Genomic DNA, 135,341 nt, shown 5'->3' on the forward strand with positions numbered 1-135,341 from the left:
CAGAAATTTAGCTCATTATTCTTGCTGAAAAAATATTCATCATTAAGCAAGGAAAAATTTCTTAGTCAAGATGTGTGGATGCCACTTAGACCTTTCAGCATTGGATGATCCAACCAGATTTTATTTTGCTTTTAGGAGTATCAGTCATGCTCGTGCATGGAGAATTCTATGATTTATTTTACATGGTAATGCCAATCACTTGTAATCATATTCCATGAACTCCATTTACAATGTTTAATGGTTAAGAACAAAATAATAAAAGATAGCCTCCAAAAACAAATAAATATAGCATTAATAACTATAAATTTTCAATAATGACTATAATTTTAAATAAATCTTGTAATCATATTCAATGAACTCTATTTACAATGTTTAATGGTTAAGAACAAAATAATAAAAGACAGCGTCCAAAAGCAAATAAATACAGCATTAATGACTATAAATTTTCAATAATGATTATAATTTTAAATAAATCTCGGGAATTGACGATCCATAATCATTTTATGGAAAAGATGATACACTTTACATAAAATAAAACGAGAGTCTCCAAAATAAAATAAAAGAATATTTAAAATTGTTATGAAACAAAAAAATATTGGATGGTAATTAAAAAGATATATATTGGATGGTAATGACTTGTTTGACACTAATCTTTCCTTCAGTGGATCCTCTTGATCGGACGGTACGGTCGAGATCTGATTGCAGAATGACCGTTGATGTGGTGGGACCCTTGCCCGCCAAGCTGACCGCACCGTGCTCTCCAGTTGTGACTTACATGCGGGCGGCGCATCCGCCGTCCCCTTTATCCGCTCGGGCAAATCCTATCCGCCCAAAATCTATTGTCCGTTCCCGCATAGAATTCTATGAGCAGGTTTTTTAGAATAGCGTTGCTCCCTGCTCCTACCGATTCGTTTCCGTACTCCGCCAGAACAGACTACCCTACGGTGGCCATAGCCCAGCGAATACCTTAAAATGCTAAGGGTTGGAAAAGTAAGATATTTAAAGATAGTCCGCGGGAGCAGGAGACAATGACGGTTTCCCTGTCGCAGTGTCACGTCCCTTCCTCTTCGCCTCTGTGCGTGCATTCCTCGCCGGGAAACTTTTAGAGAGTGAGAGTGAGAGAGAGAGAGAGGGGGGAAGGGAGAAATGGAGGGATAAAGATTGCTCCTTCTTTTCCTCGCTCTCCAAAACGCTAATCCCTGGGTTACGAGCGAAATAGATCCCTGAGGTAGGGGAAGCGACGGCGAGCATTTCCTAGGGTTTTTGGAGAGAGATCTTTCATGTTATCGGCGTCTTTCTTCTGGTTCGTGTTGTCGCTGCTGAGTGGTCGAGAACAGCTGCGGAAACTAGGGTTTTGATGCTTGTCTAAGACGCGGTTTCTAAAGGTATGCTTTCTACCTCTCTAGGGCTTTATTCTTTTCCTTTTTTGGATCTTTTCTTGGTTCATTTTAGCGCTTGTTTATTTGTTTCGATCAAAGGTCTTTGGTTTAGATGATAGTCTTGCCACTTTTGGCTTTCTTGTATCTCATCTGGCTCCGGTTCTCGTACGATTAGAGCTTAACGGCCTCTTTTTTTCCAAAAAAAGAATCTATAGAGTTTCTTGAAAAAATAATCTTGAGGAACTTTCTCCTGTGTAATTCGCTCTGATGCTGGATGATGTTTCAGGTAAAGATCTCTCTCTCTCTCTCTCTCTCTCTCTCTATCTATCTAAGAAATGTATGTAGTTGAATGTTTAGTGTTAACTATTTTGGTTTTGTCTTAACTATTATGGTGCTCGTCTGACACTTGGAGGGTTTTTTTTTTTCCATGTGCTGATGCAAGTAGACATGAGGATTGATCATGTATGTGTTGAAGGTTTTAGTTTTCCCTGGAGCGCATGCAGTTGATTGTTTTTTTTTTCTCTAACATGGTTTCTATCTCAACTTGAATCAGGAGCAGTATAGAATTTCCTTCTCCTAGCACACTTTAATGTTCAAAAAAGAATTCACGGGTTTTTTGTGGTGGTAGGATTTATATATAGAATATGATTGAATTGCCTAATAGTAATAGGAGTAATATTTATTAAATATGTGCCAATGTACCTATCCACATATCACATCTTTTCTATCATAATTTTACTTGTGGCAACAGAAGTCAGGTCGCACTATATCATAATTTCTATATTCTATCCAAAATATTCAATGAAAAAATTAAGCATGATAATCCTCTATAGGGATATGTACATAAGAGAAAAAACAGTTCGGTATCTATGTAACACTTTCTATTCTAGGGTTTACATGTACAAATATATTTTGTTATAATTAAATTGAAAAGGATTTATTATTGAAAATAATTGATATTGATCAGTCGTAAATCAATTTAATTTTGTTATACCATTAAGGAAACACAATTTGAGGTACAGATTTAAGAACCATTCACTAATAGTAAAGTAAAAATAGTTAATGATTCCAATTTGCCCTGAATTTGTTGGTCTATGACTGGAAATGTGTCTTTTGAGATACAATCAATCAAGAAAATAAATAAACTGGATCCAATAAAAAATAGGGATTAATTTTTGAAAAGGGATAAGTACAATGGGATTCAAGATAAAAAATTCAATAGTAGATGGATAATAAATATTATCCATTTTGGATCAGATTTGGTGGCATGGCCAAGTGGTAAGGTGGGGGACTGCAAATCTTTTATCCCCAGTTCAAATCTGGGTCTCGCTTGATCAACAAAAGACTTGAAATATCTAATTCTGCCGATCTAACTCGACAAATTCTTGCTCCTCAAGAAGTAGAGGCAAATGACTAGGCCTGCCGGTACTTGAGTTTTAGAACCCATAATTCTATAAAGAACTGTAATTTTTTTTCCTTAAAATCTAGGTTCTGTTTACCGGTCCAACCTAGTACCAATAGGGATGAAGTAATCCTTACTTATTAATGATTGATCGGACATTTATTTGATTTATGATATCAATTGAATCAAATAAATAGCGAGAGTTAATTCTAGGATTCGGAACTAAGTAAGATGTCGGAACTCTTAGTATCGTAAGCTTGCTAAAGGACACTCTTTTTTTTTTGCTCCTAGGTTTGAAGAAGAGATTATAGGAAAGTCTATCAAGACTTTCAATTATCTTACACTACCTATCCTAAATACTAAAATAGTGTCTACTGATTCTATCTAGAATTAGATTAAATAGAATAGGCTGATAGAAAATCAATTTAAAGTTGTGGAAAGGTCTGAAGATACTTTGTATCCACACTTACGAGAGGCTTTGAGTACTTAAACATTCAATCAATATGGTTGGGTGGTTCTTTATAGAGTAAAAGAAAAGTTGAAAAAAAAAATCTTTGCCCATGTAGGGGATTACAAAAGAAAGAATGTATGTAATAATGGTGGTGGTATCTTACCATTCCATTCTTTCACAGAAAGAAAGACGCAAGCCTTAGATCAAATAAAGTAGAGGTGCTGAGATGATTCTCTCTCTTGATGATAGAGTACTATTCTGCATTCTTTAGTTGAAATTTTGGATTTTTTGTGTATTTTGATGCAACTAGGTGTGCCGGCTTGGTGTGCTTAGACAGCTTTGGGCAGTACCAAGCTCGGAATGGCACTGAAACCACAAATAGCTAAAGCTCTGAATGCGATGAAGGACATTGGCATTCCTGTGCATACAACGAAACCAGTCTTGAAGAAGCTTTTGCAAGTGTATGAGAACAACTGGGAGTATATCGAAGCTGAGAACTACAGGGTTCTTGCAGATGCTATTCTTGACCTGCAGGAGTCCAAGGTACAGCCTTACCTGGGGTTGGCCGTTATTAAGTGGGTTTTTGTCTTTTCTTTTTCAAATTAACATTTTGATTTGGCTTGTCGAATTATTTTCAGGATAAGAAAAGTGATCCAGCGGAGAAGCAAAATGATATTGTATGGAAACCCATTTATTCTTCCCAATTTGACTATTTAGTTCCCATGTCTTTTTAATTTTATGCTAATTTGTGTGAAACCATTTGCCAAATTGGTCAGGATGTTGGTGGTAGGAGAAAAGTAGCTACTTCAAGTGATGAGACTGAGAATTATAGGAAGAAGCTTAGAACGAGGCAGGAGGAACAAGGCCCTTCAACTTTAATGCAAAATTCTGAAATACATGCTTATGAGAGGCCAAAAAAAGAAGATATTTCACCTGAGTCACATACTGTTCAGCAACAGGTGGAGCCAGCTTCACATCGAACAAAGCATAGAGGTAAATGGACTGAGCTCCCATCATCTGAGCCTTCTTCTGCAGAAAGGAGTGAGGTTGTGCCACCTCCGCATTCTATGAGATCTGAAAGGCCTGGACAAGCGTCATCTCAGAAAATGTCCAGAGTGTCAAGGGCTTTGATGCTTGCACATAACAGTCCTGGTTCTGCAGAAAGGACTGAGGTTGTGCCACCTCCACATTCTATGAGATCTGAAAGGCCTGGGCAAGCATCATCTCCGAAAATGTCCAGAGTGTCAAGGGATTTGATGCTTGCACATAACAGTCGTGGTCAGGGAAATGCAAAGTCAAGTTCACATTTGACCTATCGGAGAGATAAGCACCCAGTGAATAAGAGAATGGAAGACTTGATGTGTTGTAAAGAACCTAAGGTCAAATCTGGCACGGTGATCTTGCCAGCACATGGAACTGGTAACTGTCATGCTGCTGCAGCTAGACAGATGGACGGGCCAACTGGTGGTCAGTCTCTGGCATCTGAGGTTCCTCTTGCAATGATATGCCCTCCTGTCTCATTTCCTGCTATAGATAAAGGTGAATTTATCTATCTAGGCATTTCATGTTCTTTTGCTTTCTGTTGAAATATAAATTTTGGATGATGCTATACAATATATATTAAGTCTCGACTCTGGTACTATCCCTCTGTATTTGCATATGCAAATCTTGGAGAATACTGCTAGGCAGCCCAAGGCAGTTCCCAACCAAGCCCCTACCTGACATTCATGAGGATATTGTGTTATTCAAGGCAGTTATGGGCTTTTCCTGGGGACTTCCTATTTCATGCTGCCACGTCAGATGGGATATTGTGTGCGGATCTTCAGGCCATGTAGGATGAAGTTCAGCTTGGAGGTCCTTGTAAACTGCCACACAATGCACAACCCCATCATCATGTGGTGGATTAGATCCAGTTTCCCCCATGCGAATCACATCCATGCCTTGCGATTCCCATCGGCATACGAGTTGATGCGGGCATGGTTCGTGGGGCCCATTCAACGCTCATTGTGTATTTTTTTGATATGCAGCAGTTTGTTAAATCCTGCGAGCTAAACCATTTTCCTTTTTGAACCTTGAGATGCGCTGCTTCCCACCCAAGGCTTTTTTGGAAACAAGAATGCACATTACCTTTCATGTCAAACAACTACATACCACGACTTTTGTCGGGGTGGTACCTAATGACAGATTGATAGCTATTTGATTTGGACAACATTAGTTGACAGCATCCTGACATTTAATCCTTGTGATCTTATATTACCTTTTTTATTTGGTTTTAATTGAAAGAGATAAACAAATTTTAATGGAACCCTCCACCTGTGATTCTGGAGGGTTCACTAGTATAGATTCTAAATCTTTTGCTGCTTGGTCGAGCTTTGTAGCATCACCGAGAAGTGCATTTTCAGAGTAATTTAGCTTCAATTGTCAGTGTGTTCCCCAATAGGTCAGCCTGGTTTGGTTGTTTATTGTTTATAAGTTTTTACCTTATAGATTAGAAATGGTAAGGCTTTACAAGCACTTCTGTTTGCCATATTGATTGAGCTTTTATGGTGCCGGCATTTTTAATTGGATTAACCTAGTTTTCTTCAGATCATCGAGGGCATCGGGGCTTGGATGGTTCTTCAAAGCAAAATGGCTGTGCTTCACAAAAAAAGGCATCTGAGACACTCGCAACACAACATGCAGATAGGAGGGGAAAGAGAATTGTCACAGATGCTGCAGACAAGAACATAAGCCCCTCCGACCTTCTAAGTGTTCAGGAAAAATCTTCCACCAATGTTGAGATAGCTTCCTCAGCTATGGGTGAAGTCAAGCTTTCATTTACATGTGACACTGGTGCACTTGACCGCCCAGATTTCCATATGCCAAGCATGGAGGCTGTATGCAAGATGGTAGAGGATAAATGTTTAAGATCCTACAAGATTTTCGATCGTAATTTCTCTCTTATGAATATCATGAAAGAAATGTGCCGGTGTTTTCTGGAGTTGGGTTCTGAATCCTCAGAAGATAGAGAGGAAAATATCATACACGTAGTTCCTACTCTTGAGTCACTAAAAAGATCTGGTATCCAACATATGTTGGGGAACATGCCTGCATGTCCTTCAAAGGGCCCAAATGGTCACTGCCTGAATGTGAAAATTCATGAAAATAATGTAAATGCAAGGGCAAAGAAGCAAATTGGAGAGTGCTCAAATATCAGTTCACGAAGTTTGGTTGTGGTTCCACAGCCAGAGATTGCACTTGGTGATTTAAGACCAGCCCATGATGTAAATGATGTAACTAAAGGTGAAGAAAGAGTTAGAATCTCCATAGTGAATGAAGTCAACAGCGAGCAATATCCGCCATCTTTTTTCTATATACCACATAATATTGTTTACCAAAATGCATATATAAATCTTTCACTTGCTCGAATTGGGGATGAAAGTTGTTGTTCGGATTGTTTTGGTGATTGTTTGGCAGCAAGAATCCCTTGTGCATGTGCAGGAGAAACTGGAGGCGAGTTTGCCTACACAAGGGATGGCCTACTGAGAAAGGATTTTCTGGATGCCTGTATCTCAATGCATTGTGCTCCACAGAAACACCATTACTTTTACTGTAAAGATTGCCCCCTAGAAAGGTCCAAGAATGAGGTCGGTCCTGATCCATGTAAGGGACATTTACTTAGAAAGTTTATTAAGGAATGCTGGAGTAAGTGCGGATGCAAGAAAGAATGTGGAAATCGAGTAGTTCAGCGAGGCATAACATGCAATCTTCAGGTTAGTCTTCACCCTCAGTTGAAGTTTCATACTGCTGATTTTTGTCAATTTTCAGAGATGCCACTGTAAAAGTGTCATCAACCTCAGGTTTGAATCTGTTTTCATTAAATCATCCACAAATATTGTCCCACTTTGACAATATACTTTTTGATTAACAACATAAGTTTCCCATAAAATGTACCTTACAGGTCATTGTTACTTATAGTCTAACACATTTCCCCTACTTCAGGTGTTTTTTACTGGTCAAAGGAAGGGGTGGGGACTCCGTACGCTTGATGAACTGCCTAGAGGCACGTTTGTATGTGAATATGTTGGGGAAATATTGACAAACATGGAGCTGTATGATCGAACCATTCAGACCACTGGTAATGCAAAACATACATATCCAGTGCTGATGGATGCAGATTGGGGCACTGAAGGAGTTCTAAAAGATGAAGAAGCCCTTTGTTTGGATGCCACATTTTATGGAAACGTGGCAAGATTTATTAATCACAGGTAACTCATGTCAAAGATCTAATTCTTTTAATACCCCGTGCTGCTATTTGCAAGCATATTGTGTGCAAGTTTTCTGTTGAATCTTAGAGTACAATAAGTTCCTTCATTTGCTTCTATATGGATCAGCATGTCACCTTCGTAATTTTAATTGCATAATACCTTTTCAGAAGTGCATGTGATCTTAATGTTTTGCGCTTTTAAGGTTTTGGACACCTGCAGATTCTCAGTGATTTGAAATGACTGCCTTTGAGGTCAGCCACCTATCTGTTTTCCTTTATCACAGCATAAATGCTTGTGCTGATGGAAATTCATGCAGGATGACCCAAGTTAATGACTAAACTTGATGTACTGATTGCACATTAACTTCATGATTCGAGATATAGGAATTATTGGCTGGAGGTGCATTTTGGGTAGTTCATGAGAAAATAATTTGGATAGCGCTGTTTGCTAGTAAACTGACTATGCCATAATATAGGGTGTGGTAGGAGATGATGATTTTGATTGAGTATGTCAAGCATCTTTATCTGGCTCTTTGTTTTCATCCTTATTTTTGGCCCATCTAAAGCCTGCCTGTTACTAGCTGAACAAGAATGTGCCTTTATATGCTTGGTCTTCAAGGTTTTAGGGTTGTTTCTATCATAATTTGGGTTTCATATATGGAAAATCTTTTTTTCTTAAATTCTTGGAGTTGAATGTAAATCAAGTACTAGATAAGATATTAAAGATTTGAAAATTTGTAGGCTGAGGATGGCACTCATTTAGCCAAAGTTTGATAGTTTAGGCGCAAGGCTTTGGCAGGTCTAATTGTTTGCCAATTATGTTTTCATTATTTTGAAGAGCATTTTTCATTCTACTGTTCTGTCTTTTCAAGTTGGGATTATATCTGGTGTTTAATGCCTCGTATATGATCTTGTCAGTGTACATTGCTATCTAGCTCTTATTTCATAAGGCAAAGGGATCCAAGTTAGTTTTTCGTTTGTTCAAGTTTTATTTCATGGGCTGAGTTTGAAATTTTTTGGATGTTGAGAGGTCTTTTCATGTCATGGTCGTTTACTTTACCTGTTGCTTTTTACACTTTTGTCGTGCAACTAGAGTGTATTTTCTTCCTCTACTTCTTCTTATCAGTGACCAACCAGAGCATTTTACTATTGTCTTCAACTTTCAGTCATGCTTGGTCCATGCTTAGTGTTCATCTGTTTGTTCTTGTTGTGATGCTTTTAGCTTGTTTTTGTTGTAGATGTTTTGATGCAAACCTGATTGGAATACCAGTTGAAGTGGAGATTCCTGACCACCATTATTACCATGTATGCATAGCGAAATACTTTTGCCACAATAAGATCCTTATGGATTCAGCAATATCACCTGATTTTGCGCTTGTTGGACTTATTTTCATCTGTCCATTTTATTTTGCAGCTAGCTTTTTTCACAACCAGGAAAATAGAAGTTCTTGAGGAATTAAATTGGGTAAGTAGCATTACATATTTGTAACATATTATGCTTTTGAGTACTGAAATGTCATAATCCCATGCAACTGGTTCATTTGATTTGGGATGAATCAGCTATCTAGGAAAGATTATATTAGGTTTAGTTATGCTCACATATCATATTGGTCAAAACTCAAAACAAACCGATATATCCTAATATATCAACCTATATTTTATCAAAATATCTGCTGTGATTTTCTAATATGCTTTTTACAATCTTAAACCCATGTTATTATTATTAAATATTCAAATCATTCTTTTAAAATGGAAGTGGATCGAGCTTTACTATATAAATCAAGATCTCCAAAATCTCGGTTCTTATAATATTGGTTGAGTATTTGAGATCTCGGAAATCTTGGCTCTTATCTTTTTTTTTCTCGACTTCCTATCTCGGACAGGATAAAATGATATCTGGGTTTATCCTGGTATTGGGCACCTTTTGAGATGATTTCAATCTTGATAACTGAAAAAAGCCCTTGTTATTTATTAGAGAGGGAGGGGATGCTTGGATTGTTCTAGCTACACATTCATTCCTCATCTTTCTTCTTTTTCAACTTGATTTCCCCAATCCAGTTGTTTCCGCCCTTTTCAATTAGTTTTTAATGCTTCTATTTTCTGTTCTACTATTGCTTGATCCCTTGACAGCAATTTCTGAGTGCATGCAATTTTACGTGGCCTCTAGCTGTAACATGGTATTATTAGAGCTCATGCAAACCTGGAATGTGTTTAAAATATCAATTTTTTTTTTTTTTTGAGCTGCACAATGACCCTGCTCTAGTCATTCTTTTTTACATCCTTTCTTCTGTTTGCCAGTTGCCTGTTCCAAGTATTTTCAAGATCTTTAAAAGGTAAGAGGGGGCTTGTTCTGGTGTTCAATTCTTTTGTATGCATGCACCTATGATCCCTTCTCGTTCCTAATCATGTGTTCATTAAATTGAAAGAACATTGCAGCATATGAGTAACACATATGTTACATGATCTTTTAATCTAGGGCTGAAATCGGATCGGATATCAGTATATCCATATCTATATTTGCTTTATTTAATGAATATAGATACAAATATGGATATTAGTCGGATGCAAAAATTCATATCCATATTTGATTTAAATGGATACGATATAAATTGGATACTGAAAGTATGAATATAAAAATGGATATAAGTTGGATAATTAAACTTTATGATCACAAAATCAAATATATTACTTAAGTGTATTGTAAAGCAAGTTAATAGCATGTTAATGTGAATATATATTTCTATGAAAAGTTAGTGATATATAAAATTAAATAGGATTATGACTAGAATCAGATATTTAGATACGGATCGGATAGTTGTCTATCCATATCCATTTTTGTTTTGACGAATACGGATACGGATATTAGTCAGATGCTCAAATTTTCATTTATATCTAGATAGATTCGAATACGAAACGGATCCGGACGAATATTATTGTGTCTACTTTCACCCCTTTTTTAACCTCAAGGAAGAGCTCTAGATGAAGAGAGGGAATTGCTTTCTTTCTTGTTTGCGCAATGTTCATGCTCATTGGGGCAAATTGTCATTATTCCATTGAGGAAGCTAATCATGGACAACAACCTTACACTTTGAATATAATGGAAAATGTAAATGAAAGAAAAATTTCTATGGTTAAATATGTGGTTGAAAGCAAGGTGTGTATAGATATGGTTGAAAGCAAGGAATGCGGAACCGAGGGCTCGGTCCCACCATGGTCCGCCGAACCGGTGGTCATGGTCTGCCGAATCGGTACCAGTAGGCGTATTGGTGGCCTACCGAACCGGTTCGTACTGGTGCGGTTCCCCGCGCGCGGGCATGCGTATTGGTGCAAGCTGATTCGATTTTCACCGGTACAATGTGGTACGGGACTTGTACAGGTGCGAATTGGTTTGGTTCGCACTGATATGCCTGTACCGCTCGATTCCAGCCCTAAAAGGGCCGGAACTATTTTCCACCGCCGTACCGGACTGGTCCGGTACAGGCCGGTTTAGCATACCATGCCGGTGGCTCACCGGCATGGTTCCGCCATTGAAAACGACTTGCTGCCAGAGTCGGAGAAGAAAAAGAGAGAGCGGGGGAGGGAGGGAGAACGAGCGCCGGCGGGTGCCGGCGGAGGGGGGCGTGGCTAAAAAATTTGGAATTTTTTAAATGAAGTCGGCAAATCGTTTGCCGACTTCACTTAAAAATTTTCAAATTAAAAATTTTTAGGATTTTTAAGTGAAGCCGGCAAATCACTTGCCGATTTCAGTTAAAAAATTTCAAATTTTGTAGCCACGACAGCGTCCGCGGCCTACCCCCATCCTTTGCCGGCCTCCTGTGGCCCTCCGCCAGCGTTTGCCGCCGCTCGTTCTCTCTCCCTCCCTCTGCTCTCTTTCTCTTCTCCTTCGCTAGCTCCGGCGTTTTTCTCTCTCGGTATGGGTCCGGCACGGCCCGTACCGACTTATTCTGCTGGAGAGCCGATACGGTGCTCGGTATCAGTTCTTCCGACCTTGGTTGAAAGAGTTGAGATATTCAATGAAGGATCCTTCACATCTTCTCAAATTAAATGCTGTAGTTTAGGCTTAGGTAATTGATTTGTTTTTAATCATTTTGTTTTAAGTATTAACAAAAGTTGGTTTGGTATTTTCTAATTTCTTGCATTTTTTTATTCTTAATTTTGGGCTTTTTTGGTGGATTTTGAATTCTTATTTTAGAAAAGATAGATGTCTGATCCTACTTCAAGTTTAGGTTGCATTAGGGAAGTTTTAAACTTTTATTAGGATTGTGATTTCAGAAAGAATCTATGGCCATCTATGGCTGTTGCAACTCAAATTGCACTGCACGTCAGGTTCCTTGTGGCTTGAGGTGAATGCAATTGAGTTACAGGGGGTTAAATCTTTGTTGTTTGGAGGATGGGTAGGGGAAGAAGAGGGAAGAGCGGTGAAGAGGTGAGGGAGTGATGCAATGGGAAAGGAAGAAGGGGTGATTTGATCAACGAGGTTACACTTCAAAAATCAACATCCAAATAAAAGTAAACAGGATTGAAAAACCCTTTGCTGCATGGTTATAAAAATATTGAACATGTTTCCGTCCTTCCTTGTGACTCCTAGGTCACAATGAAACAACCTTCCTGTTGCAGCAAGGCTCACCCTCCAAAATTTAGCTATTGATCTTATTGTATATATAAGTTCCAGCTTCTGTATTACATATTCTTGTTAAATTTTCAACCTGTAAAATTTAAACATTTCATGGAAGATTGTGCAGTCTTCTCTCATTTTTTTTGAGTTTATAGTAAGTTTGGTTGAATCTATTTTCCTTGTTTTCTTATTTTCCACAAACTACCCCGAAACCAAACATACCCTTAATATAAATTTCCCACTCTTAATATCAATATCCTTTTACACCTGACATGCATCCAAATGAGTTTTTTTTCGATTTTGGATCAGCTTTCTTGTTTTTCATTCATGTGACTTTTTTATTATTTCTTTTTACTTAGATGTGAGAAGGGATACCAATTATAAAGCTATTTTTTAAAAGGAAGTTTATCAAATTTGAGATGACATAGGGAATTATCCGAGGGGGTGGGGGATTTGGACCACGGTTAGTTTTAATATATATTTAAATCGGGATAGAAACATGGCAAGATTGGGGATTGGTTCTTTTAACTTGTGGAGTCAATGGTACTACCAAAACCAAAAAATTCAGAGGGCATTTTCAGCAGAAAAGCCGTCAACCAGGATCAAGAGGCAATATTTTTTGGGTTTCAAAATTGTTCTTTCATAATGTACTATAGATATTTTAGTATTCAATACAAATTGTCTAATTTTTAAGACAATATATATTCTGTCTATTTATTTACTATAATTCCAGCTTAATTAAGCCAAACACAAGCAAGTTGAGCAACTCTGAAGCTCAGCTCGTCTAAAAAGTCAGGCCCATTCCCAGCTAAATATAGGCTGCTTATGAATGTCTGCTGGTCTGTCAGCCTAATTGAGGTTTGATGTCAGGCTGACCATTGACAACCATTGGAAAAATGATCTTATACGTTGATGGATCGTGCCTTAGTTCATAAAGATGAACCTATATAGGTTGGAGAAAGCTTCTCCATTGGCTGGTTTGTTGGATGGACGGTTAGGTATTGTAGTATCTTATTCATGGAGGCTTATGTTACTTGCATGGGCATTTTGCTGAGGAACTACTTGGGAACCAATATGCAATAAGGAGACTCCTCTGGTCTCAAGAGATTCTCCTCACCAAGGTCCTTTTGATTATGATAACATATTGCATTCCTGGACCCTGGTGGTCGATAAGGTCTTGGTGGTATTAGATGGTGAAATTGAATTTTAGATGTGTGCCAGACTTTATGCATTGGCTGATTTGGACCTATTATGATAAACTATAGCAGAATTTTTTGGGTCTTTCATGAGGAAAATGGCCCATGAGGTTGGACATCTGAATGCCGTTGCCTTTCACTTGAAGGATATTCCTTTAGGAAGCAACTTCCTGATTTATTGTGGCAGTAGTATCATTTATATTAGACTGTGCTGTATCACTGCCAGTGTTCATGCTGGCCACTCGGACACCTGGGACAACATTGCTGTGGATTTTGCTTGTCAGCCGGGTCCCTCGAGCCAGCCATGCGCAAGATTAACTTTTTCTGGCAGATTTCTTTGTGCTTGATTATGTTTGGCTTTTCCATGTGATTTCATCTTCATTTACTCTCACTACAATGCTCCCTCCATTGCTGCTTTACCTTGTTTCTTTCCATTGTATCTTTGAAGATAAAGCAGCTCCTTTTTTTTTCGAGCAAAATGCAACTGTATATCCAACACATTCATTCTTCTAAGATCATGGCTCCTCCTGAAATGCCTTGCCTATTACTTGCATGTAAAATATTTCTTGCTTGGCACTAGTACTGAAACTCGAGAAGCAAGGTTTGGAACTTACGAAATTTTAGCATGCAAGGAGCGATATACTTTGTCAAGTTGGCTGCACCTCTCACATACTGTTGTCACAAATTTTTGTTTGTGAATAAAATGTTTGCTGCACTATCCAGCAGTTCAGAAAGAAGCACTCATTTTACTTGTTATACCACCATATTCTGAAAATCTTCGAAGCTTTAATATTTTCAGGGTTGAGTGTTGATTTTAAATTTTAATTGAGATTAACCTTGAATCATTCTATCTTTTTTAAACTACTTCGATGAGCAAGCCCAACCTTTGAATCTCGGGCAGAGGCTACAATTTGAGCTGATAATTTACTACTCTTGCTTTTTGGGTATATTAGTAAATGCTTCGAGTGGGTGATTTCTATCAAAAGACATACATATTCTGGCCAGTCTCGTAATTTGTTTTTGCCCAGTTGTCTTCTTTCTATTCAAAGTAATATGTACAATCACTAGCATTATGAGGTTTTTCTCTTACACAGTATATTGATTGCAGGACTATGGAATTGATTTTGATGATCACACTCACCCAATCAAGGCATTTAAATGTCGCTGTGGAAGCAAATTTTGCCGAGACATGAGAAATGTTTCGAGTAAGTACACCACTTATTTTAAAATATGAAAGCAAAATGTTTTAAATATCAGTTAAATATTGCTACCAGAATATGTGAAAGTGTTCCTAGAAGATACTTCATGTTATTTTTGCTACTTAAGAATGTGGGAGCATGTTTGAGTGCAATTCTGGTCTGTAATGATGGTGCTCTCTGGAGCATGTGAGTTGTGCTGTAGAAGTGAGACTATTAACTACTTTGTGGCAGCTATATTTTCTTTTTCTTAATTCAGATACAGGGGTTGTGCTCGCCCTGATATTTGCTTCAAACTCCACTTCTAAGAACATGATTCATCTTTCCATATCAAGCTCTTTAAGCCTGAAACCCATTTTTTCAACAATACAAATCCCCCTTGAGCTCTCTTCCCGTTTAGGTTGAATCATTCAAATGCTCATTTGACTGTGTTTTAAAACATAGATCAAAATTCCTTCAACTAGACGTTTTTTCAGTTATTTATAACTTTAATGGTTGATTGAAGATTGTATCAATTAATCCACTAACTTGTTTTTCAGTTTCCCTTTTCTTCTTGTCTCTGATTTTCTAATTACAGGTCGAAATGTAGTGTCATCTAAGTTTTTATCTGATCTTTGAAATTTGAAAATTCCCTCAAATTTTCTTACTAGTTGATCAATAGGATACACCATACCTTGCTTGATGGTATGGACATGTACACTAAAAATTTTAGGAGCCTCTGTTAGGGAGAGGTACTCTTAACCTTTGTTGAAGGATTAGGAAAAGGGGAAGAAAATCTAAGCTGAAGTCGGGAGAATAGTCAGAGAAAAGCTGGCAGTAAGTTTAGAGTTAGCCTGATTTAGGAACAATGGGGGAACCAGGATTCATAAAGTTGAACTTGAATATGTGGAGGAGGCTCGATAGGTGTGATCATGATTATGCATGGAAACTCTAGAAGTTAATGACGTGTGTTTTCTCTCATTTGAAATTTATTGGATTTCCTCCCTTAAAAAAAAAGAATTTGTCGGAGTTCCTTTCAAAGTCCATGCTAAGCTATTCTTTTTCTGTTTCAGGAACCACATCAAGTGCGTTAGTTTTGCGGTGAACCAATGGAGATCTATCAAAGCATCCTACAAGGTAGAGATTGCCGACTCGAGGTTTTATAGTCAAAAGGGAACAGGTAAAGTGGAGCAAACAAGCTGGTTTTTTTTTGGGTGGTTGGTATACCTTTCAGGATTTAACAGTCAATTCTGCTTTCTCGGATTGCGTGAAATGTTTAATTTTTGTCGATGCTTTAATGAATTGTTGAGCAGCAGCTTCGATTTTATGATTGCGAACGTACATCCCCTTCATATGCAGAATTGGCAGATAGAAACTGTGGATAATTGTGATGGCTGATGGTGTTGGATTGGCCTCAAGACAGGTGTGGTTGGAAATCTGAAAGCCTCGAGTTACATTTGGAAGCATAACCTGCTCTCAACTCCTTCAGAGCATCTTAAGATTGCCGGACAGGAAGATGCAGGGTTTCTCAGCTATCAGAGCTTGACGCAAAAGCTCAATTTGGTCCATAAAAAAAGAAAAAAAACCAATCAAACGGCATACAAACACACAAACAAACAAGAAGCAAAAATTTTAAGGCTCCCGGTAAATATTAATATTTAAGTTTTAATTTTCTCGCAGATGCTTAAAAAATTCTAGCAGTGCAAAATATGACTTCTGCCGGAGGCAGGGGCGGCTCAATACATTCTGGGGCCTAAGGTGAATCCAATGAACGAGGCCTCTTTTTTAATAATAATTTTTTTAATAAATATAAAATACTTAAAAATATATATAAAAATAGATAGCTATCAAGTACATTATTTACAAGAAGTCTTTTTAATTTAATATAATTCTTGAATGGAAGCATATAAAAGTAATTACTCTAAATGAAGGGCCATGAAATTGATTAAATAACTGAGATAATGCTTGGCAATATTGTTTATCATGAAAAGGTCATCCCATGGTATTTCATGGTCAAGGTAAAGAAAAGAATTTGTTCATAAAGGAATCTCTCTATAAGAGAAAGTAGGGTCATTATGAGAAATTTACCCCATTCCACCATCTCCCCTTCAAGTGAGTACCCAAGCGGCAACTGTAACATCACAGCACAGCAGCCATTCAACCCCCTCCCTCCTTTTCTCTCTCTACCACCCAAGAGGGGAGAAGAAACCGAGAGGAGAAAACTAAAAGAATCTCTCCCCTCCAAGAAGTCCATCTCCAATCCTCCTATCTTTCTTGCGGATGGCCCAGCTGGATCAGGAGTAATGTGAGGGAAGGAAAACCAAGACCAAAACCAAAAAAGAGAAGGGATGAAAGATAAGAGTGGCTTCAGGCGTCTATCAAGCCAACCAAATCCCTCCTCTCTCTCTCTCTCTCTCTCTCTCTCTCTCTCTCTCCCCACCCAAAACAAAACTACTGCCCCCAACTTCCCAAATTGCTCCTCTGCAGGCCAGGAAACTCTCCACCTCCCTTCCATCAAGGGGGAAGACTCGTAGCCAGCTTCAGATCCCGTTTTATATGGGGCTTTTGCTTCCTTTTGGTCAGCCTCCCGGAGGCCTTCCATTGGCTCGGGGCCTTAGACGACCGCCTCGGTCGCCTAGGACTCGGGCCGGCCCTGGCCGGAGGCATGGGAGGAAATCAGGAAGCTCTAATAAAACCGCCTGTTCCGATCAAATCTCATTTAAAACTAGCATAAGAATAAGCATATCCAGAAGAGATCTAAAATGATTAAGAAAATCTAGGAGATAACGAAGAGAATATAGCTCCTGGAATGTCGGGATTGTATATAATCACAGCATAATATAAAATGGCATACTGACGGTTACTGGAGTAGCCACAAAAAATGTAAATTCTAGATTTTGCGAGCACCAGAGTTCCAAGCAAAGGAATCACGGAGTTGCATCGGCCGCACTGGCAATTCTTGGCCACAGGTCAGCACTTTACTTTCTTATGGGTCCGGTGATCGCAGGCAATCCATAGCTCGGATTCTCAGTTATCTCGCATGCGAGATCCTAGACCTTTAAACCTCGACTCTTTCGAGGTTTGGGCATGTGGAATTCCCTTTTCTCGGATTGGGTTCCGAGTCCCAGAATCGATCCGGCCGCATCCAACCCAAAATTTTCATTATGCATTGGCTGACTCGGATTACGTCCAGCATTTTATGCTTTTTGAGCTTTATGTTTTTGAGTTATACATGTATCCATACATATATACATAAATATTATATATATATATATATATATATATATATATATATATATATATATATATTCAGAATTCTACTTAAATAAAAGTTCTATAAGATTTACCTTATTTAACTAGAAATTTCACTTATTCAAAACTCTTATTTTATTAGCACTAAACTTAAAATATAATATTTTATTCTTAAAAAAGATTACGATAAGGTCAGAAGTATATAAAAGATAAGAAGCTAATAGATTGCGACTCGGCCACGTACGCTCTCCTTGCCATGCAAGGCAAAAAAAGCTAAACGGTGTCCTTCTTCGAGTCAAACTAAGATGGTACTGAATAATTTACCGAGCCCCCAGTTCTTCTCCTCGCTCTATATATATCAATCAAAAGCTCTCCAAGAAAGGCTAGCAAAGAGCTTCGGATATACTCTCTCTCTCTCTCTCTCTCTCTCTCTCATGCGTCTTCTTCAATCTCGGTTTGGTGATCTCAGGAAGAAGAAGAAGGAGGAGGAGGACGAGGAGGGTCCTTCTCCCTCTAGCCCGGCTGCCACGCCTCCGGTCGAAGACGAGCTCGAGCGGGTCTTTCGCTTGTACGACACGAACGGGGACGGGAAGATATCGGCGGCGGAGCTGCGGGACATGATGGCAAAACTCGGGCGTCCCCCGGCGGACGATCATGAACTGGAGATGATGATGAAGGAAGCTGATGCAGACGGGGATGGCTTCATCAACCTTGCGGAGTTCAAGGATATTAATCGAGCTGGGGAGGGAGTTCAGGAGGCAGATCTAAGGGAGGCCTTTGCGGTGTTCGACGAGGACCATGATGGAAAGATCTCGGCGAGTGAGTTGCGGGGCGTGTTGAAGGGGCTGGGAGAGGAGGTGACAACCGCGCAATGTCGGAAGATGATAAGAGGAGTGGATCGGGATGGGGACGGGATGGTGAGCTTTCAAGAATTCAAGGTTATGATGACAGGTGGTGGTCGTCCTCTCAACATATAGAGCTTTTCTCTTATTCTTCTTTTCTCTCTCTCCTTCAGCCAAAGTTATTCGAGTTGAAGAAGAGCGAGTGAACTGGAACTCTGTGATTGGATTATAGTTGTTAGTTATTTTTTTGACTGTGATTGAAAGAATAATTTATCTAGTCATTTTTTAAGTTGCTGCTTTCACCAAGCAATCTTATATGTCTCTTCAATTCTTTCTCTCTATGGTGTGAGTTATGCAAGTGTTGATGACTGCATGACCGACAAACTATAGAAAAAATTTTGAATGATTCTTTCTTTATTTTTCTTTTTTATCTTTCGATATCATTTGTTCCATAACTTGAATTTTATTTATTGATTTTTAAATTTTATATAATTTAGTTAAGAAGAAATGCTCATGGATTGTAGATTCACATTGCTATCTAATGTCATTTTCGACATTATATTGTTCATGATTTGCTACCTCAATAAATTATAAACTTTGGATGGTTTTAACCCAAGCCAAATTATACTCTGAAGACCAGGCTTACATAGTTCTCAACCATGGGATTATGCCCATAAGATATCCATGTGGAAAATTTTAATTTTCAACTAATATATCACATACGGACCGTGACAACTGACCACTTTAATATACATTTTTTTTAAAATAATATGGCCAACAGATCACAAGTGAAAAAATATGTGGTTCAAATGGTAAGTGCCGCAATATTTCCAGAAATTTGAAGCCAGGCAATTCTTATATCTGTAATTTTTATAGAGATAGAATTTTTCTTCGAATCTTAGATCAGTACAGGTATTTCTTTTCAGCACTTCTAATATAGTATATAAAACTGCTGTTATAGGCCGCTTTTGTTTACAGAAACAGTTTGTTATTATAAAACAAACAATGAGCTGATTTGGAGATTTGTCTCTCGAACTCAATGCTCTCCCGAAGTCCATCTCCTTCTCAACCTCTACCTCGGACTCAGGAGTAGGTAAGAAATCTAAACCCTGCCCAATGCACAGCCGAAGTGAAACTAAACATATGCATGCATAACTTCTCACATACTCCACGTCACTAGAATAAGGATCCAAACTCATTCAAATCTAATCATATGTACTATAAATCCAATTACAAACACCATGTCAGCCCATAATCAAATTCAAATAGATTTGTGCTATGGTGTCCCTTAGTCCATATATCTCATAGGCAGAATCTACTTTGATACTATTTGAAACAACCCAGGACTTTACTTGAAAAGGCTAGCTAGAAATATTATTTCGATTCTTTGGCCTTGTATAGCTATCCAAGATCGATGCTAGAGCCAAAATTGGAGGAATATGTGAGGAACCATATGGGCATAAGTTTAGTTTCATGTTGACTATTTACCATGTAGGTTTTGGATACTTATACAATGTCAAAAAACCTAAATAATACCTCCTAGCTAGTTTTTTTTGGGTGAGGTCCAGGAGTTCTTACATGACCAATAGAAAACAAATAAAAGAGTTCTTTCAATAAAATAAGATAAGCAAAGTAAGTTAGCCTAGACCTAGAGAGAATATATCTTACATCAAATCTTATTTAACAAATATTAAAATTCTTTTTTTGACCAATTTATTCTATTTATGTTTCCTTTCTATTGGAATTGTGCATTATTTATTGATCATAGAGCTTATCCATTCAATTCATGAGTCAATAGGTAGAGAATCTTGGTTGAAAATGTGAGCAAACTTTTGATAGTTTTATTGGGAATAAAGATAGAGTTGACCTTCCGTGAGCTTTAATTCATCGTATATTACTATTTTGCTTGACCTTTCTAGGTTTTAGATGTCATAACCTACATTTATAACAGACGCCATCTTTTTGCTATGATGCACAGGAACTAAGGATGCAAGGAGATCACAGTTTCTGACACAACTTAGGGGTAAACACATAGTTGTAAACTCACGATCATGGAATGCCCACTACAAAAGAGATTCCTATGCTCTGCGTCTCGCAGTGTTTTGAGAAAAAGTGTAACATAAACATTTGCTTATAGGTGCTTTTCACCATCAGTATTTCATATATCATGCAATATTCAGCTCTGAAATGTGGCCAGATGTCCAACCATTGCATCCAACTAGCATCATATTACTCATATCCTCTCTCACTCATGCTCTACCAGGCTTGGGTCGGGATACAACATGGCTATCTGCACTCTTGTGCAATACACAGAGTGGGATTTGAACTTGGCATTCACTAATTCTTACAATCACTATTTGGGTCATTTAGTGCATTGTATGACTATTTGGTTGGAGGTTGGACGTGTGTTTAGTCCCACATCGGTTATTCACTGGGTAGATCTTGGGTACTTATACAGGATCAAGGAGCCCAAATAATACCTTCTGGCTAGCCATTTTGGGTGAGGTCCTGGGTTGTGACAGAGGTATCTCTTGTCCACTCAATGGTGATGTTATTTACACATACCAACTCCGTGCATCATGCTCAATGGCATGCATCACCCAACTAGTTGTTTGTGATTTCGGATCATGAGCAACGTGATCCATAGGAAATTTCTGCCAATCTGTGACCACATAACATCGAACGATGACTCAAAATGATAACCCTTAATCATTCAGGAAAGGTCATTAAACATCTTATATTCCAATTATAATTAGTGTTTTGCTTGTTTGCTTCATTTTGATAATCCAAACATGCTAGAAGTGGAATCTGTTCAGAATTTTGTTCAGTTATAGATGCCATTTTTAATAAAAATATATAAATTTATGTATTAGTTATTAATGTTCATGATTATTGTTATTATTTCTAGCAAAAGGTGTGAAATGACTTATTGACTCACATGATACTGGAACACCTATGGATGAATATGGGCCACAAGATGAGGTGAGGCCTAAACAGATGCATGAAGAAGCTGTTCCATATGAAGTTTGTGGTAGTGGCATTGATGGATACTATGTCTCTTATAGTCATGTTGATAGCAGCATTCTAAAATTGCTAGGTGTAACAAAGGGTTTCGACATGCAGCGTCTCGGCACTGGACATGGCCTACCATGCTGTAAATTGTGTGATTATATGCTTATCAGTTCAGTTCAGTTATGGTACATGGGAAATTTTTGTACCATCAAACTACTGACATATGCATGATGATGTGATCCGACATGGGTGATGATTTTGCACATCATCCAACAATTTGCTCGCAGAACTCAATTTATTTACCAGCACTTTTATTTTTCTTAAATAATTGGAAAAAAAATTATCTGTTGTGCTTCATGCCTTATTTTTTCTGTTTTGCTTAACCTGTCCATGGAAATTCAAACCCTCCAAGTGTTACTAAACTTTGAATCCTATATGGTTGCACCATGTCTTCTTTTCTCTACTTGCTCATCTGATTAGTTAGTCATATTTATAAATTTCTGTTATGTAATAAAAGTTGAATTTGATCACTGATGTTAGTTCTTCTTTATGAAACCCATGTTCAAATGATTGTTTTAGGCTTTTAGCTATATCTGTGATTCGCCAATAAGGGTGCAAGTGCTTACATATAAACCACATAAACAGCATGATTTGAGATCTAAACGATTTGAATGTTGAATGGGATGATACTAACCATCTAAATAGTATTATCCTTTCATGAACTATCACATCAAGAGCAGGGGAGCATTTGTTTTCCTGCAAACCTAGCAGGTCCCCAAATCACTTGTATTATTTCACCTTTTAAATGCATCCTCTAGGTTTTCCAGCTGCCATATTATGTATCAAATAGAAATAAATATATATAGTTTGGCAGACTCTGAGTCTAGGAAATTTCCAACTGTTTCAGACCAACCTTTCAGGGGGCTGGTAACCTGAAGTCCTGTTCAGAGATTTTGTCCCATGACACAATAACAACTTAATTTCTCAATCATTGGACTATGTCTAACTGAATGCATCTATGTATTACTTTCAGAAGGTTAAAGATGTAAAATTAATGGTGGTTGGAGAGGCTTCAATAATTTAATGGTCCCAAGGAGGTGATTCAGCCATTTCAGAATCCTAGTGGCAGTAACATGTTCAAACTACAGGGTTCTGTTGCTCTTGCCAACCTTAAATCTGATCCTCCATTCTGGGAGGTCGGTATAAGAGCTTTTATCTTGCCTTTGCTGAAAGTTGCATAATTTGGACATTTAAAATTTATAAGAGCTTTTATAAATTCTTGCTCTGCTCAGGTATGTTAGGTAGCATACTAGTATTTCTGAAGTGAAAATAGCTGCAAGAAATTGATAAGATATATATATATATATATATATATATATATATATATATATATATATTATTGTCGATCGTGGACATTTAAATTGCATTTTTTTATTTTTTTAATGCTGTTGTCAGGCTCATAAGTTGCATATTGATTGGATTCAAATAGGCGCTAAGTTTTAATCTATAATGTAGAATGGTGCTATGATGCCACTGTGTGATTCCAAATTCTATTAGGATGAGTTTTTTTTTTTTGATATATTAAATGGTTATATGCTGCCATCCTGTTTCTGCTTGCTCCTGATTTGTAATCTATCATGCGGTAAAGCTTTCACCTAAATCCTCATGCAGGTGTTTGGCTATGAGCCTATGATCTGCAGCCTCAATCTATTAGGTTGAGTGTGACTGCTATATATTCAATTTACCGATAGATGAATTCTTGAAAGGATTTGCTATGTCAATGTGTTGAGAATTTTGTCGATGAAATGAAATAATTTTATATCATATCAAATTGATTGGATTATATTTAGATTGGATTTGGGTATAGAGAATGAAGGATCTGGTGATCTGTAAGTTTGTAGAATGAATTAGGATGGTGATATGTTGAAAAGAATGGAACATCTACAAAAAAAAAAAGGAACGAAAATACTGGACGGTGGAAAAATGGTCCCCTTTTGTCTACCATTTGTAATTATTTAAACAACTAAATTAATGTTTTAATCAGAAATTAATCTTTTAATCAGTCTTCACCAAGTGCTGCATTTAACTATCTTTACCAGCTTTATATCTAATAAATACCCTATGATTGCCTTTTGATTTAACTATTTAAAGACAGCGTGATTCTATTCTTTGTTCATGTTGTTGCCTCACCAGTCATTACTAAAAGCCAAAGGATGAATTACAAAAGCAATTTATTCTGGCCTCTACCACTGATACCCAACACTCTTCCAAGATAATATATTGGCAACTGCTGAAACTGCCATCAGAGGAAATCATAGACCTAACAACCTTTTTGTCAGGCCTATGTTCTTCATGACTCCTTGCCCACATAAAAGTGGATTCCAATCTATCCCCTTTGCTTTCCTAAATCAAAATGACACAGATCTATGAAGTGAAAAGTTATGCTCCAAACTATGGAGCATATTGGTGTCAAGAGCATCCCCTCATAAGCCATTAAAGGGGCATCTGGAAAGGTGATGTCAAAAGAGTCAGGCCTCATCAATCTAAATTGGCCTATTTAGATGCTCTCAGCAAGGTGTCATCACAACTTGGTTAGGGGTTTGGCAACCTGAATTCAAATGGTTTCCAGCCTCCAAGTTGGACCTTCGTTCGCTCGAGCACCTTCAGATCAGAAATCTGAATGGTGTGAGCTAGATCCAAGCTTCTGAACTAATTTAGATAGGATGCAGTGGCAGCTAGTCTTTCAACTCAAAATCCAACAAGAGGACTGAATTGTTTTGGACTCGAGCCATATCTGGGATACTCGAGCCACTTGCAAGATTGTTTTGCTCGGACAAAGGTGATTATCTTTTTTAATTCAAAGATGCGTCTCCCCATCACTGACGCAACTGCATTAGAGTAGTAAATCCTCTCCTATGCTCCCACCAACTTGCATGATGTTGAGTGGAGGCAAGAGGGGCCGGCCACCTGTGGTCCATGGACAGTGGCCTTCTCCTCTGTGCTAAAAAATATTGACTTGAAGCACATTATTTATGATGTGGTGGGACATATGATGATGATGCCTTCTGAGACATTTTTAATGGTCTTCATCACATTGGAGCTCCCTATAATTAAACAAACATCTAGGCATGGGTATTTGATCAAGGTTGAGGCAAGGAGAGCCTAAAGATGATCCTCCCAAGCCTCGGGTGCAAGACGAGAATCCATGCGATGAACTGGACGAAGAGAGTTGCCAAAGAAGAGAGTGGAGTTGCTCCGGGGAAGGCGCGGCGGTCTATGCCCGTGAGACAAATGTTGTGGAAGGTGAAGTTGCGGTGGAGGCTGGCGTTGAAGTCGAGGAGTTCGGTGAGGTTTGGATATGACCCCGAGAGCTACTCTCAGAACTTTGATGATAGCTTGCTTCCTCAGTGATCAATCTTGTTGCATGTCCAGCTTAGTTCCTGCCAACCAGTCTTTTTGCAGCTAAGTGTTGGCCAATTCGTTCACGATTTGGTGGCAAAGACTACTTTATGCTATTAGCTATCGTGTATAAGCTCATATTCTGGTATTCTTCCATCTTCCATTTGTTTTCTTTTTATATTCTGAAAAGTAGTGGACAATTAGATTCCTGAAACAAATGGCATCTACTTATTCAGCTGTTTGCACCACCAAATTTTAAGTAGCCTGTGAGTTTCTCTAGGATTGTCTGAATTATCAAAGTGGCCATTTTTTGGCCATTAGTGTTCTTAATAAAAGTATAAAATAATATGTAGATTAATCCGAATTTTTCCAACTGTCTCTGCATCCTACCTATGATTTGCTGCCCCTAGAAGGGCAGAATATGTTGCTGCCTAGTGGCTATAACTGGGAAATATCTGAAGGAAACATTCTGTTATTTACTTCAATGGATTTGCAGGGGTGGTATTTTTGAGAATGAGAAGGCCAGTTATGTTTTCCTTCTTTTCACCAAGATTTCCTTCTTACTTTTTGAAATATTAAGAATAAAAAGTAGTCGATTCGATTTTGGGTTTGAGAAACACATACCTGTATAGAGGTTTCTGATTTCAAAATTATAGTTTTATGCATTAGTAATTTAAAGTTTTTGAATTTTCAAAGCCTTTTGACTGAAGCTAATGCAAGAGAAGAGAAATGGTTAAGAAAAGAGTAAAATGGTAAGAGACACAAACATGGACTTCAAAAATATTCCACTTAAAGCTTAAAAAAAGTTAAATCTCCACCTGTCCAAGTAATTGGATGCGAGAAGTGGTAAAAGATTCGCACATCATGATGTCGCATAAATATTTACGTAGTTTCATAATCTTTTAATGCAGCAACCGTTTCCATCATTTCCTACCTAAAAATTTCCATGGATCTTTCACACCTTTTCCAGGGATTTCCTCGAGGAAACGTAACAGCCCGTCACTACCCTTCTTTGTCCTACTTTCTTTTCTCAAAAGTTCTCTTTTTTGACCCTTCGCCATTCAAATCCCAGATGATAATCTTAATTACCATAGAGTAAGATGGGTCTCCTGCACCACAGAGAAGTCCACGAAGAGAACAGAACTACAGTCTTCAATGAAATGGGATTCACAATGAGTACAGAGATGGTTGGTCTCCAGCAAAACACACACACACACACACACACACACACACACACAGAGAGAGAGAGAGAGAGAACAGAAGAAAAACTCCACAATATCTGGCCTCCGTTGCAGCCAAAGAAAACCAACCATTGTTCCACTGCCAAGACCACACCAGAGACGGCAGACTTTATAGCACGAGAACTGACAAGTCTGACTATCTAAATGCAACAAAACACATAGCCAAGGATTCCAGCAGTCAAAAGTTTAGGATCTCTTATCATTCGATTCCCGCTGCTTGGCGCAATACTCGAACAAGCTCCCATCAAAGCAACGCCTGATAGCCTCCTTGGACAGGAAACCATCCTCGTCTCTGGCAAGTATGTACAGGATTATCCACTCCAGTTTCGCTGCAGCCCTGCAAACCATTTCAGAGAAAACTTAAGACCCCTTTGTTGAAACATTCATCATCTTAATCATGGAATTGACTGATAGATTACTTTCACTTGGATATCTAATGGTTGAACCACAAACGGTCGTAAAGGCATAAACTGTAAAGAGAGCACACACACAAAAGCTCACCATCCGAAGAAGTCAAAAGCCACTCGGTTGCCTTCCGTCATCTTCCACATTTCTGCGAAGGTGAGCTTCTCAGGGACCGTGCACGCGTATTTGCTGAAGACGTTCTCGAAATTAGCTGGAAGGAACCTGAATTCAAGATCAAACGTACATGAGCAACAGAAGAATCAGAACAATCCGAAACTCGCAAGAGATTGGCAATTGGATTCGGATGGAATTTTTGCTACGAGAGCAAGAGGCCGATCCTAGCTCAATACCTGCCCTCAGGGTCATAAGTCCCAGTGTCGCTGCCGTGCTTGGCCTTGTGGATGTTATGAACGTAAATGGGAAAAAAGGGAGAAGGTATCCATCCCTGTGGTTGCAAGTAACCAAACAAAGAAGAGAAAACACGAAATCAAAGAATATTAATTTAACATCAAACTAATAGTTGGATTATAGGATTATAGATTAAACTTACTGGGAGAGTTGGATAACTCATAGCTCCATTTATAACAATGGCCATGAGTAAAGATATTATCACATTGAACCCAATCGCTCTTGATGCTGATATACCATGTCAGTCATTAAAAAGCAGATTATGAATTTTGAAAAGTTAATGAAAAATCAATTTCAGCAATATATTCTAGCAGAAATTAATTCTCCACCCTCCTAATAACTCTGGTACAACAGAGAGTCCCTGTTGACTGAAACTGACATTTCCAATTCAAAAACTTTGCTAACCTTAATTTTCGGTCGGGTCAACAGGAGTGTTTTTTTTTTTTTTTTTTTTTTTTCAGGCTATACTAACTATTGAGAGAGAGTTTAACACAAACTTGGAATTTAAGCTGTAGTACATCAACGTTACCTGAGTAAGTTTCCCAAGGGTACACAATGCCATTATCATCGAGATCAAAGAAGGCAACATGTTGCTGAAGTACACTCATATTGTGATGCATATGATCCTTGGTGCCTTCAGGATGATTCGCATCGGGTGCTGCTAGTGCTCTAGCCATGTCTGTAGATTGCAATCGTAACAGGAAAAGATAGCTAATATTTTGCTTATATTAATAAGTTGGTAACAAAAAGATGAATTTTCCACCATTTCTTGGTATATTGGCCACAATAACCTTTTGAGTAATCTCTCTAAAAATTAAAGAGAATAATTATCAGCATAACTCCTTCATGTTGTTACTTGGTGCTTCACTGCTTCTAAGGCTGCAAATGGGCTGGGTTGACCCGTGACCGAACCCGACCTGATCCGCTTAGACCCAACCCATTTTGGAGGACCTGTGGGATTGGGTTCGGGTCCTAAAATTGGATCCGTTCTATTTTTCGAATCGGGTCTAGGATTACTGAATTCAGACTCAATCCGATCCATTTAAAATTTCGATAATTTTGGGTTTTCAATCCTACAACCCGACCCGACCCGAATCTATAAAATTATTTGGGGTCGTAAGCTGCAGCCTGCGAGGGTGCAAACACAAGTTCTGAAGCCGTGGATGGGTTCATCCAAACCGGACTTGATTAGGATAACCGGATCCGATTAGGACCCGAACCGGATCTGAATTTTTTGAGTTGGGTCTAGGTTATACATGGATCCGACCCAACCTGAATGATCTATTGGGTCAAAAATTGTAGCGGTGAACTCGACCCGATCTTTTATCGGGTCCGACCTGAGTCCAAAATTAGAATCCGAACAAGAAATCAGATAGGATCGGGGTCACTCATGATCCAACTTGACCCAACCCATTTGCACCCCTAGGTGCTTCTGCCTATATGGTGGATTGAGATGCACAATTACCAATTTACTCAACTTATGCCGATGAATTTTTTTTCATATATCAACTAGAATGTATATCAGAGGGGCTAATTTTTCAGAATTACCTATTTACTATCACTTTTGAATATAAAATAGCAAATGAGACTAAAATGGTGGACTTTACTTATACAAATCTATCTTTGTTGGATCCGTTCGGATGATTAGACTGGAAATTCTATTAGATTTGTGCCTTGGATCAGCGCATCCAGCCCAAATCTTATAGATAAATAAAAAAAAATTATGGGACTCGTACCAGCCACTCCAAAATTATTTCAATTCATAATTTTATGATTTTGCTGGTTGCACCACCCTAATCCACAAATCCAATAGAATTTTTCTACGGATATCGCCCCTTTCAGCTCAGCGAAAAAAGAAAAAAGAAAACAAAAAAAAACAAGAGAGAACAAATAATAAAATAAAGGCAGAGACAACCATGAGGCACTCACAGGGCTTAGGGAGGGACTCCTCCAGGTCTTCCCTGACCCTCCTCTCCGCCGTCACCGGCGCCTGCGCCGCCGCTATCTGCATAGCATCCTTGCCGTCCGTCATCTCTCTCTATATCTCTTTTACTCTCTCCGGGTCTCTGGTCTCTCTCCACTATGAGGAAACCAAGGCCTGCAGAGGGACACTATTTCTACAGAGCCAGAGGAAGGCAGAGAGAACCGTTCAAGAAAGAGGAAACGCGTAGCGGAACACGAGGGGGACGTGGGGGCATGCGGTATCAACGGCTGTCACGCTCCCAGAGAGACGCCACCCTGTGCGGACACCTGGTGTTCGGATTGTCACCAAAACGGCTATGGGTGGGTTTTTCATAGGATAGATCTCGTACATAGATCTCTCTCTTTTTTCTTCTCAAAAAGTATTATACAAATATAATCAAAAAAGTCAAAAAAAAATAAAATATTTTGGAGAGCACCAGGTGACTCTGCCTCTTCCATCCAGAAGTGATCTCCAGAGTGGTTGGCAATAAAAAAAACCACATAATCCGTGGCTCCATTAACCTTTTTAAATACATGCTTTGCCTTAAGCACCATCCCACCATAAATCATGGCCTCTCTAATTGAGCGTGTTTTTTTTTTATGAGTATGAAATTGATTGGATTAATGCAAATAAGCACATGCATATTTCTTAATAACATTCGAATGATGTTGTAGTGATAGAAAAGTGGAGATAGCAATTATGATTTACATGGCATTTACTTGTTCCCAAAAATTATTTAAGAAATTATAGTCAAACAAAACTTAGACTAACTAGTGGTATAAGTATTCCTATAGGCTTAAGATTTATTATTCTCATTTTCAGATTATTCGTAGGGATGCAAATGGATCGGGTCAGATCCTAATTTTGGACCCGGATACAACCTAATAAAAATTGGGTTGGATCTGGTCTACCGCTATAATTTTTGATCCAACGGGTCATTCGGGTTGAATTGGATCCATGTATAATCCGAACCAAGCCAAAAAATTTGGGTCCGGTTCGAATCAACCCATCCATAGCTTCAGAAGTTGTTTGTACCCAAATTTTATAAATTCGGATAAGATTGGATCGTAGGATTGAAAATCCAAAATTATCTAAATTTTTATTGAGTCGAATCGAGTCTGAATTCGATAAACTCGGCTCCACGGGTCCTCCAAAACAAGTCGGGTCAGGTCTAAGTGGGTCGAGTTTGTTTGGGTCATGGGTCAACCCAATCCATTTGCTGCCTTAGTTATTCCTGAATCAACTGCAGCTTACATTAAAAAAAAAAAATAGACACAGCTTACATTTTATAAAAGATAGAAACAAAATGATATAAACTAAATAAAATAAGATGGGAAGCACAATTAAAAATACAGAATCAGATGCTTAATAAACATAAACTTTAGGGGGGAAAAAAGAAAGAAAATATCAGATGAAAGTAAGAAATATATATGCTCAGTAAAAATGCAAACTTTTCTTCATCAACTTTTGTTTCTTCTTAAATCAATTTTTGAAAAGAGATTCTATATGGATGAGAAAGTTTGTTTCATGTATTCGATTGCTTTTCTAGCTGGATAATGCAATCATCCCCATCTTGCTTAGATTCTCATGTTCAAACCCTTGCGTAAGATCGAGGGGGAGCCTTCTCCCATGAAGTTTGTTATCAATCCAATAAGCAGTGGAACCATGGACCGAGAAACCAGGGGAGCAAAGGGGCAAAAAAACTGGAGCCATGTAATATAATCATTCTTTGAAGAGATAGCTTGTGGAGGCATGAAGCCAAATACTTTTAGCTGTCTGTTAATGCACATAATAAAAATTTATTAACTTTAAATCCCCATAGTACATGTTCAGCAACTAAGCATTCAGATATTTCTTGAAAATTCAATTTTTGCGAGTTGCACTAATTTCCTTGTTTCCATGGCGTAGAGATTTTTGTGTATATAAATAGATATTTTATACTATGCATGGTATGCCATACCAGTCCGAACCGGATGATATGGGATATATCATACCGTATCCGATATGATACGGTATTAGTATCCGATATGGATGACCTTCAGTATGCCAAAAAATTTACGCATTGTACCGTATCGATACTGTGCTAGTAACGAGACGGTGAATTTTGATATCAAGACTCTGAAAAAAAAAACTTGCTTTTACTTTTCTTGGTGAGATAAAACAAACTTATCCTCTAAGGATCAGGAAAAATAAAAAATATCTAGTAGGATTTTCGTCCACAATAAGTTGGCTGCTTAGGAATATATGACAACTGGGTCGTTGACCTTGGTGTAAACTTAGTTTGTGGGTTGGATTTGCTCCTTGAATCAAGGTTTTTTATTTAAACAAATGGATGTGATCCAAAGAAGAGCTTATCGACATTTAAAATTACTATTTTATGCATGATATAATCTGTTAACTTATCTATCTATTTTACTTTATAACTAATCTATTTATCTATCTTTTCTCCTATGTACCACAGTCATGGTGCTCATGTTGCGAGTTTCCAGAAGACTGATTTCTAAGAGCTTGTATCCCAAGCGGGGCATTGGGTTTCTCCGACGCTGGGTCATGCCTTTGGGCCGGGCCCGCCCGGCCCAAGTCGGGCAGAAAGACAATGATTTGTCGCTTGTCTTCCGTATTACCTTCATGGAAAATCTTTTTCAATCAATTATATTTTCTCGATATCTTGAAATCACTTCTAGTCATTCTTAACGTAAATATAAAATTATCTAGAAAATGGTGCTCAAACTTCTCTCAAAACTATGTACATGCACTTCTAGCTAAGCAATGGCGGCAATTTATGAGCCGATCCGTCAGCCTGGCCTGCATATCATTTAAGTTTAAATTTTTGATCCGTTTAACCCGATTGTCATATTTAATAAGTGGGTCGGGTCATGATCCATTGAATATATTTAAGATCCATTTAATTGTTTAAAATCTACTTAACCCGTCTATGTCCTATTTAACCTAGTCTGTTTAGCTTATTTGAAAAGTTTAATTCATTAAAAACCCACTTAATACAATTAACCCATTTAACTTAATTTGACCTGTTTATTAAACAAGTTATATGGGGTAGGTTGGATTTAACTGTTTAATAAATAGTTTGGATTCATGTTGATAAATTTTTGATCCGACCAAACGGGTTACCACCCTGATCGCTAAGTTTAGATTCGGAGTGAGAGCAGTATGACCCAATCCAACCTAACCCATTCCAAGCTATATTCTTTAAAGAGGCTCCAACTTGACCATATGCAAACTTTATCAATACGTTTTTTTTTTCACAATGTAGTTCCAAAACAAACCAGGTTAAACCTTGCTTTGAAGTGGTTGGATCTGATTTGACCCAGCCCGCTTCAACCCCAATTACTTTTGGGTCAAACGTTTTCTGGGCCAAACTTGACATGGGAAGCTCTCAAACCCGAGCCAATCCATTGAGGCTACACTTATACTGGTAGTGGCATATGACTCATGTTCTATTCCATATGGTGGAGCAAGTCGGAATGAGCACGGGTGGTGGCCACTCAATTTTGAGTATCCACTAGAATTGCCGCTGGCGATACTTGCAACGCCTGGAAGTCAATTCCGAAGCTTTTTTTTTTTATTTTTTTGGTTAAAATATTTTTTTATTATTTTTTTTTTTATTTTTTGGGTGAGTCGATTCCCAAGCATTTGACTGGAAACAAGGATACCACAAAAGAAATTAAAGTATAAAAAAAAAAAATAAAGCAATGAATCAAAGTATAAAGTGGGTTTCCAGGTCTTTTTATTTCCCTCCCCTTGTTATATTCACCTGCTCAACGAGTCTCTATTTTCCCGGAGAAGAAACAAGGAGATATACAAACGAGTGCGACTGATAGAAAGCCGGCGTGCCGTCATCAAAAAAATAAAAAATAAAAAAAAACCCAAGGATATAACCCTACGGCGGGCTCTTTCGGGGTGCCAAGGGGCAGATGGGCGGTGGCAGGAGTAAAAGAGGCAGGTTCTTTTTTTCTTTTTTTTTTGTTTTGTCTTAGTACATATACGAGAGCAGACAATAAAATCAAAAAAAAAAAATGGCAAAAAAAATAAGAAACATCTACTTGATTCATCCAGAGAAATCTGTCCGAGTGATGCGCAAAGCGTTAGTTTCATCGTTCATTAGGATTCTCATGTCATATTTATGTTTTTAAGATGTTTTTTTTTTTTTGCTTCATCTTTCTACTTTATATTGCTATCCCTGCAGCTGCATGCAGATGCTTCTATTCAGAAAATCTATTATAGATATTTCAATTGCTCAAATTCTGGAATTTCATAGCTACATACTCACTGGTCAGTCTCCTGGTTTCTTCTACTTTATGCTTGGTTCCAATGGTCTTTTAAGGTGTTGTGGCTGCAATTCTCGACCACCTTTTGGCCTAATACCTTCCTGATCCATCTGCAGCTAATATATATAGCTTTCTTCTCTTGTTTTGATGTACAATTGCTTAGCCTCTTAGATTTCATTAAATCTTTTATGTACTGGTGATACCTTGTAATAGTCAGTCTATGGTAAGGCAATAGCATAGTTGTTTTATCAAAAAAAAAAAAAAAAAAAACTTAGCCGAGCCGAGCCTGATACGCTCTCTTCATGGCTCAGTGACACTTAATTTTAATCGATATTTTAGATCCCATGCATCAGGACCGTCCTAGTTTATCTATAGAATGGGATCTACCCCTATTCCATCACTTAGGATGGAAAGTGCTTGTTGCGGGGACGGCATTCTGCCGGAGCCTCACACAACAGCCTAGCCCACATTAAGCTAGCAGAGAAAGGGGACTGCGTTTCTCCCGAGGTATTGTCCGCTTTGGGCGCTCCGGCCCGCGCGTCCAGCGCAGACGGGGGGAGACCACTGCCCTCACGGTTTTGCCCTTCAAAAGGCGCCTCGAGAGGAAAGATTTTCCAACCCCCATTTAAGGCACAGAACCTTCCCACTACTAGCCGATGTGGGACTAAATTCAAGGCCCCTCCCCCTCCCGCAACATAGCCCCCCCAGCGGGAAGGTTATTGAGCCTCCACAGTCCTGAGGGGTAGTCAACGGTCGGAGGAGGCGCCCCTTCCTGGCGCGCCATCTGTTGCGGGGACGGCATTCTGCCGGAGCCTCACACAACAGCCTAGCCCACATTAAGCTAGCAGAGAAAGAGGACTGCGTTCCTCCCGAGGTATTGTCCGCTTTGGGCGCTCCGGCCCGCGCGTCCAGCGCAGACGGGGGGAGACTACTGTCCTCACGGTTTTGCCCTTCAAAAGGCGCCTCGGGAGGAAAGGTTTTCCAACCCCCATTTAAGGCACAGAACCTTCCCGCTACTAGCCGATGTGGGACTAAATTCAAGGCCCCTCCCCCTCCCGCAACAGTGCTAATCGGAGTATTGAAACAATGATGGGATAATCTTATGCACTTCACTGCTATTTTTTCTGCCAGTGTCTTGGTAGGTGATTTCGGGCTTCATAGAGGCACTGTACCTCTAAACAGATTATTTCTCATATTAATAATTTATTTGATTTAGTTTAACTTTATATGTTAAATCATGATTTGAGTTTGGATTGGATTCTATTGCAGTTGGAGTCCAAAGGAATGAATCTTTGATTTTAGGAGGACGAGCAGCTTGCATCTAATTAGCCGGACCTGGGGTCAAAATCATATACAACATGATCACATATGAATTGGTTAAGGATTTTCAACATATATGAGAATTGATCAAAGATTATTAATCATGATTTTATTTTTATTTTTTATTTTTGAAAAGATATAAGATTAGCATGTACATGTGCCAGTGGGATACATAATGAAAGGTAACTTGTCCCCTACTAATTTATCTCCTGTATATGGATCATAGTAACACTCAATCATGCCAAGATATTGTAGAATAAAAAAAATTACACCTAGACATGCTTGGCTACCCTGAGATATGTTAAATGCCTGCAGATATGAGCAGGTGCGCCGCCCACAAAATATTTGAATGATCGGGTAAAAAGCGAGCTTCTTATATGGGATCCGACGTATCCAGCAGAGCGAGGCAGCCTTTCATTCTTTTCGGCGGCATCCTTCCGCATTGGCGGTGCGTGGAGTGCCACAATTCCATTCATTATTTTTGATCCACATAAGTCAAAGCCCATAGCACTGGCGGCGTCTCCGGCTAAATACGAGGAGGATGTATAGTTGATAGAGGATCTTGTGGAACAGGATTTGATTCTGCGAGCGGTTCGTCCACACATCAGGTATAATACATCTCAAACTAATGACCTTTTAAAAAGAGGAGCAAGGTGTTATTCTTCGAGCCAACAGTAATTCTTATGTAGTAGAACTAATAACCCAAGGAAGCTAGCAACAATTTTTTTTTTCTAGAAAAGTAAAAGGAATAATGGGCAAGTGTTTCTCTGAGAAGACTTGAGGGATTATTATTATTTAGCTATGCTTTCTTATAATACAATTATAAGAAACTAAGAAACACTTGCCCAGCACCAACAAATTATAATACAATGCTATGCTTTCTTTATGATTGGATTTCTAGCAAATCCCCATGAAATTATGTTGGTGCCGGTGAAAAAAAAACAACTACATTTTGGATGAACAAATATTGGATGAACAAATAACAATGATATCAGTAGAATAACTTATTGCTTTATTTCGGATGCATATCATTAAGACTATGTGTGATAGAAATTTTTAGAAGCTATATACAACAAAAACAAGATTTACTCATACTCGGGGAGATGAACTCGGAAGGCGAACATGGCTGCGGACTGGGTCACCTTTTTTGCTGCTCAATACTCGAGAAAGATCCTAGGAACATGTTATATTGCTCCCCCTCTATTTTGCGCAATATCCTCTCTCTAAACTCTTCTGGCTTTGCTCACACTAGAGTTGTGTGGGTAGCTGTTATACCAAAAAAAAAAAAAAAAAAAAAGAGTTTCAGGTTCATGTTTTACGTGCAGCGCTAGTATAATTTTTCATTGTTGTGTCTGAAAGTGATTATACTCTAAATGTAAATCATAATAATCATGTCATATACTGTACCTAGATGCATGGAAAAGAAATAGTGACAATCATGGAGGTCCTTCATTGACTTCTCCCCTGTTTACATGAAAAAATAATATTACCCTGGGCAACTTTGAGGGAGGCATCGTGACTCACGTATTAAATAAAGAAAATGACCTAAGCAAGGCAAGATCTCTCTAATGTTTAGATTCTTAGGCCCTCTCGTAAAACGGCTGTCATCAAGCTTCCTAAGATGGCTACCACATTTGTTGCGACTGAGCCAATGGCTTGTGTTTCTGGATTCCATTCAGTTGTGTAATACTTTTTGAGGCTTTTGTCATCAGAGATCATATGGAAGATACCATATGAAAATATATTTAGTTCTATATTGTCTATGTATTAAATAGATTTTAATTATTTATATAGAGATAAAAAATTTAAATAATATCTTTTGGATGGTTTGGGTGGGGTTTTGGATTATTGTATTAGAGCGCCTAAAGCCAATAATTTGGATCAGAATATAAATAGGAGAGCCTGGGTCCGTATCTAATGAGGAGTTCGTAAATTTAACCAAAGTTTTCCCCGCATCGGGCGGCTGCGGCCTACTCACCTACGCGGTGGCCCACCAAAAGCCGCCTCTACTGATCTTCCCCTGCTCTTTTTTCGCCTTCGCCTCCGGCCTCTGCCGATTAGAATCGCTTCCGTCTTCCCCTCGCGAGGTAAGAATTCCGAAATCCCTCCCCGATTTGTGCTCTCGATTCGCCTTTTCGACTATTCTTTCTTCCCCTTTGGATGGATTTGATCGTGGTCGGAGCGGCCTTTTGGAGCTATTAGCTTTTTGGATAAGAATCCGCGTAAAACCTAGCTCAATTCTGGCTCTGGCTCTCTCTCTCTCTTCTTTTTTTTTCGCTTGAATTCGGTAGTAGTCGAAGAAACCTCTAGTTTTTACTTCTGGCAAGAATGTAAAAAATCGCATTTTGATCTCGTTCTTTCCCTTGGTCTCTGATAGTTGGAATCGGTTGATTGATTTGGAGATCTATTTTGTGCATGATAGCTTTTCTGTGGATTAGTGGTACTTGATACGGTTTGGAGTGTAACCTTCTTCATGTTTTTTGGGTTATATGTACCGTTTTTTTTTTGTTTTTTGGGTGGGGGGTATTAGTTGCAGAATCTCCGTTTCAGTTGCTTCTTAATGTCTGTTTGTAAGCAGAAGTAAGGAATTATTCTTGGAATCTTTTGGTTCGTTTGTGTTGAAATTTAGGAGTACAGTGCCGTACACTGTTGGTTTCGTGATCTTCCTCTTTATTTTGTTGTATTTTATGTTATTTTTAATTGATGTTCTCTGGTTGAATAAGCTTAAACTGCAGAACCAATAGTGAATCTTTCTAGGTTTCATGACAGGCAAGTTGCTTTCCTGCCCCAAGTTGCTTCTGGACAGGCATCAGACATCAATTTAGTGGGTCCATGTCAGGTCAATGGCCTGTCATATTACATTCTCATACTTCAGTGGATCATGCCTTGATACATGAAGCAAACTCCATGGAGTTAACTATGGCAGATTGATCATGTTAATTTATCATGGTCTGTAAAGTGCCATGTTTTGAATGGGGCAAATTGTTTAGTTTGCTAGTAGTCAGACTGCTTTGTCAGTCCAACTTGTCAAGTTATGCAACTAGGAACACCGTTTGGTACATCCTTAACCTTTCTTTTTGGTGGAATACCATTATATTCAGTCCTTGTGTAAATTGACAAAGTGTTTTGAACGAGGACCCTGTAGTGATACCATGCTGATACATTATCAGTAACATCCGGTATGGGGTTTCAGCTTGGCATACCTAAACTCCATAGGCCACCTATACCGAGTATCGGTATGGTATAGTACTCCCGGTACAGGATGGTATGCACTGATGTGGTGAATATTGATTTTGAAAGTATTGGTCATGTTTGTGTGGAACTTTGGATCTTTATCTGCTTGTTATGCATTTTATCTATATGCTTACTTTCTTATTCTTGTAATATTGGTGCCAATCAAACACAATCATTTTATCTATATCGCCACTATCATTTTTTTATGAACTTCATCTTTTCAGTGGAGACCTAATTTGTCTTAATTTCTTTTTTCTCGGCGTCGGTTTCAAGGATCAAAAGCTGCTCAGTTACAATAAAAATATAAAGGGAAAGTGGGTATATTCTCTTAAGAGAGGAAAGATCAGCAGATAATCTACATATGGAAAGGAATGGAAACACAGCGAGTGAAGAATTTTAATGTGAAACATTTTCGTAGTACTGGAAATTCTGAAGTTATGTCATCATCTCTACCTGTGCTACCTGCTCCCTTCGAAAAGAAGTTTCCGAAACTGCCAGATTCCCAACAGCTTTCAGTGGAGAGGGAGCTAAGAAGCAGTCCAATTATCCCCCATCATACTCCCTTCGTCTCCAACAGTGGGGTTGTTGGACCTTTATATTCATCAGCTTCAGGGTTCTCTTCAGATCTTCATTTCTCTTCTGTTTCACCTAATGTGAGGCATCCTAATGGTTCTTCCTTTGTTTCCCGGTCATCGAATGTTGGAATATCCTTTCCTTCAACTCCTTCACATTCAGGGGCATTCCAATCTTCAACAGTTAATCACCCCAGAGAATCCACTAAAGTCACCTGGTGTCCAGAACCAATTCAGAGCATGATTGATTATTCAGATAATATCACTGATGGCAACAATGAGATCCAGAACAGTTGTGATGTGGTCTCTGATGACTTTGCTAAGCAAAATGAGTGGTGGACAGATTTAATGAATGAAGATTGGAAGGATATTCTCAATGAAACAAGTGCCACTGTGTCTCAGCCAAAGGTATGTGGATTATGTTCAATAAGGTGGAAGTTTTAAGCAACTAATTTCCATATATTGACCAAGAGTTATATTAATAACCTATTTTCATCCTCATGTTTTTGTTCTGCTACAAGCTGGTTATCACTTTGTTGCTTATTATTTGTTAGAAGTCTCACAGAGTGCGGACTTTGTTAATTGACTATCGACTAGCTATTAGTTGACTATTGATACTCATGTGACTCCTTGCTTGCTTTGATATGAATGCTTAAATGAAAATGATAATTTGTTGTTTTCTGATGATTAAGGATAATTAATTTCTGTAATTCTCAAAGCTGTTAAACGTCCATAAGGTGCTCCAATATCTTCTGATTAAATAAATTAAGTTGTTACTCAAATGGCATTTTTGGTGGCAGTCAAATGAAGAGATTGTTAGACGTTCTTTTAGATAATATACATCCTTAAATTCTGTAGCAATTCAGTTGTTTTGTCATGTGCTTTGCCTATCATCTTTGTGTTCCTTTGTTCTCATATAGGCTATGCAATCAGCAGCCCAAGCATCTCCAAGTATATCAGCTCACCAGCCGCAAATCCATCAAGTTGTTCCATCTCAGTCTGGAGAGATTTGCACAGTCTCTAATTCCTCCTCTGCTGCTAATGCTACCACAACCAAGCCGCGCATGCGTTGGACTCCAGAGCTGCATGAATGTTTTGTAGATGCTGTGAACCAGCTTGGCGGCAGTGAAAGTAGGTTAGCTCTATTTTTAGATTCCTTTTTTGCTTGACATATCTCTTGACTTGAAACTGTTTTTATGCCTTCAGAGGCTACCCCTAAAGGTGTTTTGAAACTCATGAAAGTGGAAGGTTTGACTATATACCATGTGAAAAGCCATCTGCAGGTCTCTACTTTCATTTCCTTCTTATATGTAACACTAGCATGCCATTTCTTTTGTATTTTTCTTAATAAGATTTTTTTTTTTATTTACAGAAATACAGGACAGCTCGTTACAGGCCAGACTCATCAGAAGGTCAGTCAGGCATTTACTTGACCTTCAATTTATTTTGTGGATTTGTATTGCTGCTACTCCTCCATGCCTTCCTTTTCAAACCATTTCTTCCATTTTTGGGAAATACAACTACATTTTTTGCAGAGACCCCGCATTGTCCCCTCTGTCTCTCTATGTATGCGGTTTGGAATTTTCACATCTTTCTTTATCTTATAGAATTCATGCCCTACTAAAATGCATCAACTTTATCTGTATGCTAAGGTAACACCATGTGGAATGACGGTAGTGTGACTTTTTCTGAGACTGTTGGTTACTTTGATGAATGCAGGGGCATCAGAGAAAATGGTCACTCCACAGCAGGAAGTGTCATCTCTTGACCTGAAGACGTGAGTGAGCCATTATTAAGAGTACATGTAACTATATATTGCTTATAGGAATTAATAGATAATGTACACTGCCTTATTGGAAAGAAAAGGAATCAAACTGCAACAGCACAACTCTTTTAAGAACAATAGATGATATAGGGTTTGATACATCTAATACATATGAAAACATTTATATGCTTTTGTTCTTACGATCGTAGCGATAGAGATTCTTCTTTCTGAACCTTTTGGCCTTCAAGAACCAGAAGGATTATTTGTTTAGTCGTTTGTAATGATGCAAAAATCAGTATATTAAAACACTTCCATCCAGAGTCACAAAGTTAATGAGTTGAGAGCAGTCTCATGATGTGCAGAAATGGCTTAACTTTGTTAGAATGCTGGATTATGAAAAGAAGTAAAATTTATTAGTTTATTCTTTATTGTCAAGAAGGAGCCATTTCTATCGAGGGTCTGGTGCTGGTTAGATTTTGTTTGATTTACTCAAATAATCCTATTTTTTTTGGTTATTTACTCCAGTACCTGGATGCGCACATAAACTTGCAAATATGTGTCTTGATGTATGCATGCCTCCATGCATGCATGCTTGCATTTGTGTTTTTCGTGAGTATGCGAGCATGTGTCTGTGTATTTTGAGATGCAGTATATGTATATATTTTGTTTGTTACTCTATAGTTCTATGCTTCTTTTACTGGCTCTATGTATTTTGTCCTATGCAGTGTTCTGGAAGATTTTGCACTGCTGTATTCTAGTATTTATCAAACTTGGGCTGGACACTGACCCATAATGGTGTGCCAGGTTAAGGGGTTTGTGGTTTGACTGTGGGTGAACTGCTGTTTGTAAATATCTTTTTTGATTAATGAATTATAGATGGACCACCGTGTTCGGTTAATTCTTTCTTTCATTTATTCTCTTTAAAATTAATATCTAGCTAAGACGTCATTTAGGAAAAGGGAATTAAGAGGTGTGCATATATTGAAATTGAGTGTATTAATAGAACGGAGCCTTATGGCCTTCTGGGTTTTGAAAACTATGGATGACAACACTAAAAAGTTAGAGAGAACCAGTTTCTTATGCCAAGAAGTTGGAGAGTTTGTGACCGGATGCTTAAATTGTATCAGCGGCAAACCTGAAAAAGTTGAATACAGCTTGGGTTGTTCTGTTGGGATAGTGCAGAATATCTTTTATGAAGCAATAAGCAAACTATTTTTTAATGGATATACTTTTATGACTGGTTTCCTGAGAATATTGAAAAGTATCAGTGACACCCACCATTCAGCTTGAATCCTCCTTTGGTTTCTCTTATGAATATCTAGAGATCTAACTGCCTCACACCAACATGCACTCAAGAATATTTTAATTAAATAATCAGCTCAAATGCTTTTGCTCTTGTTTGTTGGTCATGGAGTTTAGGTCACTTTGAATCATAAACCTCCTACCACTGTGTGAAGCCCAATGAGGTGGGTGCTCTTCCCTTTTCAGATTTGTTATTTGACCGTCTGGCCCTTTTTTTCTTTCTTTTTTTTTTTACTCTGTTTTGGTCCTGTTATATTTCTGTAACAGCTAATATCTGTTGTTAGCGGCAACAAAAGTTTAGCACCCCATATTTCATTCCAGGCAATCGTATAAGGTCCTTAAAAGTTTTATTTACTCTTCTCTAAGTTAGTGATCTTACTTTTCATTTCAACGACAGGAGTTTCAATCTCACCGAAGCATTGCAGCTCCAGATGGAGGTCCAGAAACAGCTTCATGAACAACTTGAGGTATACTTTCTGCTTGCATTTTGACATTAAATTATTTCTCTTTTTGATGCATATAAGAAATTAATTTTTGAATGTCAGACTCCAAAAGCTAATATTCATTGAAATGAAGAAAACATTTCAAAACTAAAGGTCTATTATTAGCTTGACCTATCCAATCCTAGTGCCGAGCACTTGTGATGCACGTGTTGGATGATTGTGGTTGCATGAGAGAAAGCATAGTTGGTTGCAATCTCCCTTAAGTAAGAGATTAAATGATTGGAGTGCACTTTTATTAAATGATGGAGTAATATAGAAGCCTAGATGAACATCTTACATTGCTTGTGCACGAATAGAGGTTAATAGCTATAGGTGAAGGCTCAACTAATTTGTGTTATACTAGTATTGTATTTTTTTTCACATATTATCTTTTCGCTGAAGCATTGAAATGTGTTGGCATTTTCAGATTCTTTTACATATTAGCATGTCCATAAAGTTTGTGTGTCTTTCCCCAAATATAACCTCATTTTGATTATATCAGATATGTGCTTGGAGTACTGGAGTATTTTTACGTAGAACTTATGTATACGAATTGTAGGAAGACTTGGTTAAGACAGAGCAATAAAATTTCCATATTCTGCATGTTTCAATTTACAAGTTTCAACCCTTTCTTTTTTACTAAGACCATAGTTTATTATTTGTTCTTGGTATTTGGCAATATTTTCTTAAGATCTGTTCTTTTTTTTTTTTTTTTTTTTTTCTAATGAAAAGGGGTAGGGGGGAGGAAGGGACAAGCCCACCCCCGCGTAGCAGCCCCCAGCTGGGCCCCCGCCCCGCCAGGAGAATGTTCGATGCGGGCAGAAATGGCCGTGTGTTGGGCACCCCGACCGGTTTTACTCATACCCTCCCCACCCGTGGGCCCGGCTCAGCTACTCCTCTGAGCTCTGGCTCGAGTCCCACGTGTGAGTACGTCACACCCGGCACCACCCCGGCTACTAGCGGTTCAAGAGCGGTCCTACACCACAAGTCCAAGCAGTGGCCAAAGTAGTAAGCTCCGGTCCACAATTTAATCGTCGCCGCAGCGATTCGAACTTGGGACCTTGTGGTTAGAATTGCTGCCCAGTACCACTAGGCTACCACCTTGGTGGCTTAAGATCTGTTCTTGGTGTTTGGCATTTTTTCATTAAGATCTGTCTATATATCTGCACTGAATAGGCATATATGCTTTTTTTTTCTTTTAGCTCGACCTACTGATGCAGTTTTCGGTGGGCCTAGGAAGTTAATTTGGGTCCAGTGGGTGAGCCCAGGTCCACTTTTATAAGCCTGATCAGAAATTGGGCTGGGCCTGAGTTTAGTCAAATTTGGTAGGACTGTCCTAAGTCGGGCCATATGTATTTAAAACATTAATATGCAGGTATTAAAGTTTTGATCAATCCCAATACCAAGCCCTAACTTGGTTGGCCTTCCCCTAGTACAGCGGAACCCCCTTTCCTACTAACCCCCTCTCGGCATCTAACTGGACTCAAGTATGCTATTCCCATCTGTCCTCTTTTTCTCTCTTAAAATGCTGCCACTATATGCTGGACCAAAACCATCCCTGAGAAGCATGCCTGCCTCCTCCCATCTCCCGTACTTTCTCGTACATGTCTCTGTTGCTAGACCAGTGCTGTCCCTGTGCCCGCCACCTCCTTGTCATTCTTCATCATCACCTCATTCACCACATGTTCTCCAGCATTGCCGCACCCCACACTCCCAAGACCCCCCCCTATCCCTTTCAAAATATGTCTAGTCAGGGATTGTTAAATGATCTTAGGCCATGGATGATGAGCGATCAGGTCATGTGGGGCTAGTCAGGGGTTTCCAGTATTTTGATTAATTTAGTCTTGGGTTGTAATGGTTAGTCCTGATAGCCGGTGCCCAGGTCTAGCATTGAATTATCTAAGAAATTACTCATCTGAATGCTGGACATGTTGTTGGTTGTCATCTCCTTCATGTTGGCAATACTTTAACTATAAAGAATAAGTTGTCAATTGAATTTTACTGAAACATCTTTGAATAATTTTCAATTTGTTGGTGCATGGTTTCTCAAGAGCTTTGACTTTCTCAAACTGTAGCATCCTCAGGCAAGTTTTTAGATTATGTATGACCAAATTTTGCAGTATCACATGCATTGTTTGTGCTGTTTAACTAAGATGTATTATTTTTTCCGTATAGTTGCACAGGTTACTGGTGTGTCATGGGTGGATCAGCATGAACTTGAGATATAAGTCGATTATATATTTAGTGTGTTCTTAGGTTGTTTTTAGCAATGCAACTTATTTGCTTTTTTTTTAAGCAACTTCTTAATTTCATCTACCTTTTACTTGAATTGTCATCCCTTGGATGTTACATCTGCATGGTTGACTTAAATTAAACCAAGCATCTCTGATCATTGCTATCTTCATGTTGGTTCTGAAACAAATGATTGAAACATAGGCTCAGGCATACTTTTTTCATTTCTTTTCTTTTTTCTTCGAGCAATATGGTGGTAAGGTGCCACCACCAAGGTTTGAAGAAGACCTCGACATTTTTAGCAGTAGCATCAGGCGTACTATTATTAGTAATGTTAAGCTTGAAGAGCCCCCACATCTGCATGCAAGTATTTTAGAGAACCCTCAGAGTGGAACCCTCCTTTTCTAGTAAACCAGATCTTTGTGTCATATGGTTGTATAAGCAACCTATCAAGTTTTGAAAAGGCCAAAACATGGGATTGGTGAATGTGGGTCAATGTATCGTGTGTGTGTGTGTGTGTGTGTGTGTGTGTGTGTGTGTCATGCTGGCTTGGCATGGCACACTGAGTGACACATTGGCATGCTGCATGGAAACCACTGGCATGTAGCCAATGTCATGCCTGTGTCATGGTTGTAGGGGACTCCCGCTGTACATGTATAGTATGTGGATCATCGCTTTGAAGAATGCCAGGAAAGTCTTCCGTCCAAAGCCGCTTCTCGATGTGGTTTGCCCTGTTGTTTGCCAACCAGTCGATAAGCTGGTTGATTTTGCTGAACACTTGGTTCATCCTGAAACTATGCAGGCAGTGATAGATCTGGATGGAGAGCCACACTCAGATGCATAAGTTAAAAAGTGTCAACATCCATTCTAGCTCATATGTTGGAGTTGGGGCGTCATCACCTGTAAACATGGTTATTTTTATGAATAGTAAGGTATTATAAATACCAAAACGGACTATGGAGTTTACCAAACCCTTTTTGATATGCAGCAATATATCATTCTCATTCACTCGCTTTTGATCACCTTGGACTGACATGTCTAAAAATTTGTTTCTGCCGGCAGTTTGTATCAAGAGCACCTGTTTAAACCAACTGCAGATAATTGTTTTTGACTCCATGTCCTCTCTTCTTTCGTCAGGTACAGAGAAATCTGCAGTTGCGAATTGAAGAACAGGGGAGGTACCTTCAGATGATGTTTGAGAAGCAATGCAAGTCGGGCATCGACAAGCTTCAGGCTCCTTCCACCAAGGAAGAGCCATCGACTGTATCTTCTGACCAAACATATTCTGCTGACAAAGAACTTTCAGGGAAGGTTCGAGGTGAATCTGGAAATGACCCTGCTGATACAGAAATAGCAGAAGGCTCTAAGGCAGGTTGGCGACAAGCAGAAAATGCCCGAAGCTGAATCCTGCAATGAGAGGGAATCTAATACCGTTAGTGGGTCTCATTCCCCACCCTGCAAGCGCGCACGAGGCCCTGATGGGGAGTCCTCAACTCCCACATCTGCATTAGATTAACAGATTTCAGTCTTGTACTATGACTGGTGAAATGGGCACCATTGTTTGTAATGAGTCTCAATTATCAAGTGGGAAGCTTTTTAAGGTTAGGAGCCACTGACTCTTCAAGGAGGCAGCAGACATGGTCGCTTGGACTATTGGAGGGTGATAACACATTTTCTATTTATTTCAGTCAATAATGAAGTTGTAGGGTGTAGAGATGTGGTAACGCGCCTTTCATGAAGTTGGAAGTGTTTTGGGAGACGGTCACGAAAGAAGTGCTGTGCTCGAAAGAAAAAGAATACATATTCTTGAGAACCCTTTTGCTTAAATATTCAGAAACGTCAGCTGTAACAGTGTTTTGATAACATCAGTTATCCAATGGGGAAAAGATACATTGCAGTTTGTTGACTGTAGATCACCAAAAAAAAAGAAAAAGTACTAAATTTCATGTATCAAATCCATGTCTGCTAGTTATATGCTGTAAGTTGCACCTGTAACTAAGTGCCATGAGATGGATGTCATGGATCCTTCCTCCAGTAATACCCTTTGTTCCAAATGTCTTTGTATTGTGCATAGAAATGTGGTTCCTGTAGATTGTGTTGGTTTATTCATTTGCTTGTAGCAGTGTTTAACATAGCATTGGGCATGATAGAGGCACTTGCTGTCAGCCAAGTGATTGAATTCATGGTGCTTCTTTTATTTCGTTTTTATATTTTCTGAAGAACAGGAATAAAGAAAAAAAGGCAAGAAGAGGAAGCAAGTAAATACGATCAGGGCTGACAAATGAGAAAGCTGTTTATGTGCTAGTTTGTGTTCGGCTTGAAATTTGGCTCAAATTCGGTTCATTCAGCTAATGAGTTGAGCTAATGCCATGCTTTGCTTGCTCAAATTTGACTCAATTTAACTCAATTATAGATAAGTAAATAAATGTATTTTTAATTATTATGAGGAATGGAGGTTTTAATTGTATAATTAAGATATGATAGAAATAGTCATCCATATTATATAAATAAAAATCTTGAAAGATCTTGAGCCCTAAATTATATCTTTTAAATTAGCCATTCACGAGTAACTTAAACTCAGTTTGGGATTTAACTGAGCTGTCTTGAGGTTGGCTCGATTCTTAAACAAGCCAAAGTAGTGTTTTGCTTATTTATGCCCTTAAATATGATTATTGATGGCAGCGGTGGTGGTAATAGTAAATGGTTGGCAGGGAAAAAAAATAAAGCAGGTTATGTATAAGCAAAAATATTTCTAGCATTGCACTTTGTAGAACATAATTACGATTGATCTAGATTGTTGTAACTGTTATTTTTGTTTATAATTTCTTTTTGAAAACAAATTGGTGGGAGGATCATCATTCAGCGCAAGTGAAAAAAATTAACCTCCTTGTAATTTAAAACAGAGGCTAAGGAGGTTAATTTAAATTAACCTCCTTAACAACCCCACCATCAACCCCCCCCCCCCGGGGGGTAGAAAAGAAAAAAGAAAAAAAGATTTAACCAGTCAATTTCTTTTGACAAAAAAAAAAAAAACACATATTAATTTGGTGCACTACACAATAAATTCTATGTCATTTGTAAACCCTTGGTTTATGTAAGATTAAGAGGGACATAATTTGAAGTTCCTCTTGATCGGTATTGCACGAGTTGGAACGCTGGACCACGCCCTAACGGCTAAAGCCCATTACAGTAATAGGGTGGGGCCCGAAATCATGTCTTCCATTAACTGCCGACACGTGGCATAAACGGTTCCCATCTCCAAAAAGTGGGTCAAAAGGAAAGGAAAGGAAAAGAAAAGAAAAAAAAGAAACGAGGGGAAAAGAAAAGAAACAACGGTCCGGGCAATATGGAAGAAGAACGCCACAAATTAGAAATCGTCCTCCTTCCCGCCTCTCTCTCTCTATCTGGATTCGAAGAAAGAAGCGAAACCCTTACCCTAATCTTTGGTCGCGGAGGAGGAGGAGGAGATGCTGTTCCAGGTGGGAGGGCAGGGGACGCGGCCGACCTTCTTCGAGATGGCTGCCGCGCAACAGCTCCCTGCCAGCCTCAGGGCCGCCCTCACCTACTCCCTCGGGGTAATCCCCACCCCCCTTCTTTCCCTTTTCTTCGATTCCGGTTCTCTCCTTTTTGTTCCAATTGACGCTAGGGTTTTGTAAATATCATCCTTCTCTGTCGATCAATTTAGACTTCGGTCTCCTCTTGATTGCCGACTGTGTCTGGCGGTGTTTCAACTGGAAATCACTGAAAGGAGGAACTTTTTCCCTTCAAGAATTCTGTTATTGCAAATAATATTATGGTTCTGGGTCGTTGCTATATAGTTCTCGCTCAAATATTTCTCTTATGAAAGGGACTGATACGATATAAATTACTCTCTTGGAGAGGCAAAATTAGAGGAAAATGATGTTATCTAGATTAATTTTGTTTTCTTTATCGACCTCATAATTATCATTATCTTTACTGCTTCGAATCAGATTGAAAAATAGATTTCTGTGACCGAATTTGATTAAGAAGATTTCAGTAAGACAGGTCAATGTTTCATACCCCGATTTCAGATTGAAAGTAGACCTCCCTGCATTCAACGGTAATCTTCACATTGAGGGATTTTTGGATTGGTTGGCCGAAGTAGAGAAATTTTTCGATTATATGGAGATCCCAGATCAGAAAAAGGTGAAGTTGGTTGCATACAAGTTGAAGGGTGGAGCCTCTGCATGGTGGGAACAACTACAGCACAATCGCCTGCGACAACGAAAGATGCAGATTTCCACCGGGTGCAAGATGAGGCAGCACCTGCGGGGTCGTTTCCTTCCGCCTAACTATGAGCAGGCGCTCTACCATCAGTACCAGAATTGCCGACAGGGCCCCCGGACGGTGACTGAATACATTGATGAATTCAACCATTGAGACCATCTCAATGCCCGCAACAACCTGTCGGAAACAGAAAATCAGCAAGTGGCAAGGTACATCGGTGGATTGAAGCCGGCAATCCGAGATCAGGTGGATTTACATCTGGTGTGGAGTTTATCGGAAGCCACAAGTTTGGCCTTAAAGCTCGAGGCACAGGCAACACGGAGGGTGACCTAGCCCATGAGTCGGATAGTTTCCTCAGACTCCCCATGGCAAAGCAGAAGGCCGTTGATGTCGCCGCTACTTCAGGACAATCACCACCAACATCCATGACCAGAGGAAATGAAAATTTCAGCAAGCAGTCGGCAACCCCGAAAGGTAACAGGAATCCCTATGAAAAGCCAATGCCTATAAAATGTTACAGGTGTCAGGAGGTTGAGCATCGGTCTAACGAATGTCCGAAGAGGCGACCAGTCAACGTGGTCGAAGCTGCGGAAGAAGGGGTGCCTTTTTGAGGAGGAAGAACAAGAGGAAGCGCCGACTGACGTCGACAACATCGTGGTGACGATGCCAGATCAGGAGCCTCTAGCTTCTTTTGTGGTTCAGCGTATCCTGTTTGTCCCGAAGAGTGAAGAAGAGTCGCTACGCCACAACATCTTCAAGACCCGTTGTACCGTTAACAAAACTGTGTGTAATGTGATTATTGACAGCGGCAGCAGCGAGAATATTGTCTCTTCCGCATTTGTTCGTGCGATCGGATTGAAAACAGAGAGGCATCCAACTCCCTACAAGATTGGTTGGATTAAAAAAGGTGCGGAAACGAGAGTGGACAAGATTTGCAGAGTGCCACTATTAATCAGGCGATACTACAAGGACGACGTTTTTTGTGATGTAGTGGACATGGACGCATGCCATATTCTACTTGGGCGTCCATGGCAGCATGATACGGATGTTACATACAGAGGTCGAGATAATAGTTATTTATTTCATTGGCAGGGTAAGAAAATCTTACTAGTGCCCGGAAATGAAAGCACTACCGCTAAAGCTTCTAAAGTGGAGGGGAAGTCTTTTCTCATTGTGTCAGAGGAGAAAGATGAACTGATCGAGAAGCAGCTATATCCAAACGTTAACTCGAGGACGAGTTGTTTTCAAGTGGAGGGGACTGATGCAGGACAGAAAATCAGTAGCGTTGAAGACGGAAGCGTTAGAGGAGAAGACGTTGATCCAGGGGGATGAGCATCATTAAAACCTAGCCGTGGAGCCATGATTAGGAGTTCTTTTTGTTTTAGAATTATGATTTGGTTGAATCAAGTGTTGAGTCTTTGTGTATTGCTTAATTAAGTTTGTTTTGGGTTTGGATTAAAGTTGGGATTAGGAGTCTTGTTGGTTTGGGTTTAGCTTTCTTTGAGTCTATTTTGATTAGGATTTGATTAGGGATTTAGGGTGTGTCGTGAGTCATATAAAAGAGGGGAAAGGAGCCGCCGTCCTCCTTCCTTCATTGTTTTTTTTTTCCTGTGAATGAAAAGGATTGCAAAGCTCTGTTTTTGAGCCAAAGAACTCCCCTGTTTCCCTTTGATTGGTTGCTTGAAATCAGCCACGGAACAGAGGAAATTGTTAACCCACGCTTCCCGCATCATATAATCTCTTCGGTCCGTCTTTTTTTTCCCCTTAGGCGGAAGATGTTGGTTCTTGCATCTTGTTCATAATTTCAATACATACTAATCTCATAAGAATAAAATGTTACTAGATCTTGCGGAGCATGAAGATCAATGTCTTTTAAGATTGGAGCATTTTGCCTTATCTAGTTATCTCAAGCTTTTTTTTGTTTTTCTTAAAAAATGAATGTCAAGGTAGATGGATTCCTCTTCCAGAATTTCAAGGATCAGAAGTCATGAACTTGAAAGCTGAGGGGCCCTCCGTGGTTGAAGGTATGTCATACCTATATTCAAAATTATATGAATACAATCAGTTCTTTGGAACAATATTGCATGAGATCAATATACTATCTGTTTCGAAAATATATGGATGTAGTCAGTTATATTTAATAGTGGTGTTTGAGATCAATATACTGTTGTGATCTTTTCCCCTATAGATATAAGACTTGTTATGTGGCATTTCTGATCTGTGCAGGCTGTTCAGAGAGTTCTGCTTAGCTGTATATACACAACACTGGATTATGCACAAACTGGTCTAATTGCTGCAGTTTTCTTTTTCAAGGTTAGTAGACTTTACCAGCTTTTGAAATTCTAGATGCAGTTTGCATGAATGCATTTTACTTCACCCAAAATTTACGCACATCCTTTTCTTGTTCTAGCAATTTTGGAAATTTTTCTATAATCGGCCTGTAGGTGCTTTATCTCTTATCATGCAATGATTTTGTTCCAGAATTTCGAGCATCCTTTGATTAAATATTATATTCGAGTATTTTATGCGCTATTCAAATTTCTTTTGTTCTTTTGATTTTTGAAAAAATAGTTGGGCATTCTGCATTAATAGCCATTCACATTTTCATATTTGAAAAGATGACCAATTTCATTTTTTTCAGGATTTGCTGTTTTTCCATTTCTTTGACCTAATTGCCTCTGTTCCGATTTGCGTAAACAATGTTCATCCTATTATCAAATTTTGCACTCTCAAATACGTGCATCAGTTAGTAAAGCGTGCACCCTTAAGGTGTATGTATTGATCCACTTTTGGTGTTTATAAATGAAAGCAAGGTATGCCATACTGGCCTGAACCGAGTGGTACGGACCGTACCGTATTGGTTTGGTATCGGTACCTGGTACGGGTGGCGTACCGACACTCGTGCACAAAAAAATTCTGTATCGTGCCATACTGACATTGTGCTAGTGTGGCACCGATACGGGGTCTGGTACCGAGACGACGAATCTTGAATGAAAGTGAGCACCGGTTAGTCCAAATGTATTTATCACGTATATAATGCACCAGGTTGTCTAAAGTGTGTGTACCATGGATTATATACCTGTTTTTCAATGTGCACCGGATAATTTAAATATGTGCAACTAGTCCTTTTAGATGTGAACAACTTGTTAAACATACTCAGTCTAACTGTGTGCACTAGTTTGTCTAAATGCGTGCGCTGCATAATATTTGCACAAGTCTTGTTTTCTATGCATCATATAGTGTGGGGCTAGGGGCAATTTTGGGCAGAAAAATCTAAAATGGCCTATGATGCAATCTTCAAATCTGAAAAAATTGAGTGGCCTTTTATGCAAAATACCCAAAATATTATGGTGGCTGGCTGGCAGCATCTGAAAGCAAAATTTTTGTAATGGAAGCAAGCTACTTTCTGTGGGTTTTCAAATATTTATATCATTCTCAGCATTTTTTATCGCCATTAATTTCTGGAGTTTGTTTGCTTATTCAGATAAGCATTGCACTGAATACTGATGAAGTATTTGCCATTTACATTATCATAAATGATCTTGTATACTGTCCACTTTTATCAGCTTCAATATTTAGACAAAATGGATCCTTTCCTGCGGTTAATTTATTCATATCCATGCAGTATTCTTTGTTACTATTTGATGTCAGCCTTGCATGCAGAAAGATGCATTCTGAAACAAAAATAATTGTTTTGAAGCTCATTTGACTTAGCCATGTAGTGGAGTTCATCGGACACCCTCTGTATGAGATGCCTTTTCATGTCTGAAATGTGATGCTTTGTTCTTTTTCTTTTTGCCTTCAAGTTGCAACTGCTACTTTTGTGTCTTTTCCTTCGATGCAGTTGTTTCATGTACAGTGTATGATTGATCTGCTCACCTTTGCATGTTCATAATATTGAAGACACATCCAGTTCGTTAACTTATGATATATGAAACTTTGGTCCCAACATGGTTTAATAAAGGTTTATAAATGCACCTTTTTAATTGTCATTTCTCTTCCCACTTCCCCTACTTTCTGTTTGGGATGCATGTCTTCCTGAAGATTTACGTGGATTTAGGTATTGATTAATGGGTGAACTTTATTCTAGCTCCATCTACTTAATGTTAAAAAGTAATAGAAAGGCTGCAGGATGTTTATACCTGTTCTCAAATAAGTATCTACCTGGAAATTATGGCTGTACGTTCTCTAATTTTCTTCTTCTTCCTGTACCATACTTTTTTATTCTTCTACATACAAAATTCCCCTTTGGTGGTTATCTCATGCAGATGATGGAGTGGTGGTACCAATCTGCTGAAGAAAGAATGTCAGCACCAACTGTGTATCCCCCACCTCCTCCTCCACCTCCCCCAAAGGTGAGCTGGTCTTTCATCCTACATGGCAATCTTGAACTTTTCTCCCAAAATGGTAAAGCATTTTTGTTGACTATTGTATAATGTTATCCTCACTCTCTTGACTTCTTTGCTTGCTGTTCTGGGTATCTTTGCTACGTAATTAATATATCCATGACATGCATATCCTTGTATCATCCAACATGTCCGATATAGATCCATAATGGTATGCCGTACCGGTCCGGACTGGGACCGGTACCGGATCAGCGTGGAATCCGGTACCGGTAGTTTATTGTTGAAGAACCGGTACGGGACCGATACGGGACCGGTTCGGACCGGTATGGAACCGGTACGCCACCGGTATGGACCGGTTTTGTACCGGTCCGGGCCGCCACCGGTACACCGACCGGTACCGGTACGGCGGGCCTTGATCCATATAGTGATATTAGGATATATGCATGATATTTGTTGACTATGGAGACATGCATATATAGATATAAGTCTGTACCTACCTTGCTCTGGTCTTGGTTCTCATTGTTAAACACCCTACTGGATCATTTCAGTTCTAAGTAAAGGGGTCAGTTAACTTGATCTAACCCAAACTGAACCAATCTATATTTATAATGTTACATGTATAATGTTTGTCATAGTTTTTTTTTATAATGTAAGATATGTTATCTCATTGTTTATTGTATTATAGACTTACAGTTTTTGCTCATTTTCTCATTTCCTTTGATAAATTTTTTTTTTTTTGGTGCCATGTTATTTTCAAGTCTTTTATGTTTTTAGGGGTAGTTGTTATATGGTGTTGTGAAATAAATTTTTGTTGGTTTATGTTGCTCACTTACTTCTCAATGGATTTCCTTTGATAAAATCAATGCTTCATTTTGCTGATTTTCTAATAATTTTTTTGGCACCATGGGAACCTGTGGATTTTGGTTGGGTTGGTTCAGTTTTGTTCCAAAATTTGACCAGTTCAGTTTGGTTCCAGTAATCGGAAACCAATTGGGATTGCTTCTTTTTTTTGGCACCATGGGAACCTGTGGATTTTGGTTGGGTTGGTTCAGTTTTGTTCCAAAATTTGACCAGTTCAGTTTGGTTCCAGTAATCGGAAACCAATTGGGATTGCTTCTTTTCCCAGAACCTGTAACCTTGACCGCCTGAACCATGTGCATCCCTAATGTAAAAGTAGTGTCTGTGTCAGACTATATCACGTGCTGTTGTTTATCAAAAACCTTCAAGTAGATGCACCTAAAATCTTGTTTAAAGCTTCTCTGTTCTGGTTTAAATGGTGATCGTCATTATTCTGATTATTAAATTGGCAAGGAAATTGGAATAGAGTATCTGAGTAGATTGGCTTGGAAGTTTTTTTGCCACCAGATTATTTATTCACATTGGCAAACTAAACAGTGCGAAGGAATTCTCAAACCTAGATTCTTCATTACCATAGCCCTATTAAGTAATATTCTGATGATGTAATATCCTAATGATGTAATTAGGTAACCATAATCTCCCAAACTCTGGTACATTTTTTATAGATTTGACAATGATTTCCAGATCTTTTTTCTTGAGCTGAAATGATCTCCAGATAGAAGGCTGGAATATGGAGCTGCTTTCTCATTCATGATTTTTGTTTGCTATTGCTTAACCACAGGTTGCTGAAGATGGAATTCCATTGCCACTGGACAGAACTTTGTGCGCGCTTTGCTCCCAGAAACGGGTTAATCCGTCGGTTATTGCCGTTTCTGGCTTTGTTTTCTGCTATGCTTGCATATTTAAGTATGTGTCACAGGCAAGTCCTCAGACTTTTAACAATTCTGTCATGAGATGGAATACCTTTTACCATGCATCCTGATGGTCTAAGCTTGGCTTTTGAAATGACAGTACAAACGGTGCCCTGTCACATTAATGCCTGCAACAGTCGAGCATATTAGGAGACTCTTCCACGATTTATAGTTTAATTAACTGAAGCTTTCCAGAACTGCAGGGAAGATCTGGTCAGATACGCACCTGAAATCCAGGGAAAAAAATACTGTTCCTTCGCTGGACAAATAGTGGGAGGTTCTCCAGTTTGTACCTAGCATGGGTGCCATCGAAAGAATTGAACACGTATTTGTCCAGTGCTGTAATGAGGAGCAGGTTTTGAGAGAAGTTAAATTAATTGTTTGTTTACAAGCTATAGAATTATTTTCTTTATTAGGAGAGCTTGGTGAAAACTCTGCCATCCATGAAGAACTTTCTTGGTTCCTTCTGGGTCTCACAGGGCTCTTCTTGTAACTGGGATCCAATTTTCAAATGGTTGAGTTGATAGGCCTCTGTACATAAAAGACTGTTGATTATGATCTGTATCACCAAAGATGGTGTTGAATGAGCAGCATTTTTCCGCATGCCGAAATGGTTAGACATGCGACTGTTTGTATACTTTGTTGTATGCTGGGATGACGGGGTTAACTAAAGATTCTTGTTAACTGGTTGATACGCGGTCTGTCAATGCTGAAAGAGTTCAGAATTGGCCAAGGTAGAACAATGGTTTGATGCAATCTAGAAAGCACGTATGATGCTATGGTGCTAAGCTTGAAAAGCATCAAGATGCGAACGAACTTGCTGCCGTCAGGGGAAAAAAGTTTAATAGTTTGCAAGGATCTGGTAATTTTATTGAGGGTGGAAGATCTTTTCCTTGGACAACATATTGTTCAAACTTTGTTCATGCGATACAGGTGCTAATGATCATTTAAACTTTCTATAATCGCAGTCTAATTATCGAGATTATTCTATATTGTATATGCAGTACTATTTAGAAAAAAATGTTTTCAAGTCAGTATGTGGAAGTATGCCGACAGGATGGCTGCCCAGGATGGTTGGGTGATTGGGTCATCTTATGGAAATGAGTGTTACACTATATTCATTAACTCTAGTAGCATGTCGGGTTTGTGCTGGATGGAGACGAGTTCAGTTATGATGATAGATGCTTCGGTTTTGTGGGGTTGGACATGGGCCAATTAGGGGAAGTAAAATTTGGTTAGCTAAATAATTTCCTAGATAATTGAGCAATTAGTAGATTAAAACGAACACAAGAATACTGATGCGGGCATGGGATTTTTTTTCTGTACTGATCGATGCTGGCTCGGTGGTGCCCTAATTGTCAAGAAATTACATCTATATAGCATACATTATGTTGCCCTTTTTTTTTAAAGGATCCTAATGATGTTGTGCTTATTTCAATATATTGGTACAAAAAACAAGCGATTGTGATTAGCAGCATGCATGGCAATGTGGTGCATTAGAATATAATTCCTCCTTCTAGAATCGGCCAGTAAAATATTGTTATAGCTAGTAAAATATGGCATATATTTTAAAATAAAATACAACCTGATGGGGGGCAAAATGGATCGTACAGCCAACAATAAAAAGGGTACCCAATTTCGGCCCAATAGGCACCAACACCGACCAGAGGTGTCCTCGGTCCGGCCCAGAATCAACCCGACCTCAGGCTCCCCTGAAAGCTCCTTCAATCTTAGATATTCATCGACTCGTCCGATTAAGTTCGGGGCGCCTCCTGTATTCGCCGACTCGCCCGATTAAGTTTGGGGCGCCTCTTGTATTCGTCAACTCGCTCCGATCGAGTTCGGGATGCCCTCTCCAGTAATACGCCCCGACCCTTAAGCTCGGGGCGCTCCACTGAGCATACCTTGGAACCCGGGATGCTAGGCTAGCCTCAGCACCCGACTAGCCGACCTCGCCAAATACTTAATGCGACCTTTCGACGAGCTTGGCCTCACCAACGGCCGCATCCATGTGCATGCCTTCGCCCTCCTACGTGGTCATACCTTGCGACGCCACCACGACATGCTACTTCGGCCATACCCTGCCGCGGTTGTCAACGCCTTACCATTTCCAAGAACGAACTCTACCGCGCGCCACAATCAAGCTCTGGCTGCACGCCACTCCCACTCATAATGGGGACGGGCCATACCCTGCCACGGGTGTTAATGCCTTACCGTTTCCAAGAACGGACTCTACGGTGCGCCACAATCAAGCTCTGACTGTGCGCCACTCCTACTCATGATGAGAATAGGTCATACCTCCGCCACCTAAGCGCTCCTATTGGGACTATAAAGGACCCCAACAGGTAACGCCTAAGAGATTTTTGGCTGGACCAATTGAGTTCCATACTAACTTGATTGTCGGAGGGCCCTCACCGGAAACACCGGTGAGGTTTTGTGTAGGTATACCGCTGACTGCAGGAGGTGGCTCTCATCCTCTTCCTCCACATTCCGACGGCTCCTCCGACTCCTCCAGCGTGGTCACCCTCGGGCCATATTTGAACCACAACACAGCCAAGTCCTGTCTTGGAGGTATATGGCAGTATGAAGTTGGCTGGGCCGAATTACCTCTATCAAATGCACGTAAATATTATTGTATAATTAAATTCGAATTAAGGATGTTCAAATTTTGTCATATATTTATCTGGTCAGGTGACGTAGAGTAATACGAGTTACAGGAGCCTAGAAAAGAGAAATATCTCGGCAGATAATTATAAGCATTGCACGGTGGATATTCTCGGATACATCTACATCAGTTTATACCGGCTGATACATCGGTGGGCGACGGCCCGTTACCGATAAAAGAATCGAGGCCGATATCTCGTTCGTTCCATCTATAAAACCTATTTTATTTAGCTGCGGCGCCTCCTCTTTCTCTAGCCGACCGACCCGATTTCTTCTCTTTGTGCTCTCTCCAGAGAAGAGGAGGAGGAGGCGGAGGAATCGAAGAGGGATGGCGGCGGAAGTGGAGGCGGCGGAGGAAGTGGTGGCAGCGAGCGGTGGGGAGGGCGAGGGAGGGCAGAAGGTGCCGCATCGGCTGGAGCGGAAGTGGACGTTCTGGTTCGACAACCAGTCCAAACCCAAGCAGGGCGCCGCCTGGGGAACCTCCCTCCGAAAGGTCTACACCTTCGACACCGTCGAGGAATTCTGGTGGTCGGTCTCTCTATCTCTTGTTCGAATCCATCCGTCTTTCTCTCGCTTTCTCTAGTTTTAGATCTCTTCTCCGTTTCAAATTTTGATGCCAAGAATCCTTTGTTTCTTTTTTTTTTTCTCGATCTTGATTGGTCTCGATGCGATGCTTCTGGGGGTTCCTATGCGATCCGTGTCCCAGATTTCTTGGTGGGAAATCCATGTGATATTTTCTCGATCTTTTCCTTTTTATCTTTTTTTGATATTAGACGAAGAAGAAGAAGTAAAGAGTTATCTTGGTTGCTTCACTAGATGATGCTTCTTGATTTTAGGTTTTCTTTAAATTTTTGAATTTTTGGAGGAACAGCGTGTGATTTTCGTAGGATTTGTTATGATCTTTTTCTTTCTTTTCTTGGTACATTCGATTGGTCATGCTATAGTGCGATGCTTCTTGTTTGACTTGATATTATCTGCGAGATTTTTCTTTATGTAAATTCATATAATTTGTGCTAATTTTGTTTTATTTAATTTTTTTTGACCTAATTACAAATCTATGAATTCCGATATTGATTTTTGTTACTTTGTATTGATTGCTTACAATGCAGTGATTCCTGTACTCAACGTATTGGTGTCTGATATATATATATATATATATATATATATATTTGGGTGGAAAGTTACAATCTTGGTTTTTGTTTTCTATTTTTAAGAAGGAATAAAGTGTTATCTTGGTAGGGTATTAGTTACATCTGGATGTGCTACGAATTTAGATATTTGTAATTTTACGTTGTTTTTCGAATCACATGCAATGATGTTCTACACTGGGTGCGTGTCTGCATAGTGAGATTCATATAATCCCTTTAAACATCACAGTTATTGAGTTTTCTTCCCTTAACATCTTATATTCTCCTCATCTTTTTACATATTTGAGCATTCTGCTTTTAACAACGAAAGACCTCGTAAGTCTGGCTTGAGAGTCCTCTATGATTGGCATCATTTGATTACAATGCAACATATTCTTTTAGCTTATTTGTTAGTTTTTCATTTTGTATGAGAAACTATTTGAACCATTTCAGTGGAACAGCAGTTTGAGTAGATCCAAGTCTATTCTTGTAATAGAGCTAATTTTATGTATAATGCTATGTCATTCCTCTGAAGATAGCTCAAACATTGTGTCATCAAATTACCTTGATCGGTGTTCCTACTTTTGTTTCAAAAGACTTAATTGAGGATTATCTCACATCGAGCCTTAAGGTGTGTCTCTTTGAAAAATCGCCGAGGCTCGTAGGTGATCCTTTACAAGAACAATGTTATCAAGCTAAGAGGTCCATGTATGGTGCACATATCTTAGTTACACTTTTTAACATTGCGCTGTTGTGTGGAGACATGTTGGAAATATTGGCATGCTAAGATAAGACAATAATGCTAGGCATTATTCTTTATGTATGTTTGGCATATGGGATACATTATGTACTAAAATTGACTGCAAGTTCACTCATATCATCCTTGTATTCGACCTTATCTATTCCCATATTGGTTTTCTTGAATTCTAAACATTCTAGAAATATCAATAAGGCATGCACCTTATGATTTGAGGTTTTTGACTTGCCTATTTCAATCCTAAACACCTTCCCTTGTGCCATTGGCTTTTTGAAAAAAGATTCCTATTTCCATATTAATGAGGTTCATGTTCATTTGTTTTACTGATTTCTCATCCTATTCTTGTACTGCAATTTCTTCATACCGGTATACTTAACAATGTCTTTGACAACATCCAAATTAGAGTTCATCATTTAACATCTAATTATGATGGGGCCTTGACTTTGGTAAGAGATTAAATTATCTTGTATTTTGTTGTGCCAATTAAGGGCTGGCACAGTCATCATACTGTTCTGACATTTAGCAAGCATCAGGGCCGGCCCGAGCCTTAGGCGACCGAGGCGGTCGCCTAAGGCCCCGGGCCAATGGAAGGCCCCCGGGAGGTGTATAGAGAGAGAGAGAGAGAGAGGGAGGGAGGGAGGGAGGGAGGGAAGTTTCTTGGGTCTGACCGTGACCAAAAGGAAGCAAAGGCCCCATATAAAACAGGAATAGGGGCTGGCTACGAGTCTTCCCCCTTGATGGAAGGGAGGTGGAGAGTTTCCTGGCCAGCAGAGGGGAAATTTAGGAAGTTGGGGACGGTAGTTTTGTTTTGGATGGAGAGAGAGAGAGAGAGAGAGGAGGGATTTGGTTGGCTTGATACACGCCTGAAGCCACTCTTATCTTTCATCCCTTCTCTTGTTTGGTTTTGGTCTTGGTTTTCCTTCCCTCACATTACTCCTGATCCAGCTGGGCCATCAGGAAGAAAGGGGGATTGGAAATGGACTTCTTGGAGGGTGGAGATTCTTTTAATTTTCTCCTCTCGGTTTCTTCTCCCCTCTTGGGTGGTAGATAGAGAAGGAGGGAGGGGGTTGAATGGCTGCTGTGCTGTGATGCTGCGGTTGCTGCTTGGGTACTCACTTGAAGGGGAGATGGTGGGATGGGACTTTTATTAATTAGATGGAGTCAATTTCCCATAATGCCCCTACTTTCTCTTATAGAGAAGCTCCTTTCTGGACAAATTCTTTTCTTTACCTTGACCATGAAGTGCCATGGGATGACCTTTTCCTATTCTGCTCTTGCTTGACATGATAAACAATATTGCAAGCATTATCTCAGTGATTTAATCAGTTTCATGGCCCTTCTTTTAGGATAATTACTTTTCTGCACTTCCATTCAAAAATAATATTAAATTAAAAAGGTTTCTTGCCTATCTTTGTTAGATTCATGTATCTTTGTTGAAATAGTGTACTTGATAGCTATCCATTTTCATATCATTTTTTTAAATATTTTATATTTATTAAAAAAATTATTATTAAAAAAAAAGGCCTCATTCATTGGATTCGCCTTAGGCCCCCAAATGTATTGGGCCGCCCCTGGCAAGCACTACCATAGAAAATATGTGATACCGTAAAATGACTTGCAATTGGCATGTTTATTCATTTTTTATTTTTTTTTGGTAATGTAGGCTGTTTGTCAGAAGCTTCATATTAATGTTTACACATGGTTCAATTGTATAAATTTGGTTAATAACAAGTATGCAGAAATCTAACTCCATAATTCGTAGTCGTGCTAATTATCAATCTAGTGATGCATTGCATAGTTTTGAGTACTTTGCTGTAGAAAATAATGTTACATGATTATTTTTACATAATAAAAGCATAGAAAATCTTAAAATCATGATAAAAAATATAGGTGACATGCAACATATCGACAACATGTTGAAATATCTTACTCACCTAGCTGGTAAGACAAGAAGCTCATATAACAACAGTTGTGGGAAGCTTATAAAGTCCGCCACTATTTCTGGTTCTGACCCTTTGGTCTGATTTAGAATGATAATTTTCTGTTATAATCTTGTCTGGTCGCTACAAACATAGACAGAGAAGGAGAGAATAGTTTCAGACAACCTAGAATAGAAATAAGGTTGTTTAGGATGGTCAGCTACAAGTTTAAAACAAAAAAAAGAAGTAAAGAAAAACATTGTACTGGTGCCTATTAAATTGATATGATATGCATCAATACAAGTTGGCATCAATAATTCATACGTATACAATGTTACTGAGCTGATAACATGCTAGCATGGCACTCATCGTGGATTTAATGTGATACAATCACTTAAATCATGTTTAAGGAGTAGAAGTTTCATGTCTCTTTTGATCACATACTTTCTACTCACTAAGGACATGTTGTTGTTGCTTCTTGCAAACATAAAATTCTATAATCAACAATGATACCATAATAATGTATAATATGTAGAATGCAACATACTGTTGTCAATGTTGCATGGAGTACATGAAGCAAGAATTGGATTCAAAACACACCATTTGACTCTACAAGAGGAAGAAAGAGGTGTTACAGGGACGTGGAAAAAGTAGTTATGTATATGTATGCACACACTATATATAGTGAAGGGATTTCAATATACAAATTTCTCATCCAAAACTCCAAAAGTAGTTCAAAGATATAAAGAACATGACATTTTGCAAGGTCTAATGCCTATTTCCGTGACCTATCTTAGAGAAGTAAAGCCCAATTTTGATATTATTATTAGTTGATGGAACTCATTGTTGAAAGTCTCCAATTTCTTATCAATGTCTAAAAATTGTAATCGAAGAACTCGATAAGCATCGAAGTATTGGATGCTATTCGATTCACCAATACATGTTTGATGCAGATTCTATGAATTGTACAGTATTTGTCCAGGTAAAATTGATCACGATACAATATTATGAACAAATAACTAACATTGTGTATAAGCTAGCAAGCTTTTGCTCAGACTAATCAAACATAATTGATTTTAAAATAACAAAAACACCTTAAGAGACCGACTTGGATGTGACACCCTCTCACAACTGAGGTGTATGTTGTCACCCTCCAGCTTGTGTTTTTCTTCATCCATATTTGAGATATTGTTTCTGTTTTGGTGATTTGTTTTTTTCAGTGTGCCCAAAGCATTGGTTTTGAAGTACCACTAGTTTGGCTTGTAGAGAAATTTCAATGAGTGTGGCATTATTGATTTGGATGTTTTGATTGATGACTATATCTCAGCAGACTAGTCTTCTTATATAATTGATCATGACATGGTAGTCTTGAAATGCTTTAACTGTTTAAGGGCACTTACCTTACACTCTTGTAGGTTGCTGACATTCTTGTTATTTATCATAATCACAATTGTCAAATTTAGTTTGACATCCCAATGCATTTGCAAGTTTTATTTGCCTGTCTATCTTCAAAGCAACATAGTATCTAAATTGGGCCTTCATACTAATATGCATCACTGGAGAGTGGATAGATCAAGTGAGCTTTTTAAACTGAGAATATTTTATTATTCAACTATGTAGATCATTACTGATTTCATGTGTTGGCATGGCCAGCATTTACTTTCTTACCTAGTCATGCTAGCATCTTAGCCCAGAGGTTATTGAAGGTTCTACAGATGGATGAAAGTTAAACATGTCGTGCAGGTTGTGAGAGGATTTGGAAAACTTGCATTGACGACTAAACTACCATAATTGTTTAGTGCTATCACTTGTTTTTTATTTTAGACTGGCAATGGAGAAATGAACTCAGTGTCACGTTTAGCTTTTTGTTTGATATAAATGTTTATTGGAAACATTTTTGGATTCTGTAAACTGTGGTGGTATGGTTGGATTTAGTCAGCAACTCTTTAAAAATTGCTATTTGCTAGTCCAAAGACAAGGTACCAGCCTCTGGAAAGAATTAACATCCAGCCACCAGAAAATTACACCTGAAAAGTTGCTGAAAGAGTGCCATTTATCCAACAAATAACACCTAGCTTTGTTAAATTCATTTATCGTGTAGTGGAACTTATATTATATCTTGTTGGTGTGTATCAGTCTCCCCTTCTTGAATTTGCTTGAAAACCTGCTTATACTCCATATAGTCCAGTGACTCCATTCTTTGTATAACATTGATATCTAGTTGATGTGTGTTTGTCTTTTTTCTTTCTTAGCTTGTATGATCAGATATTTCGTCCCAGCAAGTTGCCAGCAAATGCTGATTTCCATTGTTTCAAAACCGGGATAGAACCCAAGTGGGAAGATCCTGAATGTGCAAATGGGGGCAAGTGGTCTGTAACATGTGGGAGAAAGGGCACTCTTGACAACATGTGGTTAGACACGGTAAGGCCTTGTTTTTTATTCCCCTTTTTTATAATGGTTTCTTCTGTTTCATATGGGCACTATCTAGGTATCAAACTATGTTCACTGACCTTGCAATTAATGGCTATACCCTTTTGTAATTTACTGGCTTTTAATCTTTATGGTTTTCACACACTCCTTTTTTTCCAACTGATTCATGGTGCACGAATAATGTATTCATGCAGTTGATGGCTTTAATTGGAGAGCAGTTTGATGAGAGTGAGGAAATCTGTGGTGTTGTAGCTAGTGTGCGCCAGAGGCAGGACAAGCTTGCACTATGGACTAAGACAGCAACCAATGAAGCTGTTCAGGTTCTTATTTTCTTTATTTAATCGGCTTAGGAAGTTTAATGGGCTTCAATTAATAATATTCTATCATTACATTGCATCTTTTCTGCAAAATGTGAAACACCTAATCTGTGCTCTAGCTTTTGGATATTGTTCTGTTGAACATAACATTTTGTGTTATATTCTGTAAATTATGAATTATGACTGTTATTATAAGCCCAGGTATTGAAGATGTAATGTATAAGATTGTTTATAGTTTTTTTTATTTTTTGCTCTTCTTTTATTTGAACCTCAGCACTTCATATTGATGCTTTTTACATGTTTAGTTTTAAGGTCTCTTTTTTTAAAAGAGAGAAGTACTGTGCTGATGTTGGGCAAGGGAGTGTGGAATGAGGATCCATAAAGCCAAGACCAAATAGATGGGACAATGCTGGATGGTTATGGTTATTGGCAAGGAAGAATGGGGTGAGTCATTGATGCATCTATGTGGTCTTAGTGGTCTTTTGTGATGATTTTGAGATCAACATGCATGACAAATTAGAGTATATAAAAGTGTCTATATCAGACCTCGTAGATTGAGATGGTTTAGAGTATCGATGATTGCTACTTAGATTGGGTAGAGCAACATGTGGAATGACAACGAATCATAGAAGGCTTGATTTTTTCTCTTAGGGGATGTTGAAGTGCAGAAGATTTAGCTTTCTTATGTAAACAACCTAGTTGATCTTTAAAAATTTTATTGGAGTTTGGTATTAAGATGTTGACTATAGAGGGGAATTGACTAAGTAACATCCGGCAAGAAAACAACGGTTGAGTAATATGCAATAGAAAGGGAAAAGACTTAAAGTTTAAAAATATGGCTGATGGTAATGGTAATGGTAATCAAATTAATGTGACTGATGTAGGACAAAGAAGAATGGTAGAAGTTTGCTAACGATCAGGGGATTACTTTGCTTGCACCTTCACAGAGAAAGAAGTTGTATTTGCCCCTGAAATATTGATAAAAAAGATGTCTATACTTATAAATGAACATTAAGAGCATGGAGTTTGATATCCCCTTTTAGCCTCATGGAAAAGATGTTCGTTCAAATGACTCCTTTTTATTTGAACTTGAGTAAATGAGAGAGAGTAATGAGACTCACTTGGTTTGCTGGCTTGCTCAATATTATCATTGGACTTCTTTAAAGGATAAGGTGAATTTTAGAAGTTTGCTTGCATCTATTCAATGTGTTTTTATTTATTTAAGCTCCACTTTTAATTCTAGCAGTCGATGAATGCGATAATCCCCATCTGGTGGAGTGTTGCCTATTTTTATTTTTTGTAGGGTTGACCTAAGAAAGGTATTTGAGTGTTGATCGGGGTTTTCTTTGGTATTTTTAGCTAGAATGAAATTTTTAACAAAGATGAATTGACTGGACAAGCCATAAATTGATCTTTTTAGCAAGGTTTTAGTATATTTCAATGGTCTGATTAACTCTTGTCGTAAATGTTCATAGCATACTTTACCTATGGAAAACAAAGAAATGCGATATAACCTTGTTTGCATTGTGTTGAAATCTTAGGCTTCTGCAGTTGCAGTATTAAGCTGAAAAGTGTTTAATATGTTCAGATTTTAAAAGAAAAGAAGAGAATATTTCCACCTGTGTAATTGAGAGAGTTTATAAGAAAGATGGAGCGCTCAAGAAATAAAAAAAGCTGTACGAGGGAGCTTAAAATTGGGAGGGAAGACAGGGCTTTACCAAGGTTTGAAACTAAGCTCAGTCCAAGGTGACATGCAATGGTTTTGCACAAGGTTTTTAAAAAACCTTTTCAGAAAAGGCGATAAACCTTTTCTGCATAAAGGTTTTTAAAATGTCAGAAAAATATGGAAAAGGCGATAAGTGAGAAAAACGTTTAAGTTTATTTTTGTTTGAAAAAAATATAGATTCTTTTATGGTAATTCTTGAACATGATCTAACATATAAAAGGTGTGAAAAAGTTTTGAAGCTCAATTTTGATGTCAGTGAAAATTTGATGCCAAGGGTGTGATGTGTGTTAGGGTCCATTGAAAACTATTAACTGTTACTGAGTCAACTATAAACTAGCTTGTAAACTTCAATTCTTGCTATTGATAACCAAATTAACATAAAAGATCAACTTTCTGGATTAATTTTGAACATATTAGTAGCAAGGTTTATGTTAGAATGTTACCCTTGTAAACTTCTACTTCAAAAGTTAGTCTTCCAAACCTTATTTTGAGATCACACTGGTCGTGGTTGTTATAAAATTGCATGTCATATAATGAGGCATAGTTCATCTGAGTATTGGAAGAATCTTCTTGAGGAGACTCTGATAATTTTTACTAGCTCTTGCTCTAGCCTCCACAATGGACTACCTGGCTAACCGTCTGTAATTTTAGATTGAAATGCATGTATTAATGTGGCTCAACCTTTTCAACTCTATAAAGGGATTCCTGGAATAATTTCAGGCCTCTGACACTGGATGTCCTGCTGATAAGCTTACAGAATTTTATCCTCTAATAGCACTTTGTCACACATATGTAGTTATCAGGTTTCATCAAAAATATGGCTCACCTACCACCTCTTCAGTTCAGTTCATGGTAATTTTTGAGATGGCAATTACTTATCTTATGCATGAGAACTAAGAAGACAACATTTGCGCTTCTTTATAATGAAGATGAGTTGGGAAATGAAGGCAGATAGCAGGAGGTGAGGATAGTTGTAGCAAATGGGCAGCACAATTTAGGTCTGTGCTATTGCCAAATATTTTTTGATGGCTGTGAAAGATGGAGGGTGCAAGGCAAGAAGGGAAGGTCTAAGTGGTAGGGAATCAATTGCTACCATCCCCTATAGGCAGCTAGGGAAGGTTGAGGTGATTGGTTGAAGGTCTTGTAATCAAAGCTGTCCAATCCACTTTCAGTGAATGATACACACTTTGTAATTTAGGGTGATTAGAGGTGACTAATGCATAGATTTTGAAACGTGAAGTTGGTTGATGTGTAGAATGGAGCAATTAGATGTTGTCAATGCAAAGTTCTTGGCACTTGAAAGTTCCAGTGCAAAAACAGTGGTGATTACAGTCAGATGCATAGTTCAGGATGATTGGAGGTGAGTGATGCAACAGTCATGGCACTGGAGATAATTGGCACATACTTTGGTAATTAGTTCTGCTAATGTGCTGACAAAAACTGTGACACCTCTGTGGGCAGTTTGGATCTTTGTGTTTTTTAGAAAAAAATTCTATTTTTTAAAAAAAATTGGGTTTGAAATCCTTTGATATTTATTCTTGATTTTTGTTGCTGTAATATGCTGCAGAAAGAAGAAAGTTTGCTTTACTTTTATTCATCTTATCTTCAATAGTACCAACATACTAGTGTTACTACTGTTGCCATACTAGCAACATCATCTTGTTAACAATAATCTTTAGTGCTCGTATACTTGTGCTCTTTAAGTTTATATAAAACAAGAATAATGTAAACTAAGTTTATATTGAAGTATTATATTTTAAGTAGAAGTCATGCATTAATTGTTTTTGAAGTATCTTTCAATCATTTGATATAAATAATTTATTGAGAAAGATGCAAGTTTTAATCAATAACTGAAATGTATGTGAATGTATAAATCATTTATTCAATGTTTTAAAATATCCGCCATCTGGGCGGTCGTCTAATCACCAAGGCTATGGAGGGTCAATCACCTAGAGTCTCCTAGGTTATTTGACAACTATGGTTGGATTCTCTAGCTTAGTTAGCTGTGGCCTAACTTTTCTATTTGATTTGTAAGGCTTTCCATTGTATAGAGAGCACGGTCACTAGCAAGGGTCTAAAACTGGTCTGAGTTCGGTTTCTACAGTTTGCTCAAATTTTCAAAGTCTGCTAAAAAGAATTAGGAAAAATCCACAAAAGAGAAAAATGGAAGCAAAATAAAGAAGCCAAGAAAAGTTATTACTGGGCATTGTAGAGAGTTTTGTGTGATTAGGTTCTTTGTGTAGTTTTGTTAGTTCTTAGCTGAAACCTGTTTATATAGGTAGGCCATAGTATATTGATATATTATAGAACAGACATATACATTACTTATTGAGTTTCAACTATTCAAAAATTCTGTCTTTTCTTCATCATTTGTCAGTACAACCAATGAGCTTGTTGAATTTATGCTTTTCCTACTCATAGTTTGAGGTTAGATGACTATCGAATAATGCAAGTATTAAGGAAAAATAAATCTATTTTATGAAAAAACAAGTTGTTATTTGTTGTGAATGATGGTGTCTTGTAGTTTGTTTGTTCACATTAGCTTTTATAAATTAATGTAATGGGACTTCTCTAAAAGCTTCAGCCCATCCCATGTTACATTGGGGTTCGATGTATCCAGTGTGTCAGATCCTTTCAAAATCTCAAAATTGCTTTCTTGTGGAGCCATTTCCAAGTATCATATCCGTTTTTATCATATGGAGGTACTTTAGGTAAATGGAAGGGGAAGATATCCTAGTGCCATCAGGGTGTCGAAGTCCCCAAGGACGAAGGCCTATGCAGAGGCCCTGATAGGCATTAGACTGAAATTCCATCTACAAGTTTGGGAATGGAGCCCTTGTTGTTAACTGTTTACATAGATTTGTTTGAAAATATTGTTGGTTTTAGTTGAGATTGATTGTAAGTGGGGGACTTGTTTTATTCGAACTTGGGGGTTATTTAGAGTTGTAAGTGGTGTGTCATGCAGCTCATGTTATGGGTGTGTGCCAGCCCATTTGTCCGGATGTTCCATTCAAAAATTGACTTGTTTTATCTGAACTTGGGGGCTATTTAAAGTTTTGTAAGTGATGCGACATGCAACTCAAGTTATAGGTGTGTGCCAGCCCATTTCTTCGAATGCCTACAACTTAAATTGTACAATAGGTTGAGTTGTTTATTGGGTTGTAACTTGAGGTTGTCTTGAGATAGTTTGACTCATGGTCAAAATGGCTTTAGGTCGAGTTGCAGCCACTCGAATAGGTATGTTAATAGAAAAAAAGGAAGAAGAAGAAAAAGGAAAGAAAGAAAGGAAGGGAGAAGAAAAAGAAAGGAAGAAAGGAAAGAAAGAAGAAGAAAATGAAAGAAAGGAAAGAAGGAAAAAGGGAAAGAAAGAAGGAAAAAGGGAAAGGAAAAAAGGGTAAGGGGTTTGAACTACTCTGAACTGAGTGAAACTAGTTGGTTTTGCTCAGTTCAGACCAGTTCGGGCCTCTTTTTAAGCTGAATCAGTGAACCATCTCGGTAACCTGCTGCTGATTTGGGTTGGTATGCCTGCTAGGCATGGGATGGTTTGACCAACTTTGGTACAAGAGTCCACTAGGAGTCAGAGAGCATGTAATAATTATCTCTTGTATATCTCTTTATTATAATCACATCAATCCAAGAGAGGCTGTACCAACTCGAAACGGGCGGTTCAGGCTGTAACGACCCTAATCGGATGGTTCAGGCTGAACCAATCAAGAATTGGAATGGCTTAGGTGGTGGAGTTGGTTCAGCCTTGTTCAGTCTTTTAAAAGTCCCCAAGGCCCTTGTTCGGTCTTTTAAACGTTCTCAAGACCATGTTCAGAATTTTAAAGGCTCCCAAGTCCCGTCACACATCTCGAACTCCTCCCCAACCCACCCATTGAAACCTTAGAAGAAGGTCTTCTCTCCCTCTCCAGTTCTCCCTCTTCGGTTCTCCCTCTCCAACTCCCCCCCCTCTCTCTCCCCCCTTGAAGTCCTACACAGTCCCTTGTCTTCACTGCTTGGTTGCTGCCATTGGCATAGTGGACGCCACGAACAGGAAAGGTGGCCTCTCGTCCTTTGTTGCTTGGCTGGGTGGGTGGTGCCGAGGCTCCGGAGGTGCTTCGAACTTGGATGGAAGGTGCTTTCTCTCCCTCCCTCTTTCTGTTTCGGTATGTCCCAGTACGGAATGGTATGGATCCATACGGTACCGCACCAGTGGCCGACGGCTATGAGCCTCGGTATCAGTTCAACGGACCTTGCATCAATGGCTTTGGTCATTCTTGGAAATATTTACTGTCATCATTATTATAATGCTGCAATCATAGCAACACTTTCTTCTTCTATGTTTTTATGTTATCAAATTGTGTATAAAGCAAAGTTTTGCTCCTTAGTTCCTATCAAGCAATTGATTAGTTATAGCGACTTGTTCTTACAGTAAATATCTTACAAAATCATGACCTTTGGGATTCATCAAAATCCATTGGATTTACCTATAGGTCAACCATTACTAAGGATTGGAGGATTAAAATGTCAACCTGCTAAGACTTTATTAACAAAATTCTAGTTCATTTTTCAAGATCTTTTCTTGCAGTAAATGTATTACAAAAATCATGATCTCGTGATTCTTCATCAAAATCCTGAGATTTGACTATACATCAACAATCACCAAGGATTAGGGGGCTTAAAGCCATTTTGTTTTTCAAGTGCGAAAACTATGTATTACAAAATCATGATCCTGTGGTGGATTCCTCACCTATATGTAACAATTACCGCGAGCTGCTGTTGATGTTGTCGTTGTTCTGGTAGAATTGTTATTATTTCTACCACTACATTACTATTACGATTACTGGTGAGGATGCTGTTGATCAAATTATCAAGCATTGCTAGTTCTTTTGGTGCATGTTCCTTATGCTGACAGCTATGTGAAGCATTCTTTTAATGCAATTTTTCTGAAGTTTCAACATTTGATTCAGTGCTTAACTAATACAACCTTTCATATTCTTCATAGATTGTGTTCTCCAAGTTTGAACAATAATAAAAAATCTTGAGGATATTTTTAGTTTTCAGAGAATGAAACACGTTAAACTGGTTTACCAATTGGGAAGTGATAATTTGCATAATCATCATTGCCAAAGTGTGAATTCCCATGAGTTCTTATTCCATGTTTGCTCACTCAAATTGATGCAAGTGGATTTACATCGTCGTATTCTGTTGTTAGTTGTCCTTGTGGTTTCTTGCTTTGTCCTTGTGGTTTCTTGCTTTAGGTAAGCAAGAAAAATACAGGGAAAAAGGATGAGATTTTTTTTTCACAATGAGATTTTGTGATTGTTTTTCAAACATATAAATGAATGTGTTTTATTGATTCTCTTGTTTAAAAACTTTTGGTATTACTATTCTTACTGAAGCATATAGCTCTCTTTGAAATTGTACCATTTAGTTTTTCGGTAAATTTACTCTCTTGATACCATGCAGATGAGCATTGGGAAGAAATGGAAGGAAATCATTGACTGCAATGATAAGATTGTATACAGCTTCCACGTATGTCTCAGAACCTAGAAATTTATGCATCATTCATAATATTGGGGAATATTGTTCATGTTCGATTCATCGATGCCAGCTAGTCAATGTATTTCTTTTCTTTTCATCATTTTATTCATAAAATATCTCAAAATGAGCTGAAAATATGATTAAGTTTCTATAACCATTGTCATTGTTTGATTCTGGTTAGCATGTTTCAGATCCTATGTTACATTCTCGGTTCTTGGCTTTTTACAGGACGACTCAAGAAGAGAAAAATCAAGCAGAGGTGGTCGGTACAGTGTGTGATTGCTGCAGATGACTTATCAACTCCCATTTTTTGGGAGTTATGCAGGTACTTACTCTTTCGAGAGAGGGGTTTGAATCCTACTGAAGAACAACCTGTTTTCTGTATCCGGATATTGTATGTGCTATGGATCCCAAACAAAAGTCGTCTACAACTTTATGATATTTCTAGTTTTGACTTACCTGTATTTCCATTTATTTTCTTCTGGCAGTTCTGGATTAACTAGTGGAATTAGGGACATATCTAAAATGTGCAGATTGCACGTTGATTAGCGTCGGAGTAGCACTCAAGAGTCCATTAGTGCCCGTCCACCCTCTTTCTGATTGTTTTGGCTTTGTTGACGTTAGATTTTTTGTGAATGTAAATGCAACGAGCATTGATGGAAGCAGGCATGCTTTGTTTGATGGACGACTACAAAAGTTGTGTCGCGTAAAACTGCTTTGGTAATAACTAGGGGTCCAGGCTTATGACCATGAAGGTCATAAACTGCTATTAGGCTGTCATCACCCTGCATGATCTCTGGCAAGAGATACAAATGATCAACGCGAACAACAAGGTTTCGCAGCTTCAAAATGAAGTCTCTCCTCAAAAAGTTTCATATGACCTAAACAAAAGATCATTGCTCAGTTCAAGGCTGGGTGCAGGTGGGGGCTTGACCGACGCCATCGACTTTCCGGTGTTTGGTGCGAATCTCCAACTGCTTCATTCCCAGTGATGTGAGAGGTGATTTTTTTTTTTTTTGGTAAATACACGGTGGCAGTACTCTTTCTGTATAGAGCATAAGCTGCTTCACTTGTGGAGTTGCTCTCTCTCTCTCTCTCTCTCTCTCTCTCTCTCTCTCACTCACTCAAAATAAATAAATAAATAATAATAATAATCTGAAATCCTACGAATCAAGGCTTGCCGTACCGGATCTAATAGGCATACCAGTCGTCTATCGGATTGGTACAGTTCCGGTTTATATTGAAATTGGCCAAAATGAACTGGCCAGTTCTTCTCCACCGGAGTCGGGGCGGAGTCGGGGAAGAAGAAGAGAACTAATTAAAAAAATTTCGAATTAAAAAATTTAGAAATTTTTAAGTAAAAAAATTTGCCGACTTCACTTAAAATCTCCAAATTAAAAATTAAAAAGTCGCAGTTTTGGCCTTTGTTGCACCCCCGCCTTCCTGCAGGCTCTACCGTTCTTCCGGCCTCTGCTGCCCCTCTGCGGTTCTTCGATGGCGGCTACAGGTCTTTTCCTCTCTTGCTTCTTTGTGCTAACAGAATCGGCCCGTACCGCTTTGTACTGCTCCGGCATATTGGTTACTGGGTCAGGCCTAGCTACGAACATAATAAACCTTATAAAACATTTATTCTCTTTAAATCTACAAATTAAGAATGCCATCTTATCGTGAAGCTAGGAATCCATGTCTTTCCTCGTTCCTCTTTGCCAAGTGAATCAGTCCTTGCCTTTGTTTTCCGACATCACCTATTGACTTGCAAGACCCTGCAATCATATCTCCTCGAAGTTATTGGTCTTCTGATCAAAATCAGTGCATAAGATTGAGATCAAGCAGTAACAAATGTTAACAGCACATGGGAGAGTGCAATGCAGTGGCCTTTCCTCTGAGCTGATTAAAACTCTTTTACTTTCAATGATGATGTGAGCCTTGTTCGCTTGGGGAACTGAGAGGCCTTTGTTTCATTCGCATGCCCGTCGGTTGAACTGGCTTTGCAAGGCTGTACAAGGTCTGACTAGGCTAGCATCGGTCCCTAACGGAGAATAGGTCGACCAGCTTCCACCCTCGAACCTGTTGGCTGATTTAGAGGTCTCTATGAGGGGAGTGAGACCGAGGCCAACTGATTGTAAAATAGATACTCAACATTTATATAACTATTCTTTCTTGCTTCACGGTGGGTAGGAAGAAGGTTACGGAAAGATGTGATCGGTTTTGACGGTTATTGTGGTTAAGAGTCTCTAGTTTCGGGGCATGTTGCAAGGCGCACAATGAAAATATGTCACAAGACATAGTTCTTACATGTATTTAGTCCCAGATTAGCTGTGTACTAAATGGATATTGGGTATTTATGCATTGTTGGGACTTCAAAAAACACATTTTACTAGTTTTTTTAGAGGTCCTAGAATGTAAAAAATGATATCAAAGCATATCCGAGCTATGTCCTATATGTACTTGAGGATCCTCTAGCATAATTCAATTAAGATTGACCATTAGCTGATTCGAATATTAATGATTGGATTTGCGGTACTAGTTAATAGATTTGAATGGATTTAGATTCTAAGCCTAGTGAGGATGCTGAGGCTTAAACTTGGAAAGCATGTGAGGACTCAAGAGGTGTGTTTAGTTCTATATTAGCTATGCACTAAGTAGATCTTAGGTACTTATACAGGACTAAGGAAACTAAATAATATTTTTTGGCTAGCCTTCTTAGATGAGGTCCTGAATTGTTATAAATGGTATCAGAGCAAACCTGGTTCATGACTCATGTCAACTAGCAAACACTGCAGTATGGGCTTATTTGAATTGACCACGAGCTACTTATGATGTTTGTGATACATGTGATGAGATTTGGATGAAGTTGAATTCCTAGGTTGGTGAGAATGCTAGGGCTTAAACTGGATGAGTATTTGAGGACATGTGCAAATATGTGTTTAGTCCCACATAAGCTATGTATTGGGTAGATCTTGGTATTATACAGAGTCAAGTAATCTAAATAATACCTTCAGACTAGTTTTTTTGAATAAGATCCTCAGTTATGACAAAGTGGGCTTCAAAGGCATACATTCATTGGCTTTGAATGTTTGAAGCCAACAATTTTTGGAAGAAACATGATGAGCTTTCTAAAAGCCTTCTTTAGAAATTGAGTTTTTTTCATGCTTTTTACCCTATGTTCTCTCCTAACAATAGCCAATGTTTTATCAAAGTAGAAAAATAATAGGGTAAATTATGCTTTTAGTCCTCCAAATTTAGTTTGGATTAAGTTCCTAAACTTCAAAAGCTCAAATTTGGTCCCTATTATTTTGCCACTATTTTAATGTCGTTCTTCCCTCCGATTCTAGACTCTTTCTCTTACTGAAAATCCCTGTTGGCATTAATTGATGATCACATGGCCAATTGCGTGGCATAAATCACTTAGATCGGTGACTGCATGGCTGGTTGGTGATGGTGTGGCATTCTTTTCCTTGCTGGCATCATTGTCAGCATATGGGTAATGATGTGGCATAACAAATAGAAATTTTTATTTTAGTGATATGGCATATAGATGATGATGTGGAATATATATGACGTAGTAGTATATGGGTGATGATGTGGCACATAGCACGTGCTATAATAAAATTTTTTGCCAAAAAGTGTCCAATCACCGAGCACATGTCATCATGTATGTACAATCACCAAGTACATATCATCATGTGTTAAACAGGTTAGGCTGGCCGGTTTAAATAGGATAGCAGCAGGTTCAGTAGGTTTTAAATGGGTTAAACAACTCTTAAATAGGTTAAATAAGCTAGGTCATGACCCAATTCAATTATTAAATAAGTCAAAACGGGTTAAATAAATTAAAGATTTAAGCATAAATTTGATTTGTTAAAAAAAATAATTCTAGGAGGGTTAACAAGTTTATTGCCTAAATTTATTTATGCCAAACCTAGAACCGCTAAAAGCGGTGCATTTGCATGTCAGATTGATCATAAATTTCTATCCTTAAGGAGAGGCTATTACTCTTGCACGGTAGGTACATGTGAAAGCCTGTGATGGTGGGAGATTCCTCTTCTTTTGCTGCACGAAGTTGAATCTCTGCACGTTTAATTTAGTTTTTACCAACTTTATATTAAGGGTTCGTTGGACTCACCAGAACATAGAATTTTTTTTTTTAAAAAAAATACTTCTGATCAATAAATGCTTTACTCCATGCGGATTCCCAGGTTCAAGATGTTTTAACTCGAGAGAGGGAGGTTAATGAGCAATGGCCTTTTTAGTATGCGGAGAGAGATGGAAGTAACGGCGGAGGTAGCGAAAGCCCGGTTTGGTGATTCCAAGGGAGAAGGCCCGAAAGCAAGAGATGTGGCTGTCCCTAGGGTCTATGTTTCCCCAGGCATTAAGCTAAAACTTGGTGATATCGCTGGGAACAGCGGTCGGGAGGGCCGAGGGAGGAGGCAAGCGAGACAGGGACAGGAAAGAGAGGGGATGGATTATTAATCATTAACCCCTTCTCTCTTTTCCCTTCAAAATAAACTATATGCTTGTTCTTCAAATTTTAAACTTGCCATTACCATGAAAGCTTATATCTTTCTTAAATTACAAAAATGCTACTATAAATAATTGTTTAATTCGATAAAGGGGTGAAAAAATTCGTCCCTGTAATGTAGCATCGGGGCTAATATAATCTGGTTAGTGGGGCGAAGTAAATGAAGATGGATGATAGAGATTTTAAAAAAAATAAAAAAAAATTTGGTACCAATATCCATATTCGCGTCCAATTGCACTTTTGTATGTAAGAAAAAAAAAAAGAAATATTATCTGACTCAAAATTTAAAAATTAATGAGTAATAGACACCATTTTACTTAACTTTGTAACATGATAGTTTTAGTATGTATATATAATTAAGAACACTTGAAGACTAACTTAGCACCATTCAAAAATTGGTGGATAGATTTATTAGGTCAAATGTTCAGAAAGATACCTAACCTAGACAACTATATTTCAGGAAAGATGGTAAAATATAGTTAATCATCCAGTGCTCTCTCTCTCTCTCTCCCCCTCTTCTCACTTTCTCTACAACTTTATTCTACTAAATATGGGAGCACCAAATAAGTAAGGAATAACATTTTTGTTGATTAGTTAGTTAGAAAGTGGATACATATGATTAAATCCATTTAGAGGGTAGTTAGCTATTTGGTATCCAAGCACAACCTAGAAGAATACACAGGTATTTTTTCTAAAAATAAATTTGTTTATATAGTCTAAGGACTTCCTTATTATCTTATTTTTTTCTTATTCTAGAAGAAACTCTCTCCCCCTGCCAATCCTTATTATCTAAAAATACACTCTCTTCTGTCCTTAAATAGTTAGCTGTTTTATCAAATTTGTTTATCGTTGAGGGGGAGAAAGAGACTACCTGGCTGCGGCCTGTGAGAGGGAGCAATTGTTGTTATATTTAGAACTCGTTCTGAGTCATGCCGAACTAGACGTTAGCCGGTATGATCTTCGTTACCGATCTGGCATATCTTAGTATAGATACATGGTAAAGCAGCCCTGAAACACTGTATTTAGCTCTGTTGTTTCTCCTCCTTTAAACTTCTCTAATAATATTGAGACCATGATATTGTATCAGGTATATTATTCAATGGAATGCCATCCAGCAGAAACAACTTATCAGTACCAAATTCCTCTGAACTCCATATTTCCCGAACAAGTCATCAGCGTTTGAAATATTCATTTCAGGGAGGAAAATCATAAGGTCATAAAGCGGTCATTATTATACTATCAACATAGAACAGACTTTCAATAATAACATGGATATCTAAGATTGAGCTCGGACCGAGCTCTTCTTCCAAGCCTTGTAGCTTTTACTCTCCAGCATCCTCTCCACCTCTTCGAATGGCAACCCTTTGGTCTCAGGCACAAGCAAGAAAATGAGAACAAATGCAACCACAGAAATACAGCAGAACAAGAGGAATGTTGGTGCAGTGCCTAAAGCCTCAGTCAAGCTCAAGAATGTCTGTGTGACAATCAGGTTAGAGATCCAATTCGCCACCGCAGCCACCCCACCACAGACTCCTCGGTATCTCAGTGGGTAGATCTCAGAGTTGACAATCCAAGGAACAGTGCCCATGCCCGGAGAGTAGGAGATGATATACGCTCCAAGGCTGATGAGAGCCAACCAGCCAAAGTTGCTAGGGCAGCCTCGAGTGTACCACTCACGGCTTGCTGCTTCACAGAATTGTTTTCCAGCAGATTCAGATGTCAAGCAGGTGCCAGGAAGAAGCTGTTCAACAAATAAGGCATGATCAGGATAAGATAATTTGAAACTTTGATGCTAACAACTCTAGATATATGCGCATCTAAAATGAAGTTAAATAATACTTCCTTCTTCTATCGACATGGACATTCATGCAACATAGATAAAGCCAATTTAGTAAAAAGAAGACTGGAGTGCAACATTTTGAGCATCACTCTCTAAGAGCATATGCCTGTTATATTCTACAGAGATACTGGGGTGCCATTACATCTTTTTTATGATCAAATTTAGTTGCAGTAGTTAAATTTATCCAATGTCAAGATGTGTGTGTTAAGGCAATGAAAATTCACCCCAAGGCATTGACACCATCTGGGATTTCACATGGGGCTTCTCCCTGGCCCATGCGCTATGAGGAATGCCAACAACTGGACCAGAGTCCGGTTGGAGAAAAAGCATTCCACGTTTGCGTTATTTAACTGATGATAGTAACGCTTTCTTATTAAAAACATCCAATTGAACAAATCACATACTAAAGCTTATTGATGATCATTCAACGAAGGTTCTTAACAATTAAAATAGCTGAGGTACTTACTTTATTCCCATCATGAGCACAAAATCCACACCCAGCAGCGGCTTTCACGCAATTCATACATGTCCATGTTGTGCCTGAAGCTGGCTTGAAATCAGGGCAAGTTAAGTTTCCACTGACCTGATTCGTCAACTCAACTGCTGGGGAATGTGAAGCAACTCCAAAGAACACACCACCTAGCAAGGCCAAGCATGTAATGATTCCAATCAAACTGAGAAGTAGCAGCTTTCTCCTTCCTGCTCTGTCAACAAAGAAGATACTGACAATAGAGCCCAAGGCATTGAGACCAGAGGTTATCAGAGAAAGTGCCAATGCAGTACTGTTGGAAGCATAACCAGCCAATTGAACTATCGTGGGACTATAATACATAACTGTGTTGATACCCACAAACTGCTGAGCTACCTGGACGAGAATGCCTGCCACAAGCCCTCTGCGAACAACAGTACTACCCATTCCCTTCTTTAATTTATTGAACATGCCATGTCCATCAACAGAACCTTCCTCAGCTATTTCAGCTTCAACCGATAACCGTAAAGCTTCCATTTCTTTATCAAGCTCATGAGAAGGGTATATCTTCCTCAAGATTTCTGCAGCTTCTTCTTTTCTCTCCTGTTTAATAAAAAATAAAAATAAAGAGAAAATCCATGATCACTATCATGCAGCAAAATACTGGACAGAACAAATGAAAAGTTCTATAAGGATTAGATTAAAACAGCAGAAAGTAGAAAGCTGTACAAAAATGTATGTAAAAATGTCAGTAAAAACCACATCCGGATATGAGAGGAAATATATTATTACCTTTCTATACAGCCACCTAGGTGACTCGGGAAGCATCAGCATCAATATAAACTGAACTAAAGCAGGAAGTCCAGCCACACCGAGCATCCAGCGCCAAGTTCCTGCTGTCTGCACCAAAAAATGGAAAAAAGGAGTTGAAATGTCAGTACTATTATTACCATCTGGGAACAACACTTCAACAGAAAGGGAGAAATTTGTCTAATTACCCGCGTGAAAGCCAGATTTATGAGGTAGGACAGAAATTGCCCTCCTGTAATAAGTAGCCCATTAGTGCTAACAAGGGCACCTCTAATTTTGGCAGGAGAAGCTTCAGAAATGTAAAGAGGAGAAGTCATAGAAGCCATCCCGACTCCTAAGCCAACAAAGATTCTCCCTAGGATTATAATTGCAGGAATTGGTGCCACAGCCATTACAATAGCACCAACAAAGAAGAGCGCATCAGCAAGCAATATTGAAGGTCTCCTTCCAAATCTGTCATTCATCCATCCACCAAAAGCAGCACCCACTATAGCTCCAGCTACAGCCATGCTCACAATGGTTTCCTATTGACAAAGTAATGGGTCAAACACGTAAGCTGGGAGGAGGCATAGGTTGGGAAAGATCTACTATAACAAATTCTGTAAAATCATATTATTAATTATCATGAACATAAGGGAGCAAACCTGCAGTACAGTACTCCTATCGACTTGTTGGAAGTCATCACGAATGTATAGAAGTGCTCCAGATATGACACCTAAAACAATAATCAGCGAAAATTTTGAATCCATGCACCAATAATCCATGAGTTATTTGGACACACAGGAATGATACCAGATTGCATCGCAGAAATACAGCAAAAAAAGTGAACACTACATGTTCTCTGACATGCATTAAATAGTCCAACAATAAATGTGTACATTGTGTACAATATAATGCAGTCATTAGGCCTGTACAAATTTAGAGGCCCATGAAATAAGTTTGTACATTAGAAAGATCAACAAAAAGATACCAGATTGAATATGAGCGTGCAGTATCAAACTAGGTTCATCTGGCGGCAGAATGCTTAAATAACAGAGAGCCCACCAACACAAGAAAAGTTAAGGACATCCCTAATGCAGTGAAATATTAGAATCACCTGATAACTTTGATGTGAACATTTTTTTTTAAATGGACAACTACCTCCTCTACTCCAAAAAACATTTGCAGAATGTTTTAGACCAACAATATGAAAAGGCTATCTTTCAGACATGCATAAAGAAGTTTCTACTAAGGCACCAGATCTAGCATTCTCATCACCTCTGAACCACATTCTATCCACCAATATTTGGTGACATGGGCATGACATCTTGTTTGGTAGGACAGGATTTCTTCTAAAGGACAGCATAGATGGCAGTTTTGGGAGCCCGTATAGAGATTTATATGCCTAAATTCAGAAGATAGGTTTTATTTCATGACAGTTATCAAAACTGATTTACCGTTATAATATGCATATTATCATGCACATTTGGAAGAGAAATCACGCAAAAAGCCTGAAAACAAATTTACAGCTAAAAGGGTAAAAGTACATACATTTTTTACTCAAACTGTTATATGTCTTTGGCCAGAGGATAGTCTGGCATCCGAACATAAAATTCAAAAAAATTGTACAATTCCAGAGTGAAAACATATCATGCTGCTTTAAAAAGCATACAAAGAGATGAAGAGATAATGATAAACTTTTATCTGCCAAAACATCATGGTAGTCATTTAGCAATGAAAGATGTCTAGATATTTAAAGAAAGGACTGCTCCATTATGGTGTAGATTCTATTCTAAGGCACCACAATGGCCACCTCTTCAGCTCTGGGCCATGTCCCACTTTAAATTGAAAAAAAGTCTGATACTTAACATTCTCCTATCTGGTGTTTATTAGAATAAAGCGTTTAATTCCATAAAGCGAATTCACTCATTTTTGAGAAATCATAAACATGTTGAAGATCCACTTGCTATCTTTTATAGTCTCTTCTTTTCTTTCATTTTTTTCTTACATTCATATGCAAATAGTCCTAACAGCAAGAATTGGCAGCTTCCAGAAAGAATTTAAGTAAGAATTAGGACTTTTCTTGGATAAAGCAAGTCATACAGTTTTCCTAATAAAATATCCAAAAAAAGTGTAGAACTCATAACTTCCAGAAGTGTGCATAAAATTTCCTTTGTGGCCAGCAGCTTTGTTATAACCTTCACTTCTTAAACCCAACCTGTCAGTCCATAGTGGTGTCAATGACTGAGCATTACCTTTCCTTAAGCACAACAACATGTATAAGCAGAGAAGAAGGCTCCACCTGAGTAAATGGGGCAGTAGATCCTGTGCACACAATGAAATTTTTTATTTGTGCCTTAATGGGCTCTTTCAACCTAGACATCAAAGCAGAAGTATAATCTATTTGCAAATCCTTGGGGATAGCATTACCAAAAAATTATCCATACATTGGAACTTAGGGAAAAAGAAGAGGTCATTGACAACCGGACCTCTTTTTTTTAAAGAAAATTGAGAAAGGAAGGCTCATCCACAGTGTAATTACCTAGGTCCCAATACTAGGGGATGCACTGTCCAAGATTTGAACCCAGACCATCCAGTTGCTACAAAGTGGTATGACCAATGGGAAAAGCCCGATCCGTTATCCCCTTGAAGAAATTGTTTAAAGAAAGATCAATGTTTTGGACCACTATGTCCTAAAGTGCCTTCACCATCTCTCAACCATAATATGCATATCAGATCATATTATATGAACAATTAAACTTTGCAATGTGTAGCTTATAACAAACCTCACCGAGAAAACAAAGAAGTGCTATGCTTTCAATATGACACTGAACAGACAACTAAAGTTGAATTGTGTACCTGTATCGTAGCCAAATAGAAGACCACCAATGCCGGCAGAGAATGCAAGGCGAAGAATGTACGGGTGCTTCCATGTCAAACTAAAACATTCCTTAAATTCCGTTTTGTCCGCTTTATGAACACCTCCTTCCATTGCATTAACTATAGAAGAAAATAGCCCAGAAGATCCCTAACTCCGAATACTTAAACGCTAGCTTGCTAAAATCCTGTCCTACACTGGCATGAAAAAGAAGCATTGATACATTCTGCATGAGCAAAAGATTATTCGCAAGCAACATGACCATGGAATGTGAATCAAGGTTAATCCTCAAGTGAGACCAGTTAGAATGATTATGGCTGTTGGTCATAATCATGCTTTCGTCGTAAAAATGACAATGCAATACATGAAACACATCAAGTAGCCAGTTAAAAGACATATAGCAGTAAAACATGCAATGCAGTCATAAGAATATGAAATGCCAACTAGCTGAAACTGCAATTCTTGATGATAAAAGACCATATCAAACAAGAGAAATTAATGAGATAGGTCTATAACTAAGAAAGCTATTTCAACAAAACATTGGCAAGAATTAAGAGCACACCAAGAGAAGACAGTAAAAAATATATTTCTTCGTGGCTATAATAAGGGGGAAAAAAATAAATTACCATGATATGAAAATGCCAGTAAACAAGCATGTTGAGAAAAGGCAAGGACAAACAGAACATTTATCTTGCTAAGTACCAACCAGTGATGGTGAAAAAAGATTCGTAGACACCAATCCAGGTACACGGAATAAAGCTTGTTGCTTGTGGTCATTGTTATGACTGCCGCACAAGCAAAAGCACTTTTGGAACCTCTCAAATGAAATGGTTTGATTTCCTTGACTCCTCTAAATAAATTATTGTACCAAACATGCAAGAAACCCAAGAGTTCTAGAAAAGAAAGGGATCGAATAATAAATAACGACTTGTTCCCTGAAGATGGCACCACAAATAACAAAGTATTTAAGCCCTGAGCAGTAAATTCAGGATCACTAAAAAATGAATTTTAAGAAAAGTTGATGTGTTCTCAAAGTTAAAAAAGAAAGAAAGATGCTTTCTCATAGTTAAAAACGAACATCGAAGAGGCCCACCAAACAAAGACAAAGACAGAGACAGATGAGAGAAATGTTCAGCTTTTCCTTTTCGTCAAGGGCACACATATTCCAGATAACATCAAGATCCAAACTTTAAGCACAAAATGTCCTTTTCAATGTCCCTTACAGCCTAGATTATTGTCCCTTTTCTGCCTTCCCCAATAAAATGGGAAACAAATCAAAGCATAAATGAGAATGGCGCAAATGATTAACATTAACAACTGCCCGAATCATTTTTTTTGGAGCAAAACATGGAATATTACATGAATCTAGCCTTGTTCCGCGCCTCAGGAAAAAAAATCAGGAAGAAAGCGGAATATGGGGGAAAAGTCATGTCTTACAAACCAAAAATTCCTTTTTCAACCAAAAAAATAATGTAAAAAGAGTAGAATAATCCAACCCATACGTTCTCACATGCAACGATTATTAAAAAATTGAATAAAAAAATGAATAAGCATGTCGCATCTTCTCGTTCTATTCCAAGAAACACTATAAAACGAAGGCGAACCCAAATCTCACATTCCGATCTCTTTAAAATAATCAAAAAAACCAAAAAGAGAGGAAAAGGGGAAAAAATGGTCTCTAAAACTTACCCGAAGCCTTTCTATATCTATGCGTCTCTTCCCTCCTCGTTAGAGAGTCTTTCGACTTCCCAACCAGAATCCTATAATCTCCAAGGATGTCAATCCCTAGGCGAAGAGGCCGATGGGAAGGAAACAAGGCCAGAGAAAGAGAGTACGACAATCTTAAGCAAAGAAGAAAGAAAGAAAGTACGACAAGAGCTGAGAAGTGGCGGCGATCTCAGTTACATCCAAATCTTTTTCCCTTGAAAAAGTAAATTATTTTAATGGATTTATCGGATTTTTGGTCCGATCTTTTCGGACTCGATATTGCCAATTTTAATGAAAAGAAGATACAGGATAAGGGGATCGCGTTTTCGCCGCGAAGGGATGCCTTATCCAGTTATCCGGCCCTACCGCAATCTCCTCCCGCCGATCTCGCGGACCGCGTATCACGAACGAAGGCAATGGAATGGATTGAAATGAGAAACGTCACGGTGGCGGCCGGCCGGCCCGCCGCGCCGTGAGCTGCTAATTTATCAAGCTAGATAACGGCCACTGCCACGGTTACACTAGTCTTTTCCATGATTTCTTTGTTCACCGTTTGTTTGATTAATAATATTTTAAGACAGAAAATAAAGAAAGGAAAATTTTGGAAAAAAATTAAAAAAATGAGAATAAAAATTTTAATCATCGGCGCTACTGTTGTATTGTATTGTATTTATAGATACATACTTACATAAGAAAACATATAAAAATTATGATTTAATTAATTTAAATTTAAAATTAAATTTAAAATATAATAGAAATGTTAATTTTGCGAGCTGATGTTCGAAATTCAAATTCAATTTTAAAATATGCTAAAAGTGATAATCATGTTGGCATGTCTTGTTATTTATGATTTTGGCTAGTATGAATCAAGTCTACTATCAAGAAAATTGATGGCAGACCACTGTAGGAGGAAGAGAGAAAGAGGAAGAAGAAGGAAAGGAGGAGGAAGAAGAAGTTATAGAGACGCAGAAAGAGGAGGAGGAAGAAGAAGTAGAAAGGAGGCTAGGAGTTTTTATTCAATCATTTAGTTCCCTAATTAGATCCTCAATCAATTGACTAAGTCAACCGATTGATTGCATACCAAAATCGATCCAATCACTCGACCCAATTATATGACTTAATAGCTAACCCAATTGACTAAAATAAAAGCAATTGACCAAACTGACTCAACCAATAATAAAAGCAACTAACCAAATTGACTCGATCAATAATAAAAACAACTAATTGACTCCATTATCTAAATGAGAGGCTCTGATGTCCCCATCAACTCCTCCTAGGTGGGAAAAAACTTAACCCCATCGAGTGCAGATCTGGCTAGAAAAATTTTTGCAGACACATGGTCTTAGAGAGGGAAAGGAACGCTGTGGGAAAGGGGCCTGATGGGCTGGAGTGGAGGTGGGCCTTGGGTTGGGAGTGGGCGTGTGGGCTTGGGCTAGGAGTGGGCGCATCGGCTTGGGCTAGAAGTGGTGAAATGGGTTTGGGGTCTTGGGAGTGTCGTGTGAAAGAGGGAAGATGGGTGGTGTGAAAGGGGGTTGGGGAGGGCGGCTGGCGGTGAGGAAGGGTGCTGCACGTGTGGAACCGGCTCGGGTAAAATCAGCGCCGACACGAGCGGAGCTCGGGTGGTTGTGTCCGCCGTCCTACGCTGGAGATGGAGGCCGAGAAAGGGAAGAGGCACGGGCGGAGGCAATGGGGCTCGGCCGGTGGGCATCGGTGGCGGGCGGCGTGGGTGCTCGTCCTCGTCGTCGGGTGGCCATAAGGAAGGAGGGAGGTTCCGCGGCGTGAGGTGGCGGTTGTGGGGCGGCTCGCGGCGGAGATCCGGCGACGCTGTGGTCGGCCGTCGGGAAGGAACTTGGAGGGGCGGAACACGGCGGGGCGGTGGCGTCGGCCGGTGGGGCAGAAGGAAGAGAGGAGCGGCGGCTTGCGGTGGCGCTCTGCGGATGAAGAAGCAGAGGAGGCGGCGCTCGGGCGGGGTGCTCGACGGCGAAGTTCGGCAACGGCGACGACGCGGCGAGGAGGCAGGCACAGCGCAGGGGGCGGCGGCGACGGAGGAAGACGAAGAGGTATTTTTCTTCTCTCTCTCTCTCTCTTTTTTTTGTGGTGAAAACCGGAAGGAGGGAGGAATGAGGTGAGAGGGAAGGCCTCAGTGGCGGTGGGGTGCTGGCACAGGAGGGAGGGAACGAGCAGCGACCTTCTCCTTTGGCAACAGAGGAGGGGCTTTTCCCCTGAGAGAGAGAGAGGGAACAGAGGGTGGAAGTTGGCGGGGACGGGGATGGATGCGTGGGCACAGCCCAGGGGGTGGTGAAGATCCGGTGACTAGCATAACAGTGCGAACCGTAGGGCTGCAAGATCGAGGTGCTTTAGCGACCGAGGCAAAGCTGTGCCTCTGATACCAAGCTGAGGCAGACCACTGCAGAAGGAAGAGAGAAAAAGAAAGAACAAGGAGGAGAAAGAAGAGGTTATAGGGATACAGAAAGTAAAGAAAAGGAGGAAGAAGAAGCAGAAAGAAGGCTAGAATTTTTTTATTCAATCATTTTGTTTCCTAATTCATGAGAGGGGTGGCTTTTATATAAGTCTTATATCAAATCAATTAATTGACGACATACCAAAATTGGACCCTCAATCAATTGATTAAGTCAACCGATTGATTACATACCAAAATCGATCCAATCACTCGATCTAATTACACGACTTAACAGCTAACCCAATTGATTTGACTAAAACAAAAATAACTGACCAAACTAACTTGACCAATAACAAAAACAACTAACCAAATTGACTCGATCAATAATAAAAGCAACTAATTGACTCCATCATCTAAATGAGGAGCTCTAATGTCCCCATTAAAAATATTCTAACTACTTATTATGAAAAAGTTAATTAAGCCCATGATTACTAATTTGGTAATATTATAATTAATCGACCTCTCATTTTTTACTACAAATTATCGACCTCTTTTTGTCACATTACCAAGAAAGCATTAAGTGCAATGAGAACCGTGTAAAGAGGGATGCAAATAGACTAGGTCGATCCATGACCTAATTCGGTTCTGGCTCAATTAGGTCTGACAATTTAAAAATCATAGTGGGGTTTGATTCAAAAATTGGACATGATCGAAATTTTTGGTCAAGTTTGGATTTTATAATTTTCAATTTGATTCGACCCGACTGAGTGCACATATCATTCGGATCTAATTTAGATCAACAAAAAATAGACCCAACCCAAGTCAACCTAACTCAGCTTGGTCGAAAAACTCAAATCATATAAATCTTTTTCTCCTTCATTCTAAATATCTCTCTAAATTCATTGGACGAATTCTCATTTAAACTAATTCATCCTTATTTTTAACATTCATATTTCATTATTTATTTTGGTAGATTCTTAAATATAATGCTATCAAGTATATCAATAAATAGTTTTTATAAAAATCATAACTTGTAAACTTCAGAATGATCAATTACATGGATCAGATTAAGAGTTTGGATAAAAATTCAAGTTTTTAAGTTGGCTCTTTTTAATTTTATTTATTTTTTTGTGATTTTATATTTAATTATCAATCATTATATTTTAGTTATAAAATATTATAAGTGAATAGCTAGATGTTTGGTTAAAATGCAAATCCAACCTACCTCGATTTTGACTCTAATATGAAAATTTTGAATTGGGTCTAGTAATATTTAACCCTGATCCAACCTGAATGAATCATTGGATCTAAAATCCTCTTCATGGATCCTACCCAACCGACCAATTAGCTAATGGTTTTGCTCCAGTTCCAAAATCATAACCAAAATACAAAGTTGGGTTAGGTCGGAAACCAACCCATTTGCAGCCCTACTCATAAAATTACTTTATTAAAATTTAAATTCCCACATTTGATGCAAGCCTCCTTTAATTTAACAAAGTTGCTAATATTTTGTCTTTGCCCGATTAAACTTTCAATTGGATCTCCTTGTATTTTCAGTGTATGCAGGTACTTGCCGTTGGTCCTATCGTGGTGTAGGTGGCTAATCGGTGATGGTCAGAGTGTGGATGTGGTAGGGGACGCTTAGGTGGAGGAGCTCCCATTGCGGCGATGGCCGACCCTAGTCAGTGTTGAGGTCGAGGAGGGACTCCGGATGTGCGACCTTCTTCTCCTAGGTGGTTGGGTGGGATACCGACCAGATCGATCAGCTATTTGGGGAGCCACTTACGGAGCGGATTCGGTCGCTCCCAATTTTGGGGCACTTTTGCCCCGATGTCAGGGTGTGGAGCTCATCCTGCATGGCTAGAGTCAGGGTGGCTGACATCTACTGTGTTGTCCAAGGCGGAGGGCAGTTGGGGATGGAGCTCGGCTGGATCTGGCGGTTTGGGCTGCACCCCAGAGTGGCTTTATTCCTCTGAAAGGTCGCCTGGGGTAGGTTACCGACGAGATTGCTGCTGAGCGGGAGGGAGATGGGTATCCACCCTCAGTGCCCAGAGTGTCAGACGGATGAGTCGCTGGACCATGCTATCTTCCAGTGCCACCGGGCCATGAGGATCTGGCAGCAGGTAGGCTTCTCCATGAACTTGTGGAGTCATGCAGCGTCCTTTCTCCAGGTACTCCAATTCTTGGATGCGTCCTTGCAGTCCAGACCTGAGGCAATGCGGGCGACCTATACTGCCTATCAGATCTGTTTAGCGAGGAATGCATGGATCTTTGACGAGAGGAGTCCCCCACCCGGGGTGGCAGTAGAGAGGGTGCGGAAGCTGGCAGTGGTGGCCTCTCAGGTAATCCGCTCGGATAGACCTTTGATAGCTCGGAGCATTTGGGGTGCTACTTCCGCTCGTGGAGTGCCCCATATGGTGTTTTTCATCTGGGAGCCCCCACCTCCGAGTTTCTTCAAGGTCAACTTCGACGGATGCATCTTGCAGGGCGGCAGATGTGGAGGTGCGGGCTTCGTAGTCAGAGGCTCCGATTCTAGGGTGATCGTGGCCAGGGGCTGCCGCTTGTTCGACATTTCAGTGCTAGCGACGGAGTTGAGAGCGGCCTAGTTGGGATTGAGGTATATTTAGTGTGCTTTGCTAGGACGAGAGGTTCTCTTGGAGGGTGACTCTGCGACGGTCATTGGGTGGATTCTACAAGCATTGGGTGGAGTTGGTGATTACCACCCGTTGCTGAGAGACATCCGGGCTATGGTTGCTGATGGGATGGCGATCCAGGCGAGACATGTGTTCAGAAAGGCCAATGGGGCCGCTGATTGGGTGGCTTCTTTTGTTGCTGACCATTCCGGTAAACTCGGTTCCACAGAAAGGAGAGGAAAGAAGACAGGTTCGGAGCCGTAAGTAGCCTAGTCCAATATTCGAGGGAAAACTATCTATGGGTAGGCGAGGCGGAGTTGCCTAGTACTCTTCGTGATGTATTACTTTTTGATTTTTTGGATGTATTCGTATACGTTATGTATGGCACCTCTATTTTAGGGGAAAAAGAGAGAGCAAAATTGACAAATAACTATGCTGAGGGATTTAACGTTTTCATGCACCAAAAGTTGTTTTTCTATTTATGAAATAAATATTTCTTTCATTTAGTAAAGACATGATTTAAAAGGATGTTCTTCTAACTAACATGAATAATTGTTGCAGAATATTATTTACTTTAAAAACAATTCCATAAACTTTGTTATTTTGGCTTTTAATATCAGCTGTTATTATTAGCAATGACCGGAAGAGAATAAGAATAATCATTAATAATTGATCTTTTTCTACTGTTTATGCAATTAGTTTTGAACAAAACCTTTATAGAACTAAAATGGTATTTTTCCTCGCTTCAAGCTTTCAATGACAATTTAAATTTAGTTCGATGAAAAATGCTAAAGTTCATCCCTCTAATCTTCACTTTTTTCGCCAATCCTGCATGAGAGATGACAATCGATTAAACTGTATCTCTACTTCAAGCTCGAACTCGCACCAGCCAAGTGTGTGCAGATCTGTTCGTAAAAAATTATTACAATCCAAGAATATGATAAGATTTTCATTAGTACCTCCCATTAGTTTTTGCCGAATATCTCAATATTATCTCATACTGGAGCGAGTAAATATGACTTATATTCTTGTTGAAACGGTAATTAACCGTCTTAATATAACAATACCCGTCAAGCGAAATCTTGGGGGGCGAGCATATTTGGGAGTCACGGCGCAATTATGGATATATATTTTTCTATTTTTAATGGATAGAGTTAGATAAATAGGAAATTGGTGACAGGGTTAAGTGCTCGTCGAACAGCTCGTTGCATTGAGGTGGTTGCCTTGAAGGCCACCATTCTCCTCAAAAAGGCACGTATAATACATTTTAAGACCTCATAACATATATCCTACCATATGCTATTGTTCACACAAACAAGCCATGAATTGTCTAAACTTTAATGGGTCCAAACCACTTCAATGAATAAGTTCATAGAATAATCCTACTTACAGCATGACATTGTAATCGCATCGTCTCCGCATGGAGAAGGTTTTGGATTCAAATCCATGGTGTTCTTGCTACATTTCTTAAAAACTTGCAAGATCCATTACAGAAAGATATGAATAGGATACGGAAGCAAGATTTGTAACCATAATTAAAAGGAATTGATTGATATGAGTGCAGACAGAGTTGATATATAAATCAATAACTGACTTTTATTTGCAAATATAAATTGCTCGAATGCTGATAAGTGCTCGAGAGCTCAGGTTTTTGATTAGTGACTTTACCAATTGAACTAATTAGCATACTATAACTAAATCTATCTTATGCTAGTTTTTAAATATTTTATGTGATAAAAGTAAGCCTAAGGATTCGTTGTGACATCTCCATCACATTCCCTTACGTAGACCACATCATCTCTGGATATCCGCTCACTTTTTTTTTAGGAGAAAAAAATTAGACTATCACAAATTTTTGTGGGGTAGGCTACGTGTGGTAGGCCTTTTGGTTTAAGCGTGGTGCCATGGGTCACCTGCTAGCCTTAGCTGGTAGTAAGAACTTAGGATCCAAAGGAGTCCAAAGAGCTAAGTTCTCTTGGACTCAAAACCTCGAACCCCAACTCATAATTGGTGAAGGATGGAGCTCAACCACCTCATTGCCCATAAATCACTTGTTTGGTTCATAGAAAAAAAATTTCCTCACTAAAATATTTTTTCTAAAAAGCTGAATTTTTTTTTGCATATTTAGTTAATCATAAAAAATTGTTATGTCCCAAAGTGGCTTATATTTAGTTAAGCATCTACTTTGGTGAAAAATTGTGTAACATATATAGTATGCCCTTAATAATAGAAAAATCTTATCCTATTATATCTAAAAGCTTATTGATATTTTTAGAAAAAAATCCAAATTCTCGGAAGAATTAGAGTTTTTCATGTTTCACATTGGTTTTTTTTTTTGTGAAAATTTTATTTTCATCGAAGAGCTACTTTTTCATCTCGTTGCTTTAAAAACTTCAACCAAACATGAGTCATCTATCCATTTTTTCTTTTTCTCATGGACGCGTTAGAGGGGTCTCGCCAGCGAAACAAGCTCATGACTAGGAGGAGGTTAGTTCTTATTGTATCGATTTTTTATTACCGAAAAAAGAAATATATGGAAACCATTTCATAAAAAAAGAAATATGTGGAAACTATTTCATAATGGTTTACCTTACGTCATCTACAACCATTTATGAAAAAAAAGTCGAAAAATTTAAAATTATTAATGTTTCTAAAAGTCAAACGAATTGTTATATAATGGCAATTGAATAAATAAGTATTACCCCTAATTTAGAAGCTTCGTCGTTCACCCAAACAAATCAATATTTTGAATTAAATTTTGCCACACTTATTTTTTTTACTATGTCAATAATGATCTTGATGGTTTCAATAAATTTTGGGCCTTCATATTCTTCTTTAATTTTCCACCATTGCAACAAAGAATTTCACTGTTTCCATCATTTTCAAGAGAGCAAAATTTTCAACATATGCGACACATCTACAAGAATAGCTCAATTCTCTAAAAATCTACTCGGTCAAACAATTAGAAAGCAACATCGATGAAATTTCTCAGAAGTATCCAACTTGAGAAAATAGTGTCCCTATTGATATAACCATGTAAACTACCCCTCCGTTTGGGAGTTTTGGGGAGAAAAGAAAAAAAAGGAAAACTTTAATGAGGAGGGAAAAGAAAAGAAAGAAATAGAATAGACTTTTCTCTCTTCTTGTTTGGAAGTTTTAAGAGGGAAGAGAAAGTACTTTCCTTTCTCTTATTTGGAAGTTTGAAGAGAAAAGAAAAGAAAGCATACCTTTAACACTTTTACTAAAATACCCTTATTATAAAAGGAGCATGCTTATGAGTAGAGGTGCAAATGGATCGGATCGAATCGGATCATGAGTGGCCCCGACCCAACCTGAATCCTTATTCGGGTTCTAATTTTAGACCCAAACCCAACCCACTAGAAAATCAGATCGAGTCGGGTTGGGTCTGGGTCTAAAGATGTCCTAGGATATATATTTGTCCTTTTAATTTGGTACTTATCTAATTTAAGGATAAAATAGGCATTAAATTTTTTTTATTAAGTTCCAATTCCTTTCTCTCCAAATCCTCCCACTTAGGGCTCGTTTGGTTCGCGGGAAAAGAAGGGGGGAAAGTGTGGTCAACGGGAAAGTAATGAGATGCCTCTTGTTTGGTTGGAGTTTTCAAAGGAGAGAGAAGGGAAAGTTGTATTCCCATGGGAATGTGATTCCCACATTTCATGGGAAAGTCCTTCTCATGAGAAACATGGGAAAGTTACTTTCCCATGAGGCGGGAATCACTCCATTTTTACTTTTTCCCAAAAAGTCCCTTCAGCATTAAAGAAGCATTAAAGAGGCATTAAAAACCAAATTTTTATTAAGGGCATAATAGGAATTATATATAACTTTCCTAGGAAAGTGGATGGCCAACCAAACATAAGCATCTTGGAAATTTGTCACTTTCCCATGGTCAACCAAACATGCCAAAAGTACTTTCCTAGGCATCCTCTTCCTAGGAATTTGTTTCCCAGAAATCATATTCCTAGGAAGGAAAATGCTTCCCGCGAACCAAACGAGCCCTTATGGGAGGAAAGAAAGGAGGGAATTGGAGCTCAAAATTTTCCCTTCTATTTATTTCTTTTCTTTTCCTTTCTCTCCACAAAAAAATTCCAAACATCAAAATTTTTAACTTTTCGTTCCATTCCATTCCTTTCTTCTCAATTCCAAGTTTTCAAACGGAGCCTAAGTGGTCATGCCTTGTGAAGCCGTGCATGACTCTCTCTCTCTCTCTCTCTCTCTCTCTCTCTCTCTCGACTATGGACTTTGGATCAAAATCTTCTTAAGAAATTTACAAAGCCAGATGCTATATATTATCTTTTTTATTTATGCAAAGGGAGGGTTAGATCACCCTCTTTTATTAAAGGGGAATGTATACAGAAGTTTTATATTACAAAGGAAAACTGCGTTGGCCAGTTACCAAGAAGGTGTCGGCCACAGCAGTTCCCGAAGATACAAATGAAATTTATTTTTTATTAATAAATTCTTTTAATAGCTTAATACATAAATTCTTAGAGTGATCTTTATCAGTTTCCAGTATCATTGGTGTCTCGTCCTTCGATAAACTGGAAAATATATTTCTGATCTCTTCGTTGATCCAAGTCAGCTAAGTCGATACGCTCGCCCGCGAATAAATTTCCCCATTGGGATGCTAAGCTTGTTTTAGTCAAAGATCCAAAGAGCTCGGCGCAATCCCAGCAGAGTTGGGTGATGCTGCCCAGCTCACCTACTCTTCTTGCCTTCTGGGCCATTGTTCACTTGTATCCTTTCTTGAAGGGGTTGATGGGGAGGTAGAACAAGACTCCAACCATAGTGGTTCTCTGGTCTATTCTTCTGCCGTCCATCTTCTCTTTGGTCTGGGTCCGAATCGTTCCTTGTTTTCCAAACAGCAGAGACCCATTCTCAAGCAGTGTGGGAGTGGAGTGCTAAGGAATCCCTCCTGGCGTTTGATCTGTTTCTTCTCATTTTACTTTGCATCATTCCCGGTGTGGAGCGTAAGAGAGTATTATATGAGATTACAGAGTACTCTGGCGCGGAATTTTAAACTGTCTGGGATGGTACTTCACCATGTAAATTTTGTTGAATACAAGGGCTTTTTGATACATTTTGCAGAAAAAAAGAAAGGTTTTTGAAAATTGAAGAGTCAATAATTGTGTGTAATATTTTCTGAATTTCGTTTTTAGTTCTTTCGAGAAAGATGGTGGAGTGCAACTCTCTGAGTTTGAACCCGGAGAGTGATGCCAATCATAAGACGTTCTAGCAAAATTGTAATAAGAAAAATAAGAAATAAGCTAAGAACAGGATCAATGTATTAAAGCCCGCATATATATATATATGTGTGTGTGTGTGTGTGTGTGTGTGTGTGTGTGTTGATAAAGGGATATTAAAGGCTCCACGAAGGGAATAATTGTTAATTATATTCTTCTGAAGTGTTAAATAGGAGAGATGGATGGTTCAAGTTCTTGTGATAAGAGCTTATGGTTTGCCCTCAAAACTCAGCTTAATATAATAGGTTGGTCAAAGGATATCAAGGATATATGGACAACATGGCGGAAAAGACGAGTCAAATGCAACTTTAGAAAAGGTTGGGACCAGTTGGCAATGGCCGTTTGATGGCACCTCTGGCTGGAAAGGAATTCGAGAGTCTTTCTTCGGAAACAATCTTCCATCAATACGATCCTGCAAAGCCCTGCTCACATTTACTAAGTGAGAAAGCTTGGGATCTGAGAAAACCAAAGACAGCTATCAATCTCTGCGGGGTCTTCTTGGCTCTCTTCTAATGAAATAGTTCTTAGGCAACTTATTTTTTAATCTGTAACTTTTATCTTGTTCTTCTTGCTTTGTAAATTCTGTTCCTTTTAAGGAGCAGGGGGAAGCACTTTGCTTCCTCCATTACCTTCAAAAAAAAAAGAAAAAGAAAGAAAGAATGGTTCAAGTACCATTCAGGATTGTATGAACAGTATTAACATCAGTGTCATGCTTCTGCTATGCCGAGACTCACGGAGGAATTTAGAAGTCATCACTTACGACAAGAAGAAGGTCATCGCGTAAGGCTAGATGCTTCATCTTTATAGATCTTCCACGGGCTTTGATTGGTTTTATGGGATCCATCATCGACAGACCTTTCTCCAGTGCATGAGAAAGCACCGAGAGCCACGGAAGAGACCAAACCGAACAACGATAAGGTCAAACGTTTGATTATTCCATGTAGAACTTCCAGCCAATTATTGGAGAATTGATGAGCTTTAGGGCTCGTTGTTTGGTTCGCGGGAAAAGAAGAGGAGAAAATGTGGTCAACGAAAAAATAATAAAATGTCTTTTGTTTGATTGGAGTTTTCCGCGAACCAAATGAGACCTTAGTGATAGATATGACATCCCCCCGGACATTAAAGACTATGATCTCTCTCTGAAAAGTATGTTGGGCCTTCATATTCTTCACATTATATCTTCCACCATTTGCAATAAAGAATTTTTCACTGCCTGTCATTTTTAAGAAAGAAAAATTTTCGACGTGTGCAACACTTCTAAGAACTGCTCGGTTCCCTAAAATTCTACTCGGTCAAATGGTTAGAAAGCAGCATGAGTGCAATTTCTCGGCAGAAGAATCAAGCTGGAAAAATGACTTGTCATTCAACCTGGAAAATGGCATCCCCAATTGATGAACAGATTAAATTAAGTCTGTCATGCCCATGTGAAGTAGAGCTTTTATAAAAAGTAATTTACTATTTGGTAATTATATTTTTAAAGTGTTGTGGCACTTTAACATGTGTTTGGTAAACAAACTGAGAAAGTACTTTTGTACAACAAAATTACCATAAAAAATATTGCATAGTATTATACAACATAGCATAATAAAATATAATATATATTAATATATAAATATATGATATAATATAATATTACTGTAATATAATATAATATTATTATAATATAGTAATATAACATTGTATACTATAGCATAATGATTTAATATAATATTAAATTATTTTACATAACATATCAATATATTATGATATAATGTAATACAATATTATATTTATAGTATAATATAATAATAAAAGTACAAAATATTATAATTATTAGCATACATTAATTTCCCGTTATATAACATAATATTAAATTATTTAATATAACATTTTAATGTATTATGATATAATGTAATATAATATTATATTTATAGTATAATATAATAATAAAGGTATAAAATAATAATAGAAAACAAGAATATATTTTTTTGCACGGAAGTAAGTTTGATCCACGGCTAGAGTTCTTTGTTAAGTATTCAGCAGATTTTTAGATTTATAAAAAGATAAAGTATGTAATTATTATATTTTATTATATATATTTTGGTAAAAAAATAGCTTATGACAAAGCTCAAAATAGATTTTTTGAAAAGCTCCAAAATAGTGCTTATTCCAAAAAGTTGTTTTTAGCTTTATGAAAAAAGCTAAAACAGCTTCTCGAAATTTTTACCAAATATTTTTTTATTTAAAAATATTTTTGGAGAGATTGAAAGTACTTCTTAGCCCTTCAAAAGTTTTTCCAAATGGGGATTTTGATTGGATTCCGTTCGACTAAAAGGGCATCATGGTGCCTGACTAAAAGGTCAATGTGTAAACCACGTGCTTTGTGACATGACTTTATCTACCTGATCAAAGTACGAACTCTAGAAATTGCAAAAGCAACGTAGAGGGCCGTGACTCCCTCTCGGCACCCTCCCTACCCCTCCCTCATTCATTATGTATATAAGCGATACTCCATTTAGCCGTGGAAACAAAGCAACAAAACAAATCTCACTGAAATCCTCCATCTTAGTCATGGAGAGAGTCCATATCCAACCTTTTCTCCTCCCCATCCTTTTGTTCTTCTCCCTCTCCTTTTTGGAGGCCGGAGCACAGAGCGAAGCACAAGCTCTCCTCAAATGGAAGTCCAGCTTGTTTCAGCCAGATGCTCTGAGCTCATGGTCCCTTGCCAACTCTACCAGCCCATGCAGATGGTTTGGTGTCCGCTGCAACTCCGCAGGCAGCATCGTGCAGCTGAGCTACCCCAATGCCAAACTCAACGGCACCCTCGATGAATTCGACTTTGCTTCTCTGCCCAGCCTCACCAAGCTCGACCTCAATACCAACCTCCTCAACGGCTCCATTCCTTCAAACATCTCTGCTCTCTCCAATCTCACCTCTTTAGACCTCACCAGCAACTATCTCGCTGGGCCGATCCCATATCAGCTCAGCAATCTCCGTAAGGTACGCCATTTTGATCTTGGAAACAATTCCTTGGAGAACCCAGACTACACCAAGTTCACCCCATTGCCTTCGGTGACAAACTTATCTCTATACAACAACCGTCTGACAGGGAAATTCCCACCATTCGTACTCAACTGCACCAATTTAACGTACCTTGACCTCTCATATAACAATCTGACGGGTAAAATACCCGACTTACTCTCGACCAGTCTAGTTTACCTCGAGTCCCTGAATCTTACCGATAACTTCTTTGAAGGAGTCATTCCCGTTTCGCTTGCAAATTTGCCGAGGCTTCAAAACCTTCATCTTGGATTGAACAATCTCACCGGAGGGATCCCACCTATCCTCGGGTCCATCTCCAGCCTTCGAACACTCGAACTCCATAACAATTCACTCGGCGGACCGATCCCTTCTTCTCTAGGACAGCTCCGGATGCTTGAGCGCATCGGTATCGCTGCAGCAGCATTGAACTCCACTGTTCCTCCGGAGCTCGGCTTGTGTACTAATCTCACCTACCTCGACCTGTCCCTCAATCAACTCACAGGAGGCCTGCCACAATCCTTCTCGGAGCTAACCAAAATGAGCCAGTTCTTGATCTGGAGCAATTCGCTCTCTGGTGAGATCTCGCCGGACTTCTTCACAAATTGGACGGAGCTTATTTTCTTTGATATATCAGAGAACAAGTTCGCTGGGCGAATCCCACTGGAGATTGGATGGGCCACAAAGCTGCAAAACCTATGGCTCCGGAGCAACAACCTATCAGGCCCAATCCCTCCAGAGATTGGGAGGTTGGCCGACTTGCAGCTATTGGAGCTGTCGGAAAATTTTCTTCTCGGTCCAATCCCCAGATCAATAGGAAACCTCACACAGCTCACTTATCTGGCCCTGTCCTACAAGGCTACAACTACCTGAACGGTGCAATCCCAGCAGAGATCGGAAACATGACGGCACTGGTTAAATTATACGCCGGTACCAACCAATTGGAGGGTGAGCTGCCGGCCACCATTGCTCAGCTTCCAAATCTTGAGTTCATATCAGTCTTCAACATCAACCTCAGCGGTGGCATCCCCCGAGACCTCGGCCAGAATGGGCGTTTGATCAGAGTCAACTTTTCGAACAATAGCTTATCAGGGGAATTGCCTCCAGATTTATGTAAGGGCTTCGCTCTTCAGCACTTCACAGCGGATCACAACAACTTCACAGGCTCGCTGCCGGCTTGCTTGCGCAACTGCTCGGGACTTCTCCAACTCCGGTTGGGGTCGAACCACTTCTCTGGGTTGATTCCTTCCGAGTTAGGTGATGCTACCCAGCTCATTTATCTTGATCTTTCAGAAAACAAATTCACTGGTCCGATACCAACCAACCTTGGTAATCTTGCCCAGCTCACCTTTCTTGATCTTTCAGACAACAAACTCACTGGTCCGCTACCAACCAAGCTTGGTAATCTTGCCCAGCTCCAAACACTGCTCTTGAGCAATAACAGTTTGATTGGAGAAATACCTTCTTCATTGAAGAACTGCAAGCAGCTGGTCGTTTTGGACCTCGGGGAGAATGGAATCTATGGAAATATTCCAGAATGGTTAGGAGAGAAACTTTCATCATTGAGGGTCCTCCGTCTAAGATCGAATATGTTAAGTGGTAGCATTCCTCCCCAGCTATCACTTCTGTCTTCGCTTCAGCTCTTAGACCTTGCACACAATAATATCTCTGGAAGTATCCCGCAGAGTTTGGCCAATCTCACCGCGATGGCAGAAGGCATTCAAGAAAGGGAAAAAACAACGAACTCCTCTTACCCCATTTACTACAGTTACTGCATTTCCATAGTTTGGAAAGGAAGAGAGGCTGTTTTTCAAAAAACGCTTTCATTAGTTGTGGGAATCGATCTTTCCAACAATTATCTCTGTCATGCGATCCCTACAGAGCTGACAAATCTTTCAGGGCTAGTTTTTCTGAATCTCTCGAGGAATTGTTTGGATGGAAGTATTCCAGAGATGATCAGTAACTTGAAAATTCTAGAAATTCTTGACCTGTCCATGAATTACTTATCAGGTACAATTCCTTTGGGCATCTCTTATCTGACATTCTTAGATTGCTTGAACTTATCAAACAACCACTTGTCGGGACGGATACCATCCGGCAATCAACTACAAACGCTTGATGATCCATCCATCTATAGTGGCAATGGTGAACTTTGTGGATTTCCCCTCATCAAAAGTTGTTCAAGTAGCCAAGCATCCGATGTTCAATTGTCAGCTGATGACGGTGATGAAAAAATATGGCTGTATCTTAGCATGGGACCAGGATTTGTGGTGGGATTTTGGGGGTTCTTTGGTATTTTATTCTTTAAGAGATCCTTGAGGCTTGGCTATTTCCGATACATTGATGATGTATATGATAGCTTCTCTAGGATATCAATGAGGTGATGAAGTGTGATGCAAATCACACCACCTATTATGCACGTGGAGTTGAGTCTGTAGTTTTTTATTTTGAATGAGTCCTGTTTATTTGCTGATGTATACTAGCTGTTAGTAGTGGGTCTTGTGTTACCAAGTCTTTAGGAGGCAGTAAAATAATATTTTTTATGATGGCCAGAAAGAACTTTCATTAAAAGCTCCTTTAGTCATGCCAACAAGATCAATCGATGTACAATAAAAATGCTAAATGAGTAATGCTATGTTGCTCCCCTTGCATACGTATGAACAATTCTCTTACCATATGGCGAGAAATGATTAGTGCAACTCATAAATTTATTCAGTCGATGATGAAGTTGACAAATCATCAGTTATAGACCCTATGAACTATTTGTGTGCACATAATGGGTACCCTGAAATATTTTCCATGCTAAAAATTTCCCATCGTATCACTGCCCAGTTCACCAGTTCTGGTCCCATGCAAACAATGTACTTACCCCCCTTGCAGTGGTGTTCTATATAAAATTTAGTTTTATGATAACAAAACTTTATCTGCTAAAATTGTATATTTGTTATCAATCAAAAAAAGAAAAAAAAAACAATGGATAGCTGTTAGCAAATCATATGAATCAGCTAACTCATAAGTTTCCCTTCAGATGAATTTCCTTGACCTTTTACCAGTGCAAAAAATGGGCCGGTGCAACATTTTTATGGATGGCTTTAATGGTGGAGAATGTCATGATGGGCCTGTTTCAAGATGAGTCAAATAGAGTGAATTAACGGCTTTTTAGTTTATGTTCGTTGATCAATTTATGAAAAATAGTAGCATGAAATGTTTCATAGCCGACTCGTTTGGGAGGTTGTGAGACCCCTTTAAAGGATAATTTTTTATGTAGTTATTAGTGAGAAATAAGAAATTAACAATGCATTAACTAAGGAAATAACGATGATTTGGCGTTAAGGATCGTGCATTACGCAAAATGATACTTCGTTGCACATCAGTCATATACAGATAACAACTTTTGAAATAAACCCTATCGCTGGCCATATTTTTTGAAGGATATGCACCATAAAAAAAATCTAATTACCCAACATAAAATTCAATACCAGAGGCTAGTTATAAAATTCATGCCCCTGCACTCAACATACCCAACATAATAATGACAACCAACTGTCAACTGTTATTGAGAAAGAATCATAACTCACTTAAAATATTAGTTTCAGAAATGAAGGTTTTATTCACTACACAATAATAAATCATACTATAAAAATTATAAAGGCATTCTCATTTTAGTAATATAAGATCTAATTATACATAAGGTAACAATGCCTTTATAGAGGCTGCCTTGATGTTTGCATTGATGTTTGTTGTTCTTCAGTCCCGGATCCTCTGCCTTGTTTTGATGCTTATCTTCCTTTTATTTTCTTGCACATAATACTCTTTTCTAAATAAAATTTGGGACAAGTGTCTTATTTCCCCCAATTCACATCAAAAAGATAAAAATATAAATAATGCCTTTATAGAGAGGAAGGGAGTATTTAGGGACACTTACAAATTTCTTGAACACCTTAGAAATTAACCTAAAACAAGGTAATTGAGGATCAAAATACTTGCTATTTGATTATCCCTATGTACATGATTAATTTGAGACATTTCCAACTCCCTATGTACATGGAAAAAAAATCATTTGGCCTTATAAGAGAATCTTAAAATTGCCAAAATAACTATATTCATCTAACATCCAACTTGCAGAATTCAATGACCAAATCCTATGTCTAAGTGGGGTTACTTGTCCACCCTGAGATCACTATCAGAAAACACAAAATCCTCACTCGTCCCTAATCTAGTGCTACCCAATATATGTAAAGTCTTAGAATTTAAAGCTTACCCTAAACCCTCCAAGATTTGGTTCTACATTGTCAAAAGTTTGACTTAAAAGAAGGGATTGGGGTCTTACCTTAATAGTGGTTTCAATTGCTTAGCCTTTCCCTCACTTGTACTTCTTCCAAGCACCAGCCTTTGATCAGCACTGAGAAAGGCAGCAAGTAAGCGAGAGAGAGAGAGAGAGAGCGAGCGAGCGAGCATCAGTGGGAAGAGAGGTTTCTAGGAACGTGGCAGCTCTTCGGGAGTTCATAATGAGAAGCGTTGAGATGCTGTGGCTTTTCTAGGCTGTGGTTTTTTAACTGCTCTCAGTAGACATGATGCAGATATCATTAATTGAACTAACAAAGTACTGCAATTCTCTTAAGAGCACCCTGCTCACCTGCTCAGCCAAAGGGCTTCCTAAAGTGATTCCAGATTTAAAAACAAAAGTTAATCTGCCAGTGGATACTAGCACGTAACTCCTTGTGTAGGAGATTGTGCATATCCAATATCGTATATACTGTAATAGGTGAGATTGTGCATGATTCTGAGCTGTAATAAGTCCAACTATTTTCACCCAGTGACAGTTGGTGAGCCATTTTCTACAACCATTTCCCACTAACTACAGGCAAATGCCTTTCCTCCTTCCCCATCATGCGATGCTGAGACATATTCATGAATCATATCATAAGAAAGCAATCTGAGGCCCCTTTTACTCTTCAAGATTTCCGAGGACTATTGTGCACAAAGTCCTCTTCCTTGTGATTCCAGAGGTAATCAGAGCCTTCATTGTTTCAGAAGACAGATCATTTCTGGAAGGAAGTCAGCTTGCTGATTGTGATCATTCGCAATGGTTCAGGGAGATAGGCTTCCTTGTGATTGGCCTGTTGGAGGTACTAACCTTTGGTCCAAAACATCCATCAGCGGCACGTCCTTTCCCTCTGATGAAGCCAAAGATGGCAATGAGGAAATAAGTTCTCCTGCGTGCTTCCCCATCATGACTTCGAGCGCCACCACTCCGAAGCTATATACATCACATTTATCCATGACCTTCATTGTGTAAGCTAGCCCTGCAGATAATGGAACACATCGAAATAAGTAAATGTAAAACACCATTACTTGAATGGAACTAGTCATTTGCTGAGATTTTCCAAAATTTAAGTGCTCGAGAATGGTATTGTAGTAAATAAGTTTTCTGAAGCAAACAAAGAAATTTTCTATTTGTGCTTTAATGGGCTCTTTCAACTTACACATCAAAGCAGAAGTATAATCTATTTGCAAATCCTTAGGATAGCATTACCAAAAAAGTATCCATACATTGGAACTTAGGAAAAAGAGAAGAGGTTATTGCAACCGGACCTCCTTTTTTTTTAAAAAAAAGAAAAAGAGAGAAAGGAAAGCTCATCCTCACTGTACTGGGGGATGCACTGTCCAAGATTTGAACTCAGAACCTCTAGTTAATACAAAGTGGTATGACCAATGGGACAAGAACCATCCATTATCCCCCTGAAGAAATTGTTTAAAGAAAGATCAATGTTTTGGGCCACCATGTCCTAAAGTGCCTTCACCATCTCTCGACAATAATATGCATATCAGATCATATTATATGAGCAATTAAACTTTGCAATGTGTAACTCATAACGAACCTCATCTAGAAAACAAAGAAGTGCTATTCTTTCAATATGACACTGAACAGACAACGAAAGTTGAATTGTGTAGCTGTATCGTTGCCAAATAGAAGACCACCAATGCCGGCAGAGAGTGCAAGTCGAAGAATGTACGGGTGCTTCCATGTCAAAATAAAACATTTCCTTATATTTTTGTTGAAACGGTAATTAACCGTCTTAATTTAGCAATACCCGTCAAGAGAAATCTTGGGGAACGAGAATCTTTGGGAGTCACGGCGCAATTATGGATACATATTTTTCTATTTTTAATGGAAAGAGTTAGATAAATAGGAAATTGGTGACAGGGTTAAGTGCTCGTCGAACAAATCGTTGCATTGAGGTGGTTGCATTGAAGGCCACCATTCTCCTCAAAAAGGCACGTATAATACATTTTAAGACCTCATAATATGCTATTGTTCCTAGACACACAAACAAGCCATGAATTGTCTACAATTTAATGGGTCCAAACCACTTCAATGAATAAGTCCATAGAATAATCCTACTTGCGACATGACATTGTAATCGCATCGTCTCCGCATGGAGGAGGTTTTGGATTCAAATCTAAGTGATGGTGTTCTTGCTGCATTTCTTAAGAATTTGCAAGATCCAATACAGAAAGATATCGATCCGTTACTATAATTAAAAAGAATTGATTGATATGACTACAGATAGAATTGATATATAAATCAATAAGTGACTTTTATGTAACTAATTAGCACACTATAACTAAATGTCATTTTGTTATCAAAATTCATAAATTCTAAGAAACATGTGTTTCAAGAAAGTTGATCACATGTGATGGTGAACTAAATAAGACACAAACTTTTGTTTTAGTGTCAAATTATACAACAAGCATATCTGAAATGCTACAGTGCCATACTGGTGTGACATCATGAGAAACAATGCGAAGACTTGAAAGATCGTTGGAATCCCAAATTTTTTGGGATGTTGGAGATCATTTGTGAACTCTCAGATCCTTAAAAAATGGAGGAAACCAAATGCCCTTGCTAGTCCCTAGATCCTCCCTCTGTTTTCATTGGTCATGCAATAGAAAGAGGCTTTGGGTTGCCAACCTTGGCAACGGTAACCCAAATTTGAACAGAGATTGGGGATGCAGTTTAGGTCCCATGATGCCCCAACACGCCTTTTTTCCCGGATATTGTGCTTGTTCCTTGCTTCACTTAGGAAATAATGCAATAGGAAGTGCCAAAATTCAAATCCAAACCATAACTCTTAATCTCCCTTCATAGAATAGCTGTAGATGTTGGCGATGACCACCTAAATTTCTTCCCTCCATTAGCAGCCCCTGCCTCTTGCCAGGTAAATCACAGATATAAAGGCACATAAATTTAAACACGGCTTTGAATGGGAGGAAGCAATGAGAGGTACAAGTAGTGTGGATCCCTGCCTAATGTCCTTAGTGAGCATTAGAATCCCTGCTTCGAAAATTAGCACTACTAGCAAAAATGCATGAAACTTCTTTTTTTTTTTATATCATTCTCTGATAACACGGAGGTCAAAATTTATCAGAGCTATAGCATCTACTAATCTATGATCTATCCTATGCTAGCTTTTTAATATTTTAGTTGATGAAAGTGAGCCTAAGGATTCCTTGTGACATCTCCATCGCATTCCCTTACGTAGACAACATCATCTCTGGATATCCGCTCACTTTTTCTTTTTAAGGAGAAAAAAAAAAGACTTATCACACATTTTTGTGGGGTAGGATACGTGTGGTAGGCCTTTTGGTTCAAGCGTGGTGCCACAGGTCACCTATTAGCCTTAGCTCGTAGTAAGAACTTAGGATCCAAAGGAGCCCAAAGAGCTAATTTCTCTTCGACACAAAACCTCGAACCCCAACTCACAATTGGTGAAGGGTGGAGCTCAACCATCTCATCATCTATAAATCACTGATTTGGTTCATGGAAAAAAAAATTTCTTATTGAAATATTTTTTTTAAAAAAAATAAAAAATAATAATTTTTGCATATTTGGTTGATCATAAAAAAAAATGGTATATTCCAAAGTGGCTTATGTTTAGTTGAGTATTTACTTTCGTAGAAAGTTGTGTAAAATATATGTTATGCTCTTTATAAGAGAAAAAATCTTATCTTATTCCATCTAAAAGCTTAATGATATTTTTGAAAAAAAATCTAAATTCTCGGCGGGAAGGAATTGGAGTTTCCTATATTGCATGGGTTTTTCTAATCTATTTTTTCATTACAATTTTTTAAAAACTTCAACCAAACAAAAGGAATCTCTCTAACTTTCTATTTTTCATGAAGCTTAATAATTTTTTCTATTTTTCCTTCTTCCATCCTTGCCACGAGACCTCCCACTATCTCTTCCTCATCCATGGACGCATTGGAGGATTCTCGCCGGCGTAACAAGCTACATGTCTGTATCTTTATTTGTTGCATTTTTTTGATTGAAAAAAAATGTGAATACTATTTCATAGTGGTTTACCTCACGTCATCCACAACCATTTATGAAAAATTTCTTGAAAAATTAAAAATTAATAATGTTTTTAAAAGTCAAACAAATTGTTATTTAGCTGCTATGTTGTAATGGCTATTGAATAAATAAGTATTGCCCCTTATTTAGAAGCTTTGTTTGCTCACCCAAACAAATCAATATTTTCAATTAAATTTTGCCACACTTATTTTTTTACTATGTAAATAATGATCTTGATGGATTCAATAAATTAGGATACCGTCCTTTCAAAAAGTAAATAAAAATAATAGCAGCAGTTTTTCATTGTTAACCATTATTTCCCATTCTACTGGTTGATATTGGTTATTTCTATTTTAGGGGTAAATTCGATTGAGCCAATAATGGCCATTATTTCCATTTTAGGGGCAAATTCAGTGTTATCATATAACTAATGTTATACAAGGATAATATCAAAATCCTTGATATTAAAGAACTAAAAGAAGTGGGTCATTTTAAATTCTTAACCAAAGGATAAGTTATTTTATGCTAAATCCTTGCACCATACAAAAGTTCAAATCCATCTGGTCTTTTAAGAAAACTTCTAAACTTACAGGCTCGGATAAGATATAATGTATTAGTTAAAAAATAATTATTAATTAAATGTTTTTAGTATCTAAAACTAAATTATACTTAAGTTATTGTAAGTCTAAAATGTTTAGCAGCAGCTTGCATCAACACGTGCATTCTAACGAGTTAAATGCTAGGAATTTTCTGGTTTAGGTCTAAAATGTTTGAATGGAGTTTAATCTTTGGCTTGGTGAAAATGCTAGGACTTAAATGGTGGAGCACATAACGACTAGGGCTGTTAATGAGCCGAGCTGCTTGGGCTCGGCTCGGTAAAAGCTCGGCTCGGGCTCGGCTCGTTAGTCAAACGAGCCCGAGCCCGAGCCCAATATGAGGCTCGTTTACACCCGAGCCCGAGCCCGAGCAGCTCTCGAGCCCAAACGAGCTCTAGTCTCCCACTGAAAAATCTTATTTCAGCACCATAATTAATAAAAATTTGACCACATAGAGAAAAATAGCTTGTTATCGAGCCCGAGCCCGAGCCCGAGCTCGGGCTCGTTCTGGAGCTCGTAATTGAAATGATCAAGTCCGAGCCTTTGCTTTGCCAAGCAAGCCCGAGCTCGAGCCTAATATAGAGCTCGTTACCGAGCCCGAGCTTCTGTGAAACGAGCCGAGCCGAGCTCTCCCAGGCTCGGGCTTGGCTCGGCTCGTTAACAGCCCTAATAACGACCCGTGAAGGTATATATTTAGTTTTACATCAGTTATACACTGGGTAGATCTCGAGTATATATATATAGAGCTGAAAATACTAAATAATATTTTTTGACTAGCTTTTTAGCTTGAAATCTCGGGTTGTTACAAATATCTATTTTAACTATAGAAGGGCACCCATGCAAATCTGATGGGTTTTTTTTAGCATGGATCAAGAACTGCCTTTCTAACCTCCTCAGTGATATTGGGAGGTTTGTCCCAATTAATATCTCGAGACTATTTGGGATGCGAAGTTTGTTCGAGCGTCCCAATTCACACGCAGTTTCGAGCTAGCTTTGCCCTCAAAGATCCTTTTGAAATGGTCATCAACGGCTGTTCCAAGGAAACATTAGTCAAACACCTAATTATCCTCAAGCTGCAAGTCCGAGATGAAGTTGCTTCTCCCTCCACCTTTAGCAATTCAATGGAAGAAGGCTGTGTACCATCTCCTTCTTTGAACCTTAACGCTTAAAATCTGTCGCCACCTTATCTCTTCACACGGTGGCACTTGCTCTGCGCGTTATGATCCCCATCTCTTCCATCCGATCCACATTATCAACGGTTTGCAATAAGTCCATTTTCTCTAAATGTATACTGCCGAATTCTTCCTTGCTCCACTACTTTTAAGCCATATCCTTAGCCTCTTTTAACCTTTTAATTAACCAGAACTGCAGCTGGATCCCTTCAAGTTTTTTAAGCTTACCCACTGTTAGCAGAGCTGATCATCCAAGCCTTCCTTCCTTCACTGTTAACAACACGTGCCAAAAATTGATGAGACCTGAACTAAACATTGGATCAGACCTAAACCAGAAAATTGATTAGACCAGAATCTGACATTGGGTCAGACCTAAATCAGAAAACTTGATTGGACCAGAACCAAAGATTTGGGTCAGATCTGAACCAAAAATTGGGTTAGACCTGATCCAGAAATTTAAGCAGGCCACAGGCCTGGATATAATTTAGCCCAATAATTGAACCAGAAATTTATCAGGCCATGGGCCTGAATAAAGGGTTAGTTTATAATTGGGCCACGGGGCTAAAAAGGAAATATGTGTCTTTTGGATGGACTGTAAATTATGAAAAATAACAAGAATATTAAAGAATTGAATTAAGGAAAGGGTGTAATTATATAGAAATAAAATATAATAATTAGAGGTGGAAAAATAGTAGAAGAAGTAGAATAAAAGTTAAATAAATTAATAAGAAATTAAAGGAGCAAGTAACAAATAATTGGATTGTTGTGTTATTGTTAGGTGTTGAAGAATTGATATCTAAACCTAAAAATTGGTGAACGAACTGTGGTAAGTAACTTTGGCACAATCTTATCGATTTCAAATCACTGTTTAACTGTAAGTATGAAATTATGAAATTGTATTTGATATGATATATTTTCTCAAAATTAGGATCAAGCATAGGATTGCATGTAACTCATGAATTTGATTAAATAGCATTCCTTCATGAATATATGATTGGGTATGAATTATGATTATGATAGATTGCTTGAAAATAAGATTTGTTGCATGATCATGAATTTTATAAATTACGATGCCATTTGTCATTTTTCAACCTATTATGAAAGTATGATTTGTGAAAAAGAATAATGAATTATGAACTCTTAGATTGCTATCGCTAACAGGTTATAGTAGCTCGGCATATGGCTCTCGCCAGCGGGTTAGAGTAGCTCGATATACGGCCTTCGTCAGCAGGTTACAGTAGCTCGACATACGGCCTTCGCCAGCAGGTTACAGTAGCTCGGCATACGGCCCTCGCCAGGAGGTTACAGTAGCTCGGCATACGGCCCTCACCAGCGATTTATAATAGCTCGGCATATGGCCCTGTCACAGATAATAATAGTGACCATAGCTGCACTACTATCTAAGAGTACGGTTTTCAAAGCATAAAATAATGGCAATGTTTTATGATGCGCATCCATATTTATGAACTTGCATGATTGGACATGCATTGTTTATGACTGATTTGGATCCGGGTCGTGATAGGACCAGTAGGCAATGGCCGTTTGATGGCACCTCTGGCTGGAAAGGAATTCGATAGTCTTTCTTCGGAAACAATCTTCCATCAATACGATCCTGCAAAGCCCTGCTCTCTTTTACTCAGTGGGAAAGCTTGTGTTCTGAAAAAACCAAAGACAGCTATCAATCTCTACGGGGTCTTCTTAGCTCTCTTCTGATGAAATAATTCTTAGGCAACTTATTTTTTAATCTGTAACTTTTATCTTGTTCTTCTTGCTTTGTAAATTCTGTTCCTTTTTAAGTAGCTGGGGGAAGCACTTTGCTTCCTCCATTACCTTCAAAAAAAAAAAAGAAAAAAGAAAGAAAGAATGGTTCAAGTACTATTCAGGATTGTATCAACAGTATTAACATCAGTGTCATGCTTCTGCTATGGCAAGACTCACGGAGGAATTTAGAAGTCATCACTTACGACAAGAAGAAGGTCATCGCGCAAGGCTAGATGCTTCATCTTTATAGATCTTCCACGGGCTTTGATTGGTTTTATGGGATCCATCATTGACGGACCTTTCTCCAGTGCATGAGAAAGCACCGAGAGCCACGGAAGAGACCAAACCGAACAACGATTAGGTCAAACGTTTGATTGTTCCATGTAGAACTTCCAGTCAATTATTGGAGAATTGATGAGCTTTAGTGGTAGATATGACCTCCCTCCGGACGTTAAAGACTAGGATCTCTCTCTGAAAAGTATGTTGGGCCTTCATATTCTTCTTTATGATATCTTCCACCATTTGCAACAAAGAATTTTTCAGAGTCTGTCATTTTCAAGAAAGCAAAATTTTCGACGTGTGCAACACTTCTAAGAACTGCTCGGTTCCCTAAAATTATACTCGGTCAAACGGTTAGAAAGCAGCATGAGTGCAATTTCTCGGCAGAAGAATCAAGCTGGAAAAACGACTTGTCCTTCAACCTGAAAAAAGGCATCCTCAATTGATAAGCGGATAAATTAAGTCCATCATGCCCATGTGAAACAGAGCTTTTATAAAAAGCTATTTGCTGTTTGTTAACTACATTTCTAAAGTATCGTGGCACTTTAACACAACAAGCTGAGAAAGTACTTTTATATGGCAAAATTACCATAAAGGACATTGCATAATATTATACAACAGAGCATAATAATATATAATATATATTAATATATAAATATATGAAATAATATAATATTACTGTAATGTAATATAATATTATTATAATATAGTAATATAACATTGTATACTATAGCATAATAATATAATATAATATTAAATTATTTAACATAACATATCAATGTATTATGATATAATGTAATATAATATTATATTTATAGTATAATACAATAATAAAGGTACAAAATATTATAATTATTAACGTATATTAATTTCTCATAACATAACATAATATTAAATTATTTAACATAACATATGATATAATGTAATATAATATTATATTTATAGTATAATATAATAATAAAGATATAAAATAATAATAGGAAACAAGAATACCTTTTTTCGCACAGAAGGGAGTTTGATCCACGGCTAGAGTTCTTTGTTAGGGCTCCAGCAAATTTTTAGATTAATAAAGAGACAAAGTATGTAATTGTTACATTTTATTATGAGTATTTTGGTCAAAAAAGTAGCTTCCTGACAAAGCTCAAAACAGCATTTTCGAAAATGTCCAAAATAGAGCTTCTCCCAAAAAGTTATTTTTAGCTTTCTGAAAAAGCTAAAACAACTTCTCGAAATTTTTACCAAACACTTTTTTTCATCTAAAAGTGCTTTTGAAGGGTCATAAAGTGCTTTTTGGTCCTTTAAATTCGCAAAAGTGTTTTTGGAGGGTCATAAAGTGCTTTTGGAGCTCTATGTTGCTTTTTGGCTCTCTATGTTGCTTTTGCAAATTTCTAGAGCTCATAAAGCTGGGATCAGAACGCTGGTCTAGATTTTATTCTGGCTGTAGTTAAATTTGTGTTTATGTCGTTTTATTAGACATGAATTCTTTGCTTGTCTATGTAAAAATTTGAACTCTTGAAGGTAAGGTTTTCTAGTTTGCTCTTGAGTGGACCAGAACGAATCACCACCCACTGGAACCAAATCAGAATCACCCTCGTTCATGCCGGACCGCCAGCCAAGTCCATAACTTCTGGAAAAACGGCAGTATCTGGTCACCTTGTCACAGCCTGACAGCCATGACATTTTCTTCCTCCAGTATCTGGTCCACGTTGGGCAGCTAAGCTCATTCAATGAAAGAGACTTTGATTTGATCCTGTTTGACTAAAAGGTCAAGGTGCAAACCAAATGCTTTGGACCATGACTTCATCTACTTGAACTCTAAAATTCGCAAAAGGAGGGCTGTGTACCGTCACGCAGGCATTAAGAGTTTTTAATTTTTTCACACCCTTCAAACAAGCTTCCTTTGACTCCCTCTCGGCATCCTCCCTACCCCTCCCTCATTCGTTATGTACATAAGCGATACTCCATTTAGCCGTGAAAACAAAGCAACAAAACCAATCTCTCTGAAATCCTCCATCATAGTCATGAAGAGAGTCCATATCCAACCTTTTCTCCTCCCCCTACTTTTGTTCTTCTTCCTCTCCTTTTTGGAGGCCGGAGCACAGAGCGAAGCACAAGCTCTCCTCAAATGGAAGTCCAGCTTGTTTCAGCCAGATGCTCTGAGTTCATGGTCCCTTGCCAACTCTACCAGCCCATGCAGATGGTTTGGTGTCCGCTGCAACTCCGCAGGCAGCATCGTGCAGCTGAGCTTACCCAATGCCAACCTCAACGGCACCCTCGATGAATTCGACTTTGCTTCTCTGCCCAGCCTCACCAAGCTCGACCTCAATGCCAACCTCCTCAACGGCTCCATTCCTTCAAACATCTCTGCTCTCTCCAACCTCGCCTCTTTAGACCTCAGCAGCAACAGCTTCGTTGAATCCATTCCGCCAGAGATCGGTCAGCTCTCCGAGATGCTCGACCTCCGTCTCTACCACAACAATCTCGCTGGGCCGATCCCATATCAGCTCAGCAATCTCCGAAATGTACGCCACTTTGATCTTGGATCCAATCACTTAGAGAACCCAGACTACACCAAGTTCACCCCATTGCCTTCGGTGACGAACTTATCTCTATACAACAACAGTCTGACAGGGAAATTCCCACCATTCGTGCTCAACTGCACCAATTTAACGTACCTTGACCTCTCGCAGAACAACCTATCAGGTCCAATCCCTCCGGAGATTGGATCGGCCACAAAGCTGCAAAGCCTATTCCTCTACAGCAACAACCTATCAGGTCCAATCCCTCCAGAGATTGGGAGGTTGGCCGACTTGCAGATGTTGGATCTGTCGGAAAATTTTCTTAGTGGTCCAATCCCCAGATCAATAGGAAACCTTACACAGCTCACTTCCCTGGTCCTCTTCTACAACAACCTGAACGGCGCAATCCCAGCAGAGATCGGAAACATGACGGCACTGGCTAATCTAGACTTCAACACCAACCAATTGGAGGGTGAGCTGCCGGACACCATTGCTCAGCTTCCAAATCTTGAGCTCATATCAGTCTTTAACAACAACCTCAGCGGTGGCATCCCTCGAGACCTCGGCCAGAATGGGCATTTGATCGGAGTCAGCTTTTCGAACAATAGCTTTTCAGGGGAATTGCCTCCAGATTTATGCAAGGGCTTCGCTCTTCAGCACTTCACAGCAGATCACAACAACTTCACAGGCTCGCTGCCGGCTTGCTTGCGCAACTGCCCGGGAATTCTCCGACTCCGGTTGGGGTCGAACCACTTCTCTGGGTCGATTCCTTCAGAGTTAGGTGATGCTACCCAGCTCACTTATCTTGATCTTTCAGAAAACAAATTCACTGGCCCGATACCAACCAACCTTGGTAATCTTGCCCAGCTCACTTATCTTGACCTTTCAAAAAACAAACTCACCGGTCCGATACCAACCAAGCTTGGTAATCTTGCCCAGCTCCAATCACTGCACTTGAACAATAACAGTTTGATTGGTCCGATACCAAGCGAACTTGGTAATCTTGCCCAGCTCCAATCACTGCACTTAAACAATAACAATTTGATTGGAGAAATACCTTCTTCATTGAAGAACTGCAAGCAGCTGGTCGTTGTGGACCTTGGGGACAATGGAATCTCTGGAAATATTCCAGAATGGTTAGGAGAGAAACTTTCATCATTGAGGGTCCTCTGTCTAAGATCGAATATGTTAAGTGGTAGCATTCCTCCTCAGCTATCACTTCTGTCTTCGCTTCAGCTCTTAGGCCTTGCAGACAATAATATCTCTGGAAGTATCCCGCAGAGTTTGGGCAATCTCACCGCGATGGCAGAAGGCATGCAAGAAAGGGAAGAAACAACGAAATCCTTGTACCCCTTTTACTACAGCAATAGCATTTCCATAGTCTGGAAAGGAAGAGAGGCTGCCTTTCAAAAAACGCTTTCATTAGTTGTGGGAATCGATCTTTCCGGGAATTATCTCCGTCATGCGATCCCTACAGAGCTAACAAATCTTTCAGGGCTAGTTTTTCTGAATCTCTCAAGGAATCTTTTGGATGGAAGTATTCCGGAGATGATCGGTAACTTAAAAAATCTAGAAATTTTTGACCTGTCCATGAATTACTTATCAGGTGCAATTCCTCCGAGCATCACTTCTCTGACATTCTTAGATTCCTTGAACTTATCAAACAACCACTTGTCGGGACGGATACCATCCGGCAATCAACTACAAACACTTGATGATCCATCCATCTATAGTGGCAATAGTGAACTTTGTGGATTTCCCCTCACCAAAAGTTGTTCAACTAACCAAGCATCCGATGTTCAATTGTCAACTGATGACGATGATGAAAAAATATGGTGGTATCTTAGCATGGGACTAGGATTTGTGGTGGCATTTTGGGGGTTCTTTGGTATTTTATTCTTTAAGAGATCCTTGAGGCTTGCCTATTTCCGATACATTGATGATATATATGATAGCTTCTCTAGGAGATCAATGAGGAACATGTAAGGACTGCGACTTTTTTTTTTTTGTGATGTAACGTAAGGATCGCAGACTTGTTTCTGGTAGATTGACATGTTCATTTCCCATGAGAAATTTGGTATGTTCTACATGAATCTTCCATCCTTATGTTTCCAAACTAATATTATACAGGAAGATTATTGCTGGTTCTGCAGAAATAAAATTACTAAATTAAAACGAGATGCAAGCTTTACAGAAAATAAGAAACAACTCGGATGATGAAGGCATCCTTGGGGTGATCTCGTAGTCCCTATGGGGTGGAGACGATGGGATCGGTCCATGAATTTTCCTTCCTTTTGCCACGTCGCTCAGAGGGTTGAAGGGAGATAGTGCATTAAGCTATTCATAAAGGCCAACTTGATCCTCTTCCTCAAGAATCCCAGATGAGCAAAACTTAGGAGAGCTGCCGACTCCAATTATCGTCTATATACGATCAATACTAGATCTCAGCAATTGCCCATCCTACCTTCTCTACGTTCTTGACAGCCCATCTTTTTGTCTCAGTAAAGTCTTCAATGGCACGTTTTGATCCTCTTCCCCATTATTTAGAAAATGCGCGTGATCCACCGGTATACTATCATAACCGCCCGGATAATTAGACATCCAACCTGTAAAGTATGCATGACAGAGTCAGATGCTTCTTCTATTTTTTTCCCGGGCGCAGCTGGGCCATCCTGCACTTGAATCAAAGACCTTAATCCAAAATTCTGCAGAAGTAAATTAAAAGGGTAGACATCACACGTGATAAATGGTTCTTTATTTTTAATGATCGCATATGATGAATAGTAGAATGCCAACATATAAAGGCTTCTGCTTCCTCCATTTAGCTAAAGCAAAAGCGCTCACCATGCATGCCCAGAATGAGGATCAAAATCAAAAGTTCAGCCACAACTATGGTCTCAACTACACCATTAACCAAAATAATCACAACCTAATTGATTATGTTGACCTAATAGCAGAGCTTAATTTACTAATATAATACATACTTTCACTCAAAAAGAAAAGGGGAAAAAATACCACTAGGTCAAATAAAACCATAGAACAGAGACATTTGTGGTGGACGATGAAGATCACTGAGAAGTGCGAAGGAAGTGGATCATGATGGAAAGTGTTCGACGGCAGTGTTCAAATCTGTTGCATCAAGAGTTGGTTTAGGAGTGGTGATTAGCCAGCAAAATATTATTTTATATGATGGCCAGAAAGAACTTCCATTAAATGCTCCTTTAATTAGTCATGCCAAGATCAATTGATGTAAAATAAAAATGCTAAATGAGTAATGTTGCTCTCCTTTCATGCGTATGAACAATTCTCTTATCATATGGCGAGAGATGATTAGTTGAACTAATAGATTTATTCAGTCGATGATGAAGTTGACAAATCATCAATTATAAATCCTATGAACTATTTGTGTGCGCATAATGGGTACCTGGAAATATTTTCTATGCTAAAAATTTCCCATCCTATCACTGCCTAGTTCACCGGTTCTGGTCCTATGCAAACAATGTACTTAACCCCCTTGCAGCGGTGTTCTATATAAAATTTAGTTTCATTATGACAAAACTTTATCTACTAAAATTGCATATTTGTTATCAATAAAAAAAAAGGGAAAAGAAGACAATGTATAGCTGTTAGCAAATCATATGAATCAGCTAACTTATAAGTTTCCCTTCAGATGAATTTCCTTGACCTTTTACCAGGCCGGTGCAAGATTTTTATGGATGTCTTTAATGGCAGAATGGAGAATGCCATGATGGGCCTGGTTCAAGATGGGTCAAATAGAGCGAATTAGCTCTTGCCAGCGTGGAAGTGGTTGTTTAACGGCTTTTAGTTCATGTTCTTTGATCAATTTATGAAAAATAGTAGCATGAAATGTTTCATAGCTGACTCGTTTGGGAGGTTGTGACACCCCTTTAAAGGACAATTTTTTATGCAGTTATTAGTGAGAAATAAGCAATTAACAATGCATTAACTAAGGAAATAACGATGATTTGGCGTTAAGGATCGTGCATTACGCAAAATGATACTACGTTGCACATCAGTCATATACAGATAACAACTTTTGAAATAAACCCTATCGCTGGCCATATTTTTTGAAGGATATGCACCATAAAAAAAATCTAATTACCCAACATAAAATTCAATACCAGAGGCTAGTTATAAAATTCATGCCCCTGCACTCAACATACCCAACATAATAATGACAACCAACTGTCAACTGTTATTGAGAAAGAATCATAACTCACTTAAAATATTAGTTTCAGAAATGAAGGTTTTATTCACTACACAATAATAAATCATACTATAAAAATTATAAAGGCATTCTCATTTTAGTAATATAAGATCTAATTATACATAAGGTAACAATGCCTTTATAGAGGCTGCCTTGATGTTTGCATTGATGTTTGTTGTTCTTCAGTCCCGGATCCTCTGCCTTGTTTTGATGCTTATCTTCCTTTTATTTTCTTGCACATAATACTCTTTTCTAAATAAAATTTGGGACAAGTGTCTTATTTCCCCCAATTCACATCAAAAAGATAAAAATATAAATAATGCCTTTATAGAGAGGAAGGGAGTATTTAGGGACACTTACAAATTTCTTGAACACCTTAGAAATTAACCTAAAACAAGGTAATTGAGGATCAAAATACTTGCTATTTGATTATCCCTATGTACATGATTAATTTGAGACATTTCCAACTCCCTATGTACATGGAAAAAAAATCATTTGGCCTTATAAGAGAATCTTAAAATTGCCAAAATAACTATATTCATCTAACATCCAAATTGCAGAATTCAATGACCAAATCCTATGTCTAAGTGGGGTTACTTGTCCACCCTGAGATCACTATCAGAAAACACAAAATCCTCACTCGTCCCTAATCTAGTGCTACCCAATATATGTAAAGTCTTAGAATTTAAATCTTACCCTAAACCCTCCAAGATTTGGTTCTACATTGTCAAAAGTTTGACTTAAAAGAAGGGATTGGGGTCTTACCTTAATAGTGGTTTCAATTGCTTAGCCTTTCCCTCACTTGTACTTCTTCCAAGCACCAGCCTTTGATCAGCACTGAGAAAGGCAGCAAGTAAGCGAGAGAGAGAGAGAGAGAGCGAGCGAGCGAGCATCAGTGGGAAGAGAGGTTTCTAGGAACGTGGCAGCTCTTCGGGAGTTCATAATGAGAAGCGTTGAGATGCTGTGGCTTTTCTAGGCTGTGGTTTTTTAACTGCTCTCAGTAGACATGATGCAGATATCATTAATTGAACTAACAAAGTACTGCAATTCTCTTAAGAGCACCCTGCTCACCTGCTCAGCCAAAGGGCTTCCTAAAGTGATTCCAGATTTAAAAACAAAAGTTAGTCATCATGACTTCGAGCGCCACCACTCCGAAGTCCCTCTTATGATGACAAAGATGGCAAAGAGGAAATAAGTTCTCCTGGGTGCTTCCCCATCATGACTTCGAGCGCCACCACTCCGAAGCTATATACATCACATTTATCCATGACCTTCATCGTGCAAGCTAGCTCTGCAGATGATGGAACGCATTGAAATAAGTAAATGTAAAACGCCATTACTCGAATAGAACTAGTCATTTGCTGAGATTTTCCAAAATTTAAGTGCTCGAGAATGGTATGGTAGTAAATAAGTTTTCTGAAGCAAACAATGAAATTTTCTATTTGTGCTTTAATGGGCTCTTTCAACTGACACATCAAAGCGGAAGTATCATCTATTTGCAAATCCAAATCCTTAGGATAGCATTACCAAAAAAGTATCCATACATTGAAACTTAGGGAAAAAAGAAGAGGCTATTGCAACCAGACCTCTTTTTTGAAAAAAAAAAAAAAAATTGAGAAAGGAAGGCTCATCCTCGCTGTACTGGGGGATGCACTGTTCAAGATTGGAACCCAGAGCCTCTAGTTGCTACATAGAGGTATGACCAATGGGACAAGACCCTTCCATTGCATTAACTATAGAAGAAAATAGCCCAGAAGATCCCTAACTCCCAATACTTGAACGCTAGCTCGTTAAAATCCTGTTCTACACTGGCATGAAAAATATGACTTATATTTTTGTTGAAACGGTAATTAATCGTCTTAATATAACAATACCCGTCAAGAGAAATCTTGGGGAACGAGAATCTTTGGGAGTCACGGCGCAATTATGGATATATATTTTTCTATTTTTAATGGATAGAGTTAGATAAATAGGTAATTGGTGACAGGGTTTAGGGCTCTTGCATTGAGATGGTTGCATTGAAGGCCACCATTCTCCTCAAAAAGGCACGTATGGTACACTTTAAGACCTCAAAACATACATCATACCATGTGCTATTGTTCCTAGAGACACAAACAATCCATGAATTGTCTAAAATTTAATGGGTCCAAACCACTTCAATGAATAAGTTCATAGAATAATCCTACTTTTGGCATGACATTGTAATCGCATCATCTCCACATGGAGGAGGTCTTAGATTCAAATCCAAATGATGGTGTTCTTGCTACATTAAAAACTTGCAAGATCTGTTACAGAGAGATTTGAACATGATCCAAAAGCAAGATTTGTTACTATAATTAGGAAGAATTGATCGGTATGACTGCAGACAGAGTTGACATATAAATCAATAACTGACTTTTATATAACTAATTAGCACACTATAACTAAATGCCATTTTGTTATCAAAATTCATAAATTTTAAGAAACATGTGTTTCAAGAAAGTTGATTGCATGCGATGGTGAACTAAATAAGACACAGACATTTGTTTTAGTGTCAAATTAAACATCAAGCATATCTGAAATGCTACAGTGCCATACTGGTGTGACATCATGAGAAACAATGCGAAGACTTGAAAGATCGTTGGAATCCCAAATTTTTTGGGATGTTGGAGATCATTTGTGAACTCTCAGATCCTTAAAAAATGGAGGAAACCAAATGCCCTTGCTAGTCCCTAGATCCTCCCTCTGTTTTCATTGGTCATGCAATAGAAAGAGGCTTTGGGTTGCCAACCTTGTCAACGGTAACCCAAATTTGAAAAGAGATTGGGGACGCAGTTTAGGTCCCATGATGCCCCAACACCCCTTTATCCCCGGATATTGTGCTTGTTCCTTGCTTCCGCTAGGAAATAATGCAATAGGAAGTGCCAAAATTCAAATCCAAACCATAACTCTTAATCTCCCTTCATAGAATAGCTGTAGATGTTGGCGATGACCACCTAAATTTCTTCCCTCTATTAGCAGCCCCTGCCTCTTGCCAGGTAAATCACAGATATAAAGGCACATAAATTTAAACACGGCTTTGAATGGGAGGAAGCAATGAGAGGTACAAGTAGGGTGGATCCCTGCCTAATGTCCTTAGTGAGCATTAGAATCCCTGCTTCGAAAATTAGCACTACTAGCAAAAATGCATGAAACTTCTTTTTTTTTTTTATCATTCTCTGATAACACGGAGGTCAAAATTTATCAGAGCTATAGTATCTACTAATCTATGATCTATCCTATGCTAGCTTTTTAATATTTTAGGCAATAAAAGTGAGCCTAAGGATTCGTTGTGACATCTCCATCACATTCCCTTACGTAGACAACATCATCTCTGGATATCTGCTCAATTTTTCTTTTAAGGAGATCAAAAAAATTAGACTATCACACATTTTTGTGGGGTAGGATACGTGTGGTAGGCCTTTTGGTTCAAGCGTGGTGCCATGGGTCACCTGCTAGCCTTAGCTCGTAGTAACAACTTAGGATCCAAAGGAGCCCAAAGAGCTAACTTCTCTTCGACACAAACCTCAAACCCCAACTCACAATTGGTGAAGGGTGGAGCTCGACCATCTCATCACCTATAAATTATTGGTTTGGTTCGCAGAAAGAATTTTTTCTCACTAAAATATTTTTTTTCTAAAAAATAGAAAAAATAATTTTTGCATATTTGGTTGATCATAAAAAAAATGATATATTTCAAAGTGGCTTATGTTTAGTTAAGCATCTACTTTCGTAGAAAGTTGTGTAAAATATATATTATGCTTTTAATAAGAAAAAAAATCTTACCTTATTCCATCTAAAAGCTTAATGATATTTTTGGAAAAAAATCTAAATTCTTGGCAGGAGGGAATTGGAGTTTCCTACATTGCATGGGTTTTTCTAATCCATTTTTTCATCTCACTTCTTTAAAAATTTCAACCAAACATAAGGCATCTCTCTAATTTTCTATTTTTCATGAAGCTTAAAATTTTTTTTTTATTTTTCCTTCTCCCTTCATCCTTTTCACGAGACCTCCCACTATCTCTTCCTCATCCATGGACACGTTGGAGGGGTCTCATCGGCGTAACAGGCTACATGTCTATATCTTTATTTGTTGAATTTTTTTTACTGAAAAAAAATATGGATACTATTTCATAGTGGTTTACCTCAGGTCATCCGCAACCATTTATAAAAGATTTCTCCAAAAATTAAAAATTAATAATGTTTTTAAAAGTCGAGCAAATTGTTATTTAACTCCTAATGCTGTGATGGCTATTGAATAAATAAGTTTTGCCCTTTATTTAGAAGCTTCGTTTGCTCACCCAAACAAATCAATATTTTCAATTAAATTTTGCCACACCTATTTTTTTACTATGTAAATGATGATCTTGATGGCTTCAATAAATTAGGATACTGCCCTTTCAAAAAGTAAATATAAATAATGGCAGCAGTTTTTATTGTTAACCACTATTTCCTATTCTACTGGTTATTTCTATTTTAGGAGTAAATTAGATTGAGCCAATAATGGCCATTATTTCCATTTTAGGGGCAAATTCAGTGTTATCATATAACTAATGTTATACAAGGATAATATCAAAATCCTCAAGTCCAAAATTTATGTAATTTTAAGCTTCTCTAAGTTAAATATTATTTTTTTTAAAGTTACCATTGACATTGCCAACTAATCCATACCCAACCTAGTGGCTCCAAATTTGAATGTGGATGAGGTCAAAACAGCATCCAATATATGATCCATTAATTTCCCGTAATTTGGAGATCCAGCCGATTTGTTCATGTGGATTTTGTAAATATATTCGGCAACCAAAGGCGCAGATCCATGAGTTTGTTAAAGAACTAAAAGTAATGGGTCGTTTAAATTCTTAACCAAAGGATAAGTTTTTTTATGCTAAATCCTTGTACTGTATAAAAGTTCAAATCCATCTGACCTTTGAAGAAAACTTCTAATCTGACAGGTTCGGATGAGATATAATGTATTTGTTAAAAGGTAATTATTAATTAAATGTTTTTAGTCTCTAAAACTAAATTATAATTAAGTTATTCTAAGTGTAAAATGTTTAGCAGCGGCTTGCATCAACACGTGCATTCTAACGAGTTAGGTAAAATTGTGATATTTTCATCATGCAATTACTAAGGGGAAAAAACAAAATAGATGAATTAAATTCCATTTGGTAACTCATTGCTCGTGGAATCATTTGCACAGGATGTACAAGAGTTGAAGGGGAAGAAGATGATGGGGCTGATGAGGATGATTTTGAAGATGAGCTCCAAATTAAGAGCCACAAAGACTCACAAGAAAATCATCACTTTGATATTAACTTGGTAACCATCGGGAAAAAAAAAAGGTACGAGCATAGGATTCAAACCATGCTTTTTGCAACTGGGCTTGACATTAGTGTTTATTCTATTCTCTTTCCTTGGACTTAGGGATTTATTGGATAATTAGATCTTTACGCCAAGTATCTTAAATATCAATGAGTGTGCCACTTTGGCGGCTACCACCCACTTCAATTTCAAAATATTTTTTTAATTAAAAAATAAAAATAGTTTTTTATGCCCAATAAATTTCAATTACAAAAATAATGGTTATGTGACAAAATAATAATCATCAACTATAATCGCAATCAAAATCAAATGTGATTGATCACGCAAATATATTAATCACAAAATTCAAGACATATATGGTAGCAAGATATGTCTAAAATTTAACACCTCAATAATTAATATGCATGAGGGCCTTAATTCAAAATATTTAATATTAAAAAAATAATTAGATGGTTTACTAACTCTTAGCCTTAGGTCCAAAATTCATTCTGGTCCATTAAATAAAACTGGGCTGGCCATATAAAAGAGCCCAACCCGCAACTATGGACCCATTCGGATTGGGATTTACAAGCCCAAACCCAATCAAAAGGAAACCTTAAACAATTTTTCTCTATCATCTTCCTCTAGCCGCCGCCCACCAATTTTTTTTTTTTTTTTTGAGTTGTTTCGGGAGGCAGCCCGTGGCTGCCACCCACGGCAGCCACCACGCCGGCCACCACCCGTGGCCGGCGACTCTCGCCGGGCCGCCGCGACACCACGAGGCCCGCAGCTGGCCCGTGGAATGGCATGGCCGAGCCCCCATGGTTTGCCGCGACGCCACCTGTGGCGCGCAGCCGGCCCCGGCCGTGGGGTGGCCGGGCCTCCGCCAGCCGTGAGACCGCGGCGTCCCAGCCGCGGGAGCATGGCGCAGGGGCACCAGCGGGCAGCAGGAAGCCTCCCCTTGGCCGCGCCGTCCGCTTGGGGTTTGCTCCTGTCGCCGACGATTGGGTTGAGGGCGCCGGCCGGCGGCGAGAAGCCCCCTTCCATCCTTTCATCTTCTTCTTCTTCTTCCCCATAAACAAATCTAGAAAAAAGGGGATTAGAGAACGATGAAGGAAATAGGGTGGGCGTGCGGTCGGAAACGGGAGGAGAAGAAAACCGAGGTTTTTTTTTTTTTAATCCAAAAAATAATATTCAATTATATTGCTTGCAAACCTGAAATAAAATCAAACTAGATATTTGATTATCAAAGGTAGATCCAGTGCATAAAGATATATGCAGAAGATCCATTCATCATATATCACCCGTGCATAAAATCAATCCGTAAATCCAGATAAAATAATAATTATGTATGAAGGATTCTAATCCTAGCATGGAGGCTCTGATATCAATTGTTATATATAAATAATAACATGCTAAGATTTAGAATCATAATAACACTGTATTTAAGTTTGAGAGATATACGAAGACATATTGAATATAATTCTTCAATCACCTAGAATAATAGTGGCTGGATCTTCATTTTCTTGATCCTCACAAAAGATAGCTGTGAATGGAGCAGGCTATCAACCATATGAAGAGGAGAGAGGGACCTAGCCTTTATATAGAAAACATAAGAGAGCCTTCTCATCATTAAGGGCTCTAAATCTTAATTGTGTTTTCTGGCCTACATACCAAAAATACCACAATAAATAGGATTTAATCCTATATATCCAAGGTACACTAAACCCATAAAACAAAGTGATCACATATCATATTGGGCTTAACTATAGTACCATTCTGAGCCATACGTCTAATCCGTTTTATAAAACAAAAATTCGCAATCAGTATAAGCCCATATTTTCAAATTATTCTAACACCGTCTACTGAAATAATTCTTTGGCAACTTATTTTTTAATCTGTAAATTTTATCTTGTTCTTCTTGCTTTGTAAATTCTGCTCTTTTAAGTAGCTGGGGGAGGCACTTAATTTGTAAAAAAAAAAGAATGGTTCAAGTACTATACAGGATTGTATCAACAGTATTAACATCAGTGTCATGCTTCTACCATGCCAAGACTCGCGGAGGAATTTAGTAGTCATCACTTACGACAAGAAGAAGGTCATCGCGTAAGGCTAGATGTTTATCTTTATAGATCTTCCACGGGCTTTGATTGGTTTTATGGGATCCATCATTGACGGACCTTTCTCCAGTGCATGAGAAAGCTCCGAGAGCCACGGAAGAGACCAAACCGAACGACGATAAGGGCAAACGTTTGATTATTCCATGTAGAACTTCAAGTCAATTATTGGAGAATTGATGAGCTTTAGTGGTAGATATGACATCCCTCCGGACGTTATAAAGACTAGGATCTCTCTCTGAAAAGTATGCTGGACCTTCATATTCATCTTTATGATATCTTCCACCATTTGCAGCTTCCACCATTTGCAACAAAGAATTTTTCACTCGTCATTTTCAAGAAAGCAAAATTTTCGACGTGTGCAACACTTCTACTGCTCGGTCAAACAGTTAGAAAGCAGCATGAGTGCAATTTCTCGGCACAAGAATCAAGCTGGAAAAACGACTCATTCAACCTGGAAAATGGCATCCCCAATTGATAACCAGGTAAATTAAGTCTGTCATGCCTATGTGAAGTCGGGCATGACTCTCTCTCTCTCTCTCTCTAACCTTGGTTAATTCAAGGTCAGAAAATTTTTCACTGTTTCCATCATTTTCAAAGGAGCAAAATTTTCAACATATACGACACACCTATAAGAATAGGTCAGTTTCCTAAAAATCTACTCGGTCAAACATTTAGAAAGAAACATCGATGAAATTTCTCAACAAAAGTATCCAACTTGGAAAAATAGTGTCCCCAATTGATGTAACCATGTAAAGTAAGTTGTCATGCCGTGTGAAGCCGTGCATGACTTTCTCTTTTCTCTCTTTCTCTCTGTCATTCTCGATTATGGACTTTGGATCAAAATCTTCCTAAGAAATTTACAAAGCCAGAAGTTATATATTATCTTTTTTTTTTTCTTAATGCAAAGGGAGGGTTAGATCATCCTTTTTTATTAAAGGGGAATATATACATAAGTGTTATATTACAAAGGAAAACTGCGTTGGCCAGTTACCAAGAAGGTGCTGGCCACAGCAGTTCCCGAAGACACAAATGAAACCTATTTTTTATTAATAAATTCTTTTAATAGCTAAATACATAAATTCTTATAGTGATCTTTATCAGTTTCCAGTATCATTGGGGTCTCGTCCTTCGGTAAACTGGAAAATGCGTTTCTAATATCTTCGTTGATCCAAATCAGCTAAGTCGATATGCTTGCCCGCGAATAAATTTCCCCATTGGGCAGCTAAGCTCGTTTTAGTTAAAGATCCAAAGAGCTCGGTGCAATGTTAAATGAAATGACTAAAAGGTCGTCATGCTGCCTGACTAAAAGGTCAATGTGCAAGCCACGTGCTCTGCGCCATGACTTCATCTACTTGATCAAAGTATGAACTCTATAAATTCGCAACAGCAACATGTAAGGCTGTGTACCGTCACACAGACATTAAGATTTTTTAATTTTTTCACACCCTTCAACCAAGCTTCCTTTGACTCCCTCTCGGCATCCTCCCTACCCCTCCCCCATTCATTATTTATATAAGCAATACTCCATTTAGCCGTGAAAACAAAGTAACAAAACCAATCTCTCCGAATTCCTCCATCTTAGTCATGGAGAGAGTCCATATCCAACCTTTTCTCCTCCCCCTCCTTTTATTCTTCTCCCTCTCCTTTTTGGAGGCTCTGTCTGCAAATTCGCTAAGCGGTCCAATCCCCAGAACAATAGGAAACCTCTCACAGCTCACTTCCCTGGACCTCTCCTACAACAACCTGAACGGCGCAATCCCAGCAGAGTTGGGTAATCTTTCCCAACTCACTTATCTTCATCTTTCAGAAAACAAACTCACTGGTCCGATACCAACCAAGCTTGGTAATCTTGCCCGGCTCCAATCACTGCACTTGAACAACAACAGTTTGATTGGAGAAATACCTTCTTCATTGAAGAACTGCAAGCAGTTGGTTGTTTTGGACCTCGGGGAGAATGGAATCTATGGAAATATTCCAGAATGGTCAGGAGAGAAACTTTCATCATTGAGGGTCCTCCGTCTAAGATCGAATATGTTAAGTGGTAGCATTCCTCCTCAGGTATCACTTCTGTCTTCGCTTCAGCTCTTAGACCTTGCACATAATAATATCTCTGGAAGTATCCCACAGAGTTTGGGCAATCTCACCGCGATGGCAGAAGGCATTCGAGAAAGGGAAAAAACAACGAACTCCTCTTACCCCTTTTACTACAGTGACAGCGTTTCCATAGTCTGGAAAGGAAGAGAGGCTGCTTTTCAAAATACGCTTTCATTAATTGTGGGAATCGAGCTTTCCAACAATTATCTCCGTCATGCGATCCCTACAGAGCTGACAAATCTTTCAGGGCTAGTTTTTCTGAATCTCTCAAGGAATCGTTTGGATGGAAGTATTCCAGAGATGATCGGTAACTTACAAAATCTGGAAATTCTTGACCTATTCATGAATTACTTATCAGGTACAATTCCTCGGAGCATCTCTTCTCTGACATTCTTAGATTGCTTGAACTTATCAAACAACCACTTGTCGGGACGGATACCATCCGGTCATCAACTACAAACACTTGTTGATCCATCCATCTATAGTGGCAATGGTGAGCTTTGTGGATTTCCACTCACCAAAAGTTGTTCAAGTAGCCAAGCATCCGATGTTCAATTGTCAACTGATGATGGTGATGAAAAAATATGGCTGTATCTTAGCATGGGACCAGGATTTGTGGTGGGATTTTGGGGGTTCTTTGGTATTTTATTCTTTAAGAGATCCTTGAGGCTTGCCTATTTCCGATACATTGATGATATATATGATAGCTTCTCTAGGATATCAATGAGGAACATGTAAAGACTGCAGACTTCTTTTTTTTTTTTTTTTGTGATGTAACATAAGGATCGCAGACTTGTTCCTGGTAGATTGACATGTTCATTTCCCATGAGAAATTTGGTATGTTCTACATGAATCTTCCATCCTTATGTTTCCAAACTACTATTATACAGGAAGATTATTGCTGGTTCTTCAGAAATAAAATACTAAACCAAAATGAGATGCAAGCTTTATAGAAAATAAGAAACAACTTGGATGTTGAAGGTGTCCTTGGGGTGATCTCCTAGTTCGTATGGGGCGGAGACGATGTGATCAGTCCATGGATTTTTTTTTCTTTTACCACATTTCGCTCAAAGGATTAAAGAGAGATAGTGCATCAAGCTATTCACAAAGGCCAACTTGATCCTCTTCCTTGAGGATCCCATATGAGAGAACCCTAGGAGAGCTGCCGGCTCCAACTATCGTCTATATACGATCCATACTAGATCTCACCAATTGACAATCCTACCTCCTCTATATTCTTGACAACCCATCTTTTTGTCTCAGTAAAGTCTTTTGGTGGCATGTTTCGATCCTCTTCCCTATTATATAGAAAAAGTGAGCCGGTATACTATCATTATTGCCTAGACAATTAGACAGCCAACCTATAAAGTATGCATGAAAGAGTTAGATGCTTCTTCTATTTTTTTTCTTGGTGCAACTGAGCCATCCTGCACTTGAATCAGAGGCCTTAATCCAAAATTCTGCAGAAGTAAATTAAAAGGGTAGGCAGCACACGTGATAAATAGTTCTTTATTTTGAATGATCACATATGATAAATAGTAGAATGGCAACGTATAAAAGCTTCTGCTTCCTCCATTTAGCTAAAGCAAAAGCACTCACCATGCATGCCCAGAATGAGAATCAAAATCAGAAATTCAGCCACAACTATGGTCTCAACTGCACCATTAACCAAAATAATCAGAACTTAATCAATTATGTTGACCTAAAAGTAGAGCTTAATTTACTAATATAATACGTAGTTTCACTCAAAAAAAAAGGGGAAGAAAGACCACTAGGTCAAATAAAACAATAGAACAGAGACATTTGTGGTGGATGATGAAGATCACTGAGTAGTGTGAAGGAAGTTGACCATGATGGAAAGTGTTCGACAACGGTGTTCAAATCTGCTGCATCAAGAGTTGGTTTAGGGGTCAGTGATTAGCCAGCAAAATAATATTTTATATGATGGCCAGAAAGAACTTCCATTAAAAGCTCTTTTAGTCATGCTAAGATCAATTGATGTAAAATAAAAATGCTAAATGAGTAATGCTATGTTGCTCCCCTTTCATGCGTATGAACAATTCTCTTACCATATGGCGAGAGATCATGATTAGCGCAACTCATAGATTTATTCAATCGATGATGAAGTTGACAAATCATCAGTTATAAACCCAATGAACTATTTGTGTGCGCATAATGGGTACCCTGAAATATTTTCTGTGCTAAAAATTTCCCACCCTATCACTGCCAAGTTCATTGGTTCTGGTCCAATGCAAACGATGTACTTGCCCCCCTTGCAGCGGTGTTCTATATAAAATTTAGGTTTATTATAACAAAATTTTATCTACTAAAATTGCATATTTTTTATCAATCAAAAAAAAAGGAAAAGGAAGACAATGTACAGCTGTTAGCAAATCATATGAATCAGCTAACTCATAAGTTTCCCTTCAGATGAGTTTCCTTGACCTCTTACCAGTGCAAAAAATGGATAGGCCGGTGCAAGATTTTTATGGATGGCTTTAATGGTGGGGAATGTCATGATGGGCCTGTTTCAAGATGAGTCAAATAGAGTGAATTAACGGCTTTTTAGTTTATGTTCATTGATCAATTTATGAAAAATAGTAGCATGAAATGTTTCATAGCTGACTCGTTTGGGAGGTTGTGACACCCCTTTAAAGGAGAATTTTTTTTATGTAGTTATTAGTGAGAAATAAGCAATTAACAATGTATTAAATAAGGAAATAAGGATTGGGCTAGATGATTGGGCTGGGCCCGGCTACTTCGGGCCGGCCCACGAGCCCTAAAAGTAATTTTTTTCTGGGTTATTGCAGCCTTTCCTCACTTGTACTTCTTCCAAGCGCCAGCCTTAGATCAGGGACTGAGAAAGGCAGCAAGTAAGCGAGGGAAAGAGAGATTCAGAGAGAGAGAGAGAGAGAGAGAGAGAGAGAGAGGGCGTCAGTGGGAAGAGAGGTTTCTAGGAACGTGGCAGGAGTCTATAATGAGAAGCGTTGAGATGCTCTGTGGCTTTTCTAGGCAGTAGATTTTTAACTGCTCTCAGCGGAGATATTATGCAGATATCTGAATAAAACTTTCATTAATTGAACTAACAAAGTACTGCAATTCCCTTAAGAGCCCCCTGCTCGCCTGCTCTCAGCCAAATGGCTTCCTAAAGTGATTCCAGATGTGAAAACAAAAGCTAGTCTGCCAGTGGATTATATACCTATACACTAGCATGTAACTCCTCGTGCAGAAGAGGATTCTATATCAATAGATTTCGTAAGGTATATCATAAGTCCTAAGAAATTTATATTGAAAATATGATTTGAATTATTCGTGCTGTTCATAACACCGATATGCTATTTATACAAGTTGAGCCCCAAGATTATGAGAAAAATACTACTGACCAAATATAGTATAATACAATAGCAAAATCTTATGATTTGATATAAATACTAAATTTTAATTTGACAATAAAATTTCATAATTTTTTAAGATTGATTTGAACTGATATACTAAGATTGTGCATACAATAAGTTGCAGCTGTGATATTCGATTCGTATATACTATAATAGGGGAGATTGTGCATGATTCTGAGCTGTAATAAGTCTAACTATCTTCACCTAGTGACACATTTGGTGAGCTATTTTCTACAACCACTTGCCACTAACTACAGGCAAATGCCTATCTTCCTTTCCCATCATGCAATGCTGAGACATATTCATGAATCATTTCATAAAAAGCAATCTGAGGCCCCTTTTGCTCTTCCAGATTTCCAAGGACTATTATGCACAAAGTCCTCTTGTGATTCCACAGGCAATCAGAGCCTTCACTGTTTCAGATGACAGATCATTTCTGGAAGGAAGTTAGCTTGCTGATTGTGATCATTCGCAATGGTTCAGGGAGATAGGCTTGTGTGCGAGCAGATAACTTCTGCGCTACAAAACGCATTGAAGGTCGAGATTCTGGATCGGTCCGAGTGCATGCTAGGGCTACCTTTATGATGAAGACCCCCTCCTCTGCTAATTGGCCTGTTGGAGGTACTAACCATTGGTCCAAAACATCCATCAGCAGCACATCCTTTCCCTCTGATGAAGACAAAGATGGCAAAGAGGAAATAAGTTCTCCTGGGTGCTTCCCCATCATGACTTCGAGCGCACTCCGAAGCTATATACATCACATTTATCCGTGACCTTCATCGTGTAAGCTAGCTCTGCAGATAATGGAAGACATTGAAATAAGTAAATGTAAAACACCATTACTCTGACGAGAACTAGTCATTTGCTGAGATTTTCCAAAATATAGGTGCTGGAGAATAGGTATCGTAGTAAATAAGTTTTCTGAAGCAAACAATGAAATTTCCTATTTGTGCTTTAATGGGCTCTTTCAACTTACACATCAAAGCATAGTATAATCTATTTGCAAATCCATAGGATGGCATTACCAAAAAAGTGTCTATGTAAGGACTCATGCCGGTGTGTATTTAGTCCCACATCGGTTGTTCGTTAGATATATCTTGGATACTTATATAGGATCAAGGAACCCAAATATTATCTTCTGACTAGCTATTTTGGATGAGATCCTAGGTTGTTAGGAATGGTATCAGAGTGCAATTCGAAGAATGTACGGATGCTTCCATGTGAAAGTAAAACATTCCTTAAATTCCGTTTAGTCCACTACTCCACTTTATGGACACTCCCTTCCATTGCATTAACTATAGAAGAAAATAGCCCAGAAAATCCCCAACTCCAAATACTTAAACGCTAGCCCGTTAAAATCCTGTTCTACACTGGCATGAAAAATATGACTTATATTTTTGTTGAAACGGTAATTAACCGTCTTAATATAACAATACCCGTCAAGAGAAATCTTGGGGAACGAGAATCTTTGGGGGTCACAGCGCAATTATGGATATATATTTTTCTATTTTTAATGGATAGAGTTAGATAAATAGGAAATTGGTGACAGGGTTAAGTGCCCGTCGAACAAATCGTTGCATTGAGGTGGTTGCATTGAAGGCCACCATTCTCCTGAAAAAGGCACGTATAATACATGTTAAGAACTCATAACATATACCCTACCATGTGCTATTGTTCCTAGACACGCAAACAAGCCATGAATTGTCTAAAATTTAATGTGTCCAAACCACTTCAATGAATAAGTTTATAGAATAATCCTTCCTACTGTATGACATTGTAATCGCATCGTCTCCACATGGAGGAGGTCTTAAATTCAAATCCAAGTGATGGTGTTCTTGCTACATTTCTTAAAAACTTGCAAGATCCGTTACAGAGAGATTTGAACAGGATCCGAAAGCAAGATTTGTTACTATAATTAGGAAGAATTGATCGATATGACTGCAGACAGAGTTGACATATAAATCAATAACTGACTTTTATATAACTAATTAGCACACTATAACTAAAGAAATCTCTCTAACTTTTTATTTTTCATGAAGCTTAATAATTTTTTCTATTTTTCCTTCTTCCATCCTTGCCACGAGACCTCCCACTATCTCTTCCTCATCCATGGACGCATTGGAGGATTCTCGCCGGCGTAACAAGCTACATATATGTATCTTTATTTGTTGAATTTTTTTGATTGAAAAAAAATGTGAATACTATTTCATAGTGGTTTACCTCATGTCATCCGCAACCATTTATGAAAATATTTCTCGAAAAATTAAAAATTAATAATGTTTTTAAAAGTTGAACGAATTGTTATTTAACTACCATGCTGTAATGGCTATTGAATAAATAAGTATTGCCCCTTATTTAGAAGCTCCCTTTGCTCACCCAAACAAATCAATATTTTCAATTAAATTTTGCCACACTTATTTTTTTACTATGTAAATAATGATCTTGATGGCTTCAATAAATTAGGATACCGTCCTTTCAAAAAGTAAATAAAAATAATGGCAGCAGTTTTTCATTGTTAACCATTATTTCCTATTCTACTGGTTGATATTGGTTATTTCTATTTTAGGGGTAAATTCAATTGAGCCAATAATGGCCATTATTTCCATTTTAGGGGCAAATTCAGTGTTATCATATAACTAATGTTATACAAGATAAAATCAAAATCCTCAAGTCTAAAATTTATATAATTTTAAGCTTCCCTAAGTTAGATATTATTTTTTTAAAAGTTACCATTGACATTGTCAACTAATCCATACCCAACCTAGTGGCTCAAAATTTGAATGCGGATGAGGTCAAAACAGCATCCAATATATGATCCATTAATTTCCCATAATTTGGAGATCCAGCCGCTTTGTTCATGTGGATTTTGTAAATATATTTGGCAGCCAAAGGCGCAGATCCATGAGTTTGTTAAAGAACTAAAAGTTGTGGGTCATTTAAATTCTTAACCAAAGGATAAGGTTTTTTTATACTGAATCCTTGTACTATATAAAAGTTCAAATACATCTGATCTTTTAAGAAAACTTCTAAGCGATTCGGATATGATATAATGTATTAGTTAAAAAATAATTATTAATTAAATGTTTTTAGTCTCTAAAACTAAATTATACTTAAGTTATTCTAAGTCTATAATGTTTAGCAGCAGCTTGCATCAACACGTGCATTCTAACTAGTTAGGTAAAATTGTGATATTTTCATCATGCAATTACTAAGGGGAAAAAACAAAATAGATGAATTAAATTCCATTTGGTAACTCATTGCTCGTGGAATCATTTGCACAGGATGTAAAAGAAAAGGGGAAGGGGGAAGAAGAAACAAAGAAGGAGAAGGTTTGAGAAGAAGTCGGGAGAAGGAAAGGAAGGAGAGAGGGGAAGTTTTGGGAAGAAATAGAGAAGGAAAGAAAAGAAAAAGAGAAGGAAAGAAAAGAAAAGAAAAGGAAGGAAAAGAAAAGGAAAGGAAGAAAAGGAAAAAGAAAAAGAAAAAGAAAAAATACATAATTAAATAGTCAATAAATAAATAGAGATTTAAAATAATAATCAGCTCTGTAACTGGACTTGGGCGGAGTAAAAGAAAAAGAATATTTGAGCTACGGGCCAGATTGAAAACCCATTATTTAAATTACTGGGCCTGAATAGAAACAAGCCGAGTGACTGAATCAGGCTAAGGGCCTGTTCCAGAAATTAATTAAGTTCTAAGCCTAAATGAAAATGGGCCCAGTAACTGAATCATACAAGGGGCCTGAATCAAAATTGAATAAACTTTGGGCCTGAATGCAAATGAGCCTAGACCTAAACCAAAAATTGATGAGACCTGAACTAAATATTGGGTCAGACCTAAACCAGAAAATTGATTAGACCAGAATCTGACATTGGGTCAGACATAAATCAGAAAACTTGATTGGACCAGAACCAAAGATTTGGGTCAGACCTGAACCAAAAATTGGGTTAGACCTGATCCAGAAATTTAAGTAGGCCATGGGCCTGGATATAATTGAGCCCGGTAATTGAACCAGAAATTTATCAGGCCATGGGCCTGAATGAAGGGTTAGTTTATAATTGGACCATGGGGCTAAAAAGGAAATATGTGTCATTTGGATGGACCGTAAATTATGAAAAATAAAAAGAATATTAAAGAATTGAATTAAGGAAAGGGTGTAATTATATAGAAATAAAATATAATAATTAGAGGTGGAAAAATAGTAGAAGAAGTAGAATAAAAGTTAAATAAATTAATAAAAAATTAAAAGACCAAGTAACAAATAATTGGATTGTTGTGTTATTGTTAGGTGTTGAAGAATTGACATCTAAACCTAAAAATTGGTGAACGAACTGTGGTAAGTAACCTTGGCACGATCTTATTGATTTCAAATCACTATTTAACTGTACATATGAAATTATAAAATTGTATTTGATATGATGTATTTTCTCAAAATTAGGATCAAGCATAGGATTGCATGTAACTCATAAATTTGATTAAATAGCATTCCTTCATGAATATATAATTGGGTCTGAATTATGATTATGATAGATTGCTTGAAAATAAAATTTGTGGCATGATCATGAATTTTATAAATTACGATGCCATTTGTCATTTTTTAACCTATTATGAAAGTATGATTTGAGAAAAAGAATAATGAATTATGGACTCTCAGATTGTTATGTACGGCTATCGCCAGCAGGTTATAGTAGCTCGGCATACGGCCCTCGCCAGCAGGTTATAGTAGCTCGGCATATAGCCTTCGCCAGCGGGTTACAGTAGCTCGGCATACGGCCCTCGTCAGTGGGTTACAATAGCTTGGCATGGGCCCTTGCCAGCGAGTTATAATAACTCGGCATATGGCCCTATCACAGATAATAATAGTGACTATAGCTATACTACCATCTGAGAGTACAGCTTTCAAAGCATAGAATAATGACAATGTTTTATGATGCGCATCCATATTTATGAACTTGCATGATTGGACATGCATTGCTTTATGACTGATTTGGAATCGGGTCGTGATAGGACCAGTTGGCAATGGCCGTTTGATGGCACCTGTGGCTGGAAAGGAATTCGATCGGGAGTCTTTCTTCGGAAACAATCTTCCATCAATACGATCCTGCAAAGCCCTGCTCTCTTTTACTCAGTGGGAAAGCTTGTGCTCTGAGAAAACCAAAGACAGCTATCAATCTCTGCGGGGTCTTCTTGGCTCTCTTCTGATGAAATAATTCTTAGGCAACTTATTTTTTAATCTGTAACTTTTATCTTGTTCTTCTTGCTTTGTAAATTCTGTTCCTTTTAAGTAGCAGGGGGAAGCACTTTGCTTCCTCCATTTCCTTCTAACAAAAAAAAAAAAAAGAATGATTCAAGTATTATTCAGGATTGTATCAACAATATTAACATCAGTGTCAAGCTTCTGCTATGCCAAGACTCACGGAGGAATTTAGAAGTCACCACTTAACGACAAGAAGAAGGTCATTGCGTAAGGCTAGATGCTTCAACTTTATAGATCTTCCACGGGCTTTGATTGGTTTTTTGGGATCCATCATTGACGGACCTTTCTCCAGTGCATGAGAAAGCACCGAGAGCCACGGAAGAGACCAAACCGAACAACGATGAGGTCAAACGTTTGATTATTCCATGTAGAACTTCCAGTCTATTATTGGAGAATTGATGAGCGTTAGTCGTAGATATGACGTCCCTCCGGACGTTAAAGACTAGGATCTCAGTGCCCAGACTATGGATCTCTCTCTGAAAAGTATACTAGACCTTCATATTCTTCTTTATGATATCTTCCACCATTTGCAACAAAGAATTGCTCACAGTCTGTAACTTTCAAGGAAGCAAAATTTTCAACGTGTGCAACACTTCTACAAGAACAGCTTAGTTCCCTAAAATTCTACTCGGTCAAACAGTTAGAAAGCAGCGTGAGTGCAATTTCTCAGCAAAAGAATCAAGCTGGAAAAACGAGTTGTCATTCAACATGGAAAGTAGCATCCCCAATTGATAGCCAGGTAAATTAAGTCTGTCATGCCCGTGTGACGTCGGGCATGACTCTCTCTCTCACATTCTCTGACCTTGGATTTTGGATCAAAATCTTCTTCCAGTAATATGACCCCGCTCTTTTCTCACAATGGGTGACTTGTGTATATGCTTGAATCGCTGACATATTATTTTATGAGATTCAGCAACAAAACTATATATATTGCTAATTAAATTCTATTTAATCTGAAAATACTATCCTTATAAGCGCAACATCAAAACTTTAGCAATATCCATAAATAATCATTAAAATATTATAGATTTTTTGCAATAATTTTTAAAATAACTAGTATAGAATAAAAATTTCTTTCAGCAATTACAAGATACTGTTACCATACAGTTACTTTTAATAATACTCCTGATGAACCCTGGGTGGCCTTTTTTCCAGCCTCCCTTATCCTCAAAAAAAAAAAAAAAAAACAACAACACTCGTGATGAACCACCAAAATATTATATATTTGTTATAATATTTTTGGAACCGTTACTAGAAAGCATTTATTGTAATTGATTTTGCCGAGTATTACTAAAATTTAATTGTTATAGATTTTGTTTGTTGCAGTGATGCAGAATTTTCAGTCTATTATTGGAGAATTAAGGTGCTTTAGTGATATGATGTCACTCTAGAGGTTAAAGGTTAGGATACAGAAGCCCAGACTATGGATAACTTTTTTTAAATATATTGGACCTTTATATTCTTCTTTAATGTTCTACCATTGCAACAGAGAATTTTTCACCGTTTCCATCATTTTCAAGAGAGCAAAATTTTCAACATATGCGAAACATCAACAAGAATAGCTCAGTTCTCTAATAATCTACTCGGTCAAATATTTAGAAAGAAACATCGCTGAAATTTCTCAGCAGAAGTGTTTAACTTGAGAAAATAGCGTCTCCAATTGATATAACCATGTAAACTAAGTCGTCATGTCGTGTGAAGTCGTGCATAACTCTCGCTTGT

General features: G+C 38.5%; 6 protein-coding genes, 1 long non-coding RNA gene and 3 pseudogenes across 14 annotated transcripts; 8 read left to right on the forward strand and 2 right to left on the reverse strand.

Moving 5' to 3' along the window:
* The first annotated feature begins 980 nt into the window (after positions 1-980).
* Positions 981-15,791, forward strand: LOC120105035 (putative inactive histone-lysine N-methyltransferase SUVR2). 2 transcript variants are annotated; one of them, XM_039117086.2, is made up of 10 exons: positions 981-1,385; positions 3,543-3,775; positions 3,871-3,909; positions 4,009-4,771; positions 5,819-6,984; positions 7,214-7,479; positions 8,717-8,783; positions 8,893-8,943; positions 14,398-14,494; positions 15,538-15,791. In XM_039117086.2, exons 2-10 carry the CDS (start codon positions 3,593-3,595, stop codon positions 15,567-15,569), a joined length of 2,664 nt encoding a protein of 887 aa, XP_038973014.2. In that variant the 5' UTR covers positions 981-1,385; positions 3,543-3,592; the 3' UTR covers positions 15,570-15,791. The 2 variants fall into 2 exon arrangements, with proteins under 2 accessions (XP_038973014.2, XP_038973015.2); XM_039117087.2 differs by lacking the exons at positions 8,717-8,783; positions 8,893-8,943 and having other exon boundaries at positions 1,028-1,385.
* A 2,016-nt stretch (positions 15,792-17,807) lies between these two features.
* On the forward strand, positions 17,808-18,823 carry LOC103715450 (putative calcium-binding protein CML15). The gene has a single exon (XM_008803068.5). It carries the CDS (start codon positions 18,022-18,024, stop codon positions 18,691-18,693), a length of 672 nt encoding a protein of 223 aa, XP_008801290.3. The 5' UTR covers positions 17,808-18,021; the 3' UTR covers positions 18,694-18,823.
* Positions 18,824-26,225: 7,402 nt separating this feature from the next.
* On the reverse strand, positions 26,226-29,167 carry LOC103715420 (peroxygenase-like). Its single transcript, XM_008803028.6, has 6 exons — positions 28,953-29,167; positions 27,553-27,702; positions 27,166-27,251; positions 26,966-27,060; positions 26,712-26,837; positions 26,226-26,547 (listed from the first exon to the last, which is right to left on the reverse strand). Exons 1-6 carry the CDS (start codon positions 29,053-29,055, stop codon positions 26,397-26,399), a joined length of 711 nt encoding a protein of 236 aa, XP_008801250.1. The 5' UTR covers positions 29,056-29,167; the 3' UTR covers positions 26,226-26,396.
* A 7,341-nt stretch (positions 29,168-36,508) lies between these two features.
* On the forward strand, positions 36,509-45,895 carry LOC103715419 (protein PHOSPHATE STARVATION RESPONSE 2-like; annotated as a pseudogene). Its single transcript, XR_016400008.1, has 8 exons — positions 36,509-36,679; positions 38,100-38,806; positions 39,319-39,529; positions 39,605-39,681; positions 39,771-39,810; positions 40,118-40,175; positions 41,863-41,932; positions 45,317-45,895. The product of XR_016400008.1 is annotated as a protein PHOSPHATE STARVATION RESPONSE 2-like (transcript).
* A 1,588-nt stretch (positions 45,896-47,483) lies between these two features.
* On the forward strand, positions 47,484-55,129 carry LOC103715417 (peroxisome biogenesis protein 12-like; annotated as a pseudogene). Its single transcript, XR_016400058.1, has 9 exons — positions 47,484-47,754; positions 48,206-48,576; positions 48,618-48,901; positions 48,948-49,252; positions 50,378-50,451; positions 50,654-50,740; positions 52,696-52,782; positions 54,413-54,550; positions 54,643-55,129. The product of XR_016400058.1 is annotated as a peroxisome biogenesis protein 12-like (transcript).
* A 2,287-nt stretch (positions 55,130-57,416) lies between these two features.
* LOC103715416 (eukaryotic translation initiation factor-like) lies at positions 57,417-71,466 on the forward strand. Its single transcript, XM_008803026.6, has 5 exons — positions 57,417-57,734; positions 63,262-63,430; positions 63,634-63,759; positions 70,934-70,999; positions 71,237-71,466. The coding sequence occupies exons 1-5, from the start codon at positions 57,535-57,537 to the stop codon at positions 71,285-71,287; spliced, it is 612 nt and encodes a 203-aa protein (XP_008801248.3). The 5' UTR covers positions 57,417-57,534; the 3' UTR covers positions 71,288-71,466.
* Positions 71,467-76,662: 5,196 nt separating this feature from the next.
* LOC103715415 (putative inositol transporter 2) lies at positions 76,663-83,884 on the reverse strand. Of its 5 annotated transcripts, none has more exons than XM_088719143.2 (7): positions 83,580-83,884; positions 81,488-81,703; positions 79,294-79,364; positions 78,838-79,173; positions 78,632-78,739; positions 77,837-78,442; positions 76,663-77,271 (listed from the first exon to the last, which is right to left on the reverse strand). In XM_088719143.2, exons 2-7 carry the CDS (start codon positions 81,618-81,620, stop codon positions 76,807-76,809), a joined length of 1,719 nt encoding a protein of 572 aa, XP_088575269.2. In that variant the 5' UTR covers positions 81,621-81,703; positions 83,580-83,884; the 3' UTR covers positions 76,663-76,806. The 5 variants fall into 5 exon arrangements, with proteins under 5 accessions (XP_088575269.2, XP_008801247.2, XP_026663616.2 ...); XM_008803025.6 differs by lacking the exon at positions 83,580-83,884 and adding an exon at positions 83,196-83,492 and having other exon boundaries at positions 81,488-81,698; XM_026807815.4 differs by lacking the exon at positions 83,580-83,884 and adding an exon at positions 83,196-83,492.
* A 488-nt stretch (positions 83,885-84,372) lies between these two features.
* Positions 84,373-88,775, forward strand: LOC148714464 (uncharacterized). Its single transcript, XR_015976741.2, has 2 exons — positions 84,373-85,273; positions 87,172-88,775. It is a non-coding gene; the product is annotated as an uncharacterized LOC148714464 (long non-coding RNA).
* Positions 88,776-96,030: 7,255 nt separating this feature from the next.
* LOC103715449 (uncharacterized) lies at positions 96,031-99,072 on the forward strand (annotated as a pseudogene).
* An 11,417-nt stretch (positions 99,073-110,489) lies between these two features.
* LOC120105017 (uncharacterized) lies at positions 110,490-125,819 on the forward strand. The gene is made up of 3 exons (XM_088719364.2): positions 110,490-113,194; positions 123,169-123,358; positions 124,350-125,819. Exons 1-3 carry the CDS (start codon positions 110,634-110,636, stop codon positions 125,706-125,708), a joined length of 4,110 nt encoding a protein of 1,369 aa, XP_088575490.2. The 5' UTR covers positions 110,490-110,633; the 3' UTR covers positions 125,709-125,819.
* The last annotated feature ends 9,522 nt before the right edge of the window (positions 125,820-135,341 follow it).

This window comes from Phoenix dactylifera, chromosome 3 (genome assembly GCF_051530095.1).
Source record: "Phoenix dactylifera cultivar Ajwa chromosome 3, Ajwa_hap1_PhDact_Kaust_v1.1, whole genome shotgun sequence".
In the NCBI taxonomy this organism is placed as follows: Eukaryota; Viridiplantae; Streptophyta; class Magnoliopsida; order Arecales; family Arecaceae; genus Phoenix; species Phoenix dactylifera.

Excerpts from the sequence above, each read along its gene's own strand:
- LOC120105035 (XM_039117086.2), top strand. The coding sequence starts at position 3,593 with ATGGCACTGAAACCACAAATAGCTAAAGCTCTGAATGCGATGAAGGAC. Across the intron at positions 4,772-5,818 it reads ATTTCCTGCTATAGATAAAG|ATCATCGAGGGCATCGGGGC; the intron begins GTGAATTTATCT and ends AGTTTTCTTCAG. Across the intron at positions 14,495-15,537 it reads AGACATGAGAAATGTTTCGA|GAACCACATCAAGTGCGTTA; the intron begins GTAAGTACACCA and ends TTTCTGTTTCAG.
- LOC103715450 (XM_008803068.5), top strand. The coding sequence starts at position 18,022 with ATGGTACTGAATAATTTACCGAGCCCCCAGTTCTTCTCCTCGCTCTAT.
- LOC103715420 (XM_008803028.6), bottom strand. The coding sequence starts at position 29,055 with ATGACGGACGGCAAGGATGCTATGCAGATAGCGGCGGCGCAGGCGCCG. Across the intron at positions 27,703-28,952 it reads GGAGTCCCTCCCTAAGCCCT|ACATGGCTAGAGCACTAGCA; the intron begins GTGAGTGCCTCA and ends TGCAATCTACAG. Across the intron at positions 27,252-27,552 it reads CCCTTGGGAAACTTACTCAG|CATCAAGAGCGATTGGGTTC; the intron begins GTAACGTTGATG and ends ATGGTATATCAG.
- LOC103715416 (XM_008803026.6), top strand. The coding sequence starts at position 57,535 with ATGGCGGCGGAAGTGGAGGCGGCGGAGGAAGTGGTGGCAGCGAGCGGT. Across the intron at positions 63,760-70,933 it reads CAACCAATGAAGCTGTTCAG|ATGAGCATTGGGAAGAAATG; the intron begins GTTCTTATTTTC and ends GATACCATGCAG. Across the intron at positions 71,000-71,236 it reads AGATTGTATACAGCTTCCAC|GACGACTCAAGAAGAGAAAA; the intron begins GTATGTCTCAGA and ends GGCTTTTTACAG.
- LOC103715415 (XM_088719143.2), bottom strand. The coding sequence starts at position 81,620 with ATGGAAGGAGGTGTTCATAAAGCGGACAAAACGGAATTTAAGGAATGT. Across the intron at positions 79,365-81,487 it reads TCTATTTGGCTACGATACAG|GTGTCATATCTGGAGCACTT; the intron begins GTACACAATTCA and ends TTATTGTTTTAG. Across the intron at positions 79,174-79,293 it reads ATAGGAGTACTGTACTGCAG|GAAACCATTGTGAGCATGGC; the intron begins GTTTGCTCCCTT and ends CTTTGTCAATAG.
- LOC120105017 (XM_088719364.2), top strand. The coding sequence starts at position 110,634 with ATGTACATAAGCGATACTCCATTTAGCCGTGAAAACAAAGCAACAAAA. Across the intron at positions 113,195-123,168 it reads AGATCAATGAGGAACATGTA|CTTCCACCATTTGCAACAAA; the intron begins AGGACTGCGACT and ends CACCATTTGCAG. Across the intron at positions 123,359-124,349 it reads CATCCCCAATTGATAACCAG|CTCGGCATCCTCCCTACCCC; the intron begins GTAAATTAAGTC and ends CTTTGACTCCCT.